Source organism: Lepisosteus oculatus, chromosome 1 (assembly GCF_040954835.1).
Source record: "Lepisosteus oculatus isolate fLepOcu1 chromosome 1, fLepOcu1.hap2, whole genome shotgun sequence".
Classification (NCBI taxonomy): Eukaryota; Metazoa; Chordata; class Actinopteri; order Semionotiformes; family Lepisosteidae; genus Lepisosteus; species Lepisosteus oculatus.
The window spans coordinates 34181886-34326064 of NC_090696.1; the positions used below are offsets into that span (position 1 = coordinate 34181886).

The 144179-nt window shown below is 36.9% G+C and overlaps 4 protein-coding genes and 1 long non-coding RNA gene across 13 annotated transcripts; 4 read left to right on the forward strand and 1 right to left on the reverse strand.

Moving 5' to 3' along the window:
• The first annotated feature begins 1646 nt into the window (after nucleotides 1–1646).
• Nucleotides 1647–103510, forward strand: LOC102685443 (sodium/potassium/calcium exchanger 2). 5 transcript variants are annotated; one of them, XM_015344999.2, is made up of 12 exons: nucleotides 1649–2222; nucleotides 5144–6238; nucleotides 44750–44788; nucleotides 45722–45830; nucleotides 57601–57615; nucleotides 64172–64222; nucleotides 74365–74463; nucleotides 81081–81178; nucleotides 92105–92245; nucleotides 94436–94525; nucleotides 97138–97304; nucleotides 99007–103510. In XM_015344999.2, exons 2-12 carry the CDS (start codon nucleotides 5312–5314, stop codon nucleotides 99254–99256), a joined length of 1986 nt encoding a protein of 661 aa, XP_015200485.2. In that variant the 5' UTR covers nucleotides 1649–2222; nucleotides 5144–5311; the 3' UTR covers nucleotides 99257–103510. The 5 variants fall into 5 exon arrangements, with proteins under 5 accessions (XP_015200487.2, XP_015200485.2, XP_015200490.2 ...); XM_015345001.2 differs by lacking the exon at nucleotides 44750–44788 and having other exon boundaries at nucleotides 1647–2222; XM_015345004.2 differs by lacking the exon at nucleotides 64172–64222 and having other exon boundaries at nucleotides 1650–2222.
• Nucleotides 103511–104470: 960 nt separating this feature from the next.
• Nucleotides 104471–106211, reverse strand: LOC107077106 (uncharacterized). Its single transcript, XR_001478227.2, has 3 exons — nucleotides 106107–106211; nucleotides 105893–105936; nucleotides 104471–104586 (listed from the first exon to the last, which is right to left on the reverse strand). It is a non-coding gene; the product is annotated as an uncharacterized lncRNA (long non-coding RNA).
• A 1664-nt stretch (nucleotides 106212–107875) lies between these two features.
• tmem129 (transmembrane protein 129, E3 ubiquitin protein ligase) lies at nucleotides 107876–113754 on the forward strand. Its single transcript, XM_006629643.3, has 4 exons — nucleotides 107876–108114; nucleotides 108825–109299; nucleotides 110906–111065; nucleotides 111943–113754. Exons 1-4 carry the CDS (start codon nucleotides 107910–107912, stop codon nucleotides 112189–112191), a joined length of 1089 nt encoding a protein of 362 aa, XP_006629706.2. The 5' UTR covers nucleotides 107876–107909; the 3' UTR covers nucleotides 112192–113754.
• A 4896-nt stretch (nucleotides 113755–118650) lies between these two features.
• On the forward strand, nucleotides 118651–130817 carry LOC107077099 (uncharacterized). 3 transcript variants are annotated; one of them, XM_015344811.2, is made up of 9 exons: nucleotides 118651–118775; nucleotides 120652–120954; nucleotides 122497–122670; nucleotides 123494–123515; nucleotides 124062–124145; nucleotides 125190–125257; nucleotides 126432–126498; nucleotides 126893–126951; nucleotides 129370–130817. In XM_015344811.2, exons 1-9 carry the CDS (start codon nucleotides 118700–118702, stop codon nucleotides 129453–129455), a joined length of 939 nt encoding a protein of 312 aa, XP_015200297.1. In that variant the 5' UTR covers nucleotides 118651–118699; the 3' UTR covers nucleotides 129456–130817. The 3 variants fall into 3 exon arrangements, with proteins under 3 accessions (XP_015200297.1, XP_015200298.1, XP_015200299.1); XM_015344812.2 differs by having other exon boundaries at nucleotides 120652–120819; XM_015344813.2 differs by lacking the exon at nucleotides 118651–118775 and having other exon boundaries at nucleotides 120683–120769.
• Nucleotides 130818–134180: 3363 nt separating this feature from the next.
• On the forward strand, nucleotides 134181–141816 carry slbp (stem-loop histone mRNA binding protein). 3 transcript variants are annotated; one of them, XR_001478220.2, is made up of 9 exons: nucleotides 134181–134375; nucleotides 135575–135727; nucleotides 136437–136541; nucleotides 137126–137188; nucleotides 137911–138042; nucleotides 138224–138373; nucleotides 139505–139622; nucleotides 140516–141259; nucleotides 141351–141816. XR_001478220.2 is itself a non-coding variant. In XM_015344756.2 (8 exons), the coding sequence occupies exons 1-8, from the start codon at nucleotides 134320–134322 to the stop codon at nucleotides 140633–140635; spliced, it is 897 nt and encodes a 298-aa protein (XP_015200242.2). In that variant the 5' UTR covers nucleotides 134193–134319; the 3' UTR covers nucleotides 140636–141816. The 3 variants fall into 3 exon arrangements, 2 of the variants coding, with proteins under 2 accessions (XP_015200242.2, XP_015200243.1); XM_015344756.2 differs by having other exon boundaries at nucleotides 134193–134375; nucleotides 140516–141816; XM_015344757.2 differs by lacking the exon at nucleotides 134181–134375 and adding an exon at nucleotides 134907–135243 and having other exon boundaries at nucleotides 140516–141816.
• The last annotated feature ends 2363 nt before the right edge of the window (nucleotides 141817–144179 follow it).

Here is a 144179-nt window from a genome sequence, read left to right on the forward strand (position 1 = left end):
GCTATCTTATTATTTCACCATCCCAAATGTGCCAAGAAATGTCACTTTACAGAACCACAAAAAAAACATAGCATGCAATTCCATATAACTCACTAGATACTAAAGAGAATCATTTTGTTTTCCTTACATAACTGTCTTCAGTGTTGTTAAAGAAGGCTTGTTGACTGGCCTTGACTCAAAAACATTTCCCACTCTCTCTGTAGCAGTCCATAGTACTGTACATGCAATTCTTATGTGAAGCACCTGCTCAGCTTTGAAGAGTACTTAAAACTTTAATCAGAGCTAAATTGTGGTTGTTGAAAGGCACTGCTCTGAGTATCAGGATTGTTTGAGTTTGGACAGTATTTCAGGCCAACCATTTCTGTGAGGCCCACTTTGTATGTAGTACTTCTAGGTTTCACGGTTTCATTGTTTTTTCTGTCATTTAAAGGCTTCGTTGTTAACTATAACTAATATGTGTGCTAAATGTGCGTTGTATTTGTGTGTTTATAACATACTGTATAAAATTGTCAATTTATGAATGTTCTTCTTGGTAGAAGCGTCAGTCCATCTACCCACCCCTGTTCAAACTGCTTTATCCAGTAGAGGGTCATGGAGGAGCCAGAACCTATCCCAGCAAGCAACAGGTGCCAGGTGGAATACACATTGGATTGGATGGGCCAGTCCATCTGAGGGCACACACTCACACCAGTCCCAATTTCCCCAGAAGCCTGTTAACCTTCCACTATGTGGACTGTGGGAAGAAATTGGTGCACCCTAAGGAAACCCACACTAGCATGTGGAGAACATACAAACTCCACACAGATTGCACCCTACGTCCGGAATTGAACAACATAATATACATGAGAATTATTACTTTTAATAATTAGGTTAAGAGGCTCGTAACATTTTCCTTCTCGGTAGCCTTAGGCAAACCTCATTTCCTAAAACATTTCCCATGAGCACATGTTCTTACTTCAAGGCAGTGCCCCCTGTGCTTAACCATATTGTACCTCAGAGAGTTAAGGAAATTAAATCTAAAATATCCCATCTGTTTAAGTCACTTGAAGAAGCTTCTAAAGTGTAGGAATGCAATGACCGAAAATTCAAGACAATATTTGTAAAAAAAGGAATGAAAATTGAACATGAACCTTGTTTAGAGTCAAAAAGGAGCAGACTGAGAATATTCCCACAGGGAGGTAACTGTTATTCAAAATCTGACATGGCAGATCCCAAGGTCCCTTTTACTGTACTTGGACAGGACAGACGTGCTGCTACCAACAGAGAGAGATAAGGGAAAATATAACACCACTTAAGATTAAGTATAGTACTATTGTGGCCCGTTATTTTCCAGTTCAACACAAAATGTAATGACTGCATTTGAAAGAGAGTATTAATGAAATACTAATGAAAAGAGCAAAATAATGCTGGTCACGACCAACAGGTACAGTATGCCTCATTCTAATGAGAAATGTTCAGTTGTTAAAAAGCAACACTCTGGTAGGAATCCGAGCCTTATCCAAGCCTACAGTACGTATTGTATCTTAATACCTGATTGTATTTTTCTTTTAAAAATAAGACGTGTATTGCGAACACAAACCAGACAGCAAAATTCAAGCGGTTTTCCTGCGTTTCCAGTTGAAGTGTATTCCAGTTGATCGGCGGTTACGGCGGACGGATATTGTCGTTTAATACTTAATATATTTAGATATCGAAATTACCTAGGCTTGAATTTGCACAAACCACTGCCACATCAGCAGCAACATAATTTCGATTAAAAACCCCGCTGCGGTAACCACGGTAACTCCCGTCCATCCAAATCTATCGTTTTGCTGTCTATTCAGCACCATTCTGCTCCTGACCTATCTCAGTTTCATCGCAGAAAGACACACACACAGAGAGAGAGAACTGGTGAAGATAAGCGTGATATCTCCACCTATATAAATACCCTACAGCTGCAAACTTCACGTGTCAGACCCAGCGCTACTGTTCCAGCCATTTGGATTTTTCTACTAGATTATCGAAGTATTTTTGTCTGGCAGGATTTTTGTGCGGAAGACAGGGAGGGATGAGGTTCTGAGTGGTGGAGTGAATGTAGTTTGCTTTCAGTCTCTGAGAGCTCCTCCTTTGTGGTTGTGGAGGATAGTAACATCGCTTTTGCTCAATGAGAGCGAGAGGGCACGAGAGAGGACTGCATTCTTCATTTCATTCTATTGCTGTACTACCGCTCCTACTCCGTAAAGGTAAGTAACGCAGCAGGAAGGGGGGGGGGACTATTCTGCGAAGAGTATTTGTGAACGCTGTCATTATCTTTGTTTTTGTAAAGGGTTTCTGTAAAGGGGATGTTTGATTTTACCTTTAGAACAATTTAGAACACACCCAAGTAGCGCTCTCTTTCTTATAACATATCGTAGGACAGGCTTCATGCGTTTTCCTAATTCATGTTGTGTCATGTTCAAAATTGAGCACAGATCTTACTCTAGTACTTAGAACATCACGTTCTTAACCGGTATCTTGTTTGCGCATTGCGAATGCGGGTTCCGCTTTTTGAGAAAAGTTACAGAATAAAAAAAAATAAAATAAAATGCATTCTTTTACAATAAACATAATTAAATTCATAACGAAAATTGTGAATTGATAATGACTGTTATCACTTGCATTTTAATTGTATTTTGATTTGAATGAAATGATTACTGGAAGAATAAAGCCGAACAGTTGAGCAAGTACAAGGAACATTACATGTTTTGCCGTCACTACCAATCATACAATGCTTCAATATTTACCAAATAGGCTAAGATAACTTTATCTGCATAAAAGAAGAAGAAAGTAGAGCTGACGATCTATTTACGACTTCTTAAATCCCATTAAAGACTAAAGGTAGTACAGCTATTCGGCTTAAATTAATTAAAGTTGTCACTTAAATTATATGCCAGGTACTGTACCAACAATATTAAAAATATTTAAATATAAAGATTTTCATTCAATCCTTTGACCAAAATGCTCTTCAGCATTTCAGGAATACATTTAATACTAATGGTCATCTTTACTGGTAAACGAAAACGCATTCGTTCATAATAATATTTTGCATTATTACTGTCATTATGCCAGCACACACCCGTTTTGCTATTATAGCGCGGATTTTATCACCAATGTTTCGTTTCGTGAGCAATAAATGTAGCATGGCAGTAATAATCTCGAAGTGTTAGAATCCAAGAAGAAATAAATATTTCGTTTCTTGAGCTTATAACAACTAATTTGTTTTACTTCATAAGGTTTACTTGCACTATAAATGTACAGTATAAAACTCCTTGGGAGAAATGCATGGACATTTCTCAGGGCAGGAAGAAACCAGCTAAATATGTTAGTGCCCCACAGTTTTCTAGAGGATGTGCTTTTAATGTCAACTCTATTTAATCTGGTATTTAATAAATTATTAATTATTTTCAACAACACGCAGAAACATAGGTGAAAAGGTACTATCAGGTGGAAATGAATACCGACCTGGTGCAGAGTGACTCAGAAATGTTAATTGCTGTTGGTACTTAAAATTCGTGAGGGATTGAACTGTGTGTTTATTTAAGCAAAGTGTGTTATGCTGCAGCCTAAACTGATCATTTTGAGACTGGTTAAGAAATCTCGTAGTCCTGTCACCATTGTACTGTAGTTATAGTACACGGCGTGCACAAGTATTTAGGCCTACAACAGCATACAGTATGAACACATTGTTATAAATACATGAAATAACATTTAAACTTAAGACTGTACAATCATTCGGTAGCAAATAACACCATCGATAAGTCGGAAAATGTATATTTAGTTTCCAGACTGAAAGACATTTAAACTCTTTTCATTGTGTCCTGGTTTAAAGTTTTATGTTATCTTCATCGAATTACTTTTCTTGTTGTTCAGCAAACGCATTTAAATTACAAATTTATATTATTTAAAATAGGTTTACATTTGTGCTTGTCCTTATTTGTGTTAGAATACCACTAGTTAGCGCTGTATGCACCGATCAATGACAAATGATTCTCAAAGCGATACAGTACGTACATGTAATTATATTATGCAATCGGTAATTATTAGTAGTTAAGAATGTAGAATAAATTGAGAAAAATAATAAAAAATAACGTTCAGTAGATTAATTACATTCAATTTGAATTGATAATTTCTATGTTTTGTCAATTTGATCCCCATGCTATCACACACATTCCTGAAATAATGTGACAAGTTTTATTATACGTTCTGGCAAAAAAAAAACATATTTGTATTAAGGGGAGAATGTGGTGTATAGTTGACAACATATGCAATAAGAATGAAAGAGAAACCTGATTCATGGCCAAGAAGCAATTGTACCTTGTAAAATTTCACACCCTTGAGAATATGAACAACTATTTGTATTTCAGTGGTGTTTAAATATAACACACAACAAATACTATTAATTCATTGTTTGGGATAAAATCCTTAAAATATTTCTACTAATGCCCTGGGTTCATCTGTATAGAGTTTGTATGTTCTCCACCTGTTCATGTGGGTTTCTGCTGGGTGCTCTGGTCTCCTCCCACAGTCCAAAGACATACTGGTACAGTAGGTTAATTGTCTTCTGGAAAAAATCGCCCCTAGTGTGAGAATGTTCGTGTCTGTGTCTGTGTGCGCTGTGTGATATCCTGTCCCAGGTGTATCCTGCCTTGTGCTCACTGCTTGCTTGGACAGGTTCCATCTCCCCTGTGACCTTCAATTGGATGAAATGGTCAGAAAATGGATGAAATTAATAAATAAATATTAAATTACAATGATGTTATAATTGCTTAATATGAAATTTTTTTTTTGTTAATTTACACTGGTCAGCTTTAGACATTTCTGTAGAAAACACTTGCATGCTAGTTATTTAGTTGACTAGAAGGCAGTGTGTGTGATTTCTAAAGGAATGATAGAAACTGATGTGGCGTACTGTACATTGCAAAATAAAGTATAACATTGAAGCACAGCAATAAAGATGGAATCTTTCACGAAGAAAAAGTTTGCTTTTCAGAACACAGTCCTCTGCCCCTAACCTAACCAAGCCTAACCTACAGTAATAGGTATTGAGTTTATTCTGCATTTTTTATGTGCTGCAGAGAGCGTTCTTTTATATCAGACCACTTTTTGTCTTTTATTTTTCTTTCAGAGACTATTATGAGGAAGCCGTTTGTTCTCCAGGCCCTGGTCCAGCAGATGTCCGTGTTTACCCACTTACAAATTAAGTAAACGAAAGAAAACAACATCATGCATCTCCCTCAATAGAGTAACATGTCCAGTCCTCCATCTGACCATTAAACTAACACCTCATACAGCAATGGGTTTAAATCTTCCAGGTTCTGACGTTCTGAAGGAGTTTTTTACGGACATGGGGCCCCTGGACTGTAAAAGGCATCGGCACATCAGGAGAAAACTAAGGCCTGTGCGCATCCTGGGGCTGGTCTTGAGTCTTCTGGCAATAAGCGGGGCGTCGTTTTCCTTCAGTGCCTTGACATGGACCACGCGTCACACCACAGAGCTGTTCTCCACCACGGACAGCCAGCAGTCAGGGGCTAGACCCCACAGAACTCTGTTGGGAACAGAGGACCAGCAAGATCAGAACGTCTCCAGTGGGCCGCCAGTTGCCATGACACAGACGGTGGAGAACAATAAAACCGAACCTGTCCACCAGGGAGACTACCCAGAAGACCTGTTCAGCCTGGAAGAAAGGAAAAGGGGGGCTGTTGTCTTGCACATGTTTGGGATGCTGTATATGTTCATCGCCTTAGCCATTGTATGTGATGAGTTCTTTGTACCCTCACTGACTGTCATCACCGAGAAACTCGCCATCTCCGATGATGTGGCAGGTGCGACGTTCATGGCCGCGGGTGGATCAGCTCCAGAACTCTTCACTTCTATAATAGGAGTTTTCATCTCTCACAGCAATGTAGGCATTGGAACCATAGTAGGCTCAGCAGTGTTTAACATCCTTTTCGTCATTGGGATGTGTGCATTATTCTCCAAAGAGATTTTGAACCTCACCTGGTGGCCACTCTTCAGAGACGTGTCCTTCTACATTATTGACTTGATTATGCTGATTGTGTTCTTCTTGGATAACTACATCCACTATTGGGAAAGTATGTTCCTCCTGGCAGCTTACTCAACCTACGTTGTCTTTATGAAGTACAACTCGAATGTAGAAGGGGTTGTGAAAAATATTATAAACAGGAATAAAGTTATGGAGGTGGCTGACGTCCAAGCAAAGGTAGGTTATCCTTCTCTTTTGCAGTGTACGTTTATTGTCAATTTACTATCCAAATCCAATTTATTGTGCTAGTGGGATTCAATATAGCTGAAAAAAAATAGAGTTGTTCTCCTGCTTCTTTTGTAGTGAGAAGCTGCCCTTCTTAGCACTGACAAAGATAACCTGCAAGCTGGTCCTGTCCAGCGATCCAAAACTTGCCTTCCTCATATTACAGGTTAAAGACTTCTGCCAAAACCAAAACAGATGGTGGTGGAGTTCAGAAAGCAATAAGCAGAATTAAGAGCATTGAGTCACTGGCTGTGGACTAACTAGTATTAATGTAATTCTAACATAGACTACAATCAATGTGAAAATAATTCTTGTGGATCCCATATTACTTAAATAAGTGGTATGGAAAAAATACCTAAAGACCTTGTAGTCCAAAACAAACTACTTAAAAACTTAAATCATAATTCCCAATTGGGCAATACTCAGGATTTAGTTCATAGCTGGATGATGAGTACATCAGGAAGACATATGAGAAAAAAGACACAACTCACAATGTCACAGCAATTCTGTAATTAGATACAGTCTGTGAAGTGGTACTGTAAAGTTACTAAAAAGACTAGGCAATTCCTTTAAGGTAGTGTATCAGATCACTCTTCCCTAGACTAATTTCAGAGCAGCAATATCTTTTAAATTGGATAGATTTTACTCGTGTGTTGTACAATTGTAATATAAAATCCTTAGAATTAATTTCTACTCTTTTAACGTCTTCTGTTTGCCTGTTTATTGGATCCACTCTGTTGCCTAAAAGATGAAAATAACAACATAAACACCTTTCTCAGTGTTATTTTCTTTTTTTCAGTGTTTCCCATCTTATATACTGTACAGCAGTTAGTTTTTGCTACCTGCAGTTTATGTAACACTATTCACTTGTTCGCAATAAATATCATCTGCCAGGTGTGCGCTCCGGCATTTTCTAAGTCTCAGCCATCTTCTAAAAATATTGGGCAACGATAAGTCCTTTTCTTTTACACCCACATAATGTTTCCTTTTTAAATTCCTCCATTTAGTAAGAGTGTGAACTGTCATTGAGGAATCAAATCAAATGTGATCGCAAATCACAAGCGTTCAAAATTAGCTAGACTTTTCTTAATTTTGTTTTACTGGCCTGTACCTTGGCATTTTAATTGCCTAAACATGAGCAATATTATAGTACAAAAATATCAAAGTAAAGAACTAAAAGTACAAAAATGAGCTTACAGGAAGGATGGGGAAGAATAAGAAAGAAAAGAAAGAGTAACAGAGGAAGTCAAACATCCTATATGCTATATGAACACAGTATTAATACAGCACTGTGCTGTATTTTGTGATTGAAACAAGCTGCAGAGAACGTGGATTATGGCATTTATTAAATATTTATGCTTATATTTAAAAAATACATCAATGTAGTGTGTATATTTATTATTGTAGATCATGAGTCTTCATTAGTTCTCTAAGCCAGTAGATGTGAGAGGGTGGAGCCATTGGCTTCCATTTGAATGAAAAGTCTTACTAGATGTACTGTATGATAATATTTCATGAACTGAGTTTATTACATATTTTCAAACCCAACACATTTGACACCTATACAGTGCATTTGGTATAAATTGTGTTAATGAGACTCCCGAGCAGGTTGGATTTATCTGTGAGTAAAGCTACAAATGTTTTCCTCAGTGCTGTTTTTTACAAGCCTGAACATAGTAATAACATCTATCATTCCCTTTGTCAGAAAAGCAAAGAAAATATTCCATTTTCCATTTTAACTTGAATTTATCAGAACAATTTGTCAGTATGCCACTGTGTGCATGGGAATGCAGACATTGCTATAATAAATACATTTAATAAAACACTGGATGTGAAGAAAACCGAATAAGACAGCAATAAAATTGAAAATTCATTATACTGGCAGTCCCATATGAGGGAATGACATGTCAGCAACCTACAAATGAAGTTCTTGCTCCAGAGTGTAACTTAGGTCATGACAGTTTTTGTCTTTTGTCTACTTTCTTATACGTCTGTATAATTTCGATTAAAAGATCAGCTTCAGAAGGTATATTTCAGAGCTTGTTAACAATCCTCAAAACTTTCAAGTGTCCAGACGCAAAACTGTCCACACAGTGATGTCAATACAGGTGACAACACACATTGGTTCTGTATTTCTGAAGTAATGTGACAAAGTGTAAAATATGATCATCTGTAACATTTACAAGCAAATGCTGCCAAGCATAAAATAATCCTAAAATGTAACATTTAACCAAAGGAAGATATAGCTATAGAAAATATGACAAGGTGACAAGAATCAATTGATTTTTGGAATCAAATGTAATTTCCTTCAAAAGGGAAAGTAAATATTTAAAATGCATAAATATTACAATTGAAAAAAAGTATTAAAACATTGGATTTCTCCCAAACTCTAAATGTGTTATACTGACTGATAACATTTTATCATATGTTATCATATACAGTAATTATTTAATAGTAAGAAGACTTGGATTGAAGATGTATTGAAGTGTAAGAAGACTTGGATTGCTTGGAAGTGTAGTTAAAATTATACAGGGTTATAGTGATAGGCTATTTATATTGTAGTATCTCTGTGGGGAATTTACGAGTTTTTTTCTTGTTAGAAAAAAACACAATTAGGTTTTAAGTCTCATATATGTGTTTCGATGTATTAACTTAAGAATCTTAATAAATAAGAAAATAATTTTTCTCTTATTTTTCAATATAAGGAGGAGTCAATCTGTCCTAAAAGCAATCCAGAATATACTTTAAGAATACAGGCTTTATTATTAAAGTCACTAAATCAGTACAAATGTGTAGTCATATTTATTTCACTATATTTTACTGTATACAGTATATATACTGTATATAAAAATAATTATTAAAAACCAAGTGCAGTACATTATGGTGGTAGGTTATTTGTACTGTTTTGTACTGTTATTGCAATATATTTGAGTCATCAACTTTTGTTATTCTGAAGATCAAATATAAAGGATTTGTACTTGCACCAGAGTGGTCTGTGCAATGGCATCACATGGACTCAATATTACCGTCATGGTTACATTACTATTATCACTATTGCCATCACTCTATAAATACAAGTTCTTCTGTACTTTGTTTGTAGCCTTTGCTAGCTTTTCTGGGATTCTTTGCACCGATAAAACAAGTGCACTGTAAGTGAAAACAGAGGATATCATTTGTTTTTTGTTTTACATAACATAGATCCTTCTGTGCACAGTCATACAACTTACATTATACTGTGCTTCTCTGCACTCAGTGTTCTTCCCAATTCATGCAGAAACACAGTTCTTTGGTGACCTTCCCTTGTAATTTTACCCATTTTATTTTAAGCAGATGGATCTCCATTTTTCAGATCAAAAAGCGGTCTTTTAGTTTTATGGATGTGTAGAGAGAAAACGTCAATTAGATTTGATTGGTGTTATGGATTGGTTACTGCTGTATTGGATCCCAGTCCTATCCTGGGGGACCACTGTCTGGTGCTTTTGTTTTGTTCCAGCTGAGCTCTGAAATCTCCATTGACAACCAATTGACAGCTTTAATTGATCTGCCTTCTTGTTTACTCTTTTGGTAAACTTTTTCCTGCACTTAGTCCTGTGTTGTAAAAATACCCTACATCAAGGGTGCTGTTTGCAACAACTTCAGAACTTCCCCTCAACTTGTTTACCCTTATTTCTGACGAAATATTTTGTAATTGGTGATTATTTAAGATGTCACGCCCATAGTCAGCTTTTTGTCCTTCTTAGGAGATCCAATTTATTACACTTCAGGCAGCACAGCTGAAAAGGGGAAACTCAGAATTAACAAAATGCTAATTGATACCATACCAGCTATTAAGAACTTAGCTAGAGCAAGCTTCAAATAATACAATGTTCATCCAGGACCAGGGAAAGAAGCACTACACTACCAAAGTTCATATTGGCTCATGAGGTGTAGCTCTACTTTAAGTTGTTGAAATCACATTTTTTGGAGTTTCTGATCAATGTGTGCTAAATATTACTAAATGTTTATTCTTACCAAAAAGTCATAATGTATTCAGTAAGTACAAAGTCAATTATGTTAATACGGTAGAAAACATAGACTTTAAGTAAATCGGTGATGCTCATAACATACAGTAGATATATTTTTTCTCCTAATTGTGTCTAACATGTTTAGGGCTTTTGAATAGAATTGTGTTCACTATAGAACAAAAAAAGAAATAGGAAAAATATAGAAAATGCTGACATTGATGGTCATGAAAGAACATAGCAAGTAAATTTATGAACTGGCCTTTGCAAATTATGATTCTCTCTGCTCTGGTAAAAGACTTCCTTAACTCCAAGGTTCTGTGAAAGATATCATCTGAAATTAGATTTTGAATCCCAGCTGGTCTATATGCTGTAACAACCAACTGTTGCTGAGAAATGCCAAAGGCCGGGTAGATGGGACCTAAGGGTTTCTCGAGTCTTCAGTTGCTATTTTACATGCAAGCCTAGCCATGCAAGATGCTGATGTGTTATTCTCCAAGTCAAACTGCTCTACTCCTCTGGAGGATTAATGAAAAGACAAATACCAGCACCATTCTGGGTGAAGAAAACAGCACCACCAATTGCATTCTACATGCATAAATAAACCCTGGGAAATATACAGTATGGATACCAAGACTTTTTAAATACCAAAGATTTTGCTTTAAAGTTTGCTACAATAATATGCCAAAACATTGCTACAATAACCTTTCCTTAAAAAATGGCATCTGGCAGTAGGCTTTCCAGGCAGCCATTAAGTGATCTGCCTCTAATCAGAGCTACAGTACCAGCAGTTTATTGTTGACCGTGTTGCCAAACTACGTATAGTATTATATGACTTTTAGAGTGAATTTCTTGGTGACAGTCATGCTTTAATTTTCTTCACAGAGTGACAATATGTAATCCAAAAATACTGTTTGTGTAATGTACAACAGCTAATGCACTGTAGTATGTGACAAAGAAGTGTGTGAAAATATGCATACAAATGCACTGTAGGTCTGCCTTTTAAGAAAATGTTTACTCTTATTACATATGGCACAACATTTAACAAGATAATGGAGTTTTTAATGAAAGTTCAGGAGGAATGAAAGCAGCCACGCTCATTCGACACAGCTGCCGCAATTCTTACTAATCCTGACGTAAGCAACCGGTCTCCATATATATCAAACTTCACCCTCTCCTCTTCCTCGTTCGTTTTCTGCATCCCTCCTCCACCTTTGCAGCTACCCCATTGGTCGCATGGGGGTCCTGTCCTCCCCGTCCAATGGCCGGGAGGTCGGCCCTCAGCCAAGCGGGTTCCGCCAAATCTCCACATCTCAATAAATGATTCTAATTTCTCCCAAGCTTTCGGCTGCCGTCATTCCTCGTGAAATGGTTTTTAAGATATAAACTTAGATGCATCTAATTTCAGACACAGTACACCCTGATGTCTGCAATATATTGATTGTCCTTGTCCCATTCAAGTATGAGATTTGTTCTGTACTTTGCTATGCAAAAAATGGACACTGGACATTGAAAAGGATAATGTCCACATATCCTTTCTGCCCTAATACTGTATATCCTAATATGCCCTCCTGCCAAGTTTTTATAGAAGATAATGAAGCTGAGTATTTTATAATTTTATTAGACAAGCTTTTTGTTGTTTGGTTGTTTATAGATGTTCGAAAAACAATTTTGCAGCATGTACAGTATACATTCCTTTTTAACTCCGTTGGAAAAAATGGATTAATTCCAATAAATGTACTTATGCTCACAAGTCTTAAACATGAGACATCTGTTGTGCATCAGTATTGGCTCATGATTTATCATCAGCTACAGAAAAGCATGCTACTGTACCTGGACACTTTAGTAAAACAAATGCATTTGTTGGATTCATCCTGGCCTTCAGTTGCCTCAGAATAAGATATGATTATATCAACAGAAGAGAGCTTTAATCAGACTGTGGGTTGTATGGTAACAAGCTACCTGGTCATGTTGTTGAGGTTGATACCCTGGTTTCTTTCAAGAAGTGGCTAGATAAGGTTCCTGGATCAAATTGCAACTAACAGTTGCAACTGTTAAACAGGCTAGGAGAGCAAAAAAGGCTACAAATGAAAGAAAGCCATTCTTATGTTCTTTTTTATATTCTTTTTTGTCTATTTGCAAATAAACAGCATTTGCCCAAATTTAAAATGAGGTTTTAAAATGCACTGACAGCGTTTTTATCTATCAATTGTATTGTTTTACAATTACTGTAATTAAACTATATTGCTAACCTCTCAGCAGCAATTCTACTTTAATGGAGTTTTAAGCAAATATGTGGGAGGTCGTCGAACCCTAATCTCTCCCACTTACAGTACCAAACATGTAGATATCACACTTCTTGCTTATTCTCTTGCATGCTTCATTTTCACATCCCTCTCTTCACTCCATCTTAGTTCTTGTAGAAGCTCCAGATGTATCTTTCATTCAAAAAGGGGAGAGGGTTCTGCCTGACCCAGCATCGGAGATGAGTTGTTGTTCTCCTGCGTTACCCCAGTAAAGCTCACCATTCTGTTTTCATTAAGATTTGACTGTACCCTTTAAATCTGCCATTTTCGTACCTGTGTATTTCGTGAATACACAGGAGTAAGCAAACCCTAAAACCTATATATTGATAACAAGCATTTCTATATTCTGTGTAATCATTTCCTGCAATTCATATTAATGTCCATCATTCTTTTGAAAATCAATAATATTATAAGGGAAATAAAAGTCAACACTGCAGTACAGACCAAATGTGTTCCTGTTGTTTGGTGGACCAGAAGAAAGATCCTGAAACATTTATCAATGGACTAATTGTCGGTTTGTGACCTATAAAAGTGAAGAGTTTGATTTTCCTTTTAATCTGTAAGCATGCGTGATGTTTTGCTGTTCCATCCATTTGCTGCTATCATTTGCAGTGAGAGTTCATCAGGAGGCCAGCATTGATTTTATTTTGATAATTATGCTTTCTCTGGACCATTAGTGGCACTGTTTATATCAGCAGTATTTAACTTGTTATATACAGTGGGTTTGAACTTGATATTTACTAACACACAAAATGGAGTTTTCAACTATTATGAGCATACGTATGCAGCACAATCACAGAAAACTGGAAACAAAAGCGCAAACATTCATCAAATTAAGTTTTCAATATGAAAAGTAATAAACTGTCAAAAAAGGAAAAAATACAAAATTAACATTGTACTTACTTCTTTATGCATTAGAGCAAGTACGTGGATACTCTGCATATTTAATGAGTCACAGATGTTAAACATGTTAAAGTGTTTAAAAACTGTTCCTTTAGAAAAAGATTATATATTAAGTATTAAAGAACCCTCCTCCTTGTTAAAAACACTAAATAAAGTGAGTCTGTTTTAATTACTGCATGTTATATCTGTGTCTTTCCTGGATATTCAAAGGGAATTTTCTTCAGTCTTGGAAAGGTTATCCTGGGCAGGTGCTAATTTAACAACAGCTCCACAGCCAGCTGTGTTATTGCTTAGTTATGTCTTCGGGAACAGGTGCCTTCTGCCAGTACAGCTGGATTATACAGTTTTAAACTGGTTTAGCTTGTTGCACACCCTTGATTTCACTGTACGATAGTAAAGTAATCCTTGAAAAGCATTTAATCCAATTAGCTGGACTATACATAGATGCTTGTCTTTTACTGGTTTATTTTAAAAACAGACGGTATAGCAGCTTAGTACTCAGACCTCTTTTTTCTTTGGAAATTATTACAGTGAGTAGAAAGTCATTCTGTACTGGGAATAAGTGCAGTAGGCACTGTAATAATTGTGGAGAATAATAAAACACTAGTAGGCTAAAGTTGGAGAAATCAACTAAGGCTACAATCCTGTGTAATCTGTTATTAACCGCTTACTGTTGGTGACGGCGACCTAACACAGATACTCTTAGGGATGACGTTTCTTGCATAAACGGTTGCTGACTTGCTTTGTTTAATATGAAGTGCTGTTCTGTTGCCATCACCATATTGAATGGTAAAAGCCCCAACTTTGGGAATGTAAATTGCATGTCAGTGTGTTAGTGGAAGCAGAGATTGAGCAGCAATGAAATTTTGCTATTTCCCACTAGTTGCTTCAGAAGCAAAATGAGTGAAATAAAACAAGTTATAAATGAAGCAATGTCAGATTTCAATTGCAGAGGATTTTATCTCACACTCAGAAATCAGCGTGCAAAAACGTTTGAATTACTGGTTAGAGCACAGTAATATTGGTGTGAGTTACTGGATGATTTTCTGGTTTTACCATAAATGGATTAGTGTCCACAGTAGCTTGTTGATTTTAGAATTAATCAGGTATTTATAGAACCAATGTATAGGCTCGATTTGTCTCCAGTGCTGGATAATGACATGATGCAATTGCTGGATTTCTGAAATCTATATCAACAGCCTTATCTATTGGATGTGCATTGTAGCATGATCCTTTTTAAGGTTGTAATATGCCATTGTTTTTTAGGTTTTGTCTGAGTGTAGGAAATTTTAGATACTTTAAAGATATGTTGATTAGCAGTCCAGAAACCTTCCTTGTAAAGATTTCATGTACCACAGCATTTCAATAATCTGTTTTTAAATGCATTTTGGCCACAGGTAACCCATGCTTGAGAGCCACTAAAATGCCCCAAATATGCATTGCAGCATTGCAAGCAACAGTATGTGTTGAGTTTTTAATTCCTCCTTGTATATACCCTAATCTGGGTGCAGAGAAATTACAAAGGCAATATGAACTATATTCAACATTTTAGTTGTTTTATTAAATTGTTTTGTTTTGGTAAAGTGCATTGTGATGATTTAACTTTTCCTTACTGTTCCTTTCTGATGATTTTAAATACAGTTGTGTGATCTACAGTATATGAAGTCAGTATTTGTGATATGATGTGTTCCTGAGAGCTAACAGTATACATTTGTACTTACAAACTCTGTTTTTAGTCTTTGGTGAAAGTGAAAGCAAGAGCTATTTAATTCTAATGCGAAACTGTGCATTCTAGAGTCTGACTAAGCCATCTTTTTAAATGGCAGTTTGGTTTTAGAAATCACTTATGATATAAATAGCCAGAACATGTTAGATGCAAGCAAATTGTAAATACAGTGCCATAGTTTGGCCTGTGAGACGCATTAAGAGAGTTCATGGGAAGAGTTGGGTATTACAGTTCTAAATGCAGTTATCTCTTTCAATTAATCTTCTTAGTGACTGGTTGCTTGGAATCGCTCAGGGACATCTTTGACTTTTGCCCTTATAGTAGGCTTAAAGTCTGCATACTAAAAATCAGCTGGACTTAATTAAAATTGCCAAATTACTCTTAAAATGAAACATTACCAAAATTTCATAGTAACCAAAACATACTTGAAAAATAATGCCACGAATTTTTGAAGATAATGTATGTTAGCTTAGTCTTATCTGACATTCTTGGAAAAACTCCTGGGCTTAATCTGTAAAGAGAAATTTAAGATGGATTGCTCAATTCACCCCCTCGTCAATCGACTTTCTCTCTAACGAACCATGTTAGGGTTTAAATCCCCTAATCCCTCATGTGGGAGATAGCTTCTGATCCTTAGCCATAGCTTATGCTGGTAAATTCCTTATTTTCCAAAATAAGTTAAAAAATCGGTTACTCTACACATCTAATTAAAAGCATGTGTGGAAGACAAAAATTATGATCAATCAACAGAAATTAATGACCAAGGCCATGACACTTACCCCTAGCTCACAATACACTATAAGCAGTAGGCCCCTAAAAAGCTGCATCTGTGGACATGTGAAATTGCCAGAGAAGACTTCCTATCTCATGCCTGACCACACCCTGAGATAAGAATACAACTGTATCAATAAATGTGCAGAGGTAATGTAGACAAAAAGACACAATTTCACAATAGCTGTAATTTGCTGTAGGGTCATAGGGCTCCTCTGTGCAACATTCCTATCAGATTGCTATCCTGATCATGCAGAAGTATAGTCCCAAAATGGCTATCATTCCAGACTATAATGTCAGCCAAGTCCTTTCTCACTTTGACAGAGGTATTGTGAAATCCATTAGGTTAAATGCTTTAGTTAATTACATGATGTGCAGAAGCCATTACAGTATGTGCCAGCAGCTGTTATACAACAGATCAGGTACAAAAGTGAGAAATTGCTTCATCAAATGAATTAAGAGGTAACTTTAGGAAGGCCTAATTATTGTACATAGCCAGAGTAGAGTTTAGCCTAGATGCTGGGGTTATCAACCCAACCACTTTGAAAAGTTCAGTGGGATCTTCTTTAATGATGTATTCGGGACCTTGGTTTAAGGTCTCATATGAAGCATGGCATCTTCTCCAACACAGTGTTCCCAGTCACCTTAGTAGGTCTGAGGGCAGAGCACCACCTGTCCACCAACACTACTTGCACCAGAAACCTGGTTTTCCATAGGTCTCCCATCCCTGTAAAGAATGGGCTCAGCCTTCCTTAGCTTCTAAGAGCTGATGAGATCAGCCTGTCAGGTAGTAACACTTGTGTCAATCAAACGCATGCAATACAAGGAAAAAAACAAAACAAAAATACTCAGTAACCCTTTAGAATGCCAAAGAATGCTAAATGTACTTTTGTACAAGACATCTACTTGGGCACACAGCAAGAGACATTTTCTTAAAATAATTTGGATGCTGCAAACTAGTTTTATGTTGCCGTCCTACACTATCATTGTATGAGAATGGAATACTTCAATGATGTGCTGCTTTTGTTACACTGCTCTGTAAGACATTTTGATGTAATTGATAGAATAGGGCTTGTTATTTATAGGACGCAAGGACATTTGGGTCAGCCAGCTAGTTATTACATCCATAGCCATTCTACGGAGAAGACAAATGTTTTGGGTGTTCTGTTAAATTTATTTTTATGTACAATCAACTTGATCTTCCTGTGAGGTGGAAAAAAGCTGTCTACCTTTCAGACATTGCAAGGTTTTGACACCATGCTTCTTGCTCTTGTGGGTTCTATTGTATTGAGTTTAATACCCCTGATACCAGGATTGATACCAGATACCCTAGTGTCTACTGCTTTTTGTTCCAGCTGAATAAGTGAAGCTTTAAACAACTGAACAATCAGTTTGATCAGCCTTCATGTGGTGCCCAGCTTCTGCTAAGCATTGACTTTAAAGTTTCAGTACTGTTAGGGCCAGTTTCAATTCATAGTTTCATTATGTGGGAAATGAAAATACTGCTTTTTGCTTAATGCCTTGTGTAAAAAGAAGGTCAGTCCACACATTCTTTATTGTACTGAACTGTAAAACTGTGTTCAGTTGATTGACTATATATGGAGTTGTGTATAACAGAAATCCGTGAGAAAGTTTAGATCCTTATCCACTTTCGCTCACCTATGTAAGGTAGGTCTCGCACTGGGACTTCCTTTAGCATATCTTTCTCACATGCCCCCCACCTCCTCATCTACACCTTGCAGCAAACTCCCTAACTCACTCCTCACAATGAGGGGTCGTTTGGGCAGCCTATCTAGCTTCAGATAAGATGTATTTGTCTCTCTCGCATTCCTTAGGATCTAACCCAGCTACAGACGTTTTATTCAGCAATTGTGAGGTATTCATATAAACAGTAGGTACACCTTATGATAGAATATTTATATAGTTTATATAGAATATGTTAAAGGGAGGGGTATCTGTACAGTTATTCTGTATTTTCCAAATTCTGACTTCCCCCACCTTTGCTTTTCACTTTGGCTTTGGAAGGATGCAAATCTGATATATCTCTGTTCTCTACATTTTTCTGAGACTTGTTAGCTGTCTCTGACATTACTTTAGCTGAGGCTTGAATGTCTCTGAAAGTGATTTTTGCAAAGTTGCTGATGCTGCCCTTGTTTAGGGTGAGCAGGCACAAAAGCTAGATAAGAAGCTAGTTCAGACATCCTTTACCTTTGTGCTTGTCTGTACTTTCTATTAATGTAGACCCAAAACGTGCAGCACTAAATGTGTATTGCATCTATTGCCTTTAAATTATCACTTCCAATGAACTCTATGATGATTCTAATATACCTGCAGTGTATATTGATAATGTAATAGTGAGGTTTGACTCAAATGTCGTCTCACTTTATTGTATCTGTATTATATAGATACTGTAGTAGTAAAAAAATATTAATAGTCAAAAATTGTCTAATTTAGCATGAAACTATTAAGGATATGATGTGGTGGAAATGCTAGTCTAGAAACGTTCCGGTGTTCCCATTAAAACATCTTTTCATTATCTCAAGTAGATCTGATTTATTTTTCTGACGTTATCAGGCTAGGCAAGGACATTATCATCCACCATATAATTAACCTGAGAGATATTTTTTATAATTATTCAGACAGTACATTCTATCACTTTCAATTTGGATTGCAGAAGTCAGCACTGAAAAAATCAAGGCTCTGTCCACTTACAGAAATAGCTGAGTTTGTGCCAAATTTTATATATATATATAATTCTGTAATATCTTTCATAAAGTTTAAAGTCCAGCAATTTTTCATTGGCAAGCAAGAAGCCTTCTAGAGGTTACATAGGATACAGTACGTGCTAGAAAATATACATCAGACACATTCTGACACAGATATGTTATGATATGTGACGTCTGGTCTGAATATACTGTATAATGAATGGCTATTGGTATTATTGGAACTGTGTCATCGTGGTTTAAAATCGTATCTAACCTAAAATAAACAACTTATTCAAATTTCATGTTGTTGTTTCTCAACACAGTTGGTCACATTTTCCTTCAGTATCCTTATGTTAAAGTGTCTGATACAGTACCTTGTACTGTGAATAAAGCATCACTTTTCGTTTCTATATTTATGATACCCAAATGACTTTCTGCATGAAATATGATTTTAAACAAACATTGGCTACCACTTTGCATAGATGATCTTAATAATGGATGTAACAAAACATTTGTCCTGGAACACTGGCTAGTCCTGTTCCTGATAGACTTTGCTTGCATTATCGCATAAGGTGTCAACCATACTTTGAGTGTTCATAATTCTGGATTCAGCTCATCTACGCTGCTCATTTTGTAATCTCTAGCTAGTTGATATGAGGATCACATCCAGTAATGTCTGGAAAGAAGCCAGGGTATCTGCTTCAACAAGATGGCTGCATGGCTTATTCCATATTCCACAATCCTTTAGGTATAGAATCGCCTCTTCTCCTTGGTTTTAAATTAATTTCCACATCAGTTCCTCTTATCCTCTGGTTCATGTTTTAGTGTTGAGGTCCATGGTGTTGGCTTTGTCAAGAGCTTTGAGTACTTGTATCAGGCCCCCCTGTATTCTCTACTTCCAATATGCATGAATACCATATTTCATTTATGATTCCTACTTTATTCAGTTCTAAAAAAGGCATCATATTCATGAATCCCTTTACATGATTTAAACCTGAACCTGCTGTTATCTCACTTATGACTGGAAATGCTAGCAAATTGGGCAGGAGTTTCATTTCTATCTAAAATGGCAAAAAGTCTGCATTCGTTTATTATTTTATGTGATTCTAGTGGCCTTGGAGCATTCCTTCATGCTTTATCCCTTGGTTCACTTTCTTCCACACATTTCCCCTCTTCTGAAGATTGGTGGCTGGCATCTCTGTGAGCGAGAAATGTTGCACCATTGTACAATAGCTTTAGTTCCAAACAAAGGGGGCATACAGTATCTTCCCTCTATCACAAAGTGTTTTACTGAACAAAACTTCAATTCACCTGATGAGTCCACAAAACTTACAGGTGCTGCATGTTATCTGCCAGTGAGTGAAATACCATTCCATTTACATTAATGCCATCTTTCAAGGAGAGGACATGTATTTGGCAGATTCAATAAGATTTCCTCAGACATTACTTTGGTTGTATGGCAGGCATTTGTAATAATGCACAACCTTGCTTTCTGGCTCCAGGAATAGTTGGATATCCTTGAATAAGGAAACATATCTAGGATTCAAGAGATGGGTTTCTCGGATTGTGCCCTTTTAATTTTAAGCAGCATTAATATTTTAATGGTTGTTACTAAGAGTTTTCCAAAAATACAAGGAAGAGGTTATAGAAAGCTTTTCTTAAAACACAGAGAGCATTTTATTCACATAAAAGGGAGGAAATGCATACAAATATCTCAGAAGTTTTCTTGATTAGGTGGATTTGAAAGTTCTGGTGTTTTTTCTTCCAGCAAGTTGTATGGCATTATTGGGAGAATGAGTTATAATGACTATTGCTGTAACTTCTTGTATAATCATTGTTGGTGTGTGTGTGTATTTCTTGTTGTTTTTTTTTTTGGTTTGATTGTTTTGGTTCAGAGAAAAAAACAAATTTTTAACTCAACTTGAAATAACCAAACAGCTATGGACTGGCCACCTGACATAAGTAATCAGAAGAGGAGAGTGCATCCTTCAGGAGATGAACTGGGAATAGAATGGAGGATACTTTGAAATGTCTGGCTGGAGGCCAGCTCCATTTCCAGCAAATACAACAAGAACAACATAATGCTCTGTTGACGTGCTTGCTACAGACAAAACAAGAAGCTCCCACTGCCCAGACAACAGGCGCACCATAGGTGTTGCAGGAGTTTGAGAGGGGGAAGCATCTAAACACTTTATCACAAACTTTGAAAGAGTGGCACAAGCCTGTAAATGGCCGGACACCCACTGGTCATGTAACTATCCTCACTGTTAACTGTGCCATTAGTGAGGTGCTCTACTGTTTGTTTGTCCTTTTTCACTATTTTTCAGATAGTATTTAAAATTGAAATATGTCATAAACTACATAAGAAATCCAATGATCTGCAGCTATTTCAACAGGACAGAATGACATCTTACGGTCATGTACCAGCTATACAGTGCCTTGCGAAAGTATTCGGCCCCCTTGAACTTTTCAACCTTTTGCCACATTTCAGGCTTCAAACATAAAGATATAAATTTTTTATTTTATGTGAAGAATCACCAACAAGTGGGACACAATTGTGAAGTGGAACGAAATCTATTGGATTTTTGAAACTTTTTTAACTAATAAAAAAATGAAAAGTGGGGCGTGCAAAATTATTCAGCCCCTTTACTTTCAGTGCAGCAAACTCACTCCAGAAGTTCAGCGAGGATCTCTGAATGATCCAATGTTGTCCTAAATGACTGATGGTGATAAATAGAATCCACCTGTGTGTAATCAAGTCTCTGTATAAATGCACCTGCTCTGTGATAGTCTCAAGGTTCTGTTGAAAGCGCAGAGAGCATCATGAAGACCAAGGAACACACCAGGCAGGTCCGTAATACTGTTGTGGAGAAGTTTAAAGCCGGATTTGGATACAAAAAGATTTCCCAAGCTTCAAACATCCCAAGGAGCACTGTGCAAGCGATCATCTTGAAATGGAAGGAGTATCAGACCACTGCAAATCCACCAAGACCTGGCCGTCCCTCTAAACTTTCAGCTCAGACAAGGAGAAGACTGATCAGAGATGCAACCAAGAGGCCCATGATCACTCTGGATGAACTGCAGAGAACTACAGCTGAGGTGGGAGAGTCTGTCCATAGGACAACAATCAGTCTTACACTGCACAAATCTGGCCTTTATGGAAGAGTGGCAAGAAGAAAGCCATTTCTCAAAGATATCCATAAAAAGTCTCGTCTAAAGTTTGCCACAAGCCACCTGGGAGACACCCCAAACATTTGGAAGAAGGTGCTCTGGTCAGATGAAACCAAAATCGAACTTTTTGGCCACAATGCAAAACGATATGTTTGGCGTAAAAGCAACACAGCTCATCACCCTCAACACACCATCCCCACTGTCTAACATGGTGGTGGCAGCATCATGGTTTGGGCCTGCTTTTCTTCAGCAGGGACAGGGAAGATGGTTAAAATTGAGGGGAAGATGGATGCAGCCAAATACAGGACCATTCTGGATGAAAACCTGTTGGAGTCTGCAAAAGACCTGAAACTGGGACGGAGATTTATCTTCCAACAAGACAATGATCCCAAACATACAGCAAAATCTACAAAGGAATGGTTCACAAATAAACGTATCCAGGTGTTTGAATGGCCAAGTCAAAGTCCAGACCTGAATCCAATCGAGAATCTGTGGAAAGAGCTGAAAACTGCTGTTCACAAACGCTCTCCATCCAACCTCACTGAGCTCGAGCTGTTTTGCAAGGAAGAATGGGCAAGAATTTCAGTCTCTCGATGTGCAAAACTGATAGAGACATACCCCAAGCGACTTGCAGCTGTAATCGCAGCAAAAGGTGGCTCTACAAAGTATTAACGCAAGGGGGCCGAATAATTTTGCACGCCCCACTTTTCATTTTTTTATTAGTTAAAAAAGTTTAAAAAATCCAATAGATTTCGTTCCACTTCACAATTGTGTCCCACTTGTTGGTGATTCTTCACATAAAATAAAAAATTTATATCTTTATGTTTGAAGCCTGAAATGTGGCAAAAGGTTGAAAAGTTCAAGGGGGCCGAATACTTTCGCAAGGCACTGTACCATAATGTACATAAGGGGACATGGGTCTCAAACTGGTGGGTTGTGGGTTGAAATTCCTGTTGCAGACTTGCTGTTTTACTTTACCTCAGTTGTACCAGGCTACCCTTTAAAAATGGGGATCAGCATTCTTGGGGATAATCCCTACAATAGACTAGCACTTCATCCAGGGAGGAAATCGCATGCTCTTTGGTTCACTTAACGCCATGGAAACCATGACAGGCTCTGGCCCAATGAGCTGACATGGCTCGGGTACTGGAATTACCTACCATAAAATTCATTTAAACTGCTGCATTTTTAACGCTGCTGCAACAACCTTACCTCTGTTACTAGACACCAAACATTTTTGAAAATATTATATTGTCGAAAATTAGATAGTTTAGAGGATAAACTAGTTTATATAAACATAGGCTAGTAAATAACATTTTTTTCTTGTTTGAGTTTATTACTGTGTTTCCTAGAACTTGAAGCACTGAGAGACCTAAATACCATCATTATTGCTAGATTAATTTTGTGGCTGATGACTTCTATGACACACACTGTACATTGCATATTAAATCAGTGATCAGGCCGACATTCTTCTTCGTGTTTAATAGGGTTTGTTATGTGCAATTGAATCAAATTTAATAGCATCACTTTTGAATAATTGTATGAATGTATTTCTCATTTACATTTAAAGTGATCTTCATTATGTTTTCAACTGATTTGTTTTAAAATGAACTGCTGTGCAATACTTCGAATGCTTTTTCAATTATCACAGACTACACCAATTCTTAGGCACTTCTGTGGCACTTAAGTGATGGATAGCCCAGCAGAATCAATAGTTTTTAATACAGGTTTGTTTTTTGAACATTATTTTGATAGTGTCACAATCAGGAGATACTGTACAGTATGTCATTCAATGGTATAAACTAGACCATTCTCAAAGAATTTTATTGGGAGAAAAATGTTTCATCAGTTAGTGGCAAATTTGGCAGTCAAGATCAGCATATTTGTGTGACAAATCCCTCTCCATGGACTTAACATCAGACAGCAACTTGTATTAATTCTAGCCATATACAGTTAGAAAACCAAAGCCCCTCACTATTTCAAAAACCATTACCATAATTCGGGAGGAATCCAATTGTTTGTTCATCAAAGTTGTGACAAAGTTAGTCACCACCTGGAGATTGTTGGTGTTTTTGTTCCAAAGAGAAAGAGTAGATATATTGTGTTGTGTTATTAGAGGAAAATGTGTGGTGTTTACTGAAAAAAACCTCCAGTGAATGTTTACATTTATAGTTAGAATTGCTCTCAAGAACCCAAATATTTGGAAAACATTTGGACAATATGGTTATTTGGTGATTCTAACAAGTATGCAAGGAAACAGTACAGATGGATGCTCAGATTCAGGATGTACTGTATTTAGAGGGAATACCCCAGAGATCTGTGTTTGTATCCTCTCTCTTACTGATTTATGTATTGATCTAGATACAGGTATAGTCAGATTTAAAGATGATTTCAAATTAGGAGGATTAACAATAGCTGTAGAAACTGCAAAGGAAATTCAAAACAGGTTTAGATAAAATTGAAGAGTGGAAAAATACCTGGTAGATTATGTTAAATGCAGAGACATGCAGACTGTTACTCACATGTAGCAAAAACAGAAAATACAAAATAAAAACAGGAGCACTGATTTTGAAGAAGCAACATATGAGCGATTTAGGGGTCTGTCTATGAAACAGAATATAACCAAGCAATGTAGAAAAGAAATAAATAAAAGTGTACAGTGAGCTGAGCATTTTATTCTTCAACAGAGATTTGTACAGAGGGATTTATTCAAGTTAAACCTATGAACATGTTTATTATCAGATGTGAAACACAAACCGTAGCACACCAATGAAAACTATGTGGAAGTGCATTTAAACTGTGGAGGCGCTTCTTAAAAAGACTGAGGGAGGGTGGAATAAGTAATCCAGAAGTTCCGAAAGTTGTTGGATGAGATCCTCAGATCAGTTAGGTGCTAGCAGCCAAACATGCTACAGTAGATGGGCTAAATGCCCTCCTCTCCTTTTTACCTTTTATGTTCTTGGTCTTATTTCCTATATGGTTTATGTCCAACCCTTGAACATCTTTAAAATCCACCAAAAATCAGATTTTTCAGTAATATACATTACTGAAATAAAAAAAAGTGCTGTGGAATATGTTACTGTTTTTTATGTAGAATCTAAATCAAGAAAAAGTCTAGCCTTGCCATTGATGTATGTCATTCATGTTCATTTAACAGCTTGGAGATTAAACCACATCCTGGCAGCCAATACAATATTTAGTCATGAGTTACTGATTTTTTTTGTCTGTTAGTTACATCCTTATTGTCTAAGGCCTGATATCGTAATGCATTTTGACTGGAAAATTGACAATTTTGAAGTAGCCTGTGGAGAAATGGAAAGATTGTAGAAACATATACATTTAAAACAGCACTGCTTGACTTACCTGGAGACTTCAAGCTAAGAAATAGCTAAATGACACTGAATGTTCCACTTCCATCGCTGAGCAGCTGTGGTATTTAAATTTCAGCACCATAGACAGCGGCTGCTAGAGTGTTCCACTTTAGCTCTTTAGCTGAGGAATGTTGCCAAGAAAAAACTCTGTAGGTCATTTGCTTTCTGAAGTGAGCTTACAAAGACGTGCATTATGGAATCTAAGGAGCATTCTTAATGTGTCTAAATCTGCAGTCTTCTAGCACTGTTTGCTTGAAAGCCTTATCATGGAGGTTTCAAACACCGCCTTTGAAATTATGCTCCTCTATTTGTTGTGAAGTGTTCTGGGAATTAATTCCCTTCATGAATATTATAGATGGTGTAAATGGCTTATCTTGTATTCTCTTTTTTTCAATGAAAATGATTTACATGCTCGGTGATTGTTACACGGCTCTTGAGTTCTTCAGTTTGAGGCCTACATTGTATGGTCTGGGAGTTAAGACAAGCAGACAATATCATTCAATACTGCACATCACACTAATCCATAAATAATGATTTGAAAATGAAAAACAAATATGATTATTCATGAGTGCGGTTAACATAGAGGTTATTAAGTGTGCAATGTTTGTATTTGTAATATTATTTTTTAAATTCTGATTAGTGCCCATAGCTCTGTTCATTTTCTTTTCTTGTCTGAGCAGATATTAAAATGAAAACATGTAGTCATGCAGTCATAATGTAAAATATAGTATAAAATGCAAGGTATCTCCCAATTCAGTGAGAATATACTCTTTTTATTTTGCATTTTGTCTAAATGGCATCACATTTTGGAATCATTACAGTTTGGTTTTCTGGTTTTCCCCGAACAAAAGCTTGAGTTTGCATACTGTACTTATGCAACAGAGAAAACATTAAATGGAGACCTTTTTATTATTCATGCTGAGATTACCTGAACCTCAGGTTAAGAGGACATAAATTTGATTAATCTATAAACTTGAAGAGTTGTTAATTGTGTTCATGCTTCAAGGTCAAAAGGGTCCATTGGCCCTTTAGATAAGGTCTTCCTGTTCCTAAGCACATAAAGTAATATTAATTTACTGGATTTTCTTTTTATAGCAACGAGGACTCTGAGTGTAAACAGAGCCTCAGCAGTTTCAAGGTGAAGAGCTGGAAAATACAGGAAATCTGAACCACAATCAATGCAGGCTATTTTAAAATAAATGTTTTAATCATTGTGAAGGCAGCAAGGGGATTCAGTTTTTCAGGTTTCCAGGGGTGTGATGCGTGTTCTGTTCTCAAGCTGCTCTTTTTATCTGCCTGGTTGTGAGTACATTTAGTTCCATTTTGCGGCACAAATGTGAAAATCCTCTTTGTGGAAAAAGAGTGCACACCAGATGTATAAGAAATCTATTGAGCAGCAGCTTTCCTTCATTAAAAATGAAACGTTCATTAAAAATGAAATGACCACTAGAATTATATTTCTTGAAAGGAAGATTACAGTTTTGTTACAGTGTGGTTTTATTTGACAAGTCTTTACTATGTTGAAACATTCCTGCGGAGTGAAGTATCCAGATAATCCTTTTGAATGTTCAAAGTGCAGTATGAATATTTTGGGGGTACTGTAATGCTCAGAAATTCTAGTTTCAACCTGTACTGCCAGGATACCGCAGTTTAATTATCTTTGGGTTTAGTGCATTAGTGTCATAATATAATTGATCAAAGGACTTGCTAGCTGAAAATGCAAAAGTAAGTGTCCTGATCTGTCGTTTTCTTATGTGTGTGTGTGTGTCACTTTACATATTTAGCATGTACAACATGAAAAACATTTACTTTATAAGTCTGGGTGGAGTAGAATTGACTGCTTAGAGAATGAAAGAAAACCGATTCCTGATTTGCAATTGCTTTGTCAGTTTTCTGTCATCTTTTTAGACCTCCATCATCCTGGCCTTGATTGAGGAAGCCTTCTTATGAGTTTATTTCTGTGCAACGGCTGCTTGTGGATAAAGAAGAAAATAAACTGCCATCTTCTTTAATTCTTTAAATTACATTTAAAAATGCATTAACAAAATATGTTAGTATTCCTTCTAACGTATTTAACGTAACCTTTTGGTATTGCCATTTACAGTCTGATTTGTATGCTATAGTACTCTAAAACATTTTTAGCTAAAAACCAGCCCTACTTTAGGAAAATTTCCCATGTTTGTTGTTTTGAGTCTTACCAACAGTATAACGGTGCTTTACTTTATCCATGGTTTATACATATAATGTTTTTCCATATATCTCTATGCAGACTTTTGTTCTGATTCTATTGTGCTTTAATACACTGGACCATAGTGGAAGAGCTATTTGGTGAAGTAATGCAAAGTAATAAAATAATAAAGGTAAAAATAAGCAGAAAATGGCAAAAACTAGTTTGAGTCACTCCATTCAGTCAGTTAAGATGAACCTACTTCAACTTGAAACAGCCCTGTCACATGGAATCTACAATGATTCTGACCAACCTTGCAGTTTCTGGAAATGCTAATTATGAACATAACAAGCTTTGTCAATAGATCCATATAAATCCACCAAAAAACTCTTGTCATCTGTGCAGTCACCAGCTCGTGTGGCTTCCTGCTATACTGCTGCTGAAGTGATTGGGAAAGTTGTGCATGTGCTTGGCAAACCAAATAGTTTGAAGTGACCTCCATTGCAAAAAGCTAAACCATTTAGAAAGTTAGGGGTTCTGGTTGCATTTCAAAAGATATTCTGTTCTGCTGTGTCACCTTAGTGTTTAGTATGATGCTGAAAAAGTAGTATAAATATTACTGCAGGGCTACAATTACACAGCTGGGCGGAAACTGCTCTGACACGAGTATCAAAACATTCTGAAATGCATACAGTATGCCAGTGACTAGAATTTGAATCACTTCTTGACTAATATTGATCTTTTGCCATGAGAGAATCTCTGCATAAAACCTACCCCTGCATTAATTCTACCCCTATGTCTTTACGTAAGCTGCAGACTGTCTTACAGGTATATGACCCAGCTGATTCTGCAAGGCGAAGTACTCCTCTAAGAAAGCTCTGAATTTTGCCATGATGGGAGGCTGGCCTCTTGCTGTAGTGGAATTCAGGGAATTGTCTGTCCTGCCTTATTTCTTGTGCTTCACAGCCTTTCCCAGGTCTAAGCATCTTTCTGATGATGGAAGGATAATAATATTTAAAGAGGAGGGCAGTCAACCACATACAGGACTTGTAAACAAAACAACTCATGACAGCATACAGAAGTAGTCAGAATTTATGGAGCAAATGTGGAACAGAATACTGAAAGTATACTGAAATACTGAAAAGTGTCTGGGTGGTTCAGTCTGCCTCTATTACTGTACCTTTTAAAATATCAGTCAACGAAAAACATACATAAAAGAAACATGTTGATATGATGGAACTTATTTGAAAATTCTAGTTAAACCAATCTAATAGCACACAGAGGTTAAACTGAATGACCTTGATGGCACAACAGTGAAATTGAGGTTAAAGCAATTCCGAAAATGAATTTCAGAAAATGCTAAATTGTGAGGAACAGCTGGAGGAAAGGACTGAAGTATAAAAGGATTGACAGAATGTACAGTAATATCAAGCTGTGAGAGGAGGAAAATCGCTGCAATAGGTTGATAGTATAAGACATAGAAGATGGAATTATATTCCTTTGTTCAACTATAACAATGTACTGTATATGGTATATCTGCAAATCCATGCATACTGTATAGAGTCTATGTACTGTAAATAGCAAAAAATCACTTTTTCAAGGTGGAATCTAGCAATGCTCACATTTTCTTGTTTTAGGATCTTTATAGTGGTACAGTAATGGCATTAATAGCGTTTATGAATGCGTGACTGAATTTGAAAGTCCCATATAATGTCGTTTCTCGTACAGTATGTTTGTTTGTCCATAGTCTCATCTGTGAACAGATAATGATGACTAACATTAATGAGTTCCACAATATATAGACCTCAGCATTTACATAAAAAATTATAAACCTTGACATTATATAATTAGGGTTTGTGTATACAGTATGTATAGCACTCATTTTATATATTGATATACAGTATATATATATGATTATTCACATATAAAGTGAATAGGATTACACACTTAACAGTTGTGCAGTTTATTAAAATTGCTGCTTTTGCCACTACTGTTTAGAAATGGAATGGATGTTTTCCATGCTTGAATAGTTACCTCTTTTGCATCCCTGTTTCCTTCTGTGACCCATATCAAATCCACAAGAATGCCACGGGCGTTGTCCCTAATGATGCTTTCAGACCCTGCTTATTGAACTTTGTTTATAATTTGTTGCAGTAGCTTAGTTGTTCGATTGCTACCTCATTCTGAGTTTTAATCATGCATTGAATCTGTCTAGAGTTTGCCTGTTTTTCCTTGGTTTTCTCTGCATGCTCTGGTTTTCAGTTTTGATTTTTTGAATAGATAGAGGGGATATGCAAATGGTAAATCTGTGGTCTAAAGTTTTATAAAGCTTTAGATCTAGCCTTGTATGTCTAGGAAACTAGACATACAAACCCTATCAGGAATGGAACTGAGAGGTGAAAATAGACCACTTGTGTTGTATAGGGCATGACCTGTATAAAACCACATATACAAAAACTATAAGTCAATCAGCTATATCAAAGGGACAATTATCAGGTCCTCCAGTTCTCCCTGACTCCACTTGCTTGAAGAAAACCAGACTCCAGCACACCTGTAGAACACCAGCATCATGTCCAGACCTCTTCACTCTCACTTCTGTCTCAAAAATGGTTACAAGGCTCTAGACAGATGCCTGCCTTCTGTACCCCCTGCTTTCAGCTCAGGCTCTTGCCTGCGTGCGTTAATGGAATCATGGTTTTCCTCTTTCCTCTGTTCCATAGGAGCCTGCCCAGCTGCTAATACTTCCTTTCCCTGCCCACCTTTTCCATCCTGCCCTTTGCTCACTTCAGGAATAGCATCCTATAAGTAATAATAATAATAATAATAATAATAATAATTGCTTACACTTATATAGCGCTTTTCTGGACACTCCACTCAAAGCGCTTTACAGGTAATGGGGACCCCCCTCCACCACCAATGTGCAGCATCCACCTGGATGATGCGACAGCAGCCATTGTGCGCCAGAACGCTCACCACACATCAGCTATCAGTGGGGAGGAGAGCAGAGTAATGTAGCCAATTCATAGAGGGGGATTATTAGGAGGCCATGATTAGTAAGGGCCAATTGGAAATTTGGCCAGGACACCGGGGTTACACCCCTACTCTTTTCGAGAAGCGCCCTGGGATTTTTAATGACCACAGAGAGTCAGGACCTCGGTTTTACGTCTCATCCGAAGGACGGGGCCTGTTTACAGTATAGTGTCCCCGTCACTATACTGGGGCATTAGGACCCACATGGACCGCAGGGTGAGCACCCCCTGCTGGCCCCACTAACACCTCTTCCAGCAGCAACCTTAGTTTTTCCCAGGAGGTCTCCCATCCAGGTACTGACCAGGCTCACACCTGCTTAGCTTCAGTGGGTTGCCAGTTGTGAGTTGCAGGGTGATATGGCTGCTGTATAAAAGTCCCTGCTTGTTTTTGTTATACACACCTCACCATCATTACCTCTACTTCATAACTTTCCTGTTCCAACATTAACAGTTTAATCCCTGGCTGTTCCTTTCCTCTGTACTATGCAATCAGCAAATCCTTAACTTAAATCCCCATACATAGTAGTGGTTTTGAAGCCCCCATGAAGATACACAAACCATTAAAAGTGCACTAGACACCGAGAAGTCTCGAACATTTAATATCCGCGGCGTTTAAACAGTTACTTAGAATCTGCTATCTTGCATGTTCCTTTTTTAACAATTTTTTGTCATAACTTTTGTTATACACCCTTCCAGTTTGTGTGTTTTTCACATCTCTCCCTCACAACCACAAACCACGTAGCTGCACACAGGGGAGAACGAGGAAGTATAAGTGGTTTCCTCTGACCTGTGTGCCTTTGAGCCATTTGGTTTTTTACACATTAGCCTACTCAGCTCTGTACTGAAGCTATAGTGTCGATTGGAAGCACATCCATTAACGACCGCAATCCCTACCTGCAAAAGCCCAGGAGGCTGCAGGGGTTGAGCCTTTTAGGAACTTGTGTGTTGTATATTTCTAAATTCTGCACCTTCCTCATGTTTTTGTTTTCTACAAATGTATAAGGTGTCACAGCTGGTTTGACAGGGAATGATCCATATGAATGTTAAATACGTTTGATGATTTGAATATAATTTCCTCCACTCCTAGAGTCTCAAGGGACAGGTTTTTCCATTCCTTTCCTTTAACTATTGATGGCTTTCTCAGGAAAAACCTAGATTTATAGGCATGGTTGCAATGTCTGCTACCTTGTTAAAAATTAAAGCTGAAAACATTAACACAATGCACAGAGGTTGCAATATTTACATATTCTGAAGGATTTGGTTATTTATGTCACAGCATGCAGTGTCCATGTGGTCTTTAGTAAGATTCTGTTTGGTTTTCTAAATAAGTGATATACAGTTCTATCAGCATAATGCTGATATATGCTGGACCCTGCCAGTTCACTAATGTCCCTGACTGATGTTCTGTTTAGTGAATCATAATGTACAGGTAATTGAAAGTGTCTTTGGAGACTGGCTTCTTTATGCAATAGTAGAGAGCCCTCAACCATTCAAGGGGATTAACGCCACCCCCCTACAAAATCATGTCATCAAAGTGCTGGCAGCAACATCAGTTTAGATGTTGACCTTTTACTGTTACTAGTAGGAAAGTCAATTAAATGAGGGGTCATCCCAGACTGCGCTTACCCAACATATAACATTTCTTGCAGTGATAAAAAGATTTGCAAGTGTAACGACAAAAGTCAATGAACTGATTTCATCTATTTTCACCATCACCAGACATTTGGTTAAAGGGGAACTGCAGTCACGATTTCTCTGACTGGTTATTAAATCTCAGTAACAAAATAAATTAATTGACGGTATAGAAAAATTCTCAAATTTCGAATTAAGCACAAAATCGTGAACTTAGTGAAAGTACTGTAAGTTGCCATGTTGTCGCAAACCCCTGGTCTCACCACAGGCAAGAGTGAGAGTTCCCACAAATTGTGACGTGATCCAGCCCTTCCTGCTCACTAGTCACTGTAATGACTAATGTAATGCGATGTACAAGTAAATAAATACAGGTTGTGCAGCAGATATTTCACTGCAGAAATGTTCCAATATGATCTGCATGCAGTGTTAAGAAGTAAGTTCCATTTATCAGCAAAAGTGTCTCAAAGTTGAGAGCAATATTTCAATTGGATTAAAGGAAATGTATTCACAAGCCTGCTTGTTTACCATGTACTTGTAATAGGGCTGCTTCATGTCACAGGAAGATTTGTTGCCTCGTTCTGAATTGTAGAATATGGTGCTGCACATACCTAGAATTTCATCTATTTTGTGATGTGAATCGGAGATTTTACAAGTTACTGTGTGCATTTTACTTTTATTGTGGTTTAAAATGCACTCATCAATGCTGATTCTTTCTAACCCCAAAATATAAAAATAGTGTTGCAGCTCCCATTTAAACATTAAGAACACTCCTCACAGACCCCTGACTGCACATGTCTAAAGCTGTCTTCCAGCTGCAAGTTTCTCACTCCTTTACATTCGTGTTGTTTGGAAACAAGTCTTGACTGCATCTTTAGATTGAGAAATGTTATTTTCTTTCTGAATAAACCCCGTCGGGATTATTGTATACTTGAGTAAAATGATGTGGAAACAAGAGTGGATTATAATGTCATGAATCATCCTTTGTGTTTGATTTGATGCTGAAAAAAGCAACAAGAACAACAACAAAAAATAACCTCCCTCCAGCAGATTGGAGAACTTATTCATTTCTCAAAATATAGAATTCAAACTGCTTCTCACAGATAAGAACAGTCATAATCAGAGAAGCTGATTTATTTTTGAGTCACTGTGTTTATCCTCTCATTAGCATGTCTTGGGGGTTCTTGTGGGAAATCAGTGTTCTGGCATCAGCTCCAGTAATTAGTTGTGCTTGCTATCAAATGAAGGGGCTACTAATTAGCAAGTGGTAGGCTTGAGTCATGTTTGTGTTTTTGAATAGCTGGTTTGAGGCCCTTTTGGAAAAAGATTTTACATTGCCACACTGATGCTCCACTGAAACTTGGAGCATCCAAAGATTGGATTTCATGGCGATTAGTGAGGCAGCAGACATATGCCTTGGTTGTCTCCTGCCCAATCTTGGATCCATAAACTTATGTTCTATGCAGCTTTTCATTAGCTAAGAGATTAGTTTTAGCTTTGACAAAAAGTAGTAGCCAAGAAGACAAAACTGTATTAAAGGATTTTTCTACAATGTGGTCCTAAGTTATCATTATTTTAGTTCATTTTAGGTGATACACAATGTAGATGAAAAATACAAAATCCTATAGTGCTAAAGGATTAGTGACAATACAGCAATACAGGTCAAACAGAGGGGCCAGGAGTCTGCTTTTATTGTACACTGTATCATCAGTCTGGTGAGGGCAGTCCTGGCTACCTTTACTTATGTGTATATGTTTAAGTCTTGCTAAAGGCCGGGCGTTGCTCTGAGAGTTTCATCAAATTGCTTCAGCAAATGCCCAAATGGCCACTCTCTTTGCCTGCATTATAAATACAGATTACATTTTGAGTTGCTGTATCATATCAAATAAAGGATTAAAAAAATTCCCATCATACCATATGATATCCTGAAGTCAGGAGGTTGTCTTTAAAAACATGGCATGAAATCATGGGCAAGTCTGAATCCTAAAGCCCAGATTCTTGCATAATTTGATAAAAAACAATGTATTGTATACACTGCTTTGTACCTTATTTAACCTGCTGAAACTAATGCACTTTTTAGATTGGTTACTGCCTACTGTAGAAATACCCAAGGAAAACTTCTGTTTTAATTCAATATGTTTAACATAGTGTTTTTGCAGGAACTATAGTCTGCACACACAGGATGTACAGTATTGTAATTTAATTACATTTTTTAACATAGTTCTTATTGGTTTTTATTGCAGATGATATGACATAAATTACACTCCATCCATTATTGACACAACAATATTTTGAAGGTGCATACCTATTTTTTGGACTAGAGAACTTCATTATGCCATTGTTTGGAAGCAATCTTTTTATCTCTTATGTTTTTACTCCTGTTATCTTTCTATTAAGCTGCCTATGAAAAGATTTAGTGATTTCTGTTTTTGCTTATAAAAAGGATGTATTTATATATTTAATAATTATATGTACTTGTACAGTACATATATTACTTGTATAAGTTCAGGTGGGTAGCTGTGTCAGCATGCGTAGGCTACAAAGGAACAAGTAATAGGTTTATTCCATGCTGACAAAAGAAGAAAGAAAACACGTTTTGGCCGTTCAGCATGGAATATACCTATTACTTGTTCCTATTACTTGTATAGCGCTTTTCACCCATCTCATCCTCCATCCTACATGATATAGCACCGGTGCCCATCAGACATTACCAGTTAAATTAAAATAGAGATTTAGACAGGCCAGATTGTAGAAGCCTAAAGGGGAATTTAGCCAGGACACCAGGGTTAATACCCCTAATCTTTCAAACAGTGCCATGGGATCTTTAACAATTAGGACCTAAGTTTAACATCTCATCCAAAGGATAACACCTCCTAACTCCTTTCGCCAGTAAACAATATATTCTGCTTAATTGTATAACAGAGCTCATATATAACCAAACATACATGAGTGCTAAGGATCCTGGGACATTGGTTTGGAAATTCTGGTCCAAAGGAAAGAGTGTCACCTATTGGTCATCCACCAACCTTGACCACTGACAAATCAGAAAAGGTGGCAACCTTGCTGTCAATATGTATTGAGAATAGTACTGTATGTGTATTTACCATTTCAGTAACAACACTAAGGATTTTACAAGAATTGCTTTCTGCCTCTTAACTGATATATGTGAAACCACATTAAGATATGGTTTACTAATTTTAAACTGAAATATGTATAAATTTGCATTTAGCACTTTCAATAGACAATACATCGAGATAAGGCAGAATTTAATTTTAAGAAAATTTAGCCCTTATGAAAGATGTGTGTGTTTGTGTGTGCGACCCATCCAGGGTGTATCCTGCCTTGTGTCTGTTGCCTGCTGGGATAGGCACCAGCTCTCCTGCGACCCTGTACTGGATAAAGTGGTTAGAAAATGAATGGATCTGACTGAAGCTGTGTTTCTAAAAATAGAAGATATTATTGTAATATACTGAGGATCAACGGAGGATGATGTAATGACAACAATTTCAAAGTCATTATTAGAATAATGACAAAGTACTCTACATGTGGCCACTGTTGTTCCTGAGGAGTCCATTTAGTCCAGCCCCCAACATACAGTACAGTAGCCATGCAATGAAGGCATTGTTCTTAATAAGCAGACAGGACTTGTTCCTTCCTGTACATTATTATTTCTTGTCTTTCCGGGCTTGACATTCAACAGGTTAAATATCACCGCCCAAGCTACTCTTTCACTAATGAGGTGATTTTGTGCTTATGCAACAGTGAAACTCATCCGAGTGCATCACGAATGATGGAGTGACTGGCGAGTGATAAAGACTAATCAGTGCATCAAAATGATGACGATAATATTTAATTAATATCAAGAACTAAATGCATAAATAGAGTGATAAGTTTCCTCCTGATGCTCAGATAAAAATGGTTACAAAGACTTCCCGGAAAATGATTCATCACCTTCTCTGCTGCTTTCTCTTTTGATCAAAGAGCAGTCAGCTTCAGTGCTGAAGTCTGCTTATCTGAATCTATATCAAAACTGGCTTTTGGAAGAATAGATGTTAATTTAATTTAGTGTTTTGGGGGCTTATCTTGGGAGGGGAAGGGAAGCATGTACTGTAACATCAGCACAAATCAGGTTACTTATAAAATAACAGCCTTGCTGAATCTGAACAACATTATGCACCAACAGGGTTGGTATACTGTATAACTGACTTTACAGTTATTCTGCACAATTGCTGTAATCAGGAGTTGACTTATTACGCTGTTGTTAAAAGCCAGTCTGACCTAGTCACAGAAACCTAGCATTGCTGTGTTCTTCAGCAAAATACTTTTTTTGGCTCTACAGAATCATGAGGATAAATATAAAACGTGTACAAAATAAACATGTACATTATGCATCTAAGAAGATAAGAACACTTACAAACAACAAGAGGCCATTCAGCCCATCTAGTCTGTTTGATAGTTAATAGCTAATTGATCCAGCAATGTCATCCTGTAACAGAAAAAATGAAACCAATGTCTGTAACAACAAGGCTGGGAAGCTTGTTCCATTCTCCCACAACACTATGGGTAAAGACATGCTTTCTGTTCTCCATTTAAATGTGCTTTCGCATAGTTAACTCTTGTGTCCATTTTCCGCTTTAGATCTGAGAACCAAAACATGTTGTGTAATGAAAACAGAGGCATAGCAGATTGCTCTAAACTTAGTCTTTAAAATAAATGAGGTACCCACTGATATACAGTATAGGGCAATAATATATACTGTATGCAGTTTATATATGTTAGATGTGACATAGAACCTTTTTACCCCCACAATAAGACACTGGAGGCCACAGAATTCTGTACACATGAAAATAAATAAGGATTCACTTCATTGGAGATTGTTGGCTGTACAGGACATCCATTGGATATACTGAGGATGCAAAAGATGGGTAGAAACATGCTTCACTCATGTATGTTTGATGGTGTACAGTATGTTTCTAACCATTTTTTTTACCTTTAATACTACTGGCAGTTTTATTTTTTTTAAGATATTTTTCTTGCAGTTATGAGGATTGTTTTATATATTTGTGTTGGAAAAACAAAACTGGAAAATGTGACGACTACTGACCTGTGCTGGTCACAAGCTATATACACCAATTAAAACGACACAAGAAAGTGTGCTGATTTTCTATCACAGTATATGCATTGTTTTTCTGATTTAAACCTCCTCCTTACTGCACCAGTCGCCGTCACTAAAATATTACTTGCTGTTTTTGTTAGCTTTCAAGTGTCCCTCTTTCTACATCTCCTGTTGCTACTGCAACAGGTTATCCACGTACAATTCATCAGAGCCATCTTAGGACCTGCTGTGAATATACAAACCCAGCTCCCACTGCTCCTACATAATAACAAATACGTATTCCTTCAACAGGTTCCTAATGTACTGCAGAAAATGCTGCCGTGCCTTTCTAATGTAAAATGTGGGAAAGGGATTCACATTGAGGTCTGGTAATGCCAAGATGTGTTTAGCTTAATTAGTGAAATAATCCATCACATTGTCACTTGTAAATTGCTATTCTACAGAAATGACTAACACGCTGGAGTCTGCTAGATGAAAAAGTACAGCATGCCTCACCTGACAGTCTTTTATCTCATGAGCTTGCTCATCCAGCCATGAAAAATGGTGTGAGCTGCTGTTACCACAGCATGACTCAGTCCGTGTGTATTGGTCAGGTTCATAACTAGTTCCATGGTTTTTCTGCTGGTGTGAGCCAGTATTGAAGAATGCTTTTCAATGTTTCCTGTTTCTTGAACAAAATAGTGATTGTCATTAATTATTTGTTACTATATTATTATGTACAAGTAAGCAAATAATATAAAAATGAGTTAAAGAGATTGTAATTCACTTCATCTAGTAGTACTAGATACTGTAAATCTGGGGGTGGTTATAAGAATACAAGCAAAATTCAAGGAGTTTTCAGGATGGCAGCAGGGATTTCATTACTTTCATTAACAGTAATTTCTTTATGCATACTGTACCTTATTTATACTACATTTTTCATTCTATACTTCTTTATCTTGTATTCTATACATACTATTGTATAGTGGGTGCTTAAAATTCACAAGAGTTTAGTTAGGTCCATCATAAACAAATGGAAAGAATACAAAAAGACTCACACCCTTCTTAGAGCAGGCCATACTCCCCAACAGCAACTGGGTAAAAAGGACTTTAGTCAGTGAAGTGGCAAAGAACCAAGTGAGCACCCTCACTGAACTACAGGCATTCATGGCTGAGATGGACGAACAGCTGAGATGGACGAACAACCATGATGAGCAGCCAGCACTAGACTAGATTTAGACAGAAGACATTCCTGAGAAAAGGCCACATCTTGGCACTACCATGTGACATCTGGTAGACCCTGAGACCATGTGACAAAATATTTTTTTGGGCTGAATTTGAAAACTGAACACTTTGGTTTGAATGTGAAGTACAGTACCTGGTACAAACTGAACACAGGTTGTCACCCATGTCACATGGTGGTGGCAGCGTCATCTTGTGGGGAGGCTTTTTAATGGCTGGGATAGAGCCACTTGTCTAGACAGAGGGAACGATGAATAGAGCCAAATCCAGGCAAATGTACCTTGCACCACAGTACATTTCCACCATGGACTATATTTACGGGCAAAATGGGTGTGTTTCACATGCTCATTGTTACTATGATTTTGTTAGTGAGAGATTTTTAATGATGATGCGTAGGCCTACAGCTGTTGTATCTTTGGAATTGCACAGCGATGAAGGTCGCACAGTGCTAAAACTGGATTACGAGTGTTTTGAATTACTGTTTCATGAGCTGCACAAAGTGTGGTCGAACAAGAAGGCATGTTGGGGGGCTGTAATATGTGACAATCATTATTTCAGGAGTTATGAGTAGATATGACTGCTCATAGTGGTGTGACACTGGAATAGACTGGATGCTTCTCTGTGAGTCATGATTTTTAAAGATGAGATTGTTGCTCTATTTTGGGAGGATGAGTGACGCCGCTTCATACACTTATTAAAACTAGTGGGATTCATGCTTTATCATCTGTGAATACAGTGAAGGAAGACATATTCTTGAAGTGTATAGGAATGCCATGACTTCACAAGCCTTGCACTGCAAATGTATGTGGATGACTTTCAGATCTAAAACAATATAATTTCATTGCACAAAATCACAAAAGCCTAGCGTCCTTTCCATAATCCTAAGAGCTTCTCTGAGCCATCTGTTCAACGAAGGGGTCTGATCAGGTAATTAAGTTGGTTTATTAACAGATTCCCGAATGAATATGCCCTAAATTTAAAATAATTTCTAATTAGGATGAGAGGTAATGCTGTATAATTTGAATCTAAAATAAAATGAGGATTATCTGTTTTATCTTGTGTGAAGGAATAGTAACATAATTCTGGAAAATCATCTTGAATTTTTTTAGTAGGTGTCTTGGTTGTGAAAACCTCTACATTTCATTTATTGTCAAGAATAGGATGCATGGTGTTCTCAATCATTTTGCAGGATATTTTTCCTGAAAAAAGAATGTTTCTGCAACTTGAAAATCCCAAAATGTAATATAATCTGTCTGAAGACAGGTGGCGTGTTGGTAAACACTGCTATCTCTAAGCTCTTTAGTTCTGGATTTAATTAGGATTCCTTCTCTGTGGAGTTTGCACATTGTCTGTGTGACTTTTCATTGGGTTCTCAAGTTTCTTCCAAAGACATGCTGACTAGGTTAGTTGATGTCTTGAAATTGTCCTGTGTGTGTTTACTCTGGCATCCGGCCCAACATGTAGACCTGCCTTGTGCCCTAGGCTTCTGGGAGAGACTCTGTTCTTATGTGACCCTTGCTAGGCATAAGCAGCTCTCTGATCAGGGCTGGGTGATTCAAACTATTTTAAACAAATTCTGTTGGGAAAAAAATCAGTTTGCATGTGGAAGGGACACGAGACTTATGTACTGTACGTAAGTGCACTGATGCATGATTTTAAGATTAATTCCTTCCCTCTATAGATCTTGTTCAAGATTAGAAAATAAAAATCCTGAAACCGTTAAACATCCTTTTCTCAAAACCAATAAAGCTAAGTCACATAAATCAAGTGAGCCAAGGCTTTTCTAAAGACTTGTTGTTATGCTGTAGATCAGTTTTCCACATGCTTTTCTGAGAATGCCTTTAGAAATAAGGATGTGATGACGCAGACTAAAAAACAACAAAACTCATTTAGAAAGAGGTTCAGACCAGGTGACGGGAATGAAAGAGCACATGCCATTTGCACTCTGTGCACAGGGCAGCTGTCTTTCATTTAACCTCCAACAATGAGATCAAGTATAAAAAGGCATGCTCTTACTTAATCTGTGTGTCAAAGTCCTTAGTTAATCTTTTTTTTTTGCAGGCAAAAAAGAAATCATGAGTGTCAGGGGAGATGATTGCTAAGCTCCAGCTAGTGGGCTCTAGAGCTAGTTGCCCTGAAGGCTTTACCAGATATAGCACTAATAAGGCTCAATTACGATTCCCATGTGGCCAGTCAGGCGGCTTGGGATCCACCACAAACACTGCCATGTGAATCCTGCTGGTGAAGTGCCAGGTAAGGGCTCTTAAATGGCTTTACACTATGCAGTGAGGTGTTGATCCTCTGCACAGCAAATCTGTGGCAGGAAGAACACAAAATGAAGGATAACAACAAAGCCCCTCTTGACTGCATTACCAATCTTTGGGCGTCAAAGTTTTTTGTTCTTTGGCGTGGCGCTGGTGAAGGAGTAATAAATCAGAGGCAAACTGGGAAAAACATATTTATTAACATTGACAATAACAACACACTAAACAACACAAATACAAGTTACTCTATTTACAGTTACCAAAGGCATCTTCGAGATCTACCTCCAAACCAAAAAAAAACAGACTTCTGACTGAGTATTCAGAATCCTGTATACTACTTAAACAGGCCCACAGGAGAGAGGCACCTGTATGCTGAATAAAAAGGAATACTGTACAATGCAGGGCTAAATCAGGGCTTCCCACAAATCCTGGATGCTCTAAAGCAAAAGGGAATCTATCTCCGTATTCTGTAATTGCGTCCACTAACCAGGATTCTTTCTACGGGAAAATCAGAGTTCCTTAAACAGAAAAGAAAGTTCTCTAAAGTAAGGTTTAAATATATAGAATTGATTGTTGAGGCTGATTCAAAGGTTCTCTGGCCCCGGCACATTTCTTGAAGATTAATTTTGATCGGTGTCTTTCAGGCCACCTTTATAGTAAAGCTCTGCAAAACCCTACGTTTTTGATCCATTGTGTCTAGATCCTGACACTTCAATAGCCGTAACACTATTTTTGCATTTCTTACAGAATTTATCATATGAGTCTGTTCTTACCATACTCTCCTTTTCCGAAGTTAATTGTTCAAATATTGTGGCCAATGGGATAAAATGCAATTTCTTATTGTCTGATATACAGTTCTTATACAGGAAGTATACTGTTATGTATTTATCTGCATTCCACCAATCAAATCTGCCTGGGTATGTATTCCTCAGGATATTTTAAATTTGCTGTTATAATTAAAATATATTTTAGATCCTGATTAAAGAATAATTTAGTATGAAGATAGCTATGTGGTAAAATGGCCTAGTTTGTCCACATCTTTAGAAATCTTTCAGTTGCACCTTATCTTGGGGGATGCAGATGGCATGTTGTGTTATCAAACTTGTTATCAATTGCTGATTAAATAATTATTGTTAATTACTTATACTGTAGGTATAAGTACAAGTACAAGAGCATTAAATGGCAAAAGGAGTTTATAAAATATAGTTGTATTCCCCGGTCTAATGTAAAATTAAACTTGTTAATATTGAATCCTGCATTTGATATAGTTTATCAAAGATTAAGATCAGACTATTGGTAAAATATGAAGTTGAATGCATACATGATTTTCTTAAATGCTACCCATTTTCCATATTCCATATTTTTGTGGGGCCCACCCAGGATTAGCCCCCCTCTTACTTATTTTATATTTATGTATTTTTATATTTCCAGCATACTACAGTATATATTGAGAAATTACTTATTTATTTTATTTGACTCAAGTGTTTTCAGAGGGCTTTCAGGATATTTTATGTTACCAAAACAAGCAAGGCCACCCTGATTTTAGATAGAATAGGGTCCTTAAGCAGACATGTGCAGTTACTGTATAATAGTCACCCATTCTACCTGACACTGGTAACAGAAAATGATGTGAGAGGCATCTTCCAGTGACCAGAACTCCCATTATGATGGACAGTGTCTTCATTTTCATGAAGAAGAACCCCTTGCTCCATCTTGTATAGAAAACAATCTGCACAGTAGGCCTGGACATACAGCCAGTCCCAGAGGTGGCCAAGGATACTCAGCTCATAAGAATGCTTCTACCATGCTTCATAATATGTTCGGAAATACAAAGATCAGTCCGGAGAATTTTGGAACAAAATGTATGGGTAGATGAAACTAAGATCAACCTTTACCAAAGTGATTTGAGAGTGCGATTAAGTGAGATTAAAGCGAGAAGAAAGTAAGGAACTGCAAGTGCTCAAAACAACCCAATCTCAATTGTTGCACAGAGTCACGGCTGCCTCTGAAACTGGCTCACTCATCTTATTGAAGATGTAATTAATGTTGGGAACAGCATAATGAATTCTGACGTTTACTGAAACATTTGGTTGCCTTATATAGGAGAAATTGCCTCCAAACCTATTGTACATCTAATATGTAGCCAACGATGACCCAAAACATACCGTACAAGCAAAGCAAAAAGGATTTAATCAGGAAAAACAATAAAATCTTAGACTGGGCAAGTTAATCTCCAGCTTTAAATACTATTAAGCTTGGAGCTGAAGTCAGAACACTACACAAATATGCAAGAACACAATCTGCAGCAAAGTATTTTAATGATTATACAAAGAGGTTTGAGAGCTTTAAGGGGTTGCAGACTTTTTGTAGCTATTGTCTCAAAGGGATATGCATGCAGGCAAGTGCTGACTTCACCTCTCTCAAATGTAAAGTGACTATGTCCCAATACAGGTACAGTATGCTTGGTCACTGAGCTGAACACAAAGTATGTTTTTGTTCTAAAATAATCAGATGTATTCATGGAATTATCCAAAATAAAATGTATATTCAATTGTATGTAATATACATGCTGGGAAGTAAAGCAAAAACACGTTTTGATTTTGTTGTGCCAATACGTTTGGAGGACATTGTAGATCTTGTTTACTGCATATACTGTAGCTAGGAGGCTATAGTATAAAGAGGGGGCTGTATCTGGCCTGGGGAAGGAGTGCTATAATGCCCTGTGATTCAACCTGAAAGGAGCACAGGACATTAATGCTAATAAGAAAATGGAATGGTTAGATTAAGATTTAGAGTTTTATGTTGCAGTGGTCAGTAGGCCTCCAAGTTAATATACAGTACGTACTGTATGTTTCCCATCTTATGCATTATGTTCTATATTTTCTGAATCTCTCACATAGAACTGGATTGAGACAAAACTTTGACTCACTTCTGGATCATAAATTACAAGGCCAACACTTAATTTTGTTTACCTTTGTTGGTATTGGAAACAAAATAAATCTTCAGTGATGAGCTGGGTTTGTAATTCTTGTGGGGGTCAAAGTTTCATTTAATCTGTTCTGTAAACTACATTATTAATTTTAGATCTATCTAAGATTGAACAGTCTTGTAGTTATTTTTTATTATTTTTTATGTTTGTCCTGTGGTGCTTGTTTTATGATTGCAATGGGAATTCAGTATGAATTGTCTAACTGCAAAGTTAAGGGCCCAGCCTGACCACAAAACAGCAGGTTTAGTGAAAACAATATGATAATTGTTTCTTAAATATATCATTAAAGACTGACAAAAGATATCTGTAGTATATACTTGAAGCACAAGCAAAAAAGTCAAACCTTTTTTTAATTTGGACATTTTAAAGGTTACATTTTTAGTAATAAATAATTGCAAATGAGTCTGCTTATTTATAAATGCACAGAGCTTTCTTAGTTACTTTGATATTATATACTCAAAATGGCCTGGTGTTGCAACTAAGGAGGACAATGGTTTCAGTGGGAGTTGCCATAGTTACCCCTGCCTACACAACAACCCCATATCAGACTTAGTGTCAGGCACCTGGTTAGTGTTATAGTTTTTTAAGTTTTATTATAGTTTCATACTCCCTTAATTAAGCTGTCCCCCATTCAGGGAGTATGAACTTGAGAGGTCTACATGCTAGATTGTTATCTGCTTGTGCCTTCTTTCCCAGAGTAATAAGGAGCAGGCTCCATGCTCTTCAATCAAGTGCAGAGCTCTAAGGAGCCTTCATTCCTCAAAGTCCATGCTAGTGCCATTCAGCATTTAATTCATGAATGATTTACTGTTTATATTTCCATATTACAAACAGGAATATGAAAAGAATGATCATCACCATAGTAAATGCTCAGTATTTGTTTTTTCCTCATGTACTTGTTATTTTTATCCATAACTTAAATTAGCACCTATTAAAGTAGCTGGGCATGCTTTTGGAGCAATTGAAGAAGAAAGTTTGCTCTTTTGTTTTTATGTTTGCATATTATAATTTTTCCTGTGCATCTTCTCATCTGTAAGTCTTTCGCTATTTTGCATTATGTCAGTATATTTTTTTCCTCTCTCTTCTTTGCAAAGCCAAGTACTGATCCACCTGGAGATGAAAACAAGTTGACGGTAGGAGTCCACTGCCTTCACTTGTTACAGTAGATATGTGTCTGTGTTGTGTGTTGATAGTCACCTTCCTGCTGATTTCTTTCAAGCGCCTTTCTTTGTGTGTCTTCTCATAAATGGCAGTCTATACCATACTCTTGTCTGTCTCTTTCTTTTTCAAAACCATGTATTCTTCCTTAACCCTACCCTCTTGGTTGTTGAATGTTTTATGGAAGAACCTGTCAGTGATTTCTTATGTACACAGCACATTCTATCCGAGTTTGTTTTTTCTAACCAAGTTGAAGATGTAATATTTTCTAAAATGACTAACGCTGCACACAACGGTCTGTTGAAATATCTTTTCATCATGAGCTGATGACACTTCTAGATCACCCAGAAAGATCATATCATCCCGAGGTTCTTATGGAAGTGAAATCTTGGAAAAGTATGATGTAGCGGGGCTTTACAAGTCACATAAGGACTGTAACCTTTACTGAAGGAAGATAATCATGTACTGCACAGTACAACATGAAGTCAAATGGAAAATAAAGTCTGTCAGAGTATAGACAAAAGGAAAACCTAGTATTGCTCCTTATGAGATTCATATCATTTTACTCTATTAAGAAATGATTGTTTTCTATATGTAGCACTTAAAGGGATAATTTATGTTTGTTTTATGATAGCAGTTTGCCCAAAGAAGAGAAAACACTTCTGCATTTCTTCTAGTGGGATCATATGCTTCAGAAAGAAAGCTTAAGTGCATCCATATACAGTATAAATTATACCCAGTTTTAGAGAGTCATTTATTACCAGGTAGTGTGAACTCCATGAAGGCATGAAGGCCTGAGTTAGAAAAAGTTAACTAGTGCCTATTTCTGAAGTGGGGCTACGGGCACAACTGGGGGGTGCCATGTTGCCGGGCTGTGAAGTGATCTGTGCCGTTTCTTCCGCCTGCAGCTCAAGCCTCGTCTCCAGCGAGGAGGAAGCTCAGCGTCGCTGCACAACAGCCTGATGAGGAACAGCATTTTCCAGCTGATGATTCACACTCTGGATCCGCTCGCTGAGGGTAGGTGCCACGTCTCTGAGAGAACGAGAGAAAAAGACGTCAGGTAACCATTTGCTCGGGGCCTTTTGGTGCCGATGAGTAACACATCCATCCTTTCTAACACCTGAAAGTCACTTCCAGTTAATGATGAACCCATGGGAAGTTAATCTGACATATTAGTGATACATTTGCTTTTTCCCTCTCCATGGCAAACTCCTAATCTAAAGACATTTTCTCTTTTGGGAGGAGGTGAGATATAATAATGGTCAATGTCAGAATGTAGAACATTTCCTTTTGTTAATAAGGTCATTATGCACATTTTAATTGATTACTAGTAAAATAGCTTTGAAAACTTGATTTAAAAATAACTTTCCTTACGTAATATGTGCTTTATAAAGATAAATTGATAAGTGTGTATATTACTATGTTTACTGTAATTAAAAACATCTTTCTTTAAATAGGTGCAATTTATTACTACTAGGGCCAGTTAAAACATTCAAGGGCATAGTTTAGATTCACAAAACAGTTTTTGTATTAATGTCTATTATAACAAGGTGAAAGATGCCATAAAAATTGCCCCACTTTCTCTTTACTTTTTTCACTTCTGTTCCTTTTGCATGTGAACAGTACATTTTATTTGTGCAGTGCAAACTTGTTTTGTATTTTACAAGAAAAGTGATTAGGAATACATAACTTGAGCTTTTATTGTATGTTATGTGTTTAATTTGAAATTAGCGTTGTAACTGGAATCTTGTGCTGGGTGTGGAGACACCAGACAATGTCCTTCCAGGATAGGCCCTGGGTGTCTGCAAATCTTTGTTTTTCTGCACATCTTCCTGGTAAAGAATGAATAATTACACTTACTGTAATCAAGCACTGCATGATCTCATATCGTGCTGTGGTGTAATATAAAAATAAAATCAAACCTTTAAGATGAACAAATCTTGCATCACTTGGGAGATCTGTTAGAATGCTTTCTTAATTGTAAGAAAAGGGTGTGAGAAATCACTGTCATAATTCAACAGTCATAAAACACATTGCAGTTCTCTAATGCTTGATGATCTTTGTAGTTTTCGTATTGTCTAATTTTCTATTATATCTTTCTGGGAGTATCAATACATTTCATATTTGACCAGTATTGAGTCCTAAACACATGACTCTTTGCTGACATAATAGTACTGTGCTTTTGCATTCACCTGTAAACTGCTGTCTTCTTTGGCTTGCAACAGTGTATCTAAACTATAGTAGCTGACTGCTCCTCTCTAGTTGCAGTCTAAATTAAGTTAATGAAATTCATCTACTCTTGACCGAATGTTGATAATGGTGGCTCAGGTTTTATGCCTAATTCTTTCTTTTCTTAAACTGTCAGAGCCCTATATCAATGTGTTGTCACCTGTCCCTGTTGACCATATGCTATCTGTAATGGAGAAACCTTTGCCTCCAACCTCACATCATTCTCTCTGAGCTCATTTTCCTACTCATAATCTTCCAAACCCTAGGATTACCTAGGATTTAATTCTCTCCATTTCTGCTTTATTTAATTATTCAGTCAATCAGCTAATACCTCCACCTCTGCATGTTGTAACTGACAGGCTGTCCATTTCTTTTTAAGATCCATTAGCTGTTGTGATCCTTCTGACATTACCTGCCCTTAGTTTAGACAAACCATGTGAGTGCCCAGCATGGATTTCCTCCTCTTCTGCTGCCAGTGCCACCTAACCTGACCCACTGCTGGATCTCACTCCTTGCACCCTTTCTCCTGCATTGTTACCTGGGAAGATTTATATTTTGCTACCTACAGTAATACATCAGAACGTGACTCATGCTACCAGTGCTCCATTATTCCAGCTCTTTATACATCGGCATCATAACCTAATGTGTACATCTTGGACCTTGGACGTGCTAGTCTTTGTCCTGGAGGATTTCTGAACAGGTCTTACACTCTTCAGAAATACTCTCCACTGGGGCAGTCTGACTAATGTTTTTACAAATAGTTTGTGTACAGTTTTACAAAATGTTAGTACAAATGACCTTCTGCTCCTTAAGGAATTTATTGAATTCTTGTCTGTAATTTTTAAGTTTAACTCCACGTCGTGCAACAGATCAAGTTAAATGTTAACATTCCCTGTAGTGCTTTGTTTAAATGAGGTTACAAACCAAATTTTTGACACCTTCAAAAACACAACACAATACAAAAGCACAAATAAAAAAACATACAGTGAAATGGAACTTCACATAAACATACCACAACCACCTTTACTGAGCTGTATCTGCAGAAAGCCCTTGTCAGCTCTCAAGTCCTCATCTGTCATTTTCACCTGGAGTCCTGCTCTCAGTTTTTTGGCTAAAAGTACAGTATGTCTTGTTATGAACCATTCCAAATATCTATGCATCTGTAACATCATTTACATAAATGATTGTAAAATATCATGCATGTTGTTATATCATGACATGAAGTGTTTATGAAGGATTTGCTTTTTTTTAGTCCCTGAATTCCAATATGGATTACATACATTTTGCTAATAGTTTTTTTTTGTATAGTTGGACTGTGAAGTAAATGGTAGAGTTTCATATTCTTGCACTGCTCCTATTTTCATCCATATAAGGAGCAGTGCTCTCTGAATGGCATTTTAAGAGATTAGTTCAGTGATCTCTCCTGCAGTGATTCTGCATCCATCCTGGCTTTTGGAAAGGGGATGTGAAGAGAATGAAGGCTCCTCTGTTCTCACTCTTATATACTGCATATATCCTTGATTCTCATTTCACAAAGTTTCCTAATTCTCACATTGCACAGATTAAGAACAACATGATAAAAACACATCACATTGGTTTTTATCCTTTGTGTTTTGAGCTCCAAAAAGAAACGCAAAGGGATTGGCATCCACATGTAAAGAATGAACAGAAAAGTAGTGCCTAGTTTAGTGGAATCTTGACAGAATCCTCCTAATTGCAAATGAGAAAATCTCAAACATAAAGCTGTAAAATAAGGAATTTGTTTCATTCTTTGATCCATTAATTTGACCCACTGTAGTGGCAATATTTCATTATTTTTTTTTGCAGTTTCTCAAAATGGAAATCAATTTCTTCACCCTGCTCCATTTTGAGTGGAACCAAGTGGGCCTAATTGAAAACATGTGTTCAACTTAGATTGCACTTTGTTAAAATTACACAAATGTTGGCCTCTGGACTTCTCATTAAATGGGGTACCATTTACTCAAAGTGGCCAGGCCAGTAAAAACAAATACAGGTTGAGATTAAATACAGGTCTGAATACAGGCTGGGCTCTATAAGCCGAACATGAGTCTGGGACTATGTCGTGCACTGTCCGATAGCTACTAGGAATTCCTGAACACCAGGGCTAGTGCTGCTGTTGGGAGGGTTATGATAACATTCAATTTAATGAGTACATTAAATCTCAGTTTCATCCCACCTGCCAATTGCAATTTAAAAACCCAGACGTTGATGGAGGGGGAAAGGTAGGTTTGCTAGCAAAAATTCTCCCATCAAAAATAGAATGTTATGAACCCTCCAGAAAGTAATTTCAGGCATGGACACAGTATTCCTAAAAATGCAGACAACAATATTGCGCACAAAGGTGTCTGTTTACATAGAAAACAAAATTGTTCGAAAATGGTAAAGTGCAGTCTTTCCTACTGTAACGAACAGTTCTTTCCAGACCCTATGCGGACGACACAATCCAGAATAGTGAGGAAGGAATACACTAGGGAAAAGTCATGCAGGAACAGGGATGAACAGACAGGCGTGTCCATACGGTGCTGGTGATCCGGGGAGGTGTGGCCGAGGCGAACAGTCCAGAATAAATCCAAAAGGGAAAATCCCAAAACAAAAGCAATAGGTCCAAGGCGGAGAAATCAGGAGATTAAACAGGAGATTAAAATCAGGTGCCGGGTCGGGACCAGCGGGGGGAACAAGGACAGGAGCAGGAAGTTAAAAACATGATGGAGCCAGGAGCAACCAGGTCCCGGGCTTGCACGATATGGAAGTCAGATGCAGAGCCACGAGTAAGGTGCGCTCCTGGCTTATAAAGGCAAAACGAACCGGAGAGAAACAAGGAACAGGCGGCGGGAGTGATGCAAATGAGGAAGGGCTGGAGCGCCCTTAAGAGGCGGGGTTTGCGATCGTGACACCTACTAGTAGTTTCAAAACATTAGCAAACACAAGGCTATGTTCTAACCACACAAGGTATCACTCAGACTAGATGAAGACTGACTTCCTACCAATAGTGCTTAATACTCTAAGTCTGCCCCCAGTTCCTAATGATGGACAGGAAACCTCGATTTAACTGAGACAGACTCTGTAACCTTGATACAACATTGCGAAATAAACAGAAAAAGAACAAGATAGAGGATCCACAACAAGATCAATACAGTGCATAGATTTATGGTATATATTGTACAATATATACATCATACAAAACAACAGAGAAAATGACTTAATTCCAGGATGAGGCGAACAAGTGAAAAGGTTTATGATAGACCTCATCTATGGGTCTTCGTCACATGGAATCTGTTATTTGCAGGTCGTGTAGCATATTCTTTAAAATACTGTGTTATGTGTGGGTAGGTGAAGGAATTCTGCCAATTTTTAGAAATCTCAAAATGCTGTCCAAGGTTTTATATTCTGAGATTTATAGTGGGGAAAAAATATAAACAGCAGGGTCTCGATGTCCACAAGGCTTTGGCACAGAGATCTGTTGTGAATAGTCAAATTTGCATATAACCCAGCCCACTCCTATACCATTACATAATGTACTGCAGTATACATAGTAATTAACATAAGTAACCCTGCCTTATATGATCATTAAAGTACAAAGCATTGGCTTTAAGTTCTTAAATAACACCAATCAACAAACATAAATAACTGTAATTACAAACATATAGTAGTCAGTTAAAAAAACAACATCCAGCCTGCACTTTCTCTCTCTACAAACATGAGAAAAACTATACTGAATGCAAGAGAAAGCCTTTTGGCCCATGTACTGTATCTTATTTCATTAGTAGGAGCTAATGGATTTACTCTGACAATCCATTTCTTCAAAGAAGTCAGGGTATTGACTTTGACAACATGGTTGGGTAGCAAACGAGTTTATTCCAGACTCTTATGACTTTTTTTGTAAAAAGAAATCTGAAAAAACTTGCAGCTACTGAACCATTGCAAACATACTGTATACTGTATCTATATCCACACTATCTCATCCAAGTTTTCTTGGAGAGTTAAATTTCAAGTATACATGCTTTTAGAGTTTAGTTGTAGATCTGTAATTAAACTAAAAGTGAAAAAAGCATCAAAATATAGAAAGGCGCTTTCAGTTTGAAGTTTTGGAATATGGATATAGCAAAATATTTGTCAAATGTGTAAAATTAAAATGCACGATGAAAAATTGATTATACTACAAAATATAATTCAACTTTAAATGTTAAATAAGGTTGCCAGGAATTAGCATTAGTTTATCGTATTAGACTGCATTTCATGTAAACCCTCAGAGTGCGCACCCAGGGTTTAAACAAATAGGTGTAAGATAGCATTCCTTGGGTAAATGCATGTTCTTTGTCTTGGCACTATAATTTTGCAGTTGCTTTTGAAAAAATAATGTCCTGGCATTTCAAGGCATGTCTCCCCATGAAAACATTAGGATATCTGTGTATTTCTTGGGTCCATCTTTTTTTAATTTAAATACAAACTTTTGCAAATGTAAAGAGTCATTCCAAAATCAGTTTAATGTGTGTACTTTTGCCTGGTGTCCTAATGGTCTTTATCACAGAATGACCTGAGCTCTTGACAGACATCTTCCAGATGCACAGTCACAGCCCAGTAAAACAGATGGAACATGTTCAAAATGAAGAATAAAAAGCACAGACACATTTATGAGAACTTACTAATTTAGTTGCTCAGATTTGAGCATGCCCCTGGGAGTCATCGCCCCTCAAAAGCCTTTGAAACATTTGGGCTTTTATATTTCTGACCTCAACAAAATAACTTGAAAGAACACTTACACGAGCCACAGACAGAAATGACTTACAGTATGGCTGTTGCACACAAAAATAGATCACAAATGGGAATATTAAATTTGCATTAATTTAATTTAGTGGAAAAGTGACATCCCTCACTGTGAAACAACTCTCCTTTACCAAGTACATGTCATTTGCAGCACAGTGCATGCTCAATGAATCGGTTTACTTAACTGTAAGTGCAGATAAATGAAAAGTCATATTATTGTTGATTATTAAAGTGCAAAACACTATCTTAAACCGTGCATACTGCTGTTAAGACTGACATCTCTTGGTAATACTTATTCAGTTACTTGTCAAAACCCCTCATCGTGAAAAGCTACCCACTCTCAACCATGCTGAAAAAGCCTTTAAAAGTTTTCAGAAAAAACACTTAACTGACAGTAAGAACATGAAATGTGTGGGAGGCACATACTGTACTGTAGCTAGTTTTAGATGGCCTTACAATCTTTGTAAACACTGTAGATCATTACATAGCCAAACTCATGATGTCATGATGAAATGGATGCCAAGGTTACAGAAACTTCTTATTTTGGCTGGTTTTCCTGATCTTTAAAATGTAAATATGAAATAACCTGTAGGAAAACAGAACTTCCAGTAAAAGGTAACAGAGAGACCTGGAAGGAAGATCTGTGTCAGAATAGCAAAATAAAGAATTAGATCTACAGTAAGAAGTATTAGACTAGGTCTAGCAGTCATCTGTTTTGAGTTGTACCCTGAAAATATATCCCAAAATATACTGGGTGCTGCTTGCATGCATTATGTATATTTGTGGCATAACAAGTCATGTTTTACCAGGCTGGCAAGACTTAATTATGATTCAACAGGCAAATTAAATGATCTTAGAGAAAAAAAAAAGCCAAACAATTGTTGGATTTGAATAATAGCTATTATGGTTACTTTTGAACATTGTCATCCAGAAAAATATCAGCATTTCCTAACGTCGTGATGGCAATTGTGATAAAAATTGTAAGAATATGCCTATTAAAGTCTTCTGTTGAAAAATATTTTTGTAATTGGATTAGTCGCCATTGAAAAGTGTTTTTCTTCAGACTAATTGGAGTCTTGAATAGTAGTAGAGCTTTACTTGACAGCTTGCTGATCATTGTGATTATTCATCTTAAAATGTGCTAGTTTGAAATATTGTTCTTGAGTTGTATTTCTTTTTTCACAAAGCCAACATTTAGTTGAGAAATTGATGGGCTAATTTAAGGGAGTGGTCTATTATTGTTACAAGGTGTATCTAAAGGCAGTTTTATTATCTTTTTGTGTTTAAATTACCCTTCTGTTAACTTATTAAGGGCAATATATATATATAACATTCCTAACAGGAACATAGTACAATGAAGCTGTGAATTGACAAATCTATTCTCCAGGATAGATGGAATTGATGGACCATATGTACATGTACAATGGGATTCTTATTTGCACAGACCTCTCAGGCCATCACATCAGTACAACAGATGACAATACACAATGTAAACAGTACATTACAAAACAGTGAATAATGAATCGTGACAGTATGTACGGACAATAAACAAACAGAACAATAAATTCATGGCAGCCAAGTCAAAGTGCAGAGGTGGATTGAGTGCTGAGGCATTGTGCAGTTACTGTAGCTGTTAAGGATGCAGGGTAGATGATGTTCTAAAATCTAGTAGTCCGTGCTTTAATAAAGTGGTACCGCTTGCCAGTGCGCAGTGAGGAAAGCAGTTTGTGGCTCGGTTGTGTGTGATGGATTAGGCTTTAGTGCAACAGCGGAGGATGTGAATGTCACCGATTGATGGCAAGTCACAACCTGTAATTGTGCCTTTGCCACAACCCTTTGTAAAGCGTCCTTGTCATGTATGGTAGGATTGCTGTACCATACAGTGACACATTTCTTTAGGCACCACAGAAGGTGGAGGCACTGGTGTGCCTTTTTCAGACTGGCTAGAGTGCTGTGAGACCAGGCCAAGTCAGTGGAGATCTGCAGACCAAGGTGTCTGAGGCAGCTGACAGTTTCCACTGCTGTGCCCTCGATTCTGATTGGGGCGTGCCTCCCTCTGGGTCTCCTGATTCCTCAACGAGTTCATGTGTCAAGCTGGTATTCAGGGCCAGATTGTTGTCAAGGCACCATCTTGAAAGAGCTCCACCTGACTCCTGTATGCAGACCCATTATTATTACTGATCAGCCTGAAGTCTATGGTGTAATCAGTAAATGTAATAATGTGGTTGCTGCTGTAAGTGGCTATACATTCGTAGATGAAGAAGGAGTACAGCTGACGGCTGAGACAGCAGTCTTAGGGAGCTACAATGGAGCTCCCCACAGTATTCCAAAGTCAAAACTGAACATTTAAACTTCCAGGATTCAGATTTATTTGCATCTGTAGGAGGTTTAAATGTTCATTTTTGGTTCTGTAGTACTATGGGCTTGCTCAACCTTTTCCAACTAAACTATGGGAATTTAGCATGGTAAAAAAAGTTTGATCAAGCTAATAATAATATTATGCCAATGAAATCATGATAGACGTATTCTATGTGATTGCAACTAGCAATCACAATCCTGCTTTTATTTTTACTACTATTTCTTTTAAGAGGGTAGTGTAGCATAGTGGGTGAGTCTCTGAGAGTTTTGGGCTCTCTGATCACTTTATGTCTAGAAATTGGGATAAGCTAAGGCTCAATGAACCACTATGTGTGTTTCTATAGGAGCTGTGTACCCACTCTTTCTGTAGTGTGTCTGCTAATAATAAATGATCACAGATAGAATCAATCAGCTGTTTCTTTTACAAATCAAATCAAAAGGTAGTAAGTTGATGTATCTTCTATGACAGTATTAACTTTGTTTCCCATCAGAGAACAACTTTGTAAATCTGGGAGGAGGAAATCTTATTCAATTTTGACACAAAGGAAGAAAAGGGTTTGCAGAGTAATTAGACAAGAAACACCTTCATTATATTATGTTACATTCTGCACTGGTAACCATGACACTGCAAGGCTTTGAAAATTGAAAGATTAAGAGGATTTGAAAGTACTGGATTAAATTCACAACACTTTGTTCTCCAAAGAATTAGTCATAACTCTGTACTTTGCAGAAATTGAAAACATAAACTGAAGATGCTAAACATTGCTTAAGATAAGATGCATGTTTTTATGTTTTTGAAGTTTTTTCACTAAAGATTACAAGTTCAGAGGCTATATTTGACTTTGTTCAGGATGAACCTCTCTTTTTGACCTGTCAAGTTTTCTTATCCACACCATGTAGCATAGTAGGTATTACAATTTTTTGCATTCATATTTCTCTTGGTCAACTTAATAATTCTAGTCTTTAAAAGACCATGACAGAATAGAACAACTACTTTGCTTGACACAAGGTGAAACATTTTCAGCTCCCATTTTCATTTGCTTATGAATTTTGGGCTGTGATTTTGTAATGTGTTTTTTTTGCTCATCACAATTATTCAGTGTACAATTTTGGTAATGCGTAGTCTTGTTTTTTTTGTGTTGTTGCCCTGTCCTGTATTCTTAGAACCAAAGTGGTCCAGTTGCTTCCAAATCATTCTCTTACTGGCTGGTCAGTAGTCAAGGTGTTTTGTACTCATGTTGATCAGTGCAGTACTTCATAGTTTTACAGACATTTTACATTACCTTACAGATGTGGATAGGATTCTGACTATCCTCTTTGTAAAAGTTTTGTCATCAAAACAATACTTATTTTACATAATAGAGTGAAAGGATATGGTGTGTATTTTATGTTAAAATACATATGGTATATATGTATAAAAATCTCAGTTTTAAATATTGCAAAGGTATTCTGCCTCCTCTTACGATGTGAATAATTTAAAGGTGACTTTATAGTCAAACTTAAATATATAACCCAAAAGCTGTAAAGATCAATCCAAAACTAGAATATGTTGATTATGTACTTTAACTGTTCACCCCCTTTTCTATGGAAAACCTTAATTACTGTAGATCAGGAGCACAACATGACTATGACAGGTCACACAATTCACTGAATGGCATCTGTCTGTGTGCATTAAAAGTGGTTCACATGATTTCAGAATAAATGCTGAATACATTATTCTGGATCAATTTTGCAAGGCACCATGCATGTGAGCCTGGTCATTGGGTGGTTTCTGTATATACTTATGAGAGAGCAGATTAGCAAGACAACAACCCTATGATTTAGTAGAGATGTTTGCTGTTAATTGGCTTGTAGGATGAAGGGGCACGGACACTCTATGAGGACACGGTGCTGGCTATTGAATCCAGCATGAAGTGTAAAGTTTAGATTCAGGCTCAAGACATGCCATTGTGCACACAGCTGATGTGATAAATACATTTAAGCAGATGTTTGAGAGGATAAAGTAAAGTTGCAGTAACCAAATATATATAAAGGGAGACAATGTGAGCTACATGTAATTTTTAATGCTAGGAAAAACTGCTTGCGAGCTCTGGATGCTCGAAATTAGTGTGTATTATAATGAATTTTGTCTGGAACCACTTAGTATATATTTTCAATCCCTAAAGCTCCTGAAGGACTTATAGAAGTTGTCTTTTTTTAGTGTGTTGCTTGAAACCTGTTTATGAACAGCCTCCTAGACTGTTTAGCTTGAACAGAACTCTTTTCATACACTATTTAAATATTGCCATTCTTATACAGCGCTCTACTGTGCATTTACTCTGGAGCTCTCATACCCCCACACTGTAAAAGCAGATACATGCACCATTTAGAAAGGGAAAGGGCTAATGGGCTTTCGAGTTTAAGAAATGGATGAACTGGGAAGTGAAAATACCTGAAATGTCCCCTTGAGTGACCTCCCAGCAATGAGCACTTTATGTTTCACTTACAATTTTTCTGCAAGCATAATTTTTTCTTGTGAAATGTATACAGTACTGTATATGGTCTATTTATGGATATGGAACATATGGTACCTTGGTTTTTACTTTTCCTTCTGCTCAGTTGTCTGTGTATGGATCAATGGTGTAGGAAAATACAGCAGGCAAACCTTGATTTTGTAACTCAAGAAGTCAGTGTCCAGCTATTTAACACAATAACAATAATCACAATAAAGCCACATTGCACAGTACATTTGTTGATGAAAGTCCAACTTGTACTACAGTAGATTGAAGCCATCTTTTGTATTTCACTGGTGAGTTGTGTGGGGCTTGAAGCCACACGTAAGTAATTCTGAAGCAAATATTAGGCTTTTCATAACCATGCTTTACTTTTATTTTATTTTTAGATTAATTTCTGTTAGACCTAGACCCTCTAACAGCAATCAACTATGTATCATATTGTAACGGTTTTGGGTTCTCTGGCTTGTGCCCTCGCCACTCCCGCCCCAGTTCGTACCTCACCGCCTGGGCATGAACCCAGGTCTCAACAGGGGTCTTGCCGGCTGAGCTAAAGAAGACCTTCCTCAGCCCAGGCGGCCAAGATCCCTGTTATTGCTTTCATAGAGCAATTTAAAAGCAGCAAGGACATTCAGAATACCAAGGTGGAAATTTGTTTTTAATTAAAAGGAACTCACCCCAAAGAATTTCTTTTTTTTTTCCCTGTCTTGAACATTTGAGAAATATGAAATAGTTACATAAAACGTATAATATGGTCATTAGGAATCAGAAGCAAAAGCACATTTAAATGTCCTAGATAACAGTGCATATGACAACAGTAATGGTATATTTTGTATGGAACCATCTTGTAAAGTATGCTGACTTACCTAGATTCTTTTTTCTTTTTTATAATATTTTTCTGCTTTCTCTATTTCTTTCCTCAGAGTTTGCCGATTCTGGTGAGTTGAACGTGTATTTCTTCTCTAATCATAACAAAGCTGTTCACTGGCAGAACAGCTTGGAACTATTTTCCTTTCTTAACTACATATTCCCGATTACTTTTACCCCCAATCCCTATACTATAGGAATGGTTTTAAAACCATACGTGTAAGAAACATTCCCCTCAGATTTTTTTTTCATTACTTTGAAATCATTGCATACTGCATTTTCAACATTTTGCTGCTTCTTTTTCCATTTTACTTGTCCCTTCCTTTCGTTAACCTGTTTTAACCTTTAATCTTTGCATTGACAGTCTTAAACATCCCCTAACAATCAAACCCGTTTGCATGAGTATCTAACAGCGTTGACATTCTATTAATTCGACCAAACTCTCAGGGGGCCGTGTTACCATGGTAGTCGCATCATACAATTGAACTGCTCTTTACCTCATGAGACTTCTGTTATTTGTTGCTGCCTGTCTATCCACCCCTCAACCGTGTCAACAGCAATGCTGGTTCTGAAAAAGACAGCTGCTGAAATATTAATCACCCAGCAGAGGCTGTATGTGTCTTTTTTTTCATGGTCTCATCTATTCTGAAAACTCTAAATTCGTAAAAAATAAATAAAAGCGATCGATGCACCCCAGACCAATGAGCTTATTCTTTAGACATGTATAATTATTCAACTTAGTTGTGAGATTGCCATGAGAAGGATCATCAATTAGTTGGATGGTTAAACTATTAACGATTCCCAGAATGGCAGGGGTAACCCTGAACTCGTAACACATTTGTTTTTTACGAGGTGATGCAACTGGCTAGGGGAATGGATAGCTACATCGTACAAGCTACAGGATGAGATGTAACCAACAAACAAAGCCAAAATGAGGAGAGGTTTTAAATGTAAATGTAAAAGCAGTGTTAATTCATTTGAAATCCGATACATCTTTCTGACAATTTATATTCCTTAAACTGAAGTAGTAAAACAAATTTCCTTTGAACAAACACTACGTTTTCCGCCAGTGTTGTAGCTTCATTTTCTGTAATTCGTTCCAATACGTTCTCCACATTTCAATTACTGATTTTTCTATGCAAAATAATGACAGTTCTAATGACTTATTGTAGGGTATAATGCAATGAGTTTGATTTATTTTAACTACATGTGATTTACAACTTTTCTTATTTGCTTCCATTCCAAATTCTTAAAATGAAAGACTTGAATAAATCCAAACCCCCTTGAATGTTTCACAGATACATTAGTCAATCTGTGGAAGATGCAGAATATATATTAGGCCTGTGATTATGCATGAAGAAGAAGAAGAAGAAGATTATGCATCTTGCACAGTGGTTCAGGAAGAAATAATAGAGTAAAAAAATCACTGTAATTGATCAAAGTAGAGATAAGTAAAAGCTTAACAATACAGTATGAATGATGTTCTTTCAAAGGACAGAGTTATGTAAATGGCATCTGCTTCACCCCCTTTCTCCTGCCAACTACAGTACTTAATAGCTTGATGAAAATCAAGCATGTTTCAATTGTGCCTCATTAGTAATCTTGATGCATGTAACACACAGTGTCCTATCTGGATGATACTCCCTGTGAGTGCAAGGTTCTGGGAATGTAACTTTAACTGATAGTAGTTCAAGTAGGTATCTGCGTTAGCATGCATAGGCTGCGAAGGAACAAGTAAAAGGCTTATTCCATGCTGAAAAGAGACGAAAAGAAACACAACATTGCCACAGACGAAACGTGTTTCCTCTCTTCAATTTTCAGCATGGAATACACCTTTTACTTGTTCCATTAACTGATAGTGATTGGTTGCTGTTGGTTCACACCCAGCTGTAGTGGTTTTAATAAAACTATTCCTTTGTTTTTAGAAATGTCTCTTTATTGCTTCAAAAACCTCTCTTATACATATTAAAAATATAAATTTATACAAGAACCACAGTTATACTAAGTCCAAAAATATCTGTATTGTGGTACATAAAATTGTGATCAATTGTGATCAAGTAACTTCCAAAAATATAATTACTGCACAGTCTAATACTCTTGGGGAAAATTAAGCACAGAGGGATGAACCTGATATCCTGATCACTGCGCAGCTACAAGGTGTGATTTACGATTTGAAAGACAGGAGAAGGTTATTATACATTGTCTGTATTATTTTTATTTTTCTTGTGCTCAGTTTTCAATAGCTTTTGTCATACTATGATTGAGCAAAGAACATTTCCCATTTCTTAGTCATACATAATTTGCCGTAAAAAGCTCGGTAACTATGAAATAAGGGGCTGTAATACAGAAATAAAAGCAATTAAGGATAATTGTGTTTAAGGCTGATTGAAATGCAGCTATATTATGTTGTCCATCATTGGGCAATAATTTAACAGAACAATAACAAAAAAGGTAAAGCTCACCTATTTCACTGTGATATTGTGCAAACACAGTGATTCCGTTAATTTTCAATGTTTTTTTTATTTTGAACCTTACAGTATATTTCAACAGGCCCCCCTATGGTCACAACATGTGTAATTATGCTTTTTTCTCAGATAGTATTGATTTTGGTTAAACGCCAAACATGACCTAGCTCTCCAGTATATTATGCACCAATGTGTCGACAGCACTAACCTCTCTCATGCAGTTGCTTGACATCCTGGTGCCGGACTTGCACCTTTAACTCAAGTTAGGACACATGTTTGGTCTGAAACATTTCTGAGACTAATACTCCTGTAGAGATTGCATTGACTTTTCTCTTTTGTAAAACTCTGGATCCTGTTTAATAAACACACACTCATTCTCTGCAATCATTTATCCTTCTTATAAGGCAAATTGATTGATGATATTATGCCATTACGTTGGATTATTTTCAATATATGCAATTCTTATTGTTTTCCTGGGCATTGGCCCGGAAAGGAGATGTACTGTAAACCTTGACTGACTGTGCCTGTGAGTGTCAAATGCTCTTGAACGATCGAATAAATCTTTACTTCTGCTTATTTTCAGTGGACTGTAACTAACGTGCTCTTACTTTTACTGTACTGTTGAGAAAAAAACTGTTTGCACATTATTTGGTTTGGCTAATTCATGTCACTCTTCTTCGTCATGGGCATTCAAAGGGAATCAATGTTAAAAGCTTTCTGCTCTGGTGCAAACTTTAACTCCTATTAAACAGACAATGATTAGAAGAGGTCACCGAGTACTGTGACACTGGAAAGCAAAAGATATTGCTCCCCGGACATAGATTATCTTAAAAAGATCAGCAAAGCAGAAAGGTCACATCACCAAGCTGCTTGCAAATGTAGTTTGCACAGCTTTTAACTCTGGTTGTATTGACAGTGCCACATCACTTTCTTCTCAGCTGTCATTAGGGCTAAACCTCACAAGCATTCGTCAGCCTGACCGATGAGTGTGAATGTTTTTGTTTGCTTCAAAGCTGAAAGAGATCTTTTGTCTGTAACCGTAGAGTAGGGGACGGCGATCATTAATGTTGTTACTTTATCTCCTGTGATGCAGCTTTGTCCAGTACAGTATGTGTATCAATTTGTGCAAGCTGAACCCAGCTTTCCCTTGAGCCTCATGGGACTTTTATACATCACACTGTTTGCATGGTGACAGATGCTGTAAAAAAACTAGGATAAAATGCTTCTGGTGATTTTACAGCATCAGTGGGGCATTTGGAATTCTATAAAATCATTTTGGATTCAATAATTGCAGGAACTGTAGCTTTTAAACACATTTGAATCTTTCCCGGTTCCACTCAGCAAGAGTTCAAGAGAAGCTGATAGAGGTGTCATTGCTTCTCATGTCATTCTTTCTAGACAATTCAATTTGCCAGTTGCATGCAGTGGGTAGCTTTTCCACTTGCCATTGCAATACAGTTCTAGAGTAGTTTGTCCGAGTCGTGTCCCGTTGCCAAGGTAACCAGATCCAACTACATGCGTTGCATACAGTGTGTTTACAAATACGTGAGAAGGAATGCCAGCATTATCCTTTTTCTTCCAGGAAAACATACAATGTTACAGCTATATTTATGAAATTCTGCTATATTTGCTATCCTAATATTCCCTTTGTGTCTGTGCGAATGCTTAAAAGGAATGCTGCACAGGTGTTGTATACATAAACAGAGTGTCCTGGTGTCATCAATGGCCATGTTTCTGAACCTCTGGTTTGCAGACTGACTACAGTCTCCGAAGCAAAGATGACTGGTGCAATCTTAAGTAACATTGTGGACTGCATTTTAGCCTAAACTCTCCTCAAGAAAGGAGGACCTTACAGAGCTGGTCCCTTGTACAAAAACAATGAAAACGCTGATTAATGGCATCAACAGACAGCATAGTGAGCTTACTGCTGCTTTAGTTAGTTTCAATGGGTAAACCTTACAAATAAAACTACTGTAAAAACGGTACCACTGACATTAATGACCAACAATGGACAATTATGTAATGTGATCTATAAGATATCAAATTGCTTATTTTCAAAGTACAAAACAGGTATATATTTCATATTTTACAAGCAGTGGAAAAAACATTAACCCTACACCAGAGCAAAAGCTTAATCCCACCTCTGCTTTTAAGCAAAAAAATGACAAAATAAAGAGGTACAGTACCTTAGAGATTTTAATCAAATGTCTGTAAAGGGCATTTGTCAGAACATACTCCATTAAAAGATACTGTACATGTATACTGTTTTGATGTACTGGATCAGGAGAGTATTTTGAGATGATTAAAAGTACATTTTGCTTTTTGAGATTCAAGAATAGATGCAGAAAGAAATTACTATTCAAGAGAGCCAGGACATGTCTTCAGGCAATTAGTAAAATATTTTGAAGCACATAGATTAAAAAATTACAACCTTAATTACAGCCTTAAACCTTGTCGCACTGTAACCCAAAAAATGTACTAGTGTAATTCCTATATGAATCATAGCTTAGCAAATTTGTTAAGGGTCAGTATTCACAAGAAAATTATCACTATAAAAACATGCATCCCAATGTGACCAAATTTAGTTCAAATTGCCATTTTCACTCATAAGAATAAATAAATGTGTAGAGCTTGACAGCAGTGTAATACAAAGCTGATTTAGGGCCCCTGTACACTACAGGCAGACTACAACCCGATGCTGATCTGTTCATGAGGTCCAAAGCGATTGGTTTATCGCAGTTTTCCACCGGTACTCTCATTTTTAACTCTGTGAAGAGAAATCTGCCGTTTAGAATTTTAAGGATTTTCTCAAATATTTGACTGGTGATTTTGTGTCTCAAATTAGATACAGATACCTAATGGAAGTAAAAGTGCAGGAAATAAAAACAGTGCTCATAAACTATGATGCACACTGGATGTCGTTAGATGAATTTTGAGTGTTTTTAACTCAAGTGTTGCTCACATCAATCTGCCTCATTGTTGGATTCTTATTTTTAAACCTTCATATGCCATCAATTGTATTGACCTTTTTATATCACCTTCCAAGATATTTTTATGTTTCTCTCTTGGCTGCATATTTTTGGCTATTCCCCTTAGCTCCTGTTTTTGGTCGACTTAATTTGCGTTTCAGACAAAAATGGCTGCATGACTCATTTGCCGTGACGACAGCACTTAGTCATCAGCCAGAAAGCTAAGGTTCAGCAGAAAAAAAAACTCTCTGCAGACAAGTGCGTTACATTTTGCAAATGTTTTGCTGTATTACATCCGTTTCGGCTTTCTCATTTTAAACAGTTGAAAATGCGTTGCTCTAGTTTTATTTCAAATATAATATATATTAGATGTAAAAATATTTAAATTAGATTGAAATACTTCTCCATATTAGTTCATCTTATCTATAGATTACCAGACTGTACATAGTACTAAACTATCTTACGGGGACATTTCAGGGGACACTATGTAATGTGCATTAATCCATAATCTAATCATTCTAATTATTGATAAATTGTGGAGAGTTTTTGTCTGCCAGCTACCAAGTTGTTTTTTGTATTATTATTTGAAATAATAATTGCACATATGTGCTGCAAATTATTACTTCATACCTAAATCTGCAGCATTAATAATCAGACATTATACGAGAATTGCTACCATTATATTATTATTGCAGCTACTGTTATTATTAGCAGGATACAGCATGCACCAAAATTATAAGCCAAAATTATGTTAATTGCAACCTTGAGGACATGACAATTATTATAATACTTGCCTTATAGATTTGAAGTTGGAAAAAAACAGAATAAAATACATCAAAGTAGAAAACAATCCTTTTACATAATATAGTACAAAGCAATTCAAAACTGTATTACTGTATATGTATGTATACATTATTTCATAACACTAAGTTTTTTAAAAAAGCAGGTGTTTTACTGATTAAAATATTATAGGAAAATGTTACATTTTTTAAATTATATTTTTGTACTAGAGCCTTTGTTTTAAAAACTACATGTCTGTATTTTTTATATTGGTGATTTTGAGCACCGAGCGCTTTACTTTTAATGATTGTGTGTACCGTAAAGATCTCAGTATGTTTTCCTCCTTCATGTTCACATTTTCTCTTCTAATCTTGTTGCCTTTTACACTTGTGTCTTTTGCTGTGATGTTGTAGAACTTGGGACATATGGAAAGCTAAAATATTATCACACAATGACTGAAGAAGGTAAGCGTTTTCAAATATTCTTTGCGTCATATTTTCATTAAAGTTGGCTTTCTCTGGTTTTCCATTTCCACATTTTTGGCTTCTTGTTTCCATTGGTGGACTTTACATGTACTACAATCTCCCTTTGCAAGATCCCACGAACATAAGTACAAATCATTGCCACCATCTTCTTCACACCCCTCATGGCCACCGTCATCGTTATCTTTGGATTTGCTTTTTGAGCTGAAATTTATTATGAAAATGATTTCTTTTAAGGACAAAATAAATACCATTTACTTCTCATTCTTTGATTTCATTTGATAAGTTGAAATGTTTTGTGGGCGATGCTTCACATACAGTATAGACATTATATGTATTCAGTACCATATGTTTCCTCACTCTTTACAGTTTTTTGGGGGGACAGGAATTTATATTGGGGAACTGCACAGTGAAATTCTGTTTTTCATAGCACTCTTTTTGCCAATTGTTTTCTGACTCTCTAAATCTTGATCTTGATTATTTGTTCAAGGTTGTGATATTTGTGCTATACAAGACGTGTCAGAAATAACTATAAGTATAGAAACTGATAAAAAATAATATAGTTCCATATAAAAGTAATTGAAAATATACTGTTAATAGGTGACCATTAAATCAAGATGGATCAGTCTGTTTCTTACAAGTATTCCTCTTGTCCGTCTTTGATTTGCATTGTTTTTGTGCTACTGGGACTTTTTATGGTAAATTGTATAAAATGTATTAAAAGCCAGGTGTTTTGGCTGTGCATAAATTATATGTTTTCAGTCTCCCTTTTCTTTGATTGCAATTACTTTCACCATGAACATGTTAGGAAACAAAGTCCTATGACAAATACAGTCCAGCAGACGTCATGAGATGCAGTTCTGATCTATTGAGAAGTTCCTGATCAGCTATTAATGTCAGATTCTACTGTCTTACTGAGCAGAAGTGACTGCAACATTACATACAGACATGTACAGGGCATTAAGTTTTCTTCTAAGTCCTATGGAGACCTAGATGGGAGGGATGTATTTTCTTTCTCAAGCTATTTTGGACTGACCAAAGGATTCGTTTAAAGTTTATTTTGGAGAAGTTTGTAAGTGTAAAAACTCCCTGCATATGATTTAGCATGATAACATATTAGATCTTCTCCGTTTGCTTTCTGGACTGACATTTAAAATCAGCAAAAGGGAGAAAAGTTAGCTGGGAGCTGAATAGGTGGGGAGGAGGTGAATAGTTGAAGTTTGTTAATCTACAGTATAAACTTTAATCCAACCATTTTGTACTTTTATACAGTCATATTTATTTTGTTTTGTGTTCACTTTTCCTTGCTGTTCGCTGTAGCATACTTTCTGTGAGGACCACTCCGGCGTACAGCTACATCTTAATACAACTACCGGTGTTTTTCTTGAGAGCTGATATCACCTGATAGTGTATCATTGCCTGTGTCACTGCCGAGCACTGTGATACCACTAAACAGGTCATTTGACCCACTAGAATAAAAAAATAAAAGACCTTTTTTGCCCTTTTAATCCAGCGTTGGGCACAATGTACTGTAAATAATTTCCTAGTTAGGTTTTGAAATCTTGAGGCAGAATCCAGTGAATAAGGAGAACAGCAGTCTGGCTTCAAATAATTTAAGTTCCTATGAGAATCCTCAGGTTTTCTTAATGCATTGTTAAATTTTGATCTCCAGGTGTAGATAATCGTTTTATTTTAAATACAGACCTTAACAGTTCACTGTGTAATTAGAAAAATTCTGAAGCATGAACATTGCTTAACAGGTCAATTCTGTAGCTCTGTAGCTGTTGTTGTGGCTTCATGTCATATTGTAGTTCTGCGTAGATAGATATGATGCATCCTAGCAACTGTGGCAGCACTCAAAGTATTTCATGCGTTCTCTTCTCAAGAGCTCAGTTTTCCTCGTTTCACTCTTTAACAGTTTGCCATCTCTATGAGGAGAACAGGAGGGACTGAAGATTTTAAAAGAGTTTTCAGCTCACAGGGTCTAAAAAACTCAGATTTATAGATAGATTTTTAATTTATCTCAATTCACCACAGATGAATTTAAAAGGATGTAGCATTAAGTTACTTATTTAAAAGCATGTCATCCTAATATATGCATCCAGGTTTGGTCTAAGGCAGAGAAATGATTTTAAATCTGTGTGATTCTGCATTCAGAATAAAAATTACAATTATGTTTAATGGGTAACAATGGCACTGTTGAAAGTTTTCAAAATGTACTACTTCAAAAGTTTACATGCTTTAGAATTTATGCACAGACTGGTGGTTACATGTTCAAAAGAACATCAAGCCCAAAAATAGTATACTCTGAAGTGATCTTTTGTCTTTATTTTATCATAATAACATGTCACAGTTATCAAGAAACAACTAATCAGATTTCCAGGACAGAGGAATAAAGTACCGAATCCCTTTTCAATGATAAGATTTTAACCAAGGAAATAGACTAAAAAACTAACTGTAACATGAGTATATATGGATCCAGCCCAATACTTGGAAGTTATTTATATTAAATAAACTTTGAAATGAATTACTTGACTCTTTACTATATACCATAAACTGTTGCATCCTTTACTGTAATTTCCTGGCTATATAAAGTTGTGTATATATTTTAATAATACATTTTTCAATTTTAACACCGATAGAGACCTCTATGATATTAGCTATTACACTGATTGTCATATACTGGAAAAAAAGGGCTTTAAGTGCTGGTTTTGAAATGATTTATTTGTTATGGCAGTAATTATGTTTCTGTCAACACTGCTTAACATTGATTGATGAGCAGGGACATCTTGCGCCTTATAAACAAGTTACCAAGATTTGGCACATTAAACAGTTTTAAGAACATTAAATAGGATGAAGCTGAGTGAGAGGGTATTTCTTTTCCATAAAATGCCTTACCATGAGATTTTATCTAACAAAGCTTTTGAGTGTGCTGCAGTCAGGTGTGTTAACAATTTCTTCTTGTTCCTGTTTGTACAGTGTATCATTTCTGATTATTGTGCAAATTTAGCAACTCAATGTGAACTTTACTGCCCACTATACAGAGCAATTATGACTAGTGGAAAGTTAATGTATTTGCTTAAAATGAATATATTCTTATTATACCATATATACTGTATACTTGATATGAATATATACCAGTGAATATATTTGCATACAATTATTATAGTAAGATTATGTATTCTAATAGTCCATGGTGATGTTATTGTTATAAGACAGTTTTTGGGTCAGTGAGTAATCTAAACTTACTGTACCATATGGTTGAGTAGGCTGTAATTAAGAAAATCAAATATGAAAATGTTATATTACATATTTTACAGACAGTATAATTTAAATTAAACATATTACTACTTTCACATAAACTACAGACATACTGTTGTGCATCCTAGTCTAATGAATGGACAGTTTCTTTCATTTAAAGTTCTCAAACACTCTGGGCATCTTCAGAATGCAAACTGAGGGAAGAGCATGTAAAACTTGGATCTGAAAAAACCTTATAACAACAAGAGTAGTACTTAGCACTACATTGGACTAACAAAGAAATGTATATTTTTCTAAAATTCACACGGCAAATCAGTTCAGTTACAATGCAATTTGTATTTACATTTCTGTTGAAGTTCAGTGCCAAGAATTCCTTGGAGACAATCCCATTGTTAAATGTTCATAGACAAGACACTGCTGTCCATGTAGAGTGAATGATATTAAAAAGCCAGTTATGGCTTGTTTTACTGTACATATTCAGCATTCCCAGTTAGGCTCATGAGTAAAATCACTGTAAATAAAGCTCTTTCATTACACTGAGGGTAATGAATACTCAGCCTTTTTGTATTTATAGAGATGTTTCACAATAAAGTGGAAAAGGCTTTCACACATGAAATGAAAGCTACTAAATCCTCTCAGAATTCAGTAGTGCCTGTCTATACGCTTTCAAAAAAGCTATATTCTTGGCTTCACCATCTTAAAAGACAATTCAAGATGCTGTGAAGCTACTTAATCCGAAAACAGCAGTGGAGATTTTTAAAGCTTACACTTATGTACTTGAATATGGTTAACATGCTATGTAATGTTAAATACATACAGAATGTGCATACCACATGGCTTAGTCAAAATTGTGTATTCACCAATGGCGGTTTGCCCAGCAGTCTGTTAATCCAACGAATAATTTGAAATAGTTCAGTGTTAGCCAACATGAACATATTTCACTAAACAAATTAATATACTGTATTTTTAAACCAACAACACAATAAAACATTTTCAAAATATTTCTTAGCCTATACACACACTTCCCATGTAGTTGTATTTGTAATCTGTGGTAATGCTGGATATATTCAGACATTAAAACCTATAAATAAATGGATTCCTGTTGTTGGCTGATATACTATGATACTGTATATCAAGAAAGAGGCTGACTGAAGTTTTAATGTCCATTAAGACGTCACAGGCAACTGATGTCCTCAGGCCAGCAATTGCAATCTAATTGGAATGGATAAATAGAGTTTATAACAGAAGGGTAGATCCTGAACTTGCACACTTGCTAACCTACGTTTATAACTCAGGTGCCCAGGACTTCCTTTCACATTACTCTCTCACATCCCTCCCAGCCTCCTCATCTACACCCTTTGCAGCAAATTCGTCTCGGTTAGGCTGCCATTCCCTCATACATATTACATATTTCCTCTATCACATTAATTAAGATCTAATCCAGCTACTGAAAATGGCATTTTAGAGTGGTCTCACACTTTTTTGTCCTTTGTGAAAATATGACATTATAATAAGACATTTACCATTGTTGATACAATAGATATTTCACCTCCAGGGGCCTCATGGGGACATTTGGAGCTTTTTACTCTCCTGTTTTTCCATCTTCAGTCATGCCACTTCAAAGTCTGCCTCTTTGTATCCAATAAACAAATTATTTACTTCAACTTGTCAGAAGAAATACCGTACATGACTATTTCAGAGAAAGCATTCATTTTTCAACTGTTTGGGTTTTATGTTTTGTGATTTGTAGGCAACCTCTTACTAACAAAAGTGCGATCACTGGTGAACCATAAAATTAGTGGTACTGTTGAAGACATAAACTATTATCATAAAGTAAAGAGCTAGACTTACAGTAACTATATTGTAGTGACTAAAAACCACTTACTGTTGGCATCTATTTATCTAGACAGTTAAGAACAGCAATTAAACTGTTCCTGCAAGTCCAACTACACATACAGTAATTAATCAATTCCATTTTAGTCTGAATTAGAGTTAAATGAGGACCAAAGTTAAGCTTTAATTGAGCTTAATGTGATACATTTGATGAATATTCCTAAATGCAGCAATTATGCATGTCCTCAGCCAAACAAATTGTGCTGGAAATGGGCTGCAGTATTTTCTGTTATTTTAAAAATCTCTGATTCTAACTGAAAATGAATGGAGCTCCACATGGTTGATAAAGATGCTGTCATGGAGCATCTGAACACCATCCCTATGCAGGCTACAGTCACAGTTTGAAACTTCAATAACAGCAGGCTTGTTCTGAAATAGTCTCATGAAGTGCTCTGGCCTATTAAATGTTTTGATTAAATGCCTCTGTGACATTAAATTTAATGCCAAGGTGAACTAGATAGAAAATCACTCATTGTGGTACATAGCTTTGTTTTTATAAACATGATATTCAGAATGGTTATTGATGTAAAAAAAGGAGCTATATGCATAGTAAGTATGCAGGAAGGAGTAGATGGTGCAGTGTTGACTACCTTCTGTCGCTTATCATTTAGAGAGATAAAATGATTAATGAGATTAATTTAATAAAGCATAACCTAATTCTTTAAAAGCTTGAAATGTCACTCATATTTTTCTCCTACTAGAAATGTACAGTAAGTCCAATTACATTCTTCAAGTAAAAGGGGAGCAATAGTTTGGCTAGGGACATTGTGGTCAGAACAGACAAGCATATCACCTCAAAGTAGTTTTCACTTCTTAATAAACAAGCTATCCATTAAGTGACTAAGAAAGAATATACTGTACAGTGTCCTCCGTAAATATTGGGACAGTGAAGTCAAAGTTGCTATGTTTGCTGTGTACACGAGCAATACCTGAGATTTAAGATGAAAAGATTAATTCTGTATGAGGCAAAAGTATGCAGTGTCTGTACATTTCCTTCTGTTTCTAAGTTATTTTATTTCTGGGTATTTCTGTGCTCATATGTTGTATTGTTTTAGAATAATAGCACTTTTTGTGTAATGTCCAAGAAGAAAGTAATTGGATCTACATACTTATATGTTGCACTGTTTTAGAATAATGGCTCTTATTGTATTCACTCTCCCCCCCATATAAGGTGAGTATTGGTTTCCAGGTTTAATTGGCTGCCAGGTCTTTCTTATTGGCGAGGTGTTTCCTGTTGCATTGATTATTCACACGTTAAACAGCTGTGAATGTGTGCTGTTGGATTTAGCCTTTGCTTTTCCCTTTGTTGTCTCCCATTGAAGCCAAAAGGCCTAAACCATAATTTGGAATATCTTGAAAAAGAAAAAAAAGTTAAGATTTTAAGTTAAGTTAAGATTTGGCAACAACCAGGTCGGTTGAGGGAAACAACTGCAGATAAGATAAAAGAGAGAGAGATCACTTTATTTCTTGTATTAGGAATTAGGTATTTTCGCATACGTGCTCTCCATGAGACACACAGACAGGGAGAGAGAAGCTTGGGGTCAGCCATTCATACGGCGCCCCTGGAGCAGTTGTGGTTAAGGGCCTTGCTCAGGGGCCCAATGGAGTAAAATTCCTCTGTCGGCCACAGGATACAAACCAGCAACCTTCTAGCCACAAGCGCAGATCCTTAGCCACAGAGCCACCACACCACCCCCTGATGAGAGAAAAATGATCAGAGCTGTAAAGAAAAACTGTAAAAGCAACTGTCACTGAAATCACCAGCAACCTCCGCGGTTCAGGGGTGAAGATATCACAATCTACTGTTTGCAGAAGACTTTGACAGCAGAATTATAAAGGCTACACGACAAGATGCAAACCTCGCATCAGCACCAAGAACAGAAAGGTCAGATTACAATTTGCTAAAAAGTACAGAGATGAGCCAGTAGAGTTCTAGAACAAAGTGTTATGGGCAGATGAGACAAAGAGAAACTTCTGCCAAAGTGATGGCAAGCTGAAAGCGTGGAGAAAGGAACAAACTGCAGGTGATCCAGAACCTACAGTAACACTTCATCTGTGAGGTAGTGTCATGGCATGGACATGCACGGCCACTTGAGGAACTGGCTCACTCATCTCTCCTGATGAAGAAATGAATGATTGTGGCAGCAGAATGACTTCAGAAGTGTACAGAAACATCCTGTCTGCCAACGGTACTGTATGTACGAGAAAATGCTTCCAGACCCATGGGCCAGCACTTCATCATGTGCTGGATGAGCAAGACAGAACACACTACTGACTCAACCAAGGAATTCATCAAGGGAAAGAAGTGCAAAGTCGTAGACTGGCCAAGTCAGTCTCCTGATCTAAATCAAGTAAAGCATGCTGTTCTTTTCATCTGAATCCGAATTGCTTGAGTATACAGAACAAAATAGCAATTTTGACTTCACTGTTCCAGTCCTTATGTAGGGCACTCTATATATTCTGTAGGTACCTCAATTTATATCTTCAGATAAACCATGAAAGTGTTTCCTTTCTCCTTTTGATCTTCCTTTCCTTGGCTGTTCCATTGATGGAGTGACAGCATACAGCCCCCCCAGCCTTGGTTTGCTTGGTCAAGTAAACAAAACAGGGGCAACATAACCTCATAGCACATTACCAGAGGACAGTAATGCATTTGTTAAAAACCTTTATACAGTAGGTTAATAAATGTTTCTTCACTTCTGTCTTGTCAGATTGAAATAATTAAGCAATATAAAAGGCCATTAAAAGACACGTTTGTTGATGTAGTTCTTTTATATAAAGCAAAATACAAAAATACTTCTACTGTATATGCCAAATCAGTCAGTTTATTGAAGACAATGCCTAGATTTGTCACTAAGGTTATTATCCAAATTTGACATAAACATTATTTGCTTATTCCCCAAGCCATGAAAATATACACTGAGCTTGGGCTCCTGACAGTTTAGTGAAATGTCCTTTTCAACCTCAGCATATTTCATGAAAGCTCTCTTCTTAATATGGAAGCAGGATGCTCTGTGTCTAACATCATACTTTAAGGGTACAATAAAGATCAGTTATAAAAAACTAACTTTTCTGTGGAATTTATAGTAAAATCAAGACGTTTTGATAAATGTACTGGCCATGCTCTTGTGTTCAAAACTTTTAAGTGTGCATACAGTACATCTGTAAAAATTACTATATAGTGAGCAAAATTAATAGTTTTTGCAAAAAATATTCCATTTCATTATAGTAATTTGGATAGGCTATATTTATTTCTTCTAATCCCATAAATTGTTCCAGTCAAAATGTAGGTCAATTACAATTTTTGTATTACTTTTGTCATGTTCTTTTAAATCTTACACAAAGAACAGAGACAACAAGTATTTTAATAGCTGGAATATCTATCAACAAAAATGCCACAAATTAATTTAAGAGTATAAAAGTAAGTTTTCAGACAGTATTTGAAAGTGCTGACTGACTTGCAAGATCTGCTATCAGCTGGAAAATCATTCTATATCTTCACAGTACCAGAACAGGAGCATTATCTCCCTTTTTTTGAAGCCTCATTACGGGCTTTGAAGTAATGTCCAGTCCAAAGAAGGTAAAGGACATGCAGGTGAATAGGGAGCTAACAATTTGTTGATGAAGCCAGGTATGAAATTGCTCAAGCCACTTAACCTGAAATCCACAGGGAGCCAGTGTAGGGAATTTAAGACAAGTGATACTGTATATGCACATTCATTGTAGTTTTAATTAAGATCCAAGCAGCTAAGTTTGAAATACATGAAAACAGCTTGATTTCTACTTTATTTGGTTTGTTCAAGAATGAAAGTTTTTGCAAACTTCTGTACATTTTTCAGAATTGGATGTTATAATTTTTGCCTAAGGAGCTATGCTAATAGAAACCAGTCAATTATGCAAGATTCATAAGCTTGCTAACGGCTGATTAATTAACCTGTCTGAGTCTACAGTATCTTGCTTTATTCTCCTTTATTGTACAACAGAAACTCACTTAACATTTAATTACAGTTATACTGTATATATGTATGTATAATACAAACATTTAGTCTATACAGTACTACATAATGTTGAGATGTGTTTTTCTAGCCTATGCTAATATCTGAATTTTGCTTCAAAACTAACCTACTCGTTCTGGATCTTACACTGTATCAGTGTATTTGCTGTAATTGTCATATCACATCATACTTGATCATTTTAATAGCTATTGTATTTCATTGAATTACAAACTGATTATGTGTCAAATAAGTGTTTTGTGCTGTATTCAAATATTCATATCTAGGTAACACATTGACAAGTTCGTTGTAGAGTTTAGCACATGCAATTAGGTAAACTAGTGTACTTGATAACTGTTTCTTAGCCACCACTTTTTTGCATATTATTAAAAATCAGAAGTTGTACAGTAGGAAAAAAATGCACTTCTCCAGACCAGTTTACCTGATTCTGGTTCTGATCATTTCTGACAAACCCATGGCTACCCACATGAAAGTATACAGCATCAAGCAAAAGCAAAATAGATGCAATAATGTGTATGTGAACAAACAACATGAGATATGTCCTTTGACAGAAATGCCTTCCATGCCGAATTATAACATTATTTTAGGTTTATTATTAAAAATCACTTAATGACTGAACAAAAGCTACCTCCGGGTTTAAAGTTGGTGACTGGTTAATTGCTCAAATATGGCTGTTGATTGGTTGAATTTAAGATGTACAGTCATACGAGCTATGTACAATATTTCTTAGTAAAAATGTAAAACAGTGTAACCAACTTCTTTCTTCTTTAGAAATTTAATTTAACACAGAGGAATGTTTTCTGACCATTCTGTTAAAAGTAATGGAATGTACGCTTAGAGTCTTATGTTATTTTTGTTTTGTAGTGAAGCAAAAAAAGGAGCACATACATCTGGGATACTTCATAATCAGAGTCAGCCCCATTAGTGTCTAACTTCCTTTTAATAATTGCATTGCAGGAAAATTTCGGGAAAAGGCATCCATTCTTCATAAGATTGCCAAAAAGAAATGCCAAGTAGAAGATGGTGAGAAAGTCAATGGTGTTGCAAACCGTGCTGGTAAGTAGAAATGCTTGTGATGTATTTCATATTGTTTCTTGTGAGATACAACAGAATGAGGTGAATTCCAGAATGAACACTAAGAAGAGTCTTCTTTAGGTGTGAGTGAGAAAAAGGGAATAAGAATAAGAGCAGGAATATGTGTTAAATATGTGTTAAAGACAGCAGTGAGGAGATAAAAAATAATTAAGATTGGGTGAGGAGATGGATAAAAAAGGGAGATAAAGAGATAGAAATTCAAGGAGGATGAATTCCAGTAGGCAGAAATCTATATTGAATGGATTTAGAAAGAAATGAGTCAGTCATTGATATCTGTGGAAAGGTCTGAATGATGTCTTTAGGATCGTTTTGACTTTTGACATCTTTCTGGAGTAGTAGTCTTTGAGTCACGGTCAGGAGAGGTAAACTGGGGAACATCAGCTTGAAAAGATGTTTGATCCTTATTGCTCTGATACCTAACCTGAAATAACAGACCAGTCTCCTACCTGCTTAACCAATGAGTGTGTCTTGTGGGATATGTATCTGGAGCAGCTTCTTTTGTCACTGTGGATTGTGGCTTTAGCCAATTAGGAGAACTGTGGATGAGAAGGCTACGTTGATTAGATGAGTTGATTGATTGGTGTGTGTGGTCAAAGATCCAGTGGAATCATCACTCTGTAAAACGGAAGGTTTGTTTGATGACCTTGATTTAATTTAGCTTAAGTTTCATCCCATGGCTTCAACAAATTTGATATTGTGTGATTAGAGTGCCAGACTGGATAAGAGTGGACTTGTGTTTTGTGGGAGTAAAAAAGACATTGGGAGCTTACTTACTGCATTGGTTAATGAAGTACAGTAGTCATCAGAAGCAAAGCTATGCTATGGTAAAGTCTAACTACTCTGGTATTCAATTTGTCAATTACTGGGTTGGATTTGATTGTTGATGAGGGAATTACATTTGAGAAATGTGCTGTAAGATAAACGGTGGTGAAAACAGCTGAGGTCAACCAGAATCTTATTGGTGTCCATTGCTTTGGGTACTTTCACAAATTTGAGGCCTTTGTGGAAAAGAGATCTCTTTTTGTGAAAGTGAAAGAGGAAGGTTTTGTAACAAGATATTTGTTGCTAGAAGAAGTATTCGGTAAATTTGCATTTTAAGCAGTAGTTAGGTTCCTGAAATAGCGTGTATATACCCAAAATCACATACATCAGAACACCCCCCTTAGACCCTGCAATTCCCCTCCCTTAAACAAGTCAGCCATATGTGTATTAGTATGTGTATGAATGTAGTTTAAAGTATTTTGAAAACAGTAATAAAGCAAATACAGTATTGTACAATATACAAAATAGATTAAATAAAATTTAATAACTGCACTTATTATTAATTAGAGACACAGTATGAGACACGTATATAATGAAACACAGTAGATGGATTGGTCTTCAGAACAGCCTTCTCTCCGTCTCTAATTGTACAAATTGTAGATTTCATTCTTGCCACACATACAGTATGTACCAAACTGGTCACTGTCACCCCATCCCTTAACTTCATGAAAATCTCGATTTGTAACTCCAAATCATGCACTTTACTTGTTTTTGGTTTAGGACCCACACGATAAAGAATGCACCAGCATCCTATAGGGTCTGCAACTAGTTCCCAAAGCATAGCTCAGGTGTGTGTCACACCAGATTTAAATTGATCAATTTTCCTGCGTCATTTGATTTTTCTTTTGTTTTTTCGTCTCTGACTGCATATACATTGCGTCAAAATATTTTGGGTAAAAAGCGACTCTACTGTATTCCGTTGTGGAAGATTTGTAGGTTTGTCCTTACAGGTACAGAGGAACTGACAGTGCTTGGAATATAGGGTTCTGAAAGTGTTTAATAAAATGTGGTGGAGCTGCTTGTTACAAAAATGTTTTCTTTTCTGATAGTGCTGTCGTGTGGTAAAATGTTTAAGAGGAAACAAATATCTGAAAGTAAACTGGTGAAGAAGCCTTTGAGTGTTAGAATTGTGAAAACTAAGGATTTATTCAGAATGAGCAGTTAAACAAGAATTGGATGACAAAAGTGGAAAATACAGTGGTGTGAAAAAGTGTTTGCCCCCTTCCTGATTTTTGCATGTTTGTCACACCGAAATGTTTCAGATCATCAAACAAATTGAAATATTAGACAAAGATAACACAAGTAAACATAAAATGCAGTTTTTTAATGAAGGTTTTTATTATTAAGGGACATAAAATCCAAACCTACATGGCGCTGTGTGAAAAGTGATTGCCCCACCCTGTTAAAACATAAATCAACTGTGGTTTATCACATCTTTGGAAAGCTGAGTTCAATTTCTCTAGCCACACCCAGGCCTGATTACTGCCACACCTGTTCTCAATCAAGAAATCACCTAAATAGCACCTGCCTGACAAAGTGAAGTAGACCAAAAGATCCTCAAAAGCTAGACATCATGCTTCTTCATTTGAAAACTGCATTTTGTGTTTAGTTGTGTTATCTTTGTCTAATATTTCAATTTGTTTAATGATCTGAAACATTTCAGTGTGACAAACATGCAAAAAAATAAGAAATCAGGAAGGGGGCAAACACTTTTTCACACCACTGTATGTGGAAGTCCATTTAAAACAGAAAATGGGAAGCATGTCTTTAATATGGAGCAAGATATCTAGGCATGTTGTTAAAGCCTATACCTTGGGTTATTTTATGAAATGGCTGAATGAAATCCTTGGATAAAGAAGCCTTATCCAATGACTCTCTCTCATTTATGATCTGATTTACGCCTGATTTATGACCGGCGTACTGGCCAAATTTCCCATTGGCCCTTACCAATCATGGCCTCCTAATAATCCCCATCTATGAATAGGCTTCATTACTCTGCTCTCCTCCCCACTGATAGCTGATGTGTGGTGAGCATTCTGGCGCACTATGGCTGCCGTCGCATCATCCAGGTGGATGCTGCACATTGGTGTTGGTGGAGGGGAGTCCCCATTACCTGTAAAGCGCTTTGAGTGGAGTGTCCAGAAAAGCGCTATATAAATGTAAGCAATTGTTATTATTATTATCTTTTTGAGGTTCTTAGCTGGCCAGTACTGGAACTAAAAAGAAAAGGTACTTAATTTCAGATGGAATCATTTCAGAATTGTTGTGGTGATGGCATCTGTAGTAAAATAGGCAAGTTGAAGAAAGGGAAAGGGTCAGGTACATAGAATGAGCTCAAGGTGAAGAAACAGGTCTGAAAAAGGCTTTAGTAGAAGGCATGGTAGATCATAGTGAGTGGAGCCAGAAGAGATTAAAATAGGAGCTGCTTCAGCACACAAGCTGCAAAGCAAACTACAAACTCCTGTATATGTAGTAGAAATTGTATTTGTCTTAGGTTTCTACTTCAGATTTGCAGCTTGAGCTCTACTTAATAGGAAACTCTGATGGAGAGCAATCAAACAAATGTGCAACCTCCCGACTGAATTTCAACAGGAAAGGAGATGGTGTTCTTGTGAAAAAGATCAAAATACCATTATGTGAAGTGCGATCACAACTGCAAAGAGCTACTTAAAAAACATTAACAGAGCACTAACTTGAATTTCAAGTTAATATCTCTCCAAGATATACGGAACAATTCATGAGATCTTTTAATCAAGTAAATTAAGCGGTGATCTGCAACTTCAGATGGAAGATATCTATACCCTGTGGCAGGCTTTGATACTTTTTCAGAAGTGTGAATCTCATTTGCTGCCTCCTTCACTAGGCTGTCTCTCATTCAGTTCACTTTCAAGGTCACCTGCTAATGTTAGTTCCAGCCAACTCTATGTTCTCTGCCCCTCAGTGTTGGCTCTTACAGGGCTGATTAATGAGCTAGAGAAGTCTGATATGGAAAGGCTGAAAAGGTTCAGCATAATTTGTGACTTATCAGCATCACTTAAGCTTTTCCATCTACTTGTGTTAAAAAAGCTCATGTCTCTCTACTCTCTGAATATGCCTCATATACTGAATGTGATTTTAAATTTTGAGCTGTTTTGTATTTAAAGAGGCTAAAAGTGATTCTTAATTTTTAGTATTTAACCTGTAATTAACATTTGCCTTTCAATGAATAAATTAGCTACTGTACATTTAATAAAATTGTGTACTGTGATGGACCTGTGAGTCCACCCTACATGTTGGGTGAAGTCAAAGTTTGAACCCTGTGCTTGCCGAATAGGGTTGCTGGTAAGTACTGTAACTTACTGTAACTGATTCACATGTTTATGTAATCTAATCAGCTGTCTAGCCTTTGAATACTGTTTATTTTTTGTGTGTATTTTAAATCTTAATTTATTATTCAAATTATTAATTTGATAAAGATGTTAGTATCCGATTAATAGAGTTCTAATTTCTAATGTTGCTTTTCTGTTAGATGAGAGGTGTGATTTGGGTTTTTAAATAGTCCCACTCTTCTCAATTGCTGTTATATTGTAATTCCCATCTATCCAAAGCAAGGATATTTTTGTGGAAGATAGTGTTATAGGTTCTGTAAAAATCCTGTAAAAACAGGAAAAAGATCAGAAGTAAATGAAGGGATAACAACTCTGCCATGGCATGACCAATTAGCGAATACTGCTTCATGGTCTTGGAATGCTCTTTGCCTTTGCTTTTTTCCTGTTTCCTCAAATGCATAATTCTCATATTATTGAAGTATTTTCAAGAGGATATTTTAAAATAGACATAGACAAAATGTCTAGTAAATTATCTACCTTTTCTAGGGGATAAAATACATTTTTATTAATTGATTATTTCAATTAAGGAGTTCCTTAAGTACTAAACAGAAGACATACTCCAAGATCAAAGGAAAAAGCCTTTTTAACACTTGGAAATGGGAGTCACACATTAAACATCTTTAAGAACATGGTGTATGTGTTTTGTATATGTTGTTTAGTGTTTTTAATTTATTTACTGTTTAAAATGTTATGTACAGTACACATTACTTCAATTTAATGTAAAGAATGATCACCTTTTATTTAGTACATCACCTGTTTAATAAGAAATAAAGATTTTTGGGGGTATACTGTATGAGGTAGTTCCCTGTATTGGCCCGTGACCGTCGAAAATGTTGGAATCTGGATTATTCATTGCGGAATGAATGATCTACTGTATATCAGTGAAGCTAAAACAGGATTGGAATAACACAGAAAAAAAAACTCCTTTTGGTAATATTGAGTCAGATATCAGCCAAACATAGTTACTGTCCAAAGAGTCACAGGCTTAAGTTGTCAGCCAGGATCAAACTATCCATTTCTATCCCATTGCTAAGTAAAAGAACGGTTTGTTTCTATGTCCTATATGACATGAAGAGCGATTATATAATGTAATCTTCCAGCCATGGTTTTCAAGTGGATTTATCAAGAGTCCAATTAATTTACATGTTGTCTTTTTCAAAGGCAGAGGTTAGCGGGAAGCTTCAGTAACAGTCATGAATATGATATTCCAGTTCAGAGTAATCAAAGAGTGACATGACATTCATTAAGGGTAACAAATTATGTTAACAGCATCACTTTGCCATATTATCATCTTGTTCGAATAAACATGTATGACCTGTTTGCAAGGCTCCCGGCTTTGATGTCCTCTCATTGCATAACAATAAAGTTAACCATCAGTGTTTGCTAATGCAACCTTTTGAGCAGTCTTTTCAACATCATGACTCAAAGAGTGGGGAACTTAACAGAATGGCTAGGTGTATATTTCCATGAGGTTGATGTTAATATTTATCCAATGTATCAGTAGATGTACAGTAATGGAATCAATATGTCATATTTATTGAGCTGATTTTTATTTACATAGCTGGTTATACAGTATACTGTAGATATTTTTCATGGTAATAGTATAATATGCACACAAAGTATGTAGTAATTAAATTATACCACTGTGTTACTAATTAACAAAAAGTATCCAAAATGTCTGTCATGACACAGCTGATTTGTGCTGTAATTCACAGAAATGGGGGTGTTTTTGTAGCTGATGACATAGCTATCTATGGATTTTACTCTGAAATTCCCTGTGAATCCCCGCATTTCTCAAAATAAAGTTACAGTAATTTTAGCTTTAACAAACCATATGTAAAAGCCATCTCCAAATAACACAGGCTGGCATGGTGTTGCAGTGCACTTGAATGAACGTCCTCTTTAAGAAAGTACTACAGTGAAGATTAAGCTGGCTGGCTCCCGGAGGTGCACTAATCTGGAGCTGTTACTTGGTCGCCAGCCTGTGTCCTCCAGTCAGTGGCATATCACCTACTGCTGTTGTACCATCTGGCCCTCATTTCATGCGCTCACCTGGGCTGCAGCCCACGAAGTTATGCAATCGTCTCCTGTTTAACTGTCGTCATGCTTGCTACACCTGTTCCTGTGTTAGTGCAGAGGAAGGGATTTTCACAGTGGTAAACAAGTTCTGTCTGCACCGCCAGCACAGAGACAGAAAGAATGATGTACTACAACAAAACATACCATGGTGCCACACAGTCACTCATATCACCGATGTTTGCTGATACTTAAATGAGTTGAGATTGTACATCTTCAAGAGGTTCAGGTATCTGTACTTGAGTGATGAAGCAATTAAGACTACGAAAACATACCTGTATTCATGCCAGTGCCTGTGGTCTTCTTTCACAGATAAAGTAGATCTTCCCAACAGCACCAATGTAGAAGTGGAGGTTACACCTCCCATGCAGAATGGAAATGTGTTACATGGGATCGAGGCTGAAGGCCAGGTAAGTCATTTCTTCTCACTGTCTATGGATATATTAAATATATAGTACGACTTAAATTATCCTTAATAGCTGTGGAAGAAGCTATCTTGCAAAATTGAATTTGCCTTACATGAGCCATGGAAAACACAAAAGTTGCAAAATGAAAATGCTCCAAAGCCAGACTAGGATTGTGATCGACGATTATGACTAGCATGTACAGTATGTGTTTAACTGAGATGAGGTGCTGCTTGTACCATGTATCAAAATGATTATGATCTGAAGGACAACTAGTAAGTACAGTATACACCCTTTCTGTTCAAAATACAGCAGCAAAAAACAAAAACAGTTGCCTTAACAGCAGGGAATTGCACGACTGTCTGGTAAGAAATGGATTTAACTTTTTCCATCCATCCGTTTTCTAACCTCCAATTCAGGGAGCAGGAGCCTGTCCCGGCAAGTAATGTGCGCAAGGCTGGTATACACCCTGGATGGGATGCCAGTCATTCACACACAGATATACACACACTCAAGCTAGAAACAAATTAATCTACAAGTATGTCTTTGGAACTCTGGGAGGAAACCAGAGAACCCAGTAGAAACCCACAGGAACCCAGATCTTACAAACTCCGCCAAGATAGCACCCAAGGTCAGGAATTAAATCCATGGCCCCAGTTCTGTGAGGCAGCAATATTAACTACTGCCCCTCAGTGCTGCCCTGAGATTTAACTTTTCCACCCATCCATTTTCTTCCTGCTTCTTCCAGTTCGACGTCACGGGGGAACCTGTGCTTATCGAAACAAAAGCAAAGACACAGACATGTACACTCTCACCCCAGGACCAGTTTTCTCAGAAGCCAGTTAATCAGTATGCCTTTAGACTGTGGGAGGAAACCCATGCAAACAGGTGGAGAACATACACACTTCACACAAACAGCACACCAGGTCCAGAATTGAACCCAGAGCCCCAGCGCTGTGTGGCAGCAATGCTCACCATTGTGCCACCAGGCCACTGGGCTACCCCCACTTAACTTCTTAAATATTTTAAAATTTCTCAGAATCATCTAACTCTTACAAAGGATTTGATATGCACTGAATATGGTATTTTAACAACTAAAAAGGTGCACATTTTTACAGATGTTTGTCATTAAGCTTTTTGCCTTTCATACAGGGCTGAATTATGATTTTATTTTATCTTATTATTGCTCCCAGTTATTCATATCGAAGTCATTGACAGTGGGCTTTCATATACTGGCTCCATCCTGTAGCCATTTTTGGAATCATGCACTTTGCTTTGTACCAGCTGCTCACAGATCTGTGGAAAGCATCCTAATGGTATTTCCATTATAAATGATAAGCTGAGGTTGACCCCCTGCTCTGTTTCCTCTGCTGTCTAGGTAACATCTAGCAAACATGCTAACAGATGGCAGATGGTCTGATGTAAATTTCAGATTTGTGACTGTGTTTCCAAAGTCATGCCAAGGAAACGAAACAGTGTATTCAGCATGACTATAAAACCACATTATTTTGATCCTGAGCAACTAATCCACAAAATTCTTCTGCCCACAGTGCCAGTTTGAACCTACCTGTAGGCTGGAACACTCATTGATCGCAAACAAAATGGCAATTGTACTGTAGTTTCCTGAGTCCTGCTATGAATTGATTTGTAGAATTACCAGGGAATCATCAATTTCTTGGACAACATTGACTGTTTTTAGGTTATAGGGAAAGCATGAGTCTTTTCATATTCATAACTGCACTACAACAACCATTATATCCCCGAATTATTTTGTAAGACTTTGACCTTCATTTAATCTGTTGTGTGTTTGCAATTACTAAAAACCCAGAACAAAGCAAACAAAGCAAATGTCAGTTGCAGTCTCCATTTTTCAGCACTTCAGAACTTATTGTAAAAAATCTTGGGTTCATTTTCAAAGAAGTGATATTCTGTGGAAGCAAACCCGTTTTCTATATTTTTGTATTTTTGATAGAAATACATTAATAGAAGTGGATTCCTAATGATGAAAATAGGACAGAGATGGATAAGATCAGAAAATAGATCTTGAGGTTGAATTCAGAAAGCGAGAGCAATATACAGTAATTGGTTTAGAGCCCATTGTCTTCCAAAGTCTTACTGCGTCATTCATTTCATCCTTGCAGCAATACAAAGACATCAATGTTCCCCATTTGGATATTTTCTGTTACTCTCAGACAAGATTTCCAGCTCAGGAGAATTCACCTGTTATGATCAGTTACAGTGCTAATGAAAGTAATAAAGTAATAAAGCTTTCAGGCAGTAAAAAGTCATGGTGATGCTTCTATGCTGAGACAGGAAAATGACTTTCAAGGCAGAAAGAGCAGTAAATAATACACTAAATCTGAAAAAATGAGAAATGATATGCATACGAGGAGTCCATTTAGCACATTTAGCTTGTATAGATGTTAATAGCAAATTGATCTGTGTATCTTGTCAATTTATTGAACAAAGAAGTGTTATCAGCTTCAACAACATAGCTTGTTCCAGACCCTTATAACTCTTTAGTGAACTGTCCATTTTTGTAACACACATTTTAGTTTTCAGTGTATATAAGTGACTTCATTTTTTAACTGCCAGAGGGATATGAGCTTTGTAGTTACACCACTGTTCTTGTCAAACACAACTGCACTGTTGTAATGTCTAGACCTGTACTGTAATTTGGAAATGAGACATAAAATCTATTGCTTGCAGTATTGATTGGACCTGAGCGAAATGGAAGCAAATTAGATTTGAGGAATTTCTAGCTGACTTCTTTAGGAATTCCATCACACTTCTCTTATTCATTCTTCTTTATTTCTGTTATTACCAAGTTGTGCCAACTATAACCTGCGACACAGCCCTTTAACTTTCTCAAAGTTGTCATTCTTGCTTCTGAGCAGCATAGAAGAACTCTTGAATTTGCCAAAAAGAACTACTAGAGGTCTTTTTAAACAAAAGCAATTGTCTTCTTTTTATGACTGCACTAATAGAAGGCTTTTTTCTAGCTACCCAACCATAGAATCACTTCTCTTTTGTTTCAGTTTCATTTGCAACTCTCACTCTACATTATCCATCCATCCATTTTCTAACTGCTTCTTCCAGTTCAGGGTCACAAGGGAGCTGGAGCCCATCCAGACAAGCAACGGGCACAAATCAGAGTTCACCCTGGACAGGACACCAGTCCATCTCAGGGTAGACGCTCAGACACAAACATTGACTCACAGCTAGGGCTTATTTTCCCAGAAACCAGTTAACCTACCAGTTTTGTTTGTGGACTGTGGAAGGAAACTGGAGCACCTGGATGAAACCCACACAAACACTGGCAGAACATACAAACTCCATACAGATGGCACCTCCAGTAGGGAATTGAACCCAAAGCCCCAGCACTCTGAGACAGCAATGTTAACCACTGTGCCACACTATATAGTAGCTGGATCTTTATTTTCAGAATACTTAGCCTTTTAAAGTACAGAAAATCTGTTTAAAACCTTACAGTCGAGAAATGTCTATATGATATAAAGCAGAAGAAAGGTCCTTTTGATAAAAGCTGCATGGATATACATTTAATGGAAATGGTTTCATCTTTGCAAAATTAATATTTGAAATTTTAACTGAATAATTGTTTCAGAGTATAATTTGAATGCACTGCTCTTTCACTTTGCTTACTTCACGCTGTAGTACCCTGCAGAGTGCTATAACATTTCAGTCAGGAAGCTGCTATACACCAGCAGGATTATGAAAAGCATTTGCCCTTTTGAGTTTGAAAGAAATGTTGCATATTAATCAGTTAACGTGCAGAGGAATATGTCAAAAAGACTACTTCTGCTGTACTATGAGAAGGTGAAAGCTTAGAGTCTGAAATATTTCCAAAACAACTCAGTAGGCAATGACTGTGACATTTTCTAAGACAATTTCAAAGTTTATAAAAAGGTTTTGGATATTAAAGATCAGAGTCGTGAGTGTTATGGTGTTAATGGTACATTCTAGACACATGGCCCTATAAACTTAAGTGATTGCTGTGTGGTGTGTCCAACAGTAGCTTAAACACAAGTATGTAAATGGCATTCCATAGACTTAAAATGACATTACAAACAGACCACATACTGTAGGTGTTCTTCCATTTAATCTGTGAAGCAATTACCAGTGGTTTTATTCAGAGTTGGTTAATGTTGAAGCGCATGTGTACTCAGTTCATCCCAGAATTGCTCAGTCAGGTAAATATTCAACAACATCTAATGCAAATCTCAGAACATGGTCAGTGTAACACTAGATTAACACCCTTAAATTGGCTTTCATGGTCTTAATACTGTTATACCACCTCTACCACAATGATACTGCTGCTTTAGGCAGATTGTAATGAACCCTTTGTGCTTCCTCCTGAATACATGTGCTTGCCAAGGCAGACACAGAAGTGTCCATGGTGCACTTTCAAGGAAATCACCACATAGGACTAAACCTATGTGGTGATTTCCTGGTGATTGATTATTTCCTTGTGTATTACTTATGCACAAGGAAATAATCAATTCAAAAATCCCCAGACCGCATACAGGTCTTCATCATCAACAGACAGACCTTATTATAAGGAACAGATCATTTAAGGTTTCATTATATGTCTTTGCTACGTCTCATCAACTGTTCAAGACCTACAGCTATTAAAAGCAGAACACAACCTCGGGAAGAAGAGTTTTTAACAGTATTTAGGTCATAATGTAAAGAAAAACTATGGAGAATATTTGTTAGAAAGGCAGGAGGAGTAATAGGAATGTAGCCAATGCCTGCAGGACTGAGAGGTAAATGCCAGTATGCTGCAGCAGGGTCTCCGCTAATCACCAGCATGTCAGAAAAATTATCTGATCACACAATATATTATAAAAATGTGTCCAGGTTACTATATAAAAAACTATTTTAGAGATAGGAGATAGAATAAGTGATAGATCTGGATCTCCAGAATAACTAGTCCCTGCATTTTTAGAGGTTTGAAAACTCACTGCTGGAACTGATGCGGGGACGATATTACTGTAGCTGACTGTGTTAAACATGTTGTATTGGTGGGTACATATTTACTGTATATTCCACTTTAGATCAATCAAAAGTCTTTGAGAAAACACAAAATGTTTTTTCTCACTTCAAAGCAAATAATAGTTTAATGTGTTGAATTGAAGGCTTTGTTGTTCACAGAGTTGTTCAATCAACTGTTGTTCAATCAGGAGAACTAACCCAACATGTTGACAGCAAGACTGAGTCACACTGTTATAGTGAAAATAAGATACTTACTACTTGTATTTTTAATTAAAAAACCAAAAATGCTAGAAAAAAGATTTGTATTTTAAGTGCCTCTCAAGCTTCACTTTCACTTATATTTACTTAACAGTAGATACAATTCATAACTGTTTATTGCTAGCACTTTGTCTTGTTTCCAGATGCAGCTGTCTTAACATCACACATAGGCAACTTACAGCTACTCTTTACATTTTCAGACTCGCTTTCAGTGGTCATATTTCACTGTACAGTACGATCATTTTGTAACACAGATATTTGTCATTTTCCCATATAAAAAAGTCTTCCATGCTTATCTCCTCAGTAAGTAGCAGTGATGTTTCTTTCTAGTTAGTTTTACCATTACAGTTATTACTGAACATACTGTATTACTGAGTTCAGAGTTTATTAATGCTACATTGTGTTTGTTTAGGTCGATAAAATACTGTTTGTTTGATTTTTCACAATTTGGATTAACTTTGGCTAGGTAATTGCTCCCCAGGCAAGTCATGCTGTAGGACAATGTGATGAGGCTCTGATGTAAGGAGATTTCATTTTTTAAGGTTGTCACAGTCTTGAAATGCCTGCTGAAGTGTGAAGACAAACAGATGAATCTGTTAGTAGCAGTACAGGGCAGTGAGCCTTGTAATACACAAAGTAGGAGGAAATAAAAAAAACGTTAATTTCAGTTGTTTACTGTCCCTTGCGGTACTGCCAGTTAAAAAAACAACAACAAAGTTACTATCTCCCACTATTCCAGTGCAAAAACAACATAGTGCAAGGACAGGTTACATTTTTTTCCATAGACTTACAAATCTTGATGGCTTTGGATTTTAAAAGCACACGAGTAATTGTAGGACATTCCATTTGCAGTGTTGTCTTTTAGTTACTGTAAATGCATTACTTTGTCTTGCAAGTATCAATATCAAATTTAATTAGCATGTAAAAAATGGAATAAGCCCTGGTTTTAATTTAATGTGAACTCTGAAGGTAAAATCACGAGTTCATTAGTGGTGAAGTGCACCATTTTAATACTTAAAGAGAACTGAGTCATTGCAATGACTAAGGACCTTTTTAAAAAATGATGGGAAGGATTTTGATAATACTGCCTGTTCAGCAACCCTGAAATATGCACATAGGTTTTGTCAATGAATAATAGGCTTTCTGTTTAATACACATTATAGTCTCTGATCATAAACTATCTTCAGATTTTGCTAAGTGGGAATAATTTGGATTGTCACGTATGGCATTTGCCCAGACTTCCTGTAAAAGGGTATGGGAGAGACTGTGGGGATTTATTGTATGTAGCTCATGGATATTTTTAAATCCAGTTTGTTGATTGTTCTGATTTGTTTGAGAAATTTAATTAAGAAGATACCTTTACATTTTAGCAAATCTATGAGCTCTATAAAATCCAAGGCTCTACATCTATATAATAGATTTTATTATAAAAATAATGTAGCAATGTATTAGTGGCATACATGGCATATAATTGAAGTGGCATGTTGTTATTCAATTCTTCCATACAATTTTAACAACCTGCTAAAGAAGCAACAATAACCAGCACATTGGATCTTCATCCATTCATTCATTTTCTAACCACTTTATTCAATACAGTGTCACAGGGAAGCTGAAGCTCAGCAAGCAACAGGTGCAAGCCAGGATACTCCCCTGGATGGGAAGTCAGTCTATCGCAGGGCGCAAACAGACAGTTAACAGTTAACACAGAAGCCAATTAACCTACCACTATACAGTATATGAGGGAAAACGGGGCAAAAAAAATGTAGTACAATGTCTTGGGACGGAGCGGTGGCTTTGTGGCTAAGGATCTGCACCTATGGCTGGAAGGTTGATGGTTCAAATCCTGTGGCCGGCAGAGGAATTCTACTCTGTTGGGCTCCTGACCAAGGCCCTTAACCCCAACCACTCCAAGGGCATCATATAAATGGTTGACCCTGTGCTCTGTCCCCAAGCTTCTCTCTCCCCACCTGTGTGTCTCATGGAGAGCAAGCTGGAAGACAGCAAGAAAGACAAATTCCTAATGCAAGAAATTGTATATGGCTTATAAAGTGATATTATCTTATCTACAAACTCCTCACAGATAACACTCCTATAGGAGCTCCATGTGTTCGATAAACTCTTATCGCCAAAACGTTAAGAGTTGGGTTTTTTTCCATCTTCGTGCAGTAAGTTAAAAAAATAAAACCTGGAAAAAAATCATGATATTGACAATTTAAAGAAGAGCATTGCAGAAAAATAATGTCTTTTTTTCAAAGAGCTGATCGGTAAGAACAATCTTTCACTGTAATTCTTGTTTGAATGCATTTATTAATTCATTTGTGCTCGGGCCTATGCAGTTAGAATTTTAAAAGCAGCCTAGCAAGACCAAAGGTCTTCAGTGCCACTTTTCTCAGAAGCATATTAACTTACCAGTATGTTTTGGACACTGGGGAAAATACCCAACCATCTGGTGATAACAGTAAGAACATACAAACTCCACGCAAATACTGTAGCTGGGCCCCAGCACTGAAAGACAGCAATGCTAGCCTCCTTGCTGCCCCTTACCAGATCATAACAATATATAATCTTTCCCAACCTGGAAGTATAATTGTTTGATAATTTACCAAATCACCTTTTATTGTCATAAGTGTTTTACAAATTCTTATCACAAAAGTATTATTATTAGTAGTAGTAGTAGTATTTTGACACTATTGCCAGAACCTGGTAACAAGGCAATGTATTTTTCAATGCTGTCAAAACCCTGTGAGACAATTATATATGAAGTATAGAAGCAACAGTAAATTGCATACTGTGTCTAAAGTGACAGCTTGTGACTGGATTAGCATAGCTTTAAATTTGATCCGTTTTTTCTTCCATACTCTTTCATCTTATTTTTAAAAATTATTTCACCCCTGTTTGCTAAATATCTGTTCGTGACTTCATGAAAAGGTTAGTGGAAGGCGAAGGAATCAGATTTGTCTCTAAACAATCTTTGGGAGTTATTTTTTCTTTAATAGCACCACTGTGGTCTTGTACTTAAAGGCCAAGTCAGCCAAGAACCCGAATCTGCTAAACAGATGGGCTTTTGGGACGTAACCTTTACTTGCCCCAACAGTGAAGCAGGCTGACATTAAAAAGAGAACGCAAATTACTTCTGAAACTCCAAGCTACACGTGGAAGTGAGACAGCCTGTCTCTGACCCCGGGACACTGCATGTGCTGCCTGGCATGGGGATGATTGTCAGCATGGTGGTCAGAGGCCAGCAGAGTGCAATCACGTGAATCACAATGACTGTGCTTGGTAGCCTGTGGGAGACCGAAAAGGGATGTTGACTGTCTATGACTTTCACTGATATCAGCATCACGGCAGCAATTGCAGGGTACTGGACTTTGCTGGCTGTCTTTTAAACAATCTCTCTTTACATACAGTATACAAGTGTCTGCCATGCAAAATGATCAACTATACACTGTATGCAGACAGCAGTGGTAAGGCATAAGAACAATGAGATGGAGCACCTTCTTGATGGCTGAGCTTTATGCGTCGATATCATAGCACCTCTAACAATGAAATATATGCACAATCATATCAAGTCATTTAAACTCCCTTTGTCAACTAGATATACACATAGTACAACACTGAAATATATTATCAAGATATTATATAATATAAATATATTACAAAACTGAATCACAGAGAAAAAGTTGTAGAAAAATAGTTGATTGTGTTTAGACATTTGGTAGCCTCTGTAGTTTAGTACTTTAGAAACAGCTGTGACAAAAGTCTCTGATTTATCTTTCAAACAGCTCTGATCAACACTTGAGAAGCAGTTCAAACAATTGCCTGAGCTTCTGGTTATTTTATTGTACCTCCAAATACAGCAGACTACTAACAGTTATCTTTTCTAAAATCAGGTTTGCCTGATAATGATTTTTTGTTTCCCTGCAAAGGTTTTTTTTTTTTGCAAGCTGTCTACATTATTTGGATAGTAGAAAAATGTTCAGATAATGTTGGAGTTCTTCAGCAGTTGAATCCAAAACCAAAACAAGGTCCACTTACCTTGAACTGTACTTCTTCCTTCTGTTAATGTTTATTAATCTAGAATTCTTCTCTTCCATCTCTTTTTTCATCTCCTGTCCCTGACCTCCCCATTTCCTGTGTCTTTTTTATGCTCTGTTCTCTGTGTTAAATGTTTAATCTTCATTATGTTTAACCAAAGTAGAAGATTCTTTTTGATCACGTATCTCTCACAGCCCTTCTAGAGTTAAAGAAACACCTCAGTTTCTACACGTTGTTCTTTAATTTTTAAGGACCTCTTAAGTCATAACAATATTGTTAACAATCTTGCTAATCAAAGTAAAAATCAAACTTTTATAGACCTTATTTCTTACATAGTATGTAAACCAGTTATAAGAAAGAAAGGTTCACAATTATATAGCCTGATAAAGCAAAGGTTTTGAAATGCATGTGGCCACCATTGGTTGTGAGAGCCGGCTTACCAGCCCGGTGATGTCACCACCCTTCCCTGTGAATAGCAGGGACCACAATGGGTTTTGTTTTTCCATTATTGTCCATTTTTAAATTTTGGATGTTCTTCATTGCGCTGTTACAAGTAAATCTTTTATGAAAATAGAGTTTTTTAATTTATTTATCATCATGGCTGTGTTCTTCAAATGTTATCTTAAAAGGCTTAACAGTATAACAAGAGCCCATGTGTCTTGGCAATAAAAACTATCTTGTTGTGTTTAGAAAGAGTCACGTTGGGGTTACAAAGTTGTGGAAAAACACATACTGTATTGCATTACAAAATTATGAACAAGTGTCCTAGTGACACCACACAGATTGCCAGACTGAAATTTTTACTTATACTGTAAGTATCTGGTTAAGGTTCTGTGAAGAGGACAAGACTGGAGGACAATCATTTATCATAGGCGGCCCAAACGTATAGTTTGGTGAGGTAAACATAGAATAGAATAGTGGAGAAAAAAACGAAATTGCTAGCTTTAAATAAAAGTAGATAGGGATATAAGCCTTGTGGTATCATGATGTTTTTACCTCCCATAAAATACAATTATTTTTCCTGTTGCATAATTCAGAATATGACAGATTTTTTTAATACTTACACAAATATTGTGTTCCACTTGAGGAAGAGATATTATCAATGTTCCTTGTACATGTTAGCCTAAGACCATCCTGCCATTAGAGACTTCTGAGAGTATTCTGTGTATTTCTCAGATCCTGCAAAGTGGAATTGGACTCAAATATCAATGGTCTTCTTAATCCTTTTGATTATTACCCTTTTTCCTGTCACCTTTGTATAGCCTAACATTTATTCACAAACTGTCTCTATCAAAAACCTTTATCTTTCTTCTTTTTCTCTCACTCCTGTGTTCCTTTTCCAGTCTTCTCCTCATTTCTTTCTATGCATACTCGCCACTCTCTGTAATTGTCACACAACTCCTTTTGTCTCTTTTTATTGCAGAATCAGTCATCAGAGTAATAAAATACACTATGTATGTAAAGTGTTTTGAAAACATTAATGCTGGTAACACGCCATGTTACTTGTATTACCAGAATATTTCTTTTAATATTTTATATTTTAAAATGTCAACCAGGTACAAGCACCATATAAGCACTATCTTCCACAACATGAACAATAAGGTTGTGCTTTTTCTTAATTAGGGTGGTGATGATGGCGAAGATGATGAAGATCAGCCCCTTAGCCTGTCCTGGCCAGAAACCAATCGCAAGCGTGTCACATATCTCTTAATTCTGCCCATTGTCTTCCCACTCTGGCTTACTCTTCCTGATGTCCGCAAACTGGTGAGTAGCCAATAAACATTAATATTATTATTAATGCAATGAAGTGTGTCTGAAGTCTTTTCCATTCATTTTTTCCTAAGGTCTTGTTCATATAGATTTACAGATATATAAGCAGTTTATAAACATAAAAATCCACTGTTGCTATTGTTCAGTAACTGAATTTTGTTTTGCATAGGAGTCTATCGGCAGTCTAAAAATGTTAACTTGGGTAATGATCGGGCAGGCTATACAGATTCTACGTTCTACAATATATCAAAAACTAAACTTTTCACTTGCTTTATATCTCTCAGGTTAAAAGACCTTAAGACATATTTAAGTCATTAATAATGTTACAAACCTGCTGTTGCTTGTTCAGATAACTCTGCCTATTTAATTTAGATTTACCTATTCTCAATCCATGGTCTCTTAAGATCATATTTTCAAATAGCTGTTGTCATGTTTAGTACTAAAAACTGTTTCCATAGCCATATATGTAATAGAAGTCAGTATATAATTACTTGGCTCAGTTTTGACACTCCGTTTATAAATCAGTGCTATGCTAACAATTCTCCAGAACATGGATGCTATTCATGTCTTGTGCGACAGTAGGAAGATTTGTATAACATCTCTCATTTTCTTAAGTACAACTAGTAGGATACCACCAGACCGTGGAGATTCATTAATGTCTTGGTCATCTTTTTTGAACCCATGTCCTTTCTTGGGAATAAGTTACTTTCTTGTTTGTGATGGGAAAATTACCAGCAAAGAGGAGTAGGTTCTCTGATCCTTAAAATAAACAACAGAATAACAGAGAAGAACACCTTTCAGGATTTCAATTGTATATACCAAAGTATTCAGACTGGATTGCAACACTGTGACATTGTGACCAATTGTGATGTTTTAGATCTGTCAAAAATTAAGGCGTTAAATTAGGAGCTGCCTGAGAGGCAGCCATTTAGGAGAGATTAATTAAGACTACTGCGTTCTCATATTCTATAAAGATGTGCTAACTTCTCATCCCTCCTACACAGAGAGTCTTGGTTTATATGTAAACCTTGCTATTTCTAATAGAAATTTTCTATTAGATTAAATCTCTCCCAGTTACAACCCTCTTTGTTCCTGCCTCCATTATGTACTTTCACAAATGTACTAATACTGTACATGTCCAGACACACAGATACTGTCTTTCAAAAGTAATGGGATGTGGGCAATCTTACAGATAAAGATCCAGGAAAGAAACATCATAAACACCTGAACATTATCTGCTAAACTACCCACAATTATTAATCTGTTGTGGGTCAAGATAGTATCTTATCCAGGTGCCTTGTGGGTGTGAATTAAAGTGGATTAAGGAAAACAACACAATCAACATGCAACCTGTTTCAGAACAATCCATGATCAACAATACACCTTAACAGGAAGAGAAACCAAACAAACAAAAACAATTGCACACAGTACCATGCCAAAATGTGGACATAATCTACAAGTACAGGGCATGGTTATCATTCTAAGACTTTAAAGTATGTTGTTTTTTCAAATCCTATAATGGAAGAAATCTACTTTGTGGATTTCAGAAGTCTCATTAATGCAGCTGCTTACTCGTACTCAAAATACATTCTGGATGGAGAAAATGCACCTTAACTGTGCCATGATTATACAGTGTATTGATTTACATTAAAAAAGAAAACAATAGAATTGGTAATGACATGCAAAAGGACCTCTTTCATAAGTACTGAGAAAAAGGAGGATTTAATAGAAATCCGCAAACTGCTTTAATCCAGCCATTCATTGTGCTGTAATGTAAATGCTATGTTCTACAAAATGCCATAAACTAGAAAACGATTTACTTGTCAGTTTAAAGTGTAAAAGTGAAATGGTAAAAAAATGCATTACAGATAAAAGATATGAACAGGACTGTGGTAACTAACAAACAGGTAAAATACTGTACAAGACTTTTAACACATCAGATTCACCTGTTATTATGAGTTAGTTTTTTAGTTAAAACCAATTCAAATAACCTTATCAGTTCCTTTAGAATAATGTAGTGTGTATTATATTAATTATATTGCATAACACACACACATATATATATATATAATATTACACATTTAGGTTATATTATAGGACACATTACATTTGTAGGAGATGTGAGGTGGTATTACAATTTTAATTATTTTGTTTTAAACAAAGATGCTTCTTGATGTCTTGCAGACTTCAAAGAGGTTCTTTCCCATTACGTTCTTTGGCTCCATCTGCTGGATTGCAGGATTTTCCTATCTCATGGTGTGGTGGGCTCATCAGGTAAGAAGAAATTCTGATTTCTGAATCATTGCCATACCTTTTTACATACTGAATGCTTTGTCAAAAAAAAAACTGTTCTAAATACCACATGTGGTTTACATTTTAAATCTAATTACTTCTTAATTTTGTCATTTTTGGAATGTTAACTTTACATATGGTTGTTGCTTGTTTAAGAAAAATATTAATTTGGAATTTTGTACCTAACATTTTGGCTTAACCCATACTGCAGGTGCTTCTTGTCCTAGTTCTGGAGATCCCCAAGCCATGGAGTCTTATAAGTCACATTTTTTTAATGATTTGATGACACCTGTAAGCTATTGATGGTTCAAACAAGTTATCAGCTCAACTACAAGAGCCTGAGGGCTTTAAAGTACTTGGATTTTAGGAACTGCAGATGTGACAGATTGTTCTGTAGAGCCTCAAGGTCTAAGTCATATCTATGTTCTTTATGTGTATGTTGCACTATTTTTTTTCTAACACTTCTGTTGTAACCAAAATGTTATGCTTCAGTTTGGGCAGTTCCAAAGCCCTTATGCAGAGTTTCTATTTTCTTTCATCTGCAATGCCTGCAATAAAAACAGCTGAGCTCTCAAATCATTAATAAGCCACTCAGAGCAGCCCTCCAGGACCATGTTTTCTTGTTTTTACTCCACCCTGGACTCTTAATGACTTGATTTCAATCAGTTGGTCACTTAGGAGTTTATTAAAGTTGCCATTTTTTCACTCACTGAGGACTACACTGGTGGACTGTATCCATTCAGAATTAGGAGTGAGTAACACTGATTTAAATGATCTATTCTTAATTTGTCTCACCAATAAAGAAAAGGTGGGAATTCTGGAATTTAAGTTAAGCAGTCATACAAAAGGATGTATCATTGCTTAATGTATACTGTACCACAAATTATTAAATACAACTGAACACCTTCTGCAGAAACAGAAGTCGAGTATGTAACTTTGCAGAGACAGTGCAGCATGTTGAGTGTAAGAAGATGGTGCCTCTCATTTGAGAGTGAGAACCTGCGAACCCTTTCCAGGCTATGAGGTAATTGTTCTGAGAAAGCCGGATTAATCCAGGTCCAGAAATACAGTGTAAGCAGCTTATATCTTTTGGAAGGTATTTGATTGAGCTGAAAACAGAGAAAGTGCCAGAAGGCCAATCAAGAGCCATTTCTTAATTATCATCTTAGTTAATGATGTTGTCTAGAAAAAGGAAAGTGAACTTGTATTTAAAGGAAATGTTTAAATGTAACAAAAAGAAAATTGCATTAGAAATGATATTTTTGACTATATTTTCTAGGATATGTATAGGAAGGGAGCTATTAATATCATGACAGCATTCTCAATGTCTTAAATCCTGTTCTTAAGAAATACAAATCCGAAAGTAGTTTGCTACTAAGAGTTACCTCTTCTAGAGGTCAGTTTGCTCGTGTTATTTGGGTGGATGCAGTGTTGTATTCTTGTATTCTTGGTTGGTTTGATTGATATTTCTTGAGCAAAGAAACCACAATGAGCATATTTCTTATTACTTGCCGGCGCTTCTCATATTATTTGCCTTGTGTAAAAGGTGTGAAATGTTGTGGTGCTTTGTATTTAATTTTGCAATGACACAGATTCTATAAACCTTTCCAGATTTTATATTTTAAGGAAAAAAAATGTTATCTAGTTTTAAAAATGAAAGTGATTCCATAGTGCATGGTCATTATGCCAAAAAATAACTACAGTGTAATTTGAAACATAATGGAAGAATGGCAAGTTTTCAACATTTCGTGTCTGTTTTGTTGTATGTATAAATAGTATGGTATTAAAGTCAGATTCTTTGAAGTGTGGTCTTCTTTGAAGAGCTTTTATATACTGCTGTTTCTTTTGAACATTTATTGTTTGGATTGACAGTTCCAGCTTAATATCTTAACATCTTTTAAATGCAGTGCATGTCCTAAGATTATTTAACTTTTTTTTCCTTTCCACATTGTTTAGAAGATGAAACTGATGGACCAAAACAAATATCTGAATTTTTCATTTTGTATTATAGTTTGTTTTTGCTATTTGTAAGTGATACTCTGCATTTGTCTACCTGCCCGATGTTTGCAAGGTCTTGAATTTTGCCTGAATCATTTTGAGTTTCCCTTGCTGTGTCTACAGTATTGACTAATCCTTGTATTTGAGCATTATATGCACACACCAGTTTGCTAACTATGTAATCATTGATATAAAATAGTAAGAAACCTGGATCTGTTGTAGATACTTATCTATTTCTATTTCTATTTCTATATCTATTTCTACACAAATTACATCACCCGGTTGAAGTATTCAGATATTGTTTTCTATCAGTCAGTTTACAGTCCACACATGCATTACCTTAAATGCCTATTGCCTCTTTGACCTGGAAACTAGGGTGCTTATAACTTAAAGTTAAACCACATATTCTAATGCCTAAATAATTGCATTATATGAAGGGGTGTGAGTGGCGAGGACTTCAGATACCATTCATCCCAAATAATTGAAGCAACAGTGGATAAATAACATAAGATACAGTATGGGGCATAACAGGTTCCATTGCAAACAAGATTTTAATCTTTACAGAGTTTCATTGCAACAAAAATCTTCTTCTGCAGGTTGGAGAGACCATAGGGATTACAGAAGAGATTATGGGATTGACAATATTAGCAGCTGGTACCTCAATTCCTGACCTAATCACAAGTGTCATTGTGGCACGCAAGGGGCTTGGTGATATGGCCGTGTCCAGCTCTGTGGGCAGTAATATTTTTGACATCACTGTTGGGTGAGTAACTTTGTTCCTCCTTTCTCTTCTTAGAAATATTCAACACAGGAGTTTGAGATCAGCTCACATAAATCACGTGATCTGCAGACGAATCTTCCTCATACTGATATACTGTAACTACTAAAGCGTGACTGTTAGTCCTTGCTGAAAGGCCTTCCAGTAAACCATTTTCCCATGATGGGAAATATGTCATCCATGTATTCATTATTAGTTGCTGAAATTGGCTCTACCAGTAAAGGCGCTTGCCCAAATACAGGTTAAGCTCTACGATCCCAGGTTTAAGCCTGTAACAATATTATTCAACTGTGTCCAGGATTTCGCATGAGGTGACACATAATTGGCTGAATGCCGCCAAGCTTAGAGTGGACTATCTTGGCTCTCAGTAATACAGCGACCCCTGTGTGCTTCTCCTCCAGTCAGCTTTGAATATCAGTTGAGAATGTGCTGCCTCTAATGTGTAAAAAATAATAGGTGATTCTAAATTCATATGGAAAGGAAAGCTGTTTATTCCTAGTAGACCTTATCCAATAAGCACAGGGTGCAGAACGCTAGCCTATTGCTGGGCACAGACACACATACTGTATGCACACAGAGACAGCAGTTAACATAACCAGCATGCCCTTGGAGGCGAGAGGAAACCATGAGCTGTGATGTAGCAGCACTAACTGCCACAGCACCATGCCACCAATTCAAATCCAAAATTAAGGTCTTGATTTTGAGGCAAACATTTAATTAATTGTGGTGTAATTTGTAATTTTGCCAAATGTAATTCTCTTCCCTTGGGAAAAACCTTACTAAAGCTTAGTCAAAACAGTTTATCAAGCACTATGACACTGTAAAACTTAGTAAATGAGTCAAAGTAAAGCACTAAATTTCATACCACACTCACAATGTGATATGTCAAAGCAGTTTTACACATAAGCAGTGGATCTGTTTGAAATTTATATTCAGGATATTTTAATGATACATTAGTTCATATTCAGGCTTTTATTGATTTTTAAAAAATTAAAATAGTTGAAAACATCCAACCTCATATTATTTATTCAAAAGTATTTTTCTTGAGTAGTCAAAAGGCAGGAAAATAGAAAGAGGTATTCAGGTAAGATTGTAATCTTTTAGTAATTGAAAAAACAGTGGTGTAACAGAAACAGTCTAGCAACTGCCAAGATGCTGCTTCCCGTAGTAATGGGGGCCTACTGGAGCAATAGTGATTAAACTACCATTTAAAATTCAGAAATAATTATTTCGATAATATTTAAGCTTCTCTAGAAAATACATTAAAGTATTATGAGATGGGGTTGTAAAATCTAATAACATTTGTGTTGTAGTGTTTGGTGGACTAAGAGGCAGGTAAACACAGATCAACAAAGTTTCTGATTTACTCTGATTAACTTCATGGTAAATCATTAGAATGATAATAAAGAAAAAACATTAGAGCACAGAATATCTACAGAGTAACGGAGAGAAAAGACAAGGAAATGTATTTACAACCAGAGCTGTGCCAGAGACTAAAAAGAATTCACGCCATTTCCCACGTGCCTCAATTTTGACTAAACGCTCAGGTTATTTCCTGGCACCCCTAGTTTGTAAGAATGTTCTTCACATATTTGCTTCTTATTAAAGGTCAATGCTTTGTACGACAGATGATTTGTAAGATATGTAGCCTGATGTTCTGCTTTTCCTTTCTTTAATTTTTCCACAGACTTCCTCTGCCATGGCTCTTATACTCCTTTATCAACAACATGGCCCCCGTGGCAGTCAGCAGCAATGGGCTCTTCTGTGCCATCGTGCTGCTCTTCCTCATGCTGCTGTTTGTCATTGGTTCCATCGCTGCGTGCAAGTGGAAGATGAGCAAGCTCCTGGGTTTAATCATGTTCCTGCTCTACTTTGTGTTCCTAGTGGTCAGCGTAATGCTGGAGGACAAAATCCTTGTGTGCCCAATCTCCATCTGAGCTGCCCCGCACTTTCCATAGAGTATTTTTCATTTCATAAAGGAAAGAAGGAACCAGGAGTTTGGGAAGGAAGAGGGGGCTGGATTTAGTGGCTGAACCAAAAGCAGGGACCGGACTCTCCTGACTTTTTGACATGAACAACACAAGACTTGGCCTAAGGTCCCTATCCTCCTGATAGGTGGGTTAGTTATGTCTGAAATACAAAATTATATTGAACAAAATGAATGACAGAAGAAGAGAAAAAACCGAATAGCACTGAATTGTTGCTGTGGTGGATTCAAAGAGAAGATCTTCTCAGCAATTCTGAGGGCAGAACAAAGACTACCACAAACGTTCAGAGGCTTGAACTTTGTCTTTTAAATTCAAATTAATGGTTGGATGAACATGCATTTAGCATACACTGTGAATATGCATGTGCTGAAGGCAAGGCATCAGAAAACCGTGAAAAGTGAACATCTGGTGCTATTCTGAAAGGCAAAATCCTTTGTCTGGAAAATGTGTGACTGCTACTGTTCATCTGAACTATTCTACAGACACTTAAGTGAAAAATCACTGCAGAAGAGAAGCTTGGATAAATGCATAAGATGGGGGCTATAAAAAATACACGTTCTAGATAATGTTCCAGCCCATGGCGAAAGCTAAGCTAATCATCCCTTTGAACTGTTTATTGTGACACAAGACAAAGTGTTACACACGCAGCTGTAGAAGTAGCTAGCTCCAAACTGTCATCAGCTGTTCTAGCGGGCACAGACGGTTCTGAAGTGTTTGAAACTAAAAACTTCCTTTTCTTGCTCATAAATTCAGTGAACAAATACTAAATTTGTCATCTTAAGTGGATGTCAGATCTACCTAGGATAATGCATATGGTGGTTGTTTGTGTATGTGAAGGGGGTTCTGATTGAGTCAGGTAGGAGGCAGTAAAATTCATCATGTATAATGTGAAGCCTGCCATCAAAACTGATTATGTTCTTCTAAAGTCAATTCCTATATAACAAACTAAGTTTCCTTAAAGGGTTTATTCATTAATTGTGGTGATCAAGTACTCCTTCTTGTTGAGTGTTATATCTGTAACATTTATAAAACATTTAATTTAGTTCATCTTTTCACACTGCTAATGGACAACAAGAGGTCATCTGTAATAAAAACTGCAGTAATTCATTGCTTTTGGAGGATGCAACCATATATAAAAGTTAAAAAAAATGTTTAGATATAACTAACATTTCCTACATTTCTCTTTCAAAAAAGCATGTGTAAAAATTAAATTAATTGCATCTTATACTACAAAGGTGGGTCTGTATATATAGCTTCAGCTTAAAGTATTAGGCAGCCTTTCATACTTCAGTGCAAGGTACTATTCTGGATAGCTTTTAAGGAAATATTGTATTGAAAGCAAAATCAAGATTTACTACTTTTTCAGACTTTCATTCCTGGATCAAAAGTTCAACCGAGAACAAAAGAATGTTTTTTGCTAAAATACTAGCGTGTGATACACTTTTTGTTTTAAGTGTACATTATCCTGTTGAAACCAAGCTTCAGAATGATTTAAATTAGAGGTAATTCCTCAGTGGAGAGCTTTCAGATGTTTTTTTTCCAGTTTGTGTAGATATAAAACTCACTCTAACCTTAAAAAAGCAGTTTGTCAGCCCCTGTTGATGACACATACTCCAACACCTTAAAGCATACATTGCCAAATTGGGGATTTTCAAATAAATACTAAATACTTCAACCAAACAAATGCAAAATACTTCAATGTTAAGACAGAATTGATCAGGACAAAAAAAATATGAATAAGTAATAGTCTCTTAAACGTTTATGGAGTATATTAATTTAATCTCATCTCAGCATATTAGCTCAGTACTCAGTCTAGATTTTCCATTCTTTTTCTAGTGCTAATCTGTTTTTGTGGGTATGACGTTAGACCTTTTTTACTTTAAATCCCTTAAGTCCACCTTCATTTAGTCTTTTTCTTCAGGTTTAATCTAACGTATTCCGTGAACTTCTGTTGAGAGTATGCAGATATTTTTATGCAGATTGTTACCACAGACATTTTAAATGGCCATCTAAAATTATGTCATCTATTTTGCCCACTTCAGTGGGATTAGGCCTGTATAAAACAATTTAGGGCAGCATGGTCCAAGCACAACAAAGAAATTACGGCTCCTGTAACTAATTCTCCTGTAACTAAGTCTAAGCAGAAATAACAGGAGATCAATTTCCTGAAAAAAACTAAAGCTAGGTTTTGTTTTCAACTAGATTATCCAAAATAATGCATCCAATTGTATTCAATCTGAAACTTTTGACTAAATGTAAATCAATGTTTATGATTCAAACAGATACATGCAATCCATTTATATTTATATACACAATCAACAATATTTCTTTTTCACAGGATAATACAAATCTTAATGGTTAGAATTAAATGTATATAAATTACAAATGTATTTATTTGATCAATGTACTTTACCAATTCTGTACATTGTTATATGCTTATGATTTTTATTCATAATCATGTATCAATTTCCAGAATTGGTAAAGTACATATTTATTGCCTTCTTTCCTACAAGTGAATATTGTCATTAGTATTTGGTTCAACTGACCAATCAGAAACCTTGGTTTGTTTGTGACTCACTAAGCCAATGCAGAATTCAGATTCCATAGTCAAACCATACAGTACATGTTTGAATAGGGGAAGTTTTTATTTTTAAAACATACATTTTTGTTTTTTTATGCCGAAACGACAATACTTGGATAACATCTAATAGCTTGTGTCTGTAACATTTTTTGTGAAACCTAATCCATTTTAGTATTGTTTATTTTTTTTATTTTTGTTTTTACATTACTCTGAGTTTCAAAGTGACATCATGGTGACATATTTTACAACGTCTAAGCAGCTTTGTGCAAATATATAACAACAAAATGCAAATATTTGAAAGCTACACTAAGAATTCATCTAATTGCCTGCATTAACAATGCTCTGGATACTCAATTACAAAATAAATTAAGGTTTTAGAGTACACATATATTGCAATTTTCTGATTGATTTTGTAAATAGTAGTGTATAAATATTACATTTTAAACATTTGAAAGCTTCTAAGAATACCAAACCACAGGTGGTTCTTTGTTGAAGTTTTTTTTAACATTTTAAATTGAAACGGAAAATCTGTTTGGAGATATTTGATTGGTACAGAATATTCTTTCTTTCACTCATGTTATTGAAAGCATAGATATTATTCTTTTTATCATGATATTGCAGTCATTTGCAATCCACCAACATAAATCCACTGAAGTTTTTTGTAACGTCATATAATCTGAAATGATAACATCATAATTTAATCATAGATGTTTCATTGCCAACGTCAATGTTTAAGTTGCTTTCCCAAAAGTAGATTACGACAGTATAATGAGTTGCTCTGTTAATGTGAGCAGATGTAAGAAAAATAAAGGTTTTTCTGTCATCAAGAGCATGCGTCACTTTAGGAAGTCAAGAATATAGTGTTTGTTGCAAGACTATTAACCTTTAGTATTGTACAAGTTGCTTCATAGTGTATTTTAAGTAAAAAAATGTACAGCTAACACTCCAGTGGTAAAATAGATTAGTATATTGCCTCTGGACTCACATCAATAAGATAGGATAAATAGACCTCACAGCTGAATACCTATATAATATTCATTGTTTAGTTATAGAATCTAGTCTATGTCACACGAGTGACGCAAACTAATGTTATTCACAGATTTGCACAGCTGATGTGTATTAAAAGTGTATTATTCCTTCCTTATCTAATACGTGTGTATTTACAGCATTGAAATTTGCAGGTCATTTAGAGGCCATCATGGACATTTGTAATTAATGCATCAAGAGGGCTCAGTAGTGGGCTTTGTTTCTGAATTAAAAGTGCACATTAAGCGAGTTGGTTTTCACCCTCGATAACTAACATGTAAGAAGAGAATAAAATTCACAGAAGCATGGATATATATACAATATAACGTGGATGTTGAATTAATACATTACAACTGTGAAATACTTAGCACCATGTTACTTTGTACATAGGCTATTGAAATTACATGGGATGATACATGTTTTTCCTAAAACATGATCTTGCACTGTTATTGTGTATGTGTAAGATTTCTTTTCAATGACATATATATAATATATATAACCATATAATATATACTCTTGTTTACTTGAATCTATTAAATGGTATTTATGTAAAAATGCATAAAATATGTATTAAGATATTATGGAAATAAAGTACTCCATGAAATGATATAATTAACATTTGGTTTCAATTTATTGATTCTTCCATAATACAGTATATAATAAACAGAGATGGAGGGTTTGGATAAATTATAATACATAATTCACTGAATTCCTGAGTTACTAATTTTAGTTAGATAATAGAAATTATTCTAAAAGAAAAATAGTTTATTTTTACTGACATTTTATAGCAAATCTATTATACTGGTTCGGAGGAAAGTGCATCGATGCCTTCAGTCTAGTACAGGTTTTATTCCAACCCCAGGGGTGCCCATTCCTCGGTTGTACCTCTAACACCGGGGATCCAAACCCTTCATCTCTGTTCCTCAAGATTTAGTCCTTATAACCTGGTCCTGAAGATCCAATTACATGTTATACGATATTATTATTGGCTTTATTACATGCTTTTTCACTAATTGAAGATACCTTTAAATGATTATTCATCCAAAGGATTCGCTTAGGAATTCATCCTGGTTAACTGAGGTAGGTGTGTTACCCACAGGAAAGATGTCTTTCTGCACCGCCTCGGAATGGGTGACTGGTAAAGGCAATCTTGACATATCTTCAGCATTTCTCTGCAGAGCTGATTTTGTATACTTTCTTTCATAGGTGCATGCGGAGAAATGTCGCATGCCGCTCGCAGCCATGGAGGGAATGCATACTGTATGTGAACTCCAGATATTGACCTCAGGCGGCACTAACCAGTGAGAAGTGTGAACTTCTGTCCAAACATGAACCAGTGGAATTTCCAGTGCATCACGTTTAATCTGGGCATGGTTTCTCTTGGGTACACTGGGTACAAGGTTCATGATGCAAAAGCAATGGGTCTCTCTTCTCCTGAAGGCATAATGTGCGATACCTCTGTTCTTACAACATAAGGAGAGGCATCATATACCATTTGGAGAGGTAAGGGTGGGTCAAAAGACCTCTGAATTTAGCAAGGATTCCTTACATTTGTGAAACATAGTATTACAAGCCTCTGTCCATTTCCAAGTTTGTAACCACTGAAATGTTCATTTAATGTCTTAAGAGTGCTTGCTGTGTGGAATGAGTCTTCCACAATACTTTAGTAACCCTAGGAAAGAGAATAGGTGGCTTACTTTTTGAGAAGAAAGAGCTTCTCAGAAATTAGATTCTAAATAGAATCTAAAGATAATCAATAGCACTTAAAGTATAATCAGAAGGTATTCTTGGAGTTCTGTGACCATTTTGTGTTTCAATTACTTATCCACCCTGTTGTGTTTGTGGTCTACTCTGACAAATATCAGACAGGTGATCAACAAAATGATCAACTAACGCATCTGGGAAGGTATTATTCGGAATATAATTTTAAAATTATAATAACCAAACCCCCAATCCCTGTTGTATCTCCTCAAAGACTAGGATAAAAAGATAGAAGTATAGGACCAGCTCCTTTTTCCCCCTTGCAGGAGGGCTGTTCAAGCAGATTGACTGCTTGAAATCAACCAACAGGACAGTAGCAAGCATCAACAGAAACAGGAAGTAGATCAGCGCCTTTCCCAGGAAGGTTGTGAAGGGTGTAAACCAGAACTGACCAGCTGGCCACAACATAGAGATAAAGCTTGTCCTGATAGACTGAGAAAGAGCCAGTGGGAGAGTCCACAGAGGAGAGAAATAGAAACGCTTACAGACCTGACTTTACTGGCATTACTTGTGTTGTCTACTAGAGTTAAGACAGTTCAGGTCTGACCCTGAAGGCTGTGGGATCGGCCAATTACAGTACTTTATCAACATACAAAATATCCATTGAATAAAGTCGGATCAAGATTTTCAATCTTTGCTGGACTGGGGCTGGTTCTAGAATAAGCGGTCCAGGCCCATAATGAATCCTTTAGTGAAGTTTATGAACTCATTATATAAGAAACAGCTGAGGGAAAGAGAGATGTCAGCAGCAGTAAACCAACATGAACATGATCAAGATTGTTGTGAGAAACAGATACAGGCAAAAATACAGATAATAAAATAACACATACACAATCAGAGGTCTGAGCATTATCCTGAAGATATGAGCATAACACCATTAGCAACATTTTTGTTGTTGTTACAGTGTTACCATTTTGATTCATGTTTACATGGAACCTTTGGAAACAAAGAATGAGCAGGCTGAAATATGTAAGCAGTTCCCAGTAGCACTGGCTTTTGGATTTCCTCAATGTGGACTTTTCCAGGACCATACTTTGTTCTCCAGTCTAGATTTGAGAGATTGTTGGGATATCAACTGTTTATTTGATATTCCACAGGTTTCCATGTAGGAATGGTTGTCTTGTAAATAAACTGGAACATTTATTAAAGGAATCTCAATACAACGTGTACACCATTCTCCATGCACTGAGGTAAGGGAGGTTCTGCCCAGTACTCACCTTTAGACTTCTCCTTGAGTGATTTGAGTTCCTGCGCTTCTCGACTGCAAACAACACAACATATGGTTACCACGTTGTAAGCACACCATCACACCCTTAAAACAGCAGTCATATACCATTAACATTTAGTAGACTGCTAAAATGCATGGCTTGGTGGTGCAGTGGTTTACTATTCCTGCCTTGTAGCTCTGGAGCCCTGGGTTCAATTCCAGACCTGGGTAGCTATCAGTATGGAGTTCCCTCCATATATGCATGGGTTTCCTCCGGGTGCTCCAGTGTATGCCACCAGTCCAAAGACGTACTGGCTCTTGGTTCCCCTGCAACCCTGCAATGGAAGAAGTGGTTAGAAAATGGATGGCTCACTAATGCACAGCATCATCACATCTCATTAGCACAGCACCAACATGCAATTATCACATGGGAACACTAAGGCACAGCATCATCACACTAGAGACATCTTGAATAGAACTGGAAATTATCATCTTGAGGGCTGGTTTTCATAACATACTGGCTTTTTTTTAGCACTTCCCCTTAGCTGGTAGGATGAGGACAATGACCACTCCTCATAACCACCTCTATAAGATATCTGTTTGTGTTCTGTGCCACTCATCCACAGTCCAAAATGTACATACTGTCACGCCCTCTGCAGCCAGAGGGCGCTCCTTCTCTGACCTGTCCCTAGTTTCCGGTCTGCTGTCCTTCCTGTCCCTCTCTTTCCCTTGGGCTATATATTTCCGGGTCTTGCACTCTGTCCTCGCTCAGCATTGACGTTTGGATGTCCTGAGACCCGCCTAGCACCAGGGCGCCCCACGTCCGCTCCCTGAGGGCATAGGTTTCTATACGGCATTCCTGAACTCTTTGCACTAATGAGCCCGGGCCTTTTTCCCGTCTCGCCGCTACGCATATGGGTCTTTTTCTGCTCTCCTGCTCCCCACGGTTAGTCCCTTTGGACGTCCGTGACACATACTTAAAGCGACACATGGGGACACTTTCTACATGCTTTATGCTGTTATCTGGGAATAGTTCCTTGATTTCTGTGAAATGTGCAGAGAAAATTAAATTACCACTTCACTTTTCAACTCCTCATTTTATATATAAAGAAGATTCATACAAGAATATTGCAATCTACAGTCCTACAGGTAGGTGAAACTGTAAAAAGATATTACATTGGTGGTGGTAGAGGGGAGTCCCCATTACCTATAAAGCGCTTTGAGTGAAGTGTCCAGAAAAGTGCTATATAAGTGTAAGCAATTATTAATAATAATAATAAGAAGAAGAAGAAGAATGAAAATGAAATACTGAAAAAACTTAAAAGAAAAATAAATGTTCAACATCATTCTTACAGGTGAGTGACATTTGACATGAATTATCTGCAGCCCACAATGTGCAGATTGTATCATACAGGCATACCTGTTCTTCCAGCAGTCATTGTGCTCCTAAAAAAGTGCAAAAATATGTTGCTCTATCTAGAAGACACTCAATAATATATTTTTTCATCCTCTAAAATTAACTTTAAAATCAGGTCTATCAGTGAAAAGCAATTTCACTATTTGCAAGAAACACCCTGAAATGTTTACATCTCATTCACCACCTTTTTTACAGTGTAGTGTCCTGATCACTATATTGGGGCACTAGAACCCACACCGAGTGCTGGATGAGCGCCCCCCTACTGGCCTTTCTAATGCCTCTTCCAGCAGCAACTTCGTTTTTTCCCAGGATGTCTCCCATGCAGCCACTGGCCAGATTCACACTAGGTTACCTGTTGTGAGTTGCAGGGTGATATGGCTGCTAGCATTACATCGACCGAATAACATACATGAAAGACGTATTAAACACGTAAGTCCAGAACGTGTACTTAAAAGATTTTATTTTTAATTACTGTTAAGTCTACTCTAGTAATTCGTCTAAATCCTCTTAAGCTTTACACAAATTATACAACTGAGAACTACAAATCCCACAATTCCCTGCTGACACAGGAAGTCTGTGGCAGTGGTGTATGTAGTGGCTTCTTGTAAACATGGAGCATCCTGAAGTTACATTTAGTTTGGCATATGTTGTGTTTGTAGTTTGCTTTGTCTTAACTCCAAATGAATTCCGATCGGCGGGAGTAACAGTACAAAACATTTTTTCGGGTTGGCTTGGGAGCGAAGATCTAGGGTTCGTTCAATATCACATTAGGAGAACTAGTGTTACAATCCTAGTTCATTCCGTGTTGCCACTTGGTAAGTCAAATTTGGATATTTGCTAATAGAAAAACATCACAAATTGGAAACCTTAGTTGGCTTTTTATTTGTTTAAGTTTTAACTAGACAGTTGAGAAACAGAGAAAAATTGTATTTGCTACGAAATGAAAGATCAAAGAATGAGCTTATAAGGAAAAATAATCTCCATTTTAATTACCTCATCTTGTCTGTTAGTTTTTCGAGGTTTTTATTTAATTGTATCACTTTAAATCTACGCACTGTAATTTACGCATTAGCTTCTACCAGAATGAAACAAGACTCGGAAACAGTTCTGAAAATGTTATCAAAAACTAAATCGCATCTCTGAATACTGAGAAAGCCGTGAAACACGACTTCTTAAATCTGAAACTGAAACGTCCCATATGTTTGCATCAGAGCATACCGCTCCAGAATAGGTAGTGTGTAGGGAAAACCGTCTCTCTTAACTGAGCTCGTACCGGGTTGAGGCCCTGGCGCAGAACATACTTCTTTCCGAGTTTCATCAGGTGAAAGCGCTGGCACTCTGCAATTCATCCATATTTAATAGTGAAAGCGCTTAAAATGAATCCCTCTCCACTGAAATGTGTCATCTCCGAACGTTGTTTTATAATGGCCACGTAGTTTTGCTTTAAATATAAATATTTAATATTTATTCAATACAATTAATAGGAAAACATGGACGTGAAGTCATACACTATTTTCCCCCCCAGGTTATTACTTAGGAATGTGCTTGGCAGCGGCGGACAAGAATCTGTGGCGAATTCACCAGGCGAGCGATGAGTGGAGGATCTACTTCGCCGCCGCAGTATCCCTGCCGGTGATAAGCGGCATGCTCGTGTTTTACTGGTCAAGAAATCGGTGGGGCAAACACCCAATATCCAAGACTCTGGCCGCCCACGCCCTGCCTCAGTCCAGCTGGAGGGCTGTGGCGTCCTCTATCAACACGGAGTTCCGCCGCATAGACAAGTTTGCGACCGGCGATCCGGGAGCCAGGGTGATCGTCACTGACACCTGGGTGATGAAGGTCACAACCTATCGCGTCCACATTGCCCTACAACAAGACATCCACCTGACAGTCACTGACTCCAAGCAACACGAGCTGTCCCCAGACTCCAACACACCAGTGCAGATGCTCACCATCTCTGTGGCTAGTGTGAATCCCCGTGTGAAGCCCTTTGATATCAGGTGACAGTCTAGTCTCTATATAGGGCCTTTCATGAAGAAGTATTAAGAATTTACTTTAATTTAGTAAAGGCTATGTATTTAAAGTAAAGGAAAAAACTTAGATCTTAGATGAGGTTTTAAACAGCCACTGATCTAGTTATCTAGTACATAGAGACAGGCCACATAGAGTCAGGGTATTTCGCAAACGTGGGAGTGTAAGAATAAAAAGTTCTGACTCACATGATGTACTGTTACACAGATTTATAGTCTCTGTAAAAGTATTCTTTGTGATTCGGTGTCTGATCTTTCATGATGTTTTCAAGGATGTCTTGTTTAGAATCTACATCATTTACTTAAATGCTGCTAAACCTAAAAAACTGCATTTTAGCAAGGGGGTTGTCTGACAACCCTTTGGTTATGTCATAACGGGATCTTTATAATAAGCAAGTCCAGACCAATTAACACGCAGCCGAAAGGTTCAAAAACACCAGTGCTCTTTAATTCTAGTGAAGGGCATAAAAAATTGGACACCAGGGCTGAAGGAAAATTGGGTTCTATTTGAACTTGAGGGTTTTATTCCAGTTGGGTCATTCCGTGACGGACTAGAACACTTGCAGTGCAGCACAGTCTCCAGTTTTAATTCAACCTGTTAAATATGGTGTTTTCTTTTGGAAACATCCAAGACAAAAAGTGCAGAGCGTACTTTGTAGTCATCTGCTTAATGAGGCCTGACATGAGCACTGGCTCAGAAAAGGAGTGGTGTCAGTGTGTGGGCAGAAGGGGACAAATACAGGTTAATTCCATGGTGAAAAGTAAATATAGTCAAATACACTATCGAGTACGTAGCTGCGTCAGCATGCGTAGGCTGCGTAGCAACAGGTGAAGGTTCATTCCATGCTGAAAGGAAAAGAAAAGAACCGCAGTGTTTTCGGCTGTCCAGCCTTCTTCAGGTGTGGGGGAGAGAGAGAAAGTAGCACTTTGCTTCTCTCCCCCAAGGATAGCAAAGACAGACTAGATAGAGATAGATCAGCAAGGAGCAAAATAGCTTAATTATAACCTGCACTGTCAATTGTGTTTATATGCAATAGGTCCCCTTCTTTTGTTTATACTTTTTATTGTACAGCTCTTTGAGATCTTGTTAAATGTATTTAATAAGATAATCTATTTGATAGAGTATTAGTATTTGTATAGACCCTGCCAGATTCCAAGGACACAGCGGACATCCATGGATACATTTAAGTATTTCAATCGGAGAGGAAGTTGAAACTCCTGCTTTAACTTAGACATTTGTACTGGTTATTTGTGAAAAGCTTCTACATTTGTTTTGTTTTTTCTAGATCTTGGAGCAATTCTTTTTTATTGGAATTTTAGAGGGATAAAATTGAAATGGCTGTTTCTGCTTCAGCAGTTTATATTATTTGTTGAAAGAGCGGAAATGTACTTTTCCACGAACCATTGATTATTTCGAGATCCCCGCAACATGTGCAGGATTGTGGCTTTCAAGGACATGAATAGACATATAGAACTGACAGTCCCAGCTGGGGAAAGAGTTCAAATCGTGATTTCATTCTAACTTGAAGAGCAATGTTTGTATTTCATATTTTTAGTAATTGATTTAATTTTCCAGGTTGAATTCTGCGGAGTACGGTGAGTTGAGGGAAAAGCTTCACGCTCCTATTCGTAATGCAGCCAATGTTGTGATCCACCAGACCCTCAGTGACCTCTTTCTGGAGACATTTAAATCCCACGTGGAAGTGAACGAGAGCTACTCGCTTCCCAGTAACCAGGTAAGACGCTGCAGGGCACAGACTCTGCTGGCTTTTTATTTTGCCTGGTCAATTGAAAGCTCTGGTTGTTTTTTTTCTTTAATCATCTTAAATTTGTTGTTCTTTGTATTACACCTGTGATATTTCAAGACAGTGTGTAATACTGTTTTATTAGTACCACACAGTGCAGAAAATGTTCCACGAGAATTAGAAATGATTCATAAACAGTAAATACATCTGATTATTTAATAGGTTAGTGTGTTAGTATGTTGCAAACTCTGACTTTGCTTATCCAGATAGAAAGAAACAACAAAATTCTATCCCACAAATATCCAGTAGGTGGTGATAAACTGTCAGTACAGCAGTCATTTTCTTAACTAATTAAACTCCAAAAGATTAACTTCATCAGAGAATGTGTTTGCACTCTGAAGACCTGTGTCATATTCATATCTGATTACTTTACATGAATTTTGTATTTCTTTTTATAGTTTTGTAAGAACATACTGAAATTTGTAGTGTAAAAAGATGAAAACATTCATGTTACAGCAGTATGTTGAGAAGAAATCACGATTAGTGAACTGTCTGCAGTACATGAAACTCCACTGTATCTGGCATCATCTTAGTGTGTTTTGTCAACAGCCCTAAGATTTTCAAGGAAATGCCAATTCACAATTGTATGTCTTTCTTAAATGAATTAATATTTGTTTAATGGTTTACGTCTTGCATGTTACGTTTACCTGGCATGACAAATATTTGTGTTGACACTCTCCTAGATAAAATATCTGTCTACAGATTGATAACACGTGATACACAGCTCTGACCTTTGAGATTTTTTACGGTTGTATCAGAGTTACCCCATCTGGGACTTAATGCAGTATCTGGTCATTTCCTTTGACAGGATCTAGATCCATGTATTGGTTGCATGCAGGTAACAGCCAACATGAAACTGGTGAAACTGTGCCAAGACAACAGTGATGGGGCGTGCCAGCAGTGCTACTGTCGACCTATGTGGTGTTTAACATGTCTGGGCAAGTGGTTTGCCAGTCGCCAGGACCAGCAGCACCCAGAGACCTGGCTCTCCAGCAGAGTGCCCTGTCCCACCTGCAGGGCCAGGTTCTGTATCCTGGACTGTTGTGTAGTGCGGTAAAGAAAAACACCTCTGTTCCACTTCTGGAACCACTTCTGGTAATTCGTAGCATCACAATGCTCTTCAAACTACATTTGAGGGCTAAGAGGAATTCATATCAAATTCCCCCTTTCCTTGAACTGTACCTTATCGTCTTCCATTCTACTGAAATCTCACCTGAGAGGTTTCACTTCATAAGGAAATATATTGCCTTCACTTCACAGCTAGAACAAATCATTTATATAATGGTAGAATATGTAAGTATACAAATAAGAAAACAAACAAAACAATCCTGTAAAATTAGAAAGGAAGAATAATAGTCCTATTCCTGTAGAAAAATGTGACCATGCCCTTTTGTTCTCCATATTCCCTATTTTTAAATTCCAGAACTTACTACAGAATTTACTTTCTTGGCTCCTAATGTAACCCCTGAAATGGTACATGAAGTCACTTCATATTTACATGCAGACAATATTCTGAAATCTGTGTTTACATGATAGTAGAAATAGCTATTCCAAATATGTCCAGATTTACATGGTTTATTTCATATTAGAAAGATGAATTCACAAATATGCACATCAATAGAAACATCTTGCAAAAAATCTGTTGTGAAACTTTTAAAATATGCACCTCTGGATACAGTATATGTTAAGTCTCTTAATGTAATGCTTTGCATTCTACTTCATTGACAAAACTAGTTATTGGGGAATTACCCCATATTTTGGTGACCCTAATGCATTGAAGTTCCAGTATTTCCATTATATTTTGTTTTGTTTGGTAAAAATACTGGTATTGTAAATAAGGTATCTAGAAGGTCTAGTATTTCAGTAGTTTCCTGAATACAAAGGTGTTATCCATTATCACATATTCAGTAAAAGTTTCTCACAAAACATCTGGATTTATTTGTAATACCTTGTTTACATGGCATGGAATAGCTACTCACAATTAAAGTGGAGTCCAGGTTGCATGTAAATGTATAGTAGCTGACTGAATGACTATTCAACTTCTCTGATTAGGAAAGCTAGTTCTATTTCCATAACACATCATGGTCATTGTGACTGCATGAAATCATTTTGACTGTTATTCTAAACTGTGCCAGTTCTCTTTTTCCTGATTGTTTAGCACCTTAATCAGAGGAGTGTCCATTAATTGCATCTTTAAAGAATTCAAAAACCTATTTGTGTGGCAAGTGAAAGGAAAGAAATTTCAGTTCTGTATCGGTTCTAATTAACTGAAAAGTTCATTGTAATAATATGTTTTTCTTCCCATAACTGGAATACACAAGCACTAAGTTTCATAAGAGAACTGATACAAATTGAAGCCCCTCGTCTGCAAATCATGTGAGAACCTTTCACAGCAGCTTTTTAACTCCTCAAAGTGAAAATAATCTGCATAGACAAGGATTTGAGTCCTCTAATTACCTCTGCTGGTCACCAGTGAAACATCTGTACTCTAAAATAGCCACTTCTGTGTCAGAAGCAATGGTGTTAATGAGGTATGCAATACATTTCTTAATAGCACATCACTGGTCACCGATTCTGAAAATGAATGCTAATAAAGGAATTTTTACAAATGTTGTCAGCATGTAATCTATGTTTTTTCTATTCAGGTACTTTATGATGCTTTAATTCTTTTCTGTGCTTATATTATAAAAAAACGTATAAAATCAGCCAATATCCTTAGTAGCAGGTGTTTCTGCGAATAGATAACAGAATGCATCAGACATGGCATTGCCTGCCCAATAATCATAGTATTGGGACCGTTTCAGATGGTTGACAAATATATTAGCAATATACAGTACATATAATTTTTCTATTTGGAGTAATTTCAAATAGGTTTTTTGTTTTTAATTCATGTTTCTTATAAAACTTGGGCTGTTACCATTTACAGAGTAAGTTCTATGTTACATATTGCCTTATTCTACAAACATTCCTATACTTCACCACTGTTTTAGTGGGCTACAAGAAATCATGATGATTTTCCATCACCATATTAAAGGTGCAACTACATATTGAATAATCGACCATATAAATAACTACTATAGCAATGGGTGATGACCCGCGGGCGAGTGCGGGTTAAAAAAAAAGATTTTAGATCAGGTTGGGCGGGTGCGGGTCAAAAAAAGCCGACCCGCGTATTACTAAAGGCAACCATTGGAAATACTATTGAGGATTCTGTTCCCAAATGTGTTTCCATCTGGATGAATTGAAATGACATACAACAGAAGAAGTGAAATATGTTTTACGTGCTTTGGTGTATTATAAAAGCTAATTTTTATAATGCATCAAAAAACATTTCTGATTGACGTTCATAATTTAAATTGATCAAATCCTCTTCATAAATTGCTCTTTTGGTTGAGAATTGACAATCTGAAGTTTCTTAATGTGAATGTGTTTTAAAGTCTTCACAAAAAGAGTGAATATGTTACAAATAGGGGTTTACAAAAATAGAGATAGCAAAGGCACAATAATCAATAATTTAAATGTAATTATAACTTCCCAATATAAGAGATATGCCAAGAATGTACCTAAGTAGTTTGATGCCCTTGAGTTCTTTGCCTCTGATTTACTACTCTTTCCCCAGAGCTATGTCAGGAAGCAATCTAGGATAAACAAATGTTTATTAATAATCTTATAAACTAAACAACATACAACAAACAAACTACCCTATTTACAAACAAGATGTCTCGGAGTCATAAGTCCTGACCAACCGGAAAACCTAAACTACTACCCAGTACTGAAAAAAATATTGTACAACATCTACCCAGGCCAACAAGAGACATAAAGCTGTGTCATTAATAAAACAGGTTACAACCTAGAGTTAAATCTTTCTGTCTTTAAATTCCAGATGCTCCAAAGTGAATGAGACCCTATCTTTCTTTTCTAAAACCACATTAACATGGAGTTTTAACCCAGCGAGAATGTCTTTAATTTGGGGATTCTTTATAAAGGAAATTATAGTTTCCTTAAACAACAGAACTGCCAGCTCTCTTGGAACAAAGTTCCAATACTTAGAATATAGTTTTAAAGTATGATTCAAACTAAGACCTCTTGCCCGGCATGCACCTTTTTTCCTCTGACATTTTCTGTCTCCCTTCCTTCTCTTTTGCCTTTTCTATCTTTTATCCTGGGTTTTAATATTTACAGTAGCTAGGCATAAATACTGTAACTAACAAAGAAATGCACCAAGTCAAACCTAACTGAAAGAAGAATGCTCCCTCAATAGTGATGCTCTTATAACCATATATTATGAAAAGCAAAGCTTTGATACTCTGAAGTATTTCCACATTTTGAAACACATGCTCTAAAATTATAATAAGTGAAATTCAATCTTAATATAATCAGAAATTTGTTATTAGAAATCAGAAATTATTATAAAATTAAAAATTATAATGTTTCATAAAAACTATACAATTGGATCAGAATAATTCAATTGTAGAAAGCTATTTACAGTTCTTAGCTATTTCACTGTGTGGCAAGCTAGCTATAGAGAGGATACAAATTTATAAATCATAGTTACAAATCATATACCAGAAATCAGTAAAGCTTCTATTGTCTGTATACAAACTCTACTCACTCTTTTATACTCCTACAGAACCTCCTACAACCCTGGCCTCTTGGCTACTGATATACACCAGATTGTTAATCGACAGGAGTGACCAATTACGCACAGAGCCAGTCATATAAACTCTATTCCACCTGTAGAATTTCATTCACACTGGATGCCAATTATTCAATTATGCTATGTGTGTGTCTAAATTTTACTCCAATAAGGGGCTTTAAACAAAGCCCCTACATTCCCCATCACTGCATCATAAGAAGCACAACAACATATTCTAATCCAATCATTGAAATGCACTATGATAAGTGTGGTACATCTCAGAAGAATGTTACCTTTATGTTGTATTTTTTTTTGTTCATGTAGCATAGTTGCTCTCACTAAGTTAGGGTTATACTGTAGATTCGCACAGCCCACATAAAACATGGGGCTCACTTTTGTTAAAGGTCTTATCAGAAACGACCAAGGCAATATGACCTTTAAGCTAGACTGAATTTTTTGTGCAGCAAACACACATACGCTGTGGTAAGGTGCATACTGCGCAGGTGGTCAGCATTGTACAGGATGTGCATGCTGTTGGCTAGAAACAATATATGTTGTAGTTATGATCACTGGGCTCTAATCTTTCTTTTTTCATCTATAATAACCCCCCTCTAGAGCTGGAAACACACCCAGAGTTGTTTCAGTTATCTTTTTAATTCACTCGTTTTTATAATTTTAGTGAATAGAGTTTAATGAAATTCCCCATAAGGAATTCTAGTCTTTCTTTATTTCTGCATGGTTTGAAAGCTGATTTTCCCTATTAAATCTCTTTAAGCACTTCTTGAATTCACTTCTTGACAAGTTTTATTTTATTGTATGGGCTGAATTACTTCAAGTAGGGAGCTGCGTCAGCATGCGTAGGCTGCAAAGGAACAAGTAAAGGTTTATTCCATGCTGAAAGGAAAAGAAAAGAAAGCCGTCTTTGGGTTTTATGGGGATGATTCCCCTCAGCTGGGGGAATTGCTGGGATAAATGGGAAAATGAGTGGAGCAAAGCAGAGAAAAGTCCTTGAAGAAAACCTGCTGTCCCCTGCAAGGGGATAAGATCACTTTATTGTATTTTATACACTTTCTTGTATTAGGAATTTGTCTTTTCATATACCCCAGCTTGCTCTCCATGAGACACACAGGCACAGAGAGAGAAGCTTGGGATCAGAGCACAGGGTCAGCCATTTATACAGCACCCCTGGAGCAGTTGGGGTTAAGGGCCTTGCTCAGGGGCCGAACAGAGTAGAATTCCTCTGCCAGCTGTGGGATTTAAACCAGCAACTTTCCAGTCACAGGCACAGATCCATAGCCACAGTGCCACCACTCAGCCCTGAAAGCGGGATGGATGTTCACCTTTCAACATGACAACGACTAAGCACACAGACTAAGCTGCACTGCAGAGTGGCCAAGGAACAAAAAGGCACATGTCCTTGAGTGGCCCAGACCTAGCCCTGATCTAAATCCAACTCCAAATCTGTGGCACGACTTGAAGATCGGAGTCCATCACATGCTTCCCAAGGAACTCGACAGAGCTTGAACAATTTTATAGAGAAGAATCAAAAGGACAAAAGAATATTGCCAGATCTCAGTGTGCAAAGTTGCTAGAGACCTATCCCAACAAACTCACAGCTGTAACGGCTGCCAAAGGTGTTTCCGTCATGTTTTAACTCAGAGTGTTGGAGACCTGTCTAATTATGGTATTTCAGTTTTATATTTTTTCCTTAGATCCTTGATCGGCAGTTCTGGAGGGAGGGGGGAACTACTGGGGAGGGGTAATTATTTTGCCCTTTAATGGTTTATTTGTTATACTGAAAAGCAAATGTGAAAATAAATAAAAATTTGAAAAAAACTAACCTTGGTGTGCATTAGCCTATGACGCATGTCACAAGTGTATGTTTCTTTCACCTGTAAAACTAAAAGACCATTTGGTCCTGATTTGGAATTCAGCCAACATCCATTAAGCCTTTGAAGGGAAAATGGATTTTTTATTCCCTAGAGACCAACTTACTACCAAATTTATCTTTTTCTGGACATGTAAACTACTGCACTGCATGCACCCCAATTTTCAAGTTTGTTTTAATCATTGCAGGAAGTTGCTGCAATTGCAAAGTGCTGTTACTGTAAGTGTGTATCTGACGGCATACTTTGAAATGGAGTCTCTATGCACTTCAAAGTCTTTGTGGATGCATCAGTTCTTCCTGTACATGAGCTGAAGGGTCCTAGTTCAGGTCATCTACTTTCCCCAGAGAGGTTCACTGCACCCACAGACCAGAGACCACATCAGAAGGCCCTGTTGCATCAGCCGATCTATACTTCCTTTGTCTAGAGCATTCTAATAAACTACAATCTAAACCTTATTCTTACTGGGAGGTCTAAATACTGTATGTGAATACAAAATATCAATTTTGGAACAATGAAATAGACTTGAATCACTCCTTAGGTACACTGGAGGCATAAAAAGGTTAAGCAGCTGACATATCTATAAATGCATCTTTCCAATTTAATAAAAATGTATACTCGCATTTTAAAAATCTTTTGAAAGCTTTAGTACAGGTACTGTACATGCTTTACTAAAATGTTTTAGAATTATGGTAAGATTTCAGTTTATATATAAATGTCAAATTATGCTCAATGTTTAAGACTTTTATTATGTAGTATGTCTTCAGAGCAGAGAAAATAAGCACTACAAAATCACTATCATAGATTCATTACATGAACACAGGAAATTGTATTAAACACCAATAGAGCTACTGTATATGTAAAATGTAATGTCTGTTGTTAACACTTGTCATAGTCACAAAAGTGGTTTGCTGTGGTTCTTTAAAGGAAACACAGGAAGAATGAACTTAGGCGGTATGTCAAGTGATGTGGTTGTCACTCTGAGTAGAGTTTCTTAACAAGGTCATTTTTCTCATGGTTTCACAGAGCTAATTTTCGCAGTTATGAGGAACAGCCAATTTGATAAGCCCTTATTTTGGATTATTTCACACCTGTTCCTCTTTCACATCAACGCTTCAGGTAAGGCTGCAATATTTTCTCATTTGCCATCTGTGTTTTGATTTTAATGTGCTCATAAAGCCTTTTCATCCAATAAATGTAGTATGTACATGCTGAAAAATGGAAAAAACTTAAACAGAAGTGAACTTTTCAGTCCGTGTTAAATTAATTGATATCAAAATGTTTATTTTGATGAGCTGTGGTTGTCTGTGGCACTAGCTGTAGCTGTTTTAGTTGTAGTAATCACTGTTTTATAGATGATAATTATCATGATGACTGTTGATGCGCTTTAATGTTGTAGTTGACCCAGTGTGCTATTAGTACTAAGTATCAGTAAGTAACATGGAACAATGGTGGTCAATGGTTATCCAATACATATAAAATAAATAGCTAAAGAGATGTCGTAAAGTTTACTCAGTTGCAGCTGAGCATAAAGGTTGGAAAATGCAAATGATAAAAGGGGATCTTTCAGGAAATTCCTCTAGGTGGTTAACATCTCTGCAAATCTCTAGGCTAACAGAGAAATACAGAATAAAGGACAGGACAATAGAGTGGGAAAGATGACTAGGAGAGACAGGGAGTGAATGAGAGACAGAAGAGTGTCCCATGCAAGAGGACCTTGCTCTTGTGATCAGTCTTAGGGACTACACGCTGGCTAATTTGAGCCTTGTTTGCCATCTTTTAATTTCAAACATTCTTACTTCCTTTATCAATAATTAAATAAATTATATTAAATATTAAATAAATTTCCATTCACTTTTAGGCATCCAGATTTTAGCAATGGGTTGTATTCCGTTAATTAGGCATTTCTCTTGTTGGACTGTTTAGGCATTGTACTTCATATGATTTCAGATCACAGGGCAAGCTGTCTGCGTTACCTGGGTCTTAAGATCATAGGCCTCTATGCTTTGTTTTGTAAAAAGCAATGTTTTTTTTGTGTAATGTGTGTAGTTTGTGCTATTGATATTGTCAAATTATTGTAAAATGTGTTTGTCCTAGTATGTCTCAGATGTATTACTCTTCTGCCAGAGCTGTGCCAGAAAATTAAGAACTCAAGTGCCTTTATTATACCAACCACTGAAATGTGTCATTGATATTGGAGATGTATTTGTTTGAATTATTTTATTGTCCTCTCTATATTTGTATTTTTCTGACCCCCACGCATCTGTAAAGATATTTGTGTGGTATACAGGAATGTAGAAGAATACTTCAATGCAATACACATTATTTAAGGTCATGAGTCTGAATTTAAATAGTGAAAAGTATTAAAAATAAAATTGACTGCAATGAACTGCTCCGCTAAAGGCATTCTGTTTGTTTCTGTTTTACTGTGAAGTAATTTGGTGTAGTAAATGAATTCAGTGCTCTTGAAATACTTTCTGCACTTTCAGCGGTCAGAGAGAAGTTTTGAAAGAATTTTCTACAATATCAGAGATTTTAGAATGACAATGTTTTGTGTAAAATAGAACTAGGTGTAATGATGATAACAATGTTAACATTACACATTCTGTACTTGGTACTTAACATTGGACAATGATTTTCTGTTATTAAGTGGTCATTAGAAGTATAAAATATTGGAAAGTTGTGGAGTTCAAAAAATCAAAAGTAATTGTAAGAGATGTGAAGGACCTGTTAAGACAGGAAGACGTCTCATTGACATTTACTTGTAAAAATGTATTTACAGAGAAAATATTGCATTTTAACATTGTGTTTAAATATACAATAGAATCCAATCAACTTGTGAACTTCATGCAAGTACAGTATATGATATTTGGTAGCATGTTTATTTATATAATCTAGTAGAAAATGCCACTGTTAAGACACAGTAAATAATATTATTGCAAACCCTATTGATTAAATGTATTGTTTTTAATTTTTAACTTTCTTTTTGATGAAGGCTATTCTCTGATAGTGACGCAGAATCCCACTGAAGTCGACATTCACCTGAAGACCTCTGTCTCATTGTCATGCCAATGGACAACTAATTCTTCAGCACAGAAAGTCAGAGTAATCTGGTATAAGACTGATCAACCCGCCAATGAATTACAAACAGTCGTGTTAAATGGTACTGAACGGACCAACACTTTCAGCTTGAAAATATCCAGGTCAAATGACTCTGGAGTTTATATATGCAAAGTGATAGTAGAAATCCCACTTTTTCTGCAACAGCAAGGAAATGGAACCCAAGTTTTTGTGTATGGTATGTTTTGTACAGCATCAAAATAATTTTCAGTAACCTAGTGCAATATTTGGTAGTTCTTTAGTATTACTGGTAATATTGCTGACTGGGCTTCGATATAAAATGCAGATAATAATTGTTTTAACCACATTTCTGTTTGGTACAGATGCAATTCGTACAATACATAAAATTGCATGTATTTAAAATATACATAAAATATACGTGTATTTTTTTTATTGCATCAAAAGACAACAAGCAGATTGTTTAAAAAGGACAAGATCACAACCAATCTTTGTCTTCATGGTTTCTTTCTCTTTCCCCCAGAAACCTGAAGCCTTAAACTTGTGCTTTTTATTCTTCCTTTCTACTCCATTCTAACAAAAAATTTACCTCCAATTGTTCAATTGGAAATCACGATGAATTTTCAGCAACATGGCCATACAGATCAGCACCTTCAATGTCATGATGTGAAAAATAGGTCTGATTCAGGACAAAACTTGAATGAGGTACATTGCTCATATCATAGCAGTGTTCCATCCAGGAATTATGTCCACAGACCTCTACGCTTTACAGCCCTGAACAATACTACATGCTGCTGTTCCAAAAGTGCTCTAATAAAGTCCCTTATGCAAAAGACGCTTTTATTTAACATAATCGCTTTTTATTATTTGCACTTGAGAGTAATTTAATTGATAAACAAAACATATCCCTCCAACCTTCCTTTACCTCCCTTATAACGGAAGGCTCAACAAGAAAAACATCATTTTTTAAGTTTCTTTCTATTATTCAATGTGGAATTAAGCACTACCTGTAATCTGACACAACTCTCCACTCTAACCCCTTTGGTTATTTAATTTGATATTGAATAGTATAGACTGTTGAATATGAATAGAAATAGGACCAGCAGGTTTATTTTAAAAGCTGGGTTTTATTAACAGGAAAGCAGAAAGGATGAAAGAGAAAGAAACAAAATGAGCAATAAATGCATGGTCATGCAGTCTAACAAGTGATATGCATCATTTCTCACCAAAGGATAGATCTGATCCTTGTAAGAACATAATCCAGAAAAACAAAAAAAAAACCTTGAAGAACAACTGGCTTTGATTTGTTTCTACATCTGGCAACCCCATTAGTTTTCTGCGGGTGTGAACAATAATTCAGGCAAAATCATTTTCATTATATTATCATAACCCAGGTACTGTAAGACAATCAAAAATGTGTTGCAAAATAACAGGTTACATTGTGGTGTAGTCATCTGAGTGAAAAGATCTGTTTTGTTATCAAACATCTAAAATATGTCTTGAGGTGAGACTGAAAATGGGCATTTGTTGCCTATTTTGTCCTGTACAAGGAAAGATTATTTCATTTAGCACATATACTTTTTGTGTGCACACGCCAATACTGTGGAAAGAGTAGGGACTTGCACACTGTTACAGTATGTATATTGCCAATTTTGCTTTTGTTCTGACACCTCTCCATAGTGTGCTCAGTTTTGCTTTGTAAGAACTTCAGTCAACATAATATTCTTGAGAAATCTCGAGCTCAGGTTTTTGTGTTCGGCAGGTTATAACTCGACAATGGACGCAGGCCTCTCATGGAAGGTCCTGACAGCAGCATGTGCAGGAGGGGCAGCAGTGCTCCTAATTTTAGCAGCGGGCTGTTTAGCCTTAAGAAGAACCTTGAAACAGGAAAAAAAGGAAGAACCGTCAGTCCCCATTTATATGAACTCTACACAAGGTAATAGGGCTGAAAACCAAAACAGAAACAAATGTACAACAAATGTTTAACGTACTGTAAGTTAGTTATCTTCTCCCCTCTGTCATCTTGATGAGATACTATGGAAATTCAAAGGGTTCCCAAAACTCCTACAGGTGTTCTGTTTTCCCTTGAAGCATTGATGTAAGTCAAAATGTAGTGGTTGCTGTCCTTCAAGCACTACTGTGTCCTGCACAGTACTGCTTTGTTTTCGTGCACTGACGCTGCAGGAGTTTCTTTATGAAAACTTTTGTCCATCTCAAAAATAAAGTGTTATCATTTGAAGTTTTAGTGATAGCAAGTAGGAATTTAATCAAAACTACACCAGAATTTAAGAATTAAGAATGCACAATAAGTACAGTAGCAAGACATTTATGTTATTGGTGTTCTTTACAGTTTCAATTGTTTAAAAAAAATACCTCAACATGCAAAGATACCATTAATGTAGTGATTTATGTGCATGCAAATTCTCTTACCCTTAATCTGTTTAATCACTTATCACCTTGCCAATTCAATTGCCACAAGTCCAATGGATAGCATATGCTTTAGAGATTTTGTGCATTACAGTCAACTGGTGCAAAACAATATAATTAGTTATCGCCATAATTATTTGGGGTATTTGGTATATCGCCATAATTTAAATACTTTTTCAAGAAAAAGATTAAATACAGTTAGTGATTTTTATTATCGAATTATTCAGGATCACACAAAATAATTGAAAAAAACACTAAACAAAAAGTTGGTGCTATAGGTTCAATCTGTACATATTGGAAGCTATCTAACCCCTGTCTTGCTCACCTTACAGGTTTTCAGAAGAAACAAATGAGGTAAGAGTTTGAAAATATAAACTAGTTAATAAAATAAACATTTAAACGCCCTTATATGCAAATAGCATTGTTGTAATAGTATATATGGAAGTAAACTGAAGTTTTTTATTTCTCCTATGGCTTCTAGCAAAATCTTTCAGAAGCTTGTGAGAGAACATGAAACTGCTTTTCAGTCAAAAGTAGATACTTCCCTTATCACTATCACTGGAATGATTGGATTATGAAGACAAATTGTACAATACTCTCTGAAATACCACCAAAATTGCTAATTGGAACTACCATGTGAATTTTAACTGGTTTCTGCACTTAAGATTTTGTATTAAAAATAATTTATTTCATATACACTATGTAAATTCCAAGATACTGTATAATGGTCAGAACTCTGATTCAATTGGTGTTTAAATAGTACAGCTTTCTAAATGATTTGTGGGAAAAACACCTGATCATGCTTGATGGTGGTGTTGTTGTATCTATGCCCAGGGTTACCTTAGTCTAAATGAATGCAAAGACACTAGCAAATCTGTTCCTGTACCTCTTCTTTGACAGTTCAGACAATAAATGGAAAAAAATGAATGAAGATCATGGTCCAGAAAACACAACCGTGTCCAAAACATTGCCGGATTCCTATAGGTATGGTAAATCTGAGGAACTTTTCCTTTTATTGAATAACATGTTAGAAAATAATAAGAAAAATTGAAAGAAAATGAAAAACATATGCCATTTTGGGGAATTTAGGCAGATATTGAAAAATGTGCTGACTTTACCACAGTTGAATATTACCATTGTGCTATTCTTTTAAGAACAATTACAAAAGAGAGTTGTGATGTGACCCAACTAGTGATCTTTGATTCAGATTGAATTCCATGGATCGGGCACAGTGCCTTGAGATAGCAGATGGTTGATACAGTATAAAACAATATTTATTGTAATGTACCGTTTTCTCTAATTTAGATTGACCAAAATTCTTTTTAAAAAAAACAAGAGAAGAAAATGCTGAACTTGTAGGAATAGCTGTTTTCAGCAAAATAAAAAGCCTGTGTAGCACTATCCTCAAATTTTAAAAAAGTAAAATTAAAAAAGTTTAACCATTTTTTTACCATTACCAAAAGTAATAAAAAATAAAAATAAATAAAATAGTTAAGGGTATGTTGCAGCCCACCCTTAAAAAAGTGTGCATTCATACTTGCACCAGAAAGCCAGACTAATCTGATCTGATATTTTCTTAAAAATAAAAAAAACTGCTACCAGTATCCACTTCCTCAATCAACAAATTTTTCCTCAAATTTCTAGTGACCAGAACATCTATACAATAATGGATTAAAGATTATCATCAGTAATGAGAGACAGAAAAATTATAAAAGGTCAAATTAGTAAAAAAAAGTACATACTGTAAATTGTTCTAAAAGTAAGAAAAAAAACACCATGTATAAATATTATATTACCAATTATATTAGTTACCATCTGCTTGGGTGTAATTTAGACTGTACAACCTAGTGTGTGCAGAAAATTACCTGGAAGGAGCTGCAAGTTTTAGACCCATTAAACCTGAGTGACTTCAGTTAACATTCAGTTAACATTGCAGATTTTATAAATTAAAAAATGTTCTAGCTGGCCGAGCTCACTGACCTGATATTTTGTGGAAAAAATTTGTAATGTCATCACTGCTTTTTACAGCAATCAATTCATTCGTGTGGACTGCGAAGACATTTTTGCAGTGCAGCGTAAGATGAAAAATAAAAGAGGTACTGCTGAACGTCTTTCATTCTTGTGTTATCATGAAGAATGACCATTTACATGGTAGATACTGAGATGAGACCCATGATTATAAAGCTGAAGATGAGTTGGCTGCAGTCCTATACTGAGGAATATAAAAACTCAATATTGGGGTCCTGCCAAAAATAATTTGCAGACTTTTTTACTTTAGGGCTGAAGTAGACAAGTACAGTACACGTATATTTAGGTCATATTCTAATTTTATAATTAGAACAGGAAGATACTGAGGATAACCTCAGTACTTACTACTGCAAATTCCTGGAGTATAGAGATTCACAATATCTGGATAAAGTTTTAGCTTAGTAGGAATTAGTAAAGCAATGGATTTAACCCGAGGCACTAAGAAATTATATCACCAACATAACTAACAAGTCTCTGTATCAAAAATAAAAAGGACTTTTAATGGTTTTAGAGATCAAGATTAGCTATACTAGACTTTTTTTCCATGTAGAATAGTATAGTAATACAGTTACACCCCGTCAAATAGTGCCATGTGATCTTTAATCACCAAGTAGCCAGGATCTCAATTTCACCTCCCTTAGCACAGCGGCGTTGGTTAGGGAAATGATCCAGCGAAGAGTGTTGGTCCACGAACCCCACAATAGCAGACAACCTGGTTTTCCAGAAGTGTCCCATCCCAGTATTGATCAAGACCACACATTGTGCGGTAGGCTGTAAATTCCATGTAACTCGTTAAGTACAAATCTTTACTTAAGTGTATGAATCTTTAACGTGGGAAGGGTTTTAATTAATGTCCCAATTGTGTTAATGTGCATTTAATGTATGCCACATTCCATACAGTATGTGCATATGATAGTCTTCTTTAATCTTTATTACAAATTATTAGTACAGGAAACTTCAGAAGCTTTAAAAAGATAAGGTGGGTTTAGCGTTTCGAGATGGCCGCTGTTGTTTTAACAGAAGATCACCATGGCACTGTTTTTTGGTATTTAAATGCAAAGGATGAGTATAAGTTTGTGTTTTATTGTAATAAAATGAAATCAAGAGTCAAATCGATTGAGTAGAGATACAACTTTAAGACTTTCTCGTATATATGTTGTTAAATTAAGTTAATATCATATACAACTAACGATTGCATATGATTTTATATATATATATGTGTGTTTTATATGTCTTTTGCAGCTAATTTTTTCATGGGTAATGCTAACTCCTCCTTGAACACAGAGGGTAAATTTCAAAGAAAGAGAAGGTCAGTTTTTTTGTTGTGCAAGCTTACTACGCGCAGACTTTAGAATCCATTTTCTTTTAAAAAGGAGTATAAACGATAATTACATCTGCATAATTGAGATCACTTGAAATTGGTACTGTTTTTTACAGAATGTCATCAATTATAAATTTTGAGAGCCGCTTAGGAAATTCCGAATCTGCTGTTTCACGTCTGAAAAATACTTTCAGACGTGAAACAGCACAGTGTCTCCCCCTGCTGATGATGTCTTTAGCCCTTTCAAGTGATTTTTGACTGAATCACTCTGGAATCGCAAGTCATGAAATCTAATTTGGAAAACAGCTAGTTTTAATCTCTTTATTGTAGGGATTTCCTGTAGATTTCAATATAGAAATGTGTACTTTTTATTTTATTTCAGCCTGCACATATATATAAACAGCAGAGACCTGAGGAAGCAGACTCAACAGCCCGTAGGAGGTATGAATAGCAAAGCAACAATTCATCCTTCATTTGTGTGTGCATCAGCTACAACATCCTTTTTAATATTGATACTTGCAGTTCACTTTGAGCTATACTGGGAGACAATCACATAATTTTATGAACAATGAAGCTTCTAATTTCTTGGGGCAACTTTCAATGTACAGTAATAATCACAGGAGATCCACAATTGTGACTGGATGTGGTATAACAGATACTATGACAGGAACATCCTGCAGTTGAGGATGCTTCTGTCAAATGTGATAAACCCAGTATCACGTTCTGATTGCATCTAACCATCCCCATTGTTTAATAACACAGCTCTGTAGGGTTAGCCATCAGAAAAGATCAAACCTTGATTCATTTTCCTGTCAACTGTGACTAAGTTTACTCCCATTTACTGCCTAGTATTGCCGTGCAAGTCCATGTACAGTAGATGAGGAAGGATTTTGCCATAATAAGGTGTACGGCACAGCAAGAAATTGTCTGCCTGATGTCTTCTGACCTTTCTGCCACTAATCAGATAGTTCTGAGTGTCAGTGACAACATCTGGTATACAAATTCTTTCTTGCTATTAAAACACATGAGATAGGACAAAAAGCACGATCACCAACAGAAGCACTTACAGTTCTAATGTGATCTAGCAGAGGAGAAATGTGGTTAATAGGTGAACATGAAATAGGTGTGCAACCAACTACAGCCACCTACTAACCAACCACGCTGAACCAGCAGTTCGGAAACAATGACAGAATAATTTCCCACCCATCACAACACCTCCTAATTGCTTGCTTTAAATTCACTATGAACCACAGAAGGAAACCGAGGGTATGTTCAAAGTTTTTACTTAAGATATCATTATATTTTTACTGCCTCTCAGTATATTGTTGTTTCACATATTGTTCTCACCAGACGTTAATCACAGCTGTTCTCACTGTGTCAAATCTGTTGAATTAATACACTTTTGTACATGTAGAATAGGAAAACCAGATTCAGCACAAAACTGAAATCAAAATATATGTTAGTTATATGATAAATATGTATACTTAAAATAAATATCTTCATTTTTGTAAGGGGAAGTTCAGAGATGGGAAAAGAAAGTGTACTAAGAGTGGACTTGTATTCTAACTGAGGCAATACAGTTGTGTTTCACTTTGTAGCATCTAATTTTACTAAAACGTTTGACATATTCAATATATTTAAATTATCTGCTGGATTTTTCATTATTTCTCTGCCATGTCTAGGCAGGGATATTCAATCAACATCTAAGCTCCAATCCTCTATGAAGAGAAAAGAGGCATCTGTAGAATAAACTTATTGTAGACAGGTTTATTAAAGCAATGGATGCATGACTGATAAAATAAGTGTTGAAATAGGTGTGATAGGAAGAACTGACATCATGTACATTTCAGACTAACAATAGTAAAATTTAGTTCATTAGCAAGAACTAAAATCATGTGCAGAGTTTAAAGTTAAAGAAAAAAATAAAAAAATAACTTGCATACCTGTAAATGTGTTCAGTTCAGTTCAAATGTTTCAATTCATTCTTAAACCTGTTCGAATAATTTTCAGCACCTTCTCTCATGTTCTAATTCATGATAAAGTCATGCTTATAGAACAGACTTTATTTTAAGGAGACAGTGCATGTGCTTAAAAAATGAATAGGTAGATATAAGATTGGGTTCTTCATAAATCAACAGTATAAGAAACAAATGTTTTAGTAAAATTGGGCTCTGCATTTAAATCTATTCTTCTTAAAATTACAATTCAATACGGATCTCCACATACAGATTGTTCCTTCTGTTTATAGGGGTTAAAACAATGTTAGGTTTCTGACAGATCACTTGAGTGTAGATTTTGCTTTTATGCACTTACAAAGACCCATATCAAATAATTTAGTATAAACATACAGTCATACAAAACAAAGGTATAGATGTAGACCTAGCCTCATACAAATCAAATTTAGTTCCAACTACAAAAATGATTAAATATCCAATTCTTCTTTTTATAAAACCAAGGGGTGAAAGAGACATATCCAAAAAATATGTTACTTATCTTTAAAAACTAATAACACAAGAGTAAACCTTAAATATTTTGAGAGACAAAGAATTCTCCCTCTTTAAAGGGAAAGCTTTAAAGGGTACAGTATATCTCCTTAAGTGTGCCTTCACAATCTGGCCTGATTCGTTTTTCAGTATCCAGTGCCAGTAACTGGAGTTTCAATGCCAATATCACTGGTTCTTTGCTTACTGACACATGTACTGTATGAAAACTCAGTTAATGTAAATAATTAAAATTAATGTATTTCATTTTTAATAATCAAAACAAGCAAAGCACTGTGCTGATTTGTTTCCTTATCAGATTTTCCTCAACAATCTGCTAATCTGCTTTATCCATTAATTTTGTTTCCTTTCCATACAGACAATCTTGCTCACAAGATTTGTGACCCTGTCAAAAATCACAAAAACAAAATGGTCAAGTCCGGAGACAACTGTGAAGATGTGTAATACATTTATTAAACAAAACATGTTAGTCTGATATTAACATCTTAGTAAATTAATGTCTTGATAATGTTTTGATAATGTTACAATATTTTCAGTCAGGAACTTGCACTGGCATTCACTAGTATTTAGGTTAAAATGTTAACCAAATAATTGATCCTTTCACAGATTAATGTCTGTGAAAGGATATTGCTAATTCCTGTTCTGGACAGAAAAGAAACATTATGTACAGTAATTATATGGCTTTGCTGTTAATTGTTACTTATGGTAAAGCATTATATATGTGTGAAGCCTTATAAATAAAATGTTTTATTTTAATGTTGTTTTTATTTAAAGAAAGCACCTCAATCTCTACAAATTAATCAATGCCATGGATTGCATCAAATATACCAAGATTTATTTTCTCAGGAGTATGTGCAAATGAATGTATATCCATAAATGTATATCATGCTCCAGATTCTTGTATTTGTTTGGAATTTTATATAAATAAATCAATTTTTAAAATTATTTTAAAAGTCTGTATATATCCTTGTAATTCCTGAAAGACAGTATGCCATATCCAGGTGGGGCTGCACATTGGTGGTGGTGGAGGGGAGTCCCCATTACCTGTAAAGCGCTTTGAGTGGAGAGTCCAGAAAAGTGCTATATAAGTGTAAGCATTTGTTCTTGTTCTTGTTCTTGTTCTTGTTCTTGTTCTTGTTCTTGTTCTTGTTCTTGTTCTTGTTCTTGTTCTTATTGTAGGGTCCCTGCATCCTCTGAGTAACATCTCATAGGGTCAATTGCAATGTGCTGGAGGATCTCTTAAAGAACTGTATACTAACCCTGAGATAATCTCCAGTTAATACACTGTTCTCAGATTGTTCCAATTGACCCTGAAGGAATGGAAATTTATCAACGCATTGGTAAAATAATTTTAGATTGCTTTTATAAACTTAAACATGCTTTAGCAGAAGTAAATATAGGTTGTTTTTGCAAAGGTGTTTTGTTCTTCCCACATATGCTAAATTAAGAAAATGTGTCATAAAGAATGTTTGATTAGCTCTGTCTGTAGGCTGGTTTAAGATGTAGTATGCTGGTACTTTTAACCGCAAGAAAACTAACATGTATCAAGGTCATCTAAGTGTGATAGCTTAGCAATTGACAAGAAGATTTAAAATTAGGTACAGGGTTAGGCCACATAAGGGATTTTTGCTTTTTTAAAACTTAACAGTTCCTTATCTTAGTTGTAGGTCTACAATAGAATAAAAAGGATTATAACAATATGAAAGGTTACTTAAGGGGAAAATGCTTATGCTACACTACATGGGGTTGGTGAAAGACTTCTCCAGATAACTATTTTGTAATGGTTTAAATAAAAAACATACCTGAGTTTTTGTGTCGTGCTAATCTTATTCTTTCATCTTACTCTTACTCTTATAACAAATCAGTGATGTTATATTGAAGGTATCTTTCAAACTAGATGCAATAGGAAGCCATCGGTCGGAAGGTTTTATCTGGTAGATTTTGGATGTGTGTGTCTCTTTTAGAGAAACAAGCTATCTTAGTAAAAGAAAACAAACAGCTAAAAGGCAAAGGCACATTGTTTATTTCTTTTCCAATGTGAAATATGAAGTCATCCCTCAAGAAAAAAACAGTATTGTTTAAAAACGTCCAGACAGCAAAAGCAATTCTGTTCTATTTTGGCACGTTGCCTGGAATATAGTTAGGCTCCACAGATTTACACCTCTAATCTTTGACTCTGGGATATTTACGGAGACACGAGTCAGACCAAAGCTTACAAAAAGCAGTTCTTTGCCAACACCAGTTTATTTAAAGATAATAATGGTTATGTAAGTCTGTATCCAGTTTCATAGAAGAGACACTTTCTCAGAACAAAACACCAAAGCCCCTTTTTCAAGTTCAAGTTCAAGTTTATTGTCATTATACTCATATACAGGTATATGGTATAACGAAATGCTATTTAGCTAGCTCTCGGACATAAGTAGTACAAAGAAAACAAAAACAAAAAAAACAACAACAATACAATTGTATAACAAAAGAAAGGCAGAGACAACAGACGATGTGCAAAACAACAAAAAGGTAACAGGTTATGTGCAAAAACATGCATCAACAGAATGAAATAAGGGATAGAAATTATGGGGAGTGAGCTTTTGACATGTATGGTAGAGGTAGATTTTCAATGTGTGTTTGGGTTTTTGGTAAGAAAGAAGGCACTGTGAGGTTCAGATCATAGGTGAGAGTGAGAGAGGCTGGGAGTTTAACAGTTTGATAGTGCGGGGGTAAAAACTGTTTCTGAGTCTGGTAGTCCGGACCCGAATGCTCCGGTACCGTTTTCCAGATGGTAGCGGATCATACAGTCTGTAGCTGGGGTGTGTGGGGTCTTTGATAATGCTTAGAGCTTTCCTCAAGCACCGTCTATCATAAATGTCCTGTATAGATGGGAGGGCAACCTCAGTGATGGACTGGGCAGTTTTCACCACCCGCTGTAGGGCTTTGCGGTCAGCAGTACTGCAGTTGCCATACCACACTGTGATGCAGCCTGTCAGTGTGCTTTCTGTAGTGCATCTGTAAAAGTTAGTGAGGATCTCAGGACATATCTTAGCCTTCTTCAACCATTTTAGGAAGTACAGGTGCTGTTGAGCTTTCTTGATCAGACAGGTGGCATTGAGAGACCATGTGAGGTCCTCGGTGATATGGACGCCAAGGAATTTAAAGTTACTGACCCTTTCCACTTCAGTCCCGTTGATGGATAGGGGCATGTCTGGTTTGCAGTTTCCTGAAATCAACGATCAGCTCCTTGGTTTTGCTGATGTTGAGGGTGAGGTTGTTGTCATCACACCATGTTGTAAGGACATTGACCTCCTCCCTGTAGGCCCTCTCATCATTGTCTGTGATCAGACCTACAACTGTGGTGTCATTGGCAAACTTGATGATGGAGTTGGTGTTGTGTTTGGCCTTACAGTCGTGGGTATAGAGGGAGTAGAGCAATGGACTAAGCACACACCCCTGGGGAACCCCAATGTTCAGAGTTAGTGTGCCAGAGGTGTGGTTTCCAACCCTGACAGCCTGAGGTCTGCCTGTCAGAAAGTCCCGAATCCAGTTGCAGAGGTTGGTGTTGAGACCCAGTGCACTGAGTTTCTTGACTAGTTTCTCTGGGATGATAGTGTTAAAAGCTGAGCTGAAGTCGATGAATAGTAGCCTTGTGTATGTGTTCTTTTTGTCCAGATGGGATAGGGCAGTGTGTATGGCAATGGAGATTACGTCATCCGTGGATCTGTTGGACCGGTAGGCAAACTGGTACGGGTCCAGTGTGTTTGGAATGTTGTCCTTAATGTGCTCGAAGCACTTCATGATGACAGGTGTTAGTGCCACTGGTCGGTAGTCATTAAGACATGTCACTGTGGTTTTCTTTGGTATTGGGATGATGGTGGTTGTCTTGAAGCAGGTGGGGACTACGGCCTGGGCCAGAGACATGTTGAAAATGTTTGTGAATACACCCGCCAGTTGATTGGCACAGGCTCTGAGGACACGACTGGGTATGCCGTCAGTTTCTACTACATCAGTTTCTACTACAAACTGATTTTCATGTTCTAACATTTATACACTCTAAACAGAGCTCAACCAAGAAAAATAAGATAAGCAACTTTTGCTAGATCTTTTTTGTGGGAAGTGTTTCTGACACAGTACTCCAGTGTGGTGACTGTTTATTAAGGCCGGACAAGGCAGTGAATTGAACATATATCACTACTTATGAGTAATTAAAAAGTAGAAAACACAAAATGTGAGCAATAATCAAAATGTTTAATGTAATTAATATAATTGTGCTCTCCTCACAAACAAATCTCTTTTATTGGATTACAAAAATAAAATTTTCTAATCTGAAGTCACAGGTGGCAGGTTTGATCTGGTCGAGTGTGGCAGTGGGCGCCTTCTAGCGGAGACTAGTAGGATTTTGACCGCTCAGAGCACTTATGCGCTACTCGTTTTTTTAAAATTTGTAAATGTAGCATCCTATAAAGATATACTATCGTATCTTGAAGTCATGAAGTAAAAAGAATCTGAAAATTCGCAAATACATTTTCAGATTTCTCCTACATTCACTAAATCTTTTAAATCTTTCAATCACTAAAACTTTTGTCGCTAAATCTGCAGGTATTCAGTAGTATTACAATAGATGATCAAATCATTTTAAACATGTATGTATTTGACAATGTGACTAGACAGTGTCGTCTAGGATGTTTGGGACCTAAAGATTTTACTTAACAATCAGTGCCTATGTTGTAACATCAAGAAATTCAGCAATAGACATCTACATTTTCGCTCGCTTTAGTGTATACTTTATTCAGTAAATAGACTTTGGAGCACCATATATTTTTTAGGTTTTCCAGTCCAACATTGCTACAACCTCCCTCCACGTTTTCCTTCGTCTGACCCTGAACAACTCGCTGCAAATCTAAAAAAAACTACAATTCCCAGCATGAGGCGTTCTAAGTGGTCTTCTGACCAAAGACAGATATAAACTGGGGTCACTGCATATATTAACCTGACACTCTTGGGGAGGGGGTATGTCAGCATCTTCAAAAAATATATAAACTGATTTTTTTTTTACCTTATATACCAGTCGTTGTAATACTTAGTAAACATAACTGATGACTCATTGACAAAGGTAGAAAAAGATATGTACAATGTAAGAAAAGTTTAGAGCTGACGCTCAGGCCACCCCCTCCGGTCAGGTGACGTGTTGGCGCTGCTCGATCGCCGCCTTCGCCTTGGCGCGTTGTGTGAAAACTGTTCATCCCGGAAAACTACTCGCACTTCTGGTTCAAAGGTGCGGGAGGGTTCGTGGTTCGGTAGAAAAACGATCGAAAAAATGTCTTTTAAAAGTAGTTCAAGGCATCGTGAAAATTACAGACACGAAGATAGTAGGTAAGAGCACATATCCACAGTTGTTGAACTGTTTACATTGTAACGCTTTTTTGACCTCGGAGTATGTGAAGGTGGTGTTAGGAAAACTAATGGCGCGCCAGCGAAATGCACAAAGTACAGCCGATCGTTAATCTTGCATGGTAATATCCTGCATTTAAACTATTTATGGAAAGAAAACAATTGATTCTATCCTTATTGGTTTAAATCGCTTGTTCGTCGAACAGTAGTTGAAATCGGCGGGTTACTGGTGAAGAAATGTAAATAATGGTTATGTATCTAAAGTGTGGCATCTAAAATGCATCACTTCTTTTGGGAGCAGAGTAAGTTACTGGGTGTTTTCGTTTTTTTTACGGCGTATGCTGTAAAGGAAGTTGACGAAATGTAACACAAAGGCTTTAAGGCACAAGTGTCTGATGGGGGAAATGGAGGGTGTTTTTAGCGGGTGTGGTGGGGTGTCTTTATCGCTGGTGTCGCGATTCCTTGTGTTTCGGGGCTCCATGGTCGGGGAGCGGGAAAGGGCGGCAGAGCGACCTGAATTGTTCGTGGGGCGATGCAGCAGTCGCGGGCTGTGGGATGAAGGCACCGGGGCTCCTTTGAGCGACACATCCCGGCGTGTGCTTAATCCGAAATTCACGAGTCCTGGGATTTGTATCGAATGTATTTAAATGATCGCAGATCAAGTGGAATCTGAAGGATGCATGTAGCTGATCTAAGGATGTTGTTAACCTGTTTGATGGCAAAAATGGCGGTTGGCGCGAAAACAAAAAGACGTGCCCAGGGTATGGCATTTGTAGCCCTTCTCGACAGAATCTGAACAGAACAGAATCACTGGACTGATGGCCGCAGGGTTTCAAATAACGGTGCATTGGTTCGTGTCACTAAAAAGTGATTTGGTATTTTCTCTTGTGAACGGGTTAGTTGAAACCGGAAGGTTTCGTTACGTTACCAACATTTTAGCTCTTCAATTAGCCTAGACGAAAATTGATGTATTTTGTATTCATGTACTTTTATTTGATCTTTACGATTTCAAGAACACTGTTTATTAGAGCAGTAAAATTTTCAAGCTTTGCGAATACTAAATGGGACGTGATATTCGTTCACGTCTGTTGTTGCTAGCATAATGTAGCGGGTTTCGATCGGCTACAATGTAAACGTCGAAGTATGGAAGTAGTAATTTGCATGTGGACAATGCATTACAGGAGAAGGGGCCCTTCGAGGTGGTCTCACTGCCGGAAACGAGGGGCAGATGGTAGCCTGAGACCCCATGATGATCCGGACTCCACTGTGTTTGATGATGGAGAGAAAAGGAAACACAGCCACAGATCCGCAACCAGCGATTTCAGGCCAGCTAGGTAAAATGAAACAGATTTGAAAGAGAAAAACATGATACAATTTGCAGTTATCTTATAAATAAGGAACAAGTAATAGGTTTATTCCATGCTGGAAAAAAAAGAAGAAAGAAAACACAACGTTTCGGCCTTAGAGCCTTCTTCAGGTGTCAAGAAGGCACCACGGCCGAAACGTTGTTTTCTTTCTTTTTTTCAGCATGGATTAAACCTATTACTTGTTCCTTTGCAGGCTACGCATAAAACCGACAGGTGCATTCCACTAAACTGTGGGGCTGTGTTGTATGGACTGAGCATTAGAATCTCTTGCCTTGTTTAATAAGTAGCCAATAATCTTGAATATTTAGCATGAATATAATATTAGCTTTTTGCTCAACCATTACAGGGCAAGGTTAAATCTGCATAATAAAAGGAGGTAAACCCCCTGTTGTGTTCTGGTTAGTTAGATAGTTAATCCCAAGCAGTTCCAAAGTTCATCAGTATGTTGTAGTTCTTATGTGTTCTACCTAAATTAGCAAAATGGGACTTTTTTTCATTGACACGCACTTGCCTCTTAGGTGTAACTTGAAGTAAGCTTAAGACTCGTACCTTTTATTCTTACACTATATCTAACACCAGAAACTGGCAGTGTTCCTTTAAAATATTCCCCTCAGTGTCTGAGGTACTGCAGGACAGCTTTGGGGAAAGTAGATGAATATTGCAGATTTTTCTTCAGTTTCACCACTCCAGAGAGCGAGGGTCCTGTGCCGAGGAGTTTGGACTGGGGAAGTGAAGTGGAGAGGGATGAGTTGCGGACAGACGTCAGAAGGGACATGCAGAGGTTAGTACTCTCGCCCTGAAGCAGATGCGGTAGGTTTCTTTTGCTGTGGAAAGCTTGCGTAAAGGACAAAGCATTTTGTTCTCATTCCCAAAGGACTGCTGTAAGTGTTGTTGGTCCCAGTCTTATTTTTCTTAATGTGGCCTAAGTGCATAGTGTAATGATACAGGCATCCTTTCTGACTGGCAAGTTCAGTGCTCTGATCAACCTGCAACATACTTTTTCTGCTTTATGGGACAAAGTGTTGCTATGCATTCTGAAAATGATTGTGCGTGCTCCAAACTAGGCAAAAGTCAAAACGGTACAAACAAGCCGGAACCTGCGGATTTTATACTGTACCGACGCTCTTGCCTACTCGAGGAATGAGGCACCTGTGTGAAAGTGTTTTTCAGGATATGCCGGACAGGGTTTTCTTTCATTTCGAGCTATGTAAAAAAAAATGTTAAGCATTGGTTTTGCTTTATGTTTTTAAATCTCTCAGCAAAGCAGTCTAATGTTATAGTTGCACTTTGGAGTGTTTGTGTGTTACTGACCGCTTTATTGAAGGGAATGTGTTTTGCGCTAAAGGCTTTTTCATTCTATTTCAGGTATAGGAGGAGAATCTTGGTAAATGACTTCAATGAAAGGGAAAGAAAAACCTCTTCGGGAAGGTTTGTGCATTGTTGTATATTTGACCGTTTTAAATTCTGTTATTAAATTCTTGGTAGGGTCAAGACACCTAGTCATCGGTGATTACTTTTGCAAAGACTATAGTTTATATATAGGAACAAGTAATAGGTTTATTCCATGCTGAAAAGAGAAGAAAGAAAACGCAACGTTTCGGCTATGGAGGCTCCACGGCCAAAACATTTGTTCTCTCTTCTCTTTTCAGCATGGAATAAACCTATTACTTGTTCCTTTGCAGCCTGCGCATGCTGACGCAGCTACCCACCTGAACTACTAGTTTATATATATACGTGTTGAAAAAGCTTGTACTGGTGTAGAGACATCAAAATATGCAAAGTTAAGATAGTGAAAATAAGAATAGTTACCACTTTTAGGCTTTGTCCCTTTACTGGAATAGAACATAGTTTGAAAAGTTTCCTGCTTTTAGAGTGCATATGGTGCATGATGGTTATCACTGCTGCCTCACAATTATTGAGCACAGGTTATATTACAGATGGGGGTGCCTTGTGCGTGGAGTTTGCATGTTTCCGTGGTGTTCACGTTCTAGTAAAACCTGCTGTGTGTGCCTGTCTTGTGGTCACTCCCAAGTCCTGCCTTGCTCCCTTTGCTCGTGGGAATGGGCTTCAGTTTCTCCAAGGAAGAAATGGCTTTCTGTAAATGTTTGGCTGGATAGTAGCTAATGTTTCTAATCGCCTTTGATCTGCAGTTCTGATTCCAGGGACTCTCCTGTACCAACTGAAATGGAGACTGATGAGGCGGTGCTGATGAGAAGACAAAAGCAGATAAACTACGGGAAAAACACAATTGCCTATGACCGATACATCCGAGAAGTTCCCAAGTAAGTAAAATAAACAGTGAAGACATGTATGCAGTACAGGAAGACAGATTGTTTGCTCTTCTTTCATTCTGACTTTAAGAATGACACAAGCCAATGAATGACTTTCTACTTTAGTAATAGAAAATGAGCCGGCATCAGTAATGTGGTCAGTCTTATGCTCATCTTGTCTTGATTCTCCCAGACATCTTCGCCAGCCAGGGGTGCACCCTAGGACTCCTAACAAGTTCAAGAAGTACAGCCGGCGGTCTTGGGACCAGCAGATCAAGCTGTGGAGAGTGAAACTGCATCAGTGGGATCCTCCAGTGCAGGAAGGCAGTGACCTGCAGGCCATGTATGTACTGTTTGTGCATCAGCACTCTAAAGATATTTCTGTAGACTCGACATCAGAGAAACCCACTCCATATACATTTGTTTTAAGAAACATTTTTTGATTTTATGTTGAATAAGTCATTCATGTTTGACCGTGAAATACCGAAATGACCTATGTGTGAATAAATATTAGGCCTGAATCACTGTATGAGAGTGAGTTAATTGAGCACAAGTCATGATGGGATTTGGCTCGTTGAATGTCAAGCCTGGGGAGAACTGGAAAAGAACACATTTGCCCCGATTATCAGAACAGAAAGGCCTTCAAGCCATTAGTATGTTGGTGGCTGCTCTAGGTTAGAGCACAGGAAAATCATCTGGAGCGCTCACCAGTCAGTGCTTCCTGAATTGGCAAGACAATGTAGGCAGACAGTCTACAAGTGACGGTCTAGGATGTGGGAGAACATGCCGTAATTGATGGGGGAGGTCGAGGTGCGTGATGGTCTGGACAGGAGTATCTTATGACTACAGAGTACTTGCCATGATTGATTGGCAACAGGATTACACAGCACGACCCTGGTCAAGTATCGGGACCTCATGGGCTGTCTTTTCTCTGTGCTCATCCTGTCGCGAGATCATTCCAGCAGAGCAACACATGTCATAGGGCTGTTCGTTTAAGAACCTCTTTTTTGTGAGATGAAAATGTGATGGCGCTGCTTGCCAAACCTGAGTCTCCTGGAACATCTGTGGGATGAGCAGGGGTGATGTGCCACCTGGGGCTTCAGGAAGAGTGAACTCTGGAGTAGGATCCCATAAGACCGCATCTGCAACCTATTTGACCAAATCAATAGCAGGTGTATAGCTTGTGTTGCTCCTAACAGTGGTCACAAATTATTCTGTGACTTTCACACTAGATACCCCATTGATGATCAGTCTTAATTGGCTTAATTAACTTAAGGAATGTGTTCAATAAGATAATTGCTGCACCTGCTACAAAAGGTATTTTCGTGATGAAACCTTCATGATTTGCTTGCAGTTATACGTTTTTGTTGCTTGGTAGATACAGGACTAGTTTTGGCTAAATGAGAAACATTCTGACTTGCAAAGGGGGTAACAGTGTTGTCTGGTTTTAAATCCGGTTCATCCTTTCTTGCAGTGAGGAGATTGATCTTGATGACGTCATGGAGACGGAGTCAGGGGCCAGTAGCTCAACAGAATCTGGGGCAAGTTTACAGTACCTGAAAGCCAGCAAAGCCCCTGCATCAACACCTGAAGTAAGCTTTGTTCGCTCGACATACCCTGATGTGGCATTAGAGGCTGGACAGAGAGCGCAAGTGAAAGGAAACACAAATGCAGTTGCTTATAATGGAGTCGATTTTAGAATCCGTCAACTAGCTTTACGGAAGTATTCCATCATTGTGTGGTGCCACCAAATGCAGTCACCTTTTATGTTTCTTTGTATTGTACGGTAGGTAGTTAGGTTCCCGATATAGGAAAATACCCCAAATTGCATATAATCAGAACCCCCCCATACCATCCCATTCCCCTCCCCTAAACAAGTCAAATCAGTCGTAAGTGTCTATGTATACATGCATGTATTTTAAAGTATTATGGAAATGGTAATACAGCAAATCCAGTACTGTACAGTATTTTAAAAATGGCAGATTAATAAACTACAGGGAACACAGCAGATGCTTAGGTCTCGGGAACAGCCTCCTCTTTGCCTTTGATTGCATGGATCGAAGATTCATTCTTCCAATTCATACGTGCCAACCCCGTCACTGTCATCCCATCCCTAAGCTTGTTCAAATTTATTTATTTTTTTACCCGTAAGTCAATCGCTGTTTTTGACTCGTTTTTTTCCCGCCTTGTGCTTGTTTTGGGTTTGCGAGCCATATTGAGAGTGGTGCCACATGATAAAGAAAGCACCGGCGTGCTACAGGCTCTATAACAAGTTTGCAAATTGAAGCTCCAGTGTGTGCGGCACCTTATTTCAATGCTTGAAATATCCCGCACTGTTTGATGTTTCGGGTATTTTTTGTTTGCAAAGACAGGATGGGTGTTAGAATCTCGTCATTGTTTGGTGGTGTTGCTTTCTTAAATTCACATTTTGCTGCCGTCGGGTTTTTTTGTTTGCCTCTCAAGCCTTTCTTGTCGTTCGGTTTAGGACTCTTGCTGTGTGACTCCAAGCAAGATGATGCGACTGGAATCCCAGGTGGACGGTAGCTTTAATCTGGAGGCATGCTTGAACGAAATCCAGGAAAATTCCAGCTGGCTGACTTCGTAACGTGCCGCTTGGCCCTTCGTTGTGCATGAGATCACCCTGGAAAAAAAAAAACCCTCCAAAGGAGTCGGCTTCGCAGGATTTGCGGGCACCCGAACGAAAGCATTTGCCGCACTCAGTAGCGAGGGCTGTGCGGGTGGAAACCAGGCCCGTGTGGAAAGAGGACATGTCTCATGCATCGTTGTGTCCCATCATGTGTGGTTTTGTTTCTCTGGGCAAATCGATCAGTGCCTGCTAATACTGGGGCTGACAGACAGTGAAAACTCTCGCCTGCCACCGTTACTGTCCAGAAGTCCCGTGTGTGCAAAATGTTTTTTGAAAAAACTTTGTAGCAAAGAATTCAGTTTGTGTTTGTGTAAATATTATGTAACTTTTTATCGTGATTTGTTTTCGTAAATGCGGTGTTTCATTTGGTCAAAAAAAAAGTGTTCTGGTGTCCGAGTTTTGGTGTATGTGCTAGTTTGGGGAAAAGGTCTTGCTCGTGCCTACTGAGATGTATTTAATAGAACGTGAGCAAAGGGGATGTGCTAGCAAGGGCCAATTTCAGCTTTTTTGATTTAAAAGTTATTAAAGCAGAATATTGGGTATGCATTGTACAACTGCCAGTTACCTAATATTCCTGGTGAAGTTTTTACACTAAGGACTTCCTCTTACCGAGGTTCAACTGTGGACCTGGAATTTACAAATCTTTTTTTCCCCAGACACTGAGTGAGGACAGGATCCAATTCAGAGCAAAATGCAGAGTTCTGTTTTTCCTGTTTCTGATCCTATCGTGTTGCATTTAGTATTTCCTGGTCAAACAAAATCTTAAGATACCTGTCTAAATCTTCATTTTAAAGCCTCAGTTTTAAGATTTATTGCACTGGACTGACCTTTAGCTGTAGGTTGCAATGATGTTTACAAACTGGTCCACCACTAAAAAAGGAGGCAAATGCTTCCATGCAGTTTGATCTTTAAGAGTTAATTTTCTTAGTGTTCTGTATTGCAGTGTTCATGCTTTCAGTGTAGTTTTAAAGGACAAACAGCAATTTCTCAACTTGCAGTCCTTCATTAGTAGTGTACAAAAGGTTTGGTTGCATTATTTTTGTAAGAACGCATTTGGGCTTTAGGTAACATTTGCATAGATATAACTATTTCAGATTGCTATTTTGAAATGCAAATAAAATGGTTTTGATATACCAAAACACGCAGAACCAGATGAGTTTTTACTTTTAACCATTTTAAGTTGTCTTTTGTCAGTTTACATTTATATATTTTTTCTGGTTGGCATATTGATTGTTTTGTCTGTGGATATAAATAATTATGTATCCTTGTTAATGTTTATTTCACATTGTTTTATATATGAGGTTTGCTTACTTGAATAATAAAATGTGGGTTTTTGTTTTACACAACCTGACTAAAGGTACTTAGATACTTAGTTGGTTAAAAGATCTATTTCTAATGTTTTGATGTAAAATCTTAGTGGGGCTCTCTTGGTTAGACAATTGAGCACTTAGAGTGTACTGGTGCAATATTCTATCACTTTGTTTTGATAAGGTTGATAAACCTAGGTTCCACCCTAAAAGCCAATTAAAAAAAGCTGGCTTTTGACTGGCTAAACACCTTAAAGTCCTGAAGATTTCAGGCAGCTGGGCTACAGCTGTACCAAGTGCAGCAAAATCCCTTTTCTCCTAAGGAAAATGGATGCGCTGGACAGGGGATCTTTGAGAGCAATATGGGATTGAGGATCTGACAAATGCCCTATTCATGGAGATATGCACCCCAAATCATCAGAGTGAAAAAGCAGACGAGCTGGTCCCAGGTTGTCAAAGGAAATCATTAATAATCCAATAGTGGCACCAGAAAGCACTGGATCTGATAAATGGGTAAAACTGTTTTACCCATTGGCGTTCCTCAAAAAGAGTAGGGGTGTAACCCTGGTATCCTGGTGAAATTTCCAATTAGCCTTTGCCAATCATGGCCTCCTAATAATCCTCATCTATGAACTGGCTTCATCACACTGTTCTCCCTGCTGATAGTTGGTGTATTGTGAGTGTACTGGGGCACTATGGCTGCCATTGCAGGTGGGGCTACACGTTGGTGGAGGGGAGTCCCCATTACCTTTAAAGCATTTGGAGTGGAGTGTCCAGAAACGTTGCTGTAATAGTGTAAGATCTTATTAATACTAGAGCACAGATAAGAGGTGAGTGTCCAGACTGGGGTGGTGTGATTAATGGAATACTACCAGCTGTGCAGCAGAAGCCCCCATACCCAGGAATCAGGAGCTATGAGGCAGAAGTGCTGAACCACCAGACTGCCCAAATGCTAGAAAGGTTAGAAAGGACTGGAGGCCAGTCATGTGACACGTGTTTGGTTTCTAGTATGTTGTTGACCCAAGAAGCTTTTACAGCCAGTTCTTGAAAGCAGCCTGGGTATAAGCTTTCACAACATCTGTGGATGGCGTTGTCCATACCCCTCCAGCCATTTGTCTAATGAAGCACTTCCTGTTCTCAACTTTACATTCATCTATTCGCTATCTGTTTCCGTTTTATTCAATACAGGCTATTGGAGGAACCTCTGTCTTTCCTGGCAAGCAACAGGAAGCAGGAAACTTTCCGGAATTGGATGCTAGCCTATTGCGGGGCATAGACAAACACAAACACACTCAAAACAGGGCCAGTTTTCCCAAAAGCCAATTAAACTATCGGCATGTTCTGGAACTGTGGGAGGGAACAGAACCTGGGGAGAATATACAAACTCCACACAGAGAGCACCCCAGGAATTGAACCCAGACCCAGAACAGAGCTGCCAGGCAGTGATAATAACCAGTACACCACCCTGCTACCTGTTTTATATTCAATTTCCCATAATTTCACTTGTTTCCTCTGTTTTGAGTTTTACTGTTAATTCCAAAGAAGTACATCTGTCAGTATCTTAAAAGACTGAATATTTGCATATGATTGTCAGTATGGATCCCTGCATTTCACAACTGACAACCCCCTGAAGCTCAGCAGGTATGAGTCTGGGCAGTACCTGGATGAGAGACCTCCTAGGAAAGCTGAGGTTGCTGCTAGAAGAGGTGTTAGTGGGGCCAGTAGGGGGTGCTCACCCTGCGGTCTATGTGGGTCCTAATGCCCCAGTATAGTGACAGGAGCACTATACGGTAAAAAAGGTGCCGTCCTTTGGATGAGATGTTAAACCAGGTTCCTGATTCTCTTCAGTCATTAAAAATCCCATGGCCTTTCTCAAAAACAGCAGGGGTGTTACTCCAATGTCCTGGCCAAATGTCCTAGTCTTTATCAACATATGGCCTCCTAGTAATACCCATCCAGGAATTGGCTTCATTACTTTGTCCTCCCCCCTGTCACATCATCCAGATGGGTGCTGCACATTGGTGGAGGTGGAGAGGAGTCCCTGTTAGCTGTAAAGTCTGTTTGTAGTTGTTTCTATTCAAGAACACTGTCAGAGTAGGACATCCCTTTGAGGCTGAGAATAAAGATACATGCTCTTTATTTCAGAGCAGAAATATTGTTTGTAAAGTGGTCACAAATTTTGTACATAATTACAC

Bases quoted from the DNA above. Each gene is read 5' to 3' on its own strand.
- LOC102685443 (XM_015344999.2), top strand. From the start codon at position 5,312: ATGGGTTTAAATCTTCCAGGTTCTGACGTTCTGAAGGAGTTTTTTACG. The intron at 6,239-44,749 runs GTAGGTTATCCT...TTCTTTGCAAAG, and splicing joins TGGCTGACGTCCAAGCAAAG to CCAAGTACTGATCCACCTGG. The intron at 92,246-94,435 runs GTGAGTAGCCAA...GATGTCTTGCAG, and splicing joins TTCCTGATGTCCGCAAACTG to ACTTCAAAGAGGTTCTTTCC.
- tmem129 (XM_006629643.3), top strand. From the start codon at position 107,910: ATGGAGCATCCTGAAGTTACATTTAGTTTGGCATATGTTGTGTTTGTA. The intron at 108,115-108,824 runs GTAAGTCAAATT...TTTCCCCCCCAG, and splicing joins TCATTCCGTGTTGCCACTTG to GTTATTACTTAGGAATGTGC. The intron at 109,300-110,905 runs GTGACAGTCTAG...TTAATTTTCCAG, and splicing joins GTGAAGCCCTTTGATATCAG to GTTGAATTCTGCGGAGTACG.
- LOC107077099 (XM_015344811.2), top strand. From the start codon at position 118,700: ATGAGGAACAGCCAATTTGATAAGCCCTTATTTTGGATTATTTCACAC. The intron at 123,516-124,061 runs GTAAGAGTTTGA...CTTCTTTGACAG, and splicing joins TTTCAGAAGAAACAAATGAG to TTCAGACAATAAATGGAAAA. The intron at 125,258-126,431 runs GTACTGCTGAAC...TGTCTTTTGCAG, and splicing joins TAAGATGAAAAATAAAAGAG to CTAATTTTTTCATGGGTAAT.
- slbp (XM_015344756.2), top strand. From the start codon at position 134,320: ATGTCTTTTAAAAGTAGTTCAAGGCATCGTGAAAATTACAGACACGAA. The intron at 135,728-136,436 runs GTAAAATGAAAC...ATTTTTCTTCAG, and splicing joins AGCGATTTCAGGCCAGCTAG to TTTCACCACTCCAGAGAGCG. The intron at 137,189-137,910 runs GTTTGTGCATTG...TTTGATCTGCAG, and splicing joins AGAAAAACCTCTTCGGGAAG to TTCTGATTCCAGGGACTCTC.